We start from the raw sequence: 144,179 nt of genomic DNA on the forward strand, positions 1-144,179 counted from the left end.
TGGATATTAAGAAAAAAACACTTCACAACAAGCAAGTCTCCTGAGTAATGTTTCTGACCAAGGAAATTGTTAGGGAATCTATGAAGGATTTGAAATGGAACAGTAGCCATTATCATGTACATACCCTAGATTAAGGACTTCATTTTATACTCATTTAATCTCCATAACAGCCCCATGAAGTAGGTGATGACTTCTCAGTTTTACTAGGTAAGTAAAACCAGTAAAAAACTTTTCTAAAAGTAAAGTGATTTCTCCAGAGAAATCTAGTTTAAAATGTTGTGTGGTACAACAGACAAATCTTGCCAAGAATGTAAAGAAAAGGGGACTCTCATGCACTATTGGTGGGATTGCAAACTGGTATAGCCACAATAGAAACCAGTGTAGAGAGTCCTCAAAAAATAAAAAAAATAGAACTACCTAATAACCCTGTAATTCCACATCTGGGTATTTATTTGAAGAAATCCAAATCACTAATTTGAAATGATATATACAGCCCTATGTTTAGAACAATGTTATAATAATCTAGTTATGAAAGCAACCTAAGTGTTCATCAATAGACAATTGGATAAAGAAGATGTGGTTCATATATACAATGGAATATTACTCAGCCACGAAAAGAATGAAATCTTAACATTGGTGATAACATGGATGCATCTGGAGGATGTTATGCTAACTGAGATAAGTCAGACAGAGACAAATACCATATGATTTCACTTCTACATGGAATCTAAAGAACAAAATCAGTGAACAAACAAAACTGAAACAGACTCAGATACAGAGAACAAACTGAGGACAGAGGGGTTGGGGGCTGGGTGAAAAAGGTGAAGAGATTAAGCACAAATTGGTAGTTACAGAATAGTCATGGGGATGTAAAGTACAGCATAGGGATTACAGTCAATAATATTGTAATAATTATTTATGGTGTCAGGGATCACTTTGTAAGTTATATAAATGTGTAAATAATATACTGTGATGCGGACACTGGCCCGCAGTGTCTGCAGTGTTATGGATGAGATGAGACAAATTCATACAGACTACCAATTCCTGTGGAGTGAAAGGGACAGCGCCACCACTCTCTCAGGGGGAGAGCACCCCGACTCTTGCTTTGACAGGCTTTACTGGGTTCAATTTGAACAGGAACACAGGGTGTAGAAGTAGAGCTCATCAATCATTGTCAGGCAGAAATGATTAAAGAATAGATAACATTAAAAAAAACTCTGAGGGCTTATTCTGAGTCAGGGTCAGATAGTTAAAGGGCCATAAAACGTTGGGAAACAAACTCATTCTATACTTGGACCCTTATCATTTAAATTGAGGGTATTAGCCAAGCAGGTTTCACAGGATATTATGCATTCTTTCCTAGGCCTGATTGCCCCGGGGAACCCACCCTTTCCAGCACAAGGCCGCACCTACTTCCTGCATTGTTTCACGCTTAATTCAGGCAGGGGAAGTAAGGCAGCCAAGAGATTAGGAAACTTCTTGCAGACAGAATGAGGACTCGGGCTGTGTCAAAGCTGAGGAGCGAGGATCCATCACCCCTTTTTTCTAAAGCCCCCCAAGTCCTTCCCTGAGGACCTGTTCACAACCGTGCCTGTCTTAGGTTGTCCCTCTTTTGTGGAATCTTACCTGTCATGGGCTAACCAGTCATCCACCCGGGGCCAAGCAGGGTGAAGTGAAAGGGGACAGAGGTAGTGCCCCTACAAGGAAGATAAGCTTTGTCTCCTTAGTGGCTTATGGTCCCAAGGTCTTTTTACTCAGCCTTAGCCATGGGGGGTTACAGTTTCTGAAACTAGGCAGAGCGGTTCCCAACAATACTGTACACCTGAAATTAATAAAGAATAATATTGAGTGTCAACTGTAATTTTTCCTATAAAAAGTAGCATGATAAATATTTATCGAGTTTCAGGTGTTGGTTAAAGAAGCTCTAAAAATTGGGAGGTGTTAACTGTGGTCAGAGACAGATATAAGAATGAAGTATATCAGACTCCACAAAATCCTGACCTTTTCTTAATAATTTGTTGGTGGGCTTTTTTAAAAAAAATAAGAGATAAACTAATCTTTCATAAAGAAAACAATTGAGCCAGTGGAGTGCCATTAAACTTGAAGTCCAGCTAGAAAATGCAATGGGGAGTTCATGTGGGCTACTGCATAAACTTCCCAAGATCTAAAACCCATAAGGAAATCAGAGATATAGCTATGAAAGATAAAAGATCGAAGAGTATCTAAACAAGTGAGAACTAGCCAGATGTAAACTGTGATTACAAACATCTCTAAAAATCTAAGTGCCTTGTGACAAGAAAGGGTTTTTGTTTTGTTTTGGGGTCTTTTGTTGTTGTTGTTCCCACTAACACACCACTGAGGTTTGGCTGGGGGGCTCACTCCAGTACCCAGACTAAACCAGCAACCCTATCCAGCACTGTAGCAGATGGAAAGGGAGCACATGAAATCACACACTGGCTCTTAAAGCTTCCACATGGAAGAGACCTATAATTTCTGCTCATGTTTCATTGGCCAGAATAAATCACTTGGCCACATCAGATTCAAGGGGGAGTAGGGAATTGTATTCCAACCATGAACCCAGAGGGAGAAGAACAAAAATTTGGGGAACAACACGACAGACTATCGCAGTGAAAAACAGCAGGGAAAGCAGCCTAAGAAAGGGAAAGTTCTGAAGGTAGGACTTGCATCAGGGGCTTATAATTAAGTGGATGCTTGCTGACTTATTCATAATGGTAACTAAGAGGAGAATAAAATTTAATATAAAATTTCATAAAAAGTGTTGCAATAGTAGGTCGATTTACACTGTGAGAAGTTCAGTGAAAGGCACCATAGGACCCCTCACTGGGATTAGTACTGACGAGGTCACACTGAGACTTTGTAGGGGACTTGTTTATCATCCTTCTTCCTTCTCATCCAAGTCTCAGTCAAAGAGCATTATGTTGCTTCTCACTCATTTTAGGTGATTCTAATAGTATTTCTAGTTTCATTGCTGTCTGCTACATTGGGCTTAAGGAACCTCTTTTGTTATGAATTTATGTACAAAAATTTTACACATGAGTTATGATTCTGTATATTGTTGCTTCTCTATGCAGTAAAATATCTAATTTTAATCTATTTAATAGAAAATGAACTAGATAAGGCAAACATTTTTCATTACTGAAATAACCTCTTTTCCAAGGAACATCTGATCTTATAACTGCATTCTCCAAATAGAACAGATTCCTCCCCTTACAAAGCACATACAAGAGGTTTCTTAGGTTGAGTTTCCCCAGAAACTGATCCGGAGATGAGTAATGGAAAGCAAGTACCTCTGTCTGTTTGGGCTATGATCCCAGAAGGCACAGGAAGGAGAGTGAGACAGGTCAGGAAGAAGCTAATACAGGGTTCATAAGGAGTGGGTTACTGCTGTAGGCAACCGAGGCTCTAAGCTGGGGACCTCTGAGAGACAGTGTAGAACACAACTTAATACAAGCATACTTGCTCTAGAGAGTAGCACTCTTGCCTTCAATGTGGGGGTGGGGGCCGCAGGGCGGGGGGAAGCAACGTCTCTGAAGTGCAGTATGATGAGGTATGCCTCCATAATCCTACTTCCTTCAGGTGGGGGAGCTGGGGTGTTTTTAAACCCACTTCCCTCCTTTATTCCTTGAGGGCTGCTCTGAGAGCCATTAACTAACGAGCCCTCATCCCTGAACAGGCAAAGTGGGGTCTGGGAGGCAGAAGAAACCCTTGGTCAGGGAAGCAGAGAAGGGAGATTTGCAGTAAAATGCCACTGGACTGCTAGTAGGAATGACAGAGGGTGGACTCCCATGTAAAGTTCCAACAGTGTCAGCACAGAGAGGATACTTGGGTTTCTAAGCCTTTTTGCTCTGATATACCCATCTTTGAGCCTAGATGCCAACTTTCAAAGAAATACTAAAGATATGGTGGCATCTGAGAAAAGATGGCATCTTTTAAAAAAAGTGACAGTGGCTAGGTCATACGCAGAGTGGCCCAAGAGTGGAGACGGGGGAGCTCTGACCAGTTAAAGGCCAAGAGTCTTGGGAGAATGACGTTGTTCACAAGCAGGCTAGGAAAGGGAGATGCGGGGAAGAGCTGACAGGTGTGTTTCATAAAGCTGGGAGAAGGACTTCTTAAAGCCACGAGGACTTTTCACTGAGCAAATGGTCCTCAGCCCTCATTCCTTGGGAAAAGAGAAACAAGCTGTGGATATTTTCCAAGGTTTGGTGTTTTAAGATTCAATTAGTGCACTGTAACAAGAAGTGGGGTATTGGGTATTAGAAGCCAGAGACTTTTATTTGATTTACTTTTCAGAGGTAGCAGAATTGTCTCGAAATCATAAAAAATACTTAGTTTTCATTATTTTCCAAGCAGACCCCCGAGGACAGGGAAAAGTAAGGGTTTGTTTGGGGGAGGGTAGAATTTCCTAAAAGGAGAATTCTGGAAGTCATCATAACATAATTAAACAAAGAGGAATATGTGCCAGACAAGAGTGGGTGGGGGCTGTTTTCTCTTCGTGGTTGGTTGTGGTGCTTTAAGATCCCTAGCCTAAGATGAGGCTTCTGGGCTCCCAGGAGGCAAGTAGCTGCTCGGGAAACCCAGAGCTCCAGGAAGACCAGCGCAGGTGTCTCGCAGGTAAGGAGGCCCTTGCATCCGGAGGCCGACTAGGCGGGACCAGAATCCTCACTCCGCGGCCTAGTGGCTGCTGACTGGGATTGGAGAGCAGGACGCTCGCGCAGGAACCCGGCCCGACGGGCGCGGCTCCCACGCGCGCTAGCTGCCGCACCCAAACCTCACGCGCCGGCCGAAACCGCCGCCCTGCTCCTTCCCTACACCCGCTTCTGTTTGCCGCCTATTTCCTCCCATCCCACTGCCCAGCGCTGCGCGCGTCCAAACTAAAGAATTAACTCATTTCGTTCTCTTAGGAGAGTGGGGAACACGCGTGGTTCCTCCCACTGCATGGGTCACCCTGAGCACGGTCCCGTATCCGCGGCGCAAGGAGGGGAGCTCTTGGTCTGGAAAAGTCCCAGGAAGCGAGCATCTCTGGTCCCGGGATGCGTTTGGCCTCAATCCTCCTTCTATTTCCCGCGCTGCGCGCGCTCACTCCCCAGGAAGTTGGTTGCAAAGTTTCTGAATGAGGTGTGGGCTCTCGCAAGAGGAGGTCTGGTGCGGCGCGGGAGGCGAAGACAGAAGCGCTTCTCGCGGCTTCTTTGTTCTGCTTTAGGGGACAGACCTGGCCGGGAGTCGCCGGGAGAGTGAGGGGACCGCCAGCCGCGACATTCTGGAGCCAGCAGGGGCTCTTTGCTTCCTCCCCACCTCCTCCTTCAAGCATCTCCCCCACCCCCACCCCAACCCCGGCACTGCTCCCTAGGCCACAAGTCTCCTTCCTTGACCCAAATCCATTATTTCCAAACTTCACTATCCCACTGAGGTCCCTCATCTAGGATGGAGAAAGAGGGTGGAGGCGATGGTGCGCTCTGGAGTACCTCCTGAAGGGTGGGTGTTTGCTTTGGAAAGTTTGGGTTTTTTTCCTGTGTCCTACAAACTGCTGCTTCCGTGGGCCCCCATCCTCTCCCATTCCCCCACCTCTTGGCTTTCCCTCTTTTCAGTTCTAATGAGATCTTTGAGAAAAATAAGCACTGCTCTGAGTCACTCAGAGAGCCTAACCTGTGGGCCGCACTTGGGATGAGGGTCTAGGCATGGGGGGAGGCAAGGATGGGGTCCTCAATTCTGGAGTTCTAGGATTGACTGGTAGAGGACCTGAGGAAGGTCCGTAGCTGTTCCTGGTCTGGGCACCTGATTTGTCAGGCGGTGAGGGAGGGGATGGAAAGAGGGGATGCTCTGCTCAGGCCATCCGCGCTGAGAGGTACAGGATGGGAGGTGGCCAGGGATCCCGAGTCAGATTCTTGGGGCAAAGAAAGGACAGTGGCCTGGGAAAAGAAACAGGCGAGGAGCGTTTGGCTCCAAGGGTCAGAAGAAGCGCGGCCACCCAGAGATCTGCCGTCGCGGATTGCGATTCAGGCCAATTCTGGGTCTGAGAGGTGAGCTCGTCGTCCAGGTGGGGATCCTCCCTCGAGTCCCTGGACCGAGTTGCACAGCGCCAGCAGCAACAGGTACCCTGGAGCTGGGCTTTGTCCTGAGGATTAGAGGGCTCTCCCAAGGGACAGTGTAGTGGGGTGGGCGGGGGAGAAGAGTTTTGCAATCCTTGGAGCCCCTCTGAGTTGTTTTGGTGTGTTGGGTGGAGGGGTAAATCCGGGTAGGGAACAAGGATGGAGAACCAGGGTGCGCCCCGCCTCTGATTGTGTAACCCGCCTGTATCTTCTGGAGTTGACCCTCTGCCCTTCGTATTTTGTCTACTGGGATGGTGAAATACTGAGGGAAACTCAATGCCAAAGTGGATTGTTCACGTTGATTGGCAGGGAAAGTGCGAACAAAGAGGCGCATCTCCCGGAAACAATGATTTTGGAGATTTTCCCCCCGCAGACGTGAGCGGGTTGGGGAGGAGGCGGTATGGAGGGAGGGGACCAGAACCGGCATCTCTGGGGAAAGTTGGAAGGAGGTGGTGGGAGGATTGGGTCGGGTCGGGTGGTGTGGAGCTGGGGACTGAGCTGCCCGGCGTCTCGGAGGATCGCGAGCGGGGCGGGAGATGCGGGGAGGGAGGGGGCGGGGAGGGAGGGAGGGAGGGGGAGGGGAGAGGAAGAAGGGGTGAGAGGGAGAACCTGCCGCCGCTCGCCGCCTCTTTGTCTGCTCCGGGACCGGGAACAAAGGGGGGAACTCTGATGAACTCTCCTCCCCTCGCCCCGGACGCCCGGGTATCTCAGTCTCGCAACTTTGCCACTGCGACTTTCTGCGCTGTCAGACCACACAAAAGTGTCCGCGCGCCTCGCGGACTGCAACGGGGGATGTCTCTGAAAAGTGCGACCAAGTGGGAAGAAGGTGAGTGGAGACTGTTGTCTTGTTTACCTCTCCTACCCTGAATGCGCCCAGCTCCCCACCCTTGGAGTACAGAGGAGTCGTCCAGTGACGAAGTTTGGTTGAAAAGTTGTACCTCCTCCCCCCCCCCCCCCACTGCCTTCTCTTTTGTTCTTTAACGAACTTGAACAGATGATTTTAGTTGTTCATTTTTAATAGGCAAAAGCCAATCAGGCATTTCTCTCAAGTGTCTCTTTCTGTGAGGAGCTGAGGGTTGGGGGGAAGGGTATATACAGGGGGCATTGCCTCGCTTTCCCCTAGTTATGCGCACACGGGAGAAAAACACGCTGAAGTGCATGGGGTCTGTTCAGTCTCACCCCCGCCTCGCCCAGACTTTGTCATGCGAAAGAAAGAGATACGGAGCTGGGGGTCGTTTCCTCACGGTTTTAGAACTTAACTGTCTGCGGAGCGCCCAGCAGCAGACCTAACGCACAATGCCAAAGCTGCAACAATAGAATGCAGAAGAGGTGTGGGTTGGAGGGGTGTGGACTTTTGTGTCTGTGGTCCAGGGGGTTAGAGCAAACAGGTAAGAGTTCAGGAAGATTTATTTGGGGTAGGGTAGGTGGGGAAAGCCACAGGTTCCCGACAAGCAGAGATGCAGAGATGGAGGGAAGAGGCCTGGACCACTAGTTACAGAGTCGGCCATCCCGTGCGCCCATTAGTTCCACCGACCACCCAGAATGACCTCTGCTGTCCTTCGGATCCATCCTCACCTCGCTCACTTTACCTTCACCCCCCATTTCAACGGGTTCGAATAGAAAGTGGAACGTGAGCCCTAGGAGATCCTCAGACCTCGCCCTCCGCCCGCCTTTTGTGTTTTAACCTTTTGTTTCTATCTGCCACGCCCGCCCCTAGAGGGGTGGCCGTAGCTGCTCCTGCGAGTGCGGAGTCAGGGCAGCCTCCTCCAAGTTAATGGGCGAAGGGGGACTCCCTAACTTTGTTTCCCAAGTAGCTTCCCTTCGCAGTGTTTCTAGGTTGGTTCTTGCTCACAGGAGGCAACCACTCTGCAACTGGTAAACATCTCCACCTTATATGAAATGTCTTTCAGCGCTTCCCCGCAAAAGTTGCTTGTTTGTCCTGTCATCTGATTAACAGAAAAACATTTAGGGACAGCAGTTGGGAGTTTGTGGAAAGTGGGCAAAGGTAGTAGGCTTAGATTTTATGATGTGTTGAAATATTAGGGGTGTGTGGAACAGTCTTCTCGAATTCGAGGAGGCAAATGTAGGTCATTATCTTCAGGTATGTTTGTTGGAGTCATTCCAAATACCAAGGTAATTTATCACCATCTCTACTTTCCTCTCCTATCCCCACCCTAGATCGAGAGGCTTTCCTCATGCCCCTGGACTTTTCCACCTTTTCACTTAGACAGCACAAATGAAAAGTCCAAACACAGTCTCTTTGAACTTCTGAAAGTTATGATTTTGTATCGTAGTATCCATTATTTAAAACGTGCAGCTAGCAAGGATTCAAGTGCCAGAACTACATACAGCAGTTTTGAATTTTCATGTTCAAGGCTGAAATCTGTGAATGGAATGGTTACATTTTTTAAGAAACTGGGCGTGTAGAATGGCTTGGAAGCTAACCTTAATTAATTTTCATTGTACAGGTGGTGTTATTATTATCAGCATCTAGAAAGCATCCCTCGGGGCACTGTTCTTGTGGGATCTTTCTAAGAGTGAACGTTATGGAAGTACCAATACGTCATTCCTGGATGAAAAGTTGTCAGACTTCTGCAGTTACTTAGAAGTTAAAATGTTGGAATTGTTTATGATGCCTCCCCTATGTGGATTACTACAATTTGATCACTGGGAACTCTCCACCTTAAAGAAGGTACTTTTCTTTTTAAATACTCCACAAGTGCTTCTTCATTTTTTGGGCCAGTGCTAATGCCATTAGAGAATTGTCTAGTTATCTTGAGCTTTGCCTGATCAAAGTGGTTTATGACTTCAGATTTCCTTGTTTTGAACTGGTTTTCGTAAGTTCTTTTTCATTGGGAATGAGGATTTGAGTACTTCTGATGAGATTTTATTAATTTTACAGTATATCCTTCATCATCAGCACATACAGAATGTGGATTATGTTGTCACCGAGGAAAGTTATGTAACAATGATGCATCCAATATGCAAATAACCTATCTTATTTGTGATTGGTTTTGTTTTTAAATACGGTAGTGAATGTTTCTACATTTGCAGAACCTTTGTAGTTTGCATTATTTTCTTTTCACTTTTGAAATTTCATTTTGCTAAACAAAATTCAAAAGGAACCAGAAATAAATGAATTCCTAATAACCGGGAATCAATGTGAAAGTACAGTTCTAACAACGAAGACTTGACTTCGTTGTAATACCAATACCTTTGTGTAATACCAAGGAGGCTGTACATTTGTTTGGTCTTTATGGTACACATCAAGTTTTTACAGCATTCATTAAGAGTCTTATATTCCCACTTTTAAGTCTTACAGTTCATTTTTGTCTGTATCTGTGATAAAGCAGTTAAAAGTTTGCGTAAATTCTGTTGGTAATATACAAGTGATTTTGACACAGTCTTCACTTTTCTTGTTTAATGTTCCTTGTTTGCCATGGAAAGTGAGAGTTTTCTTTGTTTAAAATGCATTGTTTTGAGTTGATTTAAATGGTAAGATTTGATTTTTCAAAACGATTCAAGTTCTAAGTGGTTTTAAATGGTATAGGTGGAGAATAGATGTATTCCTTTGAGAAAAGTTAAGATCTGGTCAGAGGAGATCATTGGGAATTGGCAATGTTTTTATCTTGCTACAATTGAAAAACTATTCTGGTTTGCTTTTTTTTTTTAGTTGTATAAACTTGGACAGGATACTTAATCATCCTGGGCTTCAGCTTATCATCTATAAAATGAAGGTTAGGTTAAAGAAACTTTAAGAAATCTCTTAAAGTATCATCTCTGGAGAAGTTTATTTTTAATTTGTTGAACAAAAGTGGAAAACTTCATGTATTTTAATAATTATTATGTATGAATTCTGAGCTCCTGGAGTATTAGTTCAGGAAATACACATTACCTTTAATTTTCTGTAAAGTATGCTCTTGGCAAAGTGTGTTGTCTGGAAATGTCCAAGTTCCTCAAATGTTTTCAACAGAAGTTTGTTCGGCTAGAACAGTTTTGGGGGGGCAGAGAGTGCAGTATTATTTCTCATCAAGTGTTTTCCCTACACATGTCAGAAGTTAATATGTTTGAATTTGTTCTAGTGGCCACCTAGAGTGGGGCTCAGAGGTTTAGAAACAGACTTTGGAATGAAACACCTGAGTTTGAATCCCAGCACAGGCGACTCACCATGATGCCTTTGTCAGGTTACTTGGTTTCCTTGGGTCTGTTTCCTGATTTGTACATGGGGATCTTAACACTAATCTCATGGGGTAGATGTATTTTTTAAAAGCACCTACCAGTATGTAAGAAAAAAACTTAACAGAGAGCTAAGTATCTCTAAACATATAATAAAAGGTACTATTGCCTTTCACAAGGAATTAGTGATATTTTGTTACTCCCAACTTTCTTTGTTGACTGCCTTACAAGTTTCAAACCACACTGACCAAAAATATTTACTGAAATATTCAAAGTCAATTTGGTTCGAATTTTTCACATGTTTAAAGGTTTTTCTCTGAAAATGTGTTCTGTTAAAGTATTTTATCCAGTTAGGTGTGGATTAATTCATTCTGACAAGCATTTATTAAATGTTACTGTATGTAAGCATGTTGCCAGAGGTCATGGCTTCATCTTGGAATTTGTGGCCCTTCCATTTCCTTATAGAAATTTCTGTGAAATGAGATAAGAGCAAATTTGAAGAATTAATTTACTGAACTTCTCTGTTTTCATTGTTATCAATGATGAGTAGATTGAGATATAGTTAAAAAAATTTGTTACTCACTTTTCAGTTACATTATAAAGTGATGGTTAGTGGTGTCTTGGTGGAGAGATGAAGAACCATTGCACATTTTCAGATATTTGCTATCGTACAATGGTCTTTATTGAAATAGAAAACTCACAGTTAGTGGAAACAACACTTAGAAGATTAGCCTATCATGGTGAAATGAATTTTCACATCCTGGATTTTCATTTTATGGATTTATAATTTAGCAAGGTACATTGCCTCCTCTGAGTGATTATTTAGCTTGATGAATTTCATTTACCCTTAGAAGTTTCTGATGGGAATGTTAGGGTACTGCTTCTTCTCATTTGTAATCTACCAGCAGATAGTTGCTTAGAAATGATAATGGTATTAAGAAGAAAAATATGAAATAAGTTAATATTTTAATGGGAAAATATTTTCCCCAGATATATCCAAAACTTTGTTTGTGGACCACATCTATTTTAATCATTAGTATTTTAATCATTAGTACTATTTTAATCATTACTGACATAATAATTTGTAATCACAGAGTTTAAACTGATAAATTTCTTTACTTTTGTATATGATGCCAATTCTGAAATTATAACCAAATATACTTAATATGCTTACTTTACTGTAAGTATCAAATTTTATAATCTTGGCTATTTAAAAACTATTCATTGGTCTCCCATCCAAGTACTAACCAGGCCCAACCCTGCTTAGCTTCTGAGATCAGAGGAGATCGGGCACGTTCAGGGTGGTATGGCCATAGACAAAAACTGTTCGTTGGTGTGTATACTTTGAGTTAGTGAAACCTGAACAATCCACCAAGGTATTTAAACTTACATAGGAAGAAAATCCAAATATTCATCTGTATCATCTAAAAATTATGAATATGGTACATACTAAGCATCTTATAAGTAAATTTAAAAAACTGTTTATTTACCTTTGAACTTTATAATAAGTATAGGACATGATCACCAGAATATTTTGAGTAATATTTCCACTTATTTACTATGAGTTTCTTTAGGTGCAATAGGTGTTCCCAAATCACTTTGATTCCTTCTTCATAGCCTCGAGTTTGCTGATTTAAAAATGCGAGTCACACCCTGGCTGGTGTAGCTGGTTGGGTTGAGCTCGGGCCTATGAACCAAAGGATCGAAGATCGGTTCCCAGTCAGGGCGCATGCCTGGTTGCAGGCCAATTCTCAGCAGGGACTCACGAGAGGCAACCATACATTGATATTTCTCTCCCTCTCTCCTTCCCTTCCCCTCTAAAGATAAGTAAATAAAAATCTTTTAAAAATAATAAAATAAAATAAAATAAATAAAATGCCAGTTATTTCTAAGAATTTCGATGGTAGTTATGCTTATTATTGTTTAAGATAAAGATGCTTAGACATATATCACAAAACTATGAAACCTATTCTGGTTTCATAATCATTCTTAATCATTCTTTCCATATTCATCTTTTAAGTAATATTTATTTAATGGCTTCCATGCACTGGGCATTGTTCTAAGCACTGAGGATACGTAAGAAATAAAAATTCCCGCACTCTCAGAGCTTTTACTAGTGACGGTAAAATACATGTAGCAAGGCAGCGATTGCTATTGAGTAAAATAATCTCAAAGCGATTGCTATTGAGAGTGGGAGGGAAGAGGTTGGCAATTTTCTTTTCTTTTCTTTTAAGATTTTATTCATTTACTTTTAGAGAGAGGGAAAGGGAGGGAGAAAAAGAGGGAGAGAAACATTGGTGTGCTAGAGAAACATTCATCGGTTGCATGCGCTCTGACTGGGAATCTAACTCGCGACCTTTTGGTTTGTAGGGTGACACCCAACCCTCTGAGCCACAGCAGTCAGGGCAGGGGTGGCAGTTTTCAGTGGGATGACCGGGGATGACCCAGGATGACCTCATAGAAAAGGTGACGTTTGAGGAATGCCATAAAGGAAGTGAAGAAGTGAGCTATGTGATATTTTTGGGTAGAAGAGCATTCAGGCAGAGGCATGGCAAGGGCTTGTTGTATCATTGCAAGGCAAGGGGGGCATAGTGGCTGGGGCAGAGTGAGCAAAGGAGGTGATGTTAGGAGATGAGGTCCCAGAGGACATGGGAATATGGTGAGCAGATCACATGGATCCTTAAAGACCATTGTGAGGACTTCTGATTTTTCACTGAGGGATGTGGGGTTCCATGGAAGGGCTTAACCAATGACTGGCCTGATGCAATCAGTGTTGTAACAGGACGACTCTAGTTGGTGGATTGAGACCAGATCAGAGGGTGTGCAAGGGCAGAAACAGGGAGATCATTTAAGAAGCTATTTCAGATATCCAGTGAGAGGTGATGGTTTCTTTGGTGAGGGTAAAAGTAGCATGGAGGTAGTGAGAAGGGATTGAATTCTGAAGATAGGTTGGCTGGAGGATTTACTGGTGGACTGAATAGGAATTATGTGATAAAGAAGAAGAGTCGAGTATGATTCTGAGATTTTTGGCACAAACACCTCAACAGACCTAAGCACATTAACCAAGATGCAATGGGATCTTGAGGTAGAGGAGACCAGAAGCTCAGTTTGGACACATTCATGCTAAGATATGTTTTAAGCATTTTGGCAGTTCAATATACAAGCCTGGTTTTGAAAGAAATTTAGAGATACAAGTTTGTGAGTTGGAAAACATTAAATGCTATTTAAAGCCATGAGACGGATGAGATCACCAAGGGAGTGAATATAGAAAGAAAAGAGGTCTAGATGCTAAGCCTTCGGGCCCTCCTGATTTAGAAGGGGGAAGATGAGAAGAGGCAGGTAAAGAATAGGCAGAGAAGAGGGGGCTACGACTGAAGTCAAAGTCCACTGAAGCAAGTGTCTCCTCGAAGAAGGCAAGGTCATCTGTGTCAGGTGCTGCTGATAGTTGGAGCAAGATGACAATTGAAAATAGATCTTTGGTTTTAGGCATTTGGGAAGTCAGTGCTCATTGGTAGGCTTAACAAAGGTACTTTAACAAATGGTGAAAGATATCTTTTTCTTAATGTGTGTAGTCTGTTGCATACCTTAATAACACAGGTGGCAAACACAAGGCCCGAGGACCGAATCCTACCCTAGACCTTGTTTCTACCCTGTGGCAGCTCTGAGCTCTGGCTTAACCATTAAGGAGTAGTTACATTGATACAGTCCTAAAATTACATTTGGCCCTTTGAAGGCAACCATGAGGCTGATGTGGCCCCTGGTAAAAATGAATTTGACATCCCTGCTTTATAAAATCTTATCTATTGTAACTAAAACTAGTAAGGACTTTCTTTTTTTATTTGTTGATTTAGGGATAGGAATTGGATGGGGAGAGAGAGAGATTGATTCATACATTGATTTGTTGTTCCACTTATTTATACATTCATTGGTTGATTCTTGTATGTGCCCCAAATGGGGATCAAACTGCAATCTTGGCTTATCAGGGTGATGCTCTAAACAACTGAGCTACCTGGTCAGGGCCTAGTCAGTACTTTCTAATTGATAAAATGCTTTCATATATGTTATCTTAGAGTCTAAGAGAGATGGGATGATAATATCTATGTTTATCTTACAGAAGAAAAAGTTGAGACTCAGAAGGAAAGTGATTTGTCCAAAGTCACCTAATATGAGATAGAGCTGTCTTTTAACTTCAAACCCTTTGCCATTCATGATAGGGGAGATAGGAATAGTAAAACTAATTCCAATGTAATGTGATGGAGGTGATAATCGCAGTGTGTATAAAGTATAGGATTATATCAAGGGAGGGAGGGATTATCTTTGGGAGTCACAGGAGATTTTCCTGAGTTAGGATATAAAAAATGCATTTTAACATGTGGCAAAGTCTAGGCTGGGAAAATATAATGTGCAAAAACATGGAGGGATGATAACTGGAATGTATTTGGGATGCTTAAGACATTTGATTCATGCTGAACTCGAAGGAGAGTGAATGAGAGAGAGGCTGGGGTGCCAGCAAGTTCAAGCTTGGGTTGAAATAGAGTTTTTTTTTCCAAAGATTTTATTTATTTATTTTAGTCAGAGGAAAAGGGAAGGAGAGAGCGAGGGAGAGACACATCAATATGTGGTTCCCTCTCATGTACCCCCGACTGGGGACCTGGCCTGCAACCCAGGCATGTGCCCTGACTGGGAATCGAACTGAGGACCCTTTGGTTTGCAGGCCGGTGCTCAATCCACTGAGCCACACCAGCCAGGGCTGAAATACAGCTTTAATAAAACAAATTCCGGGTACCATCTTAAATGTCCCTCATATCACAAAAGGTAGTTACACACAAGTCTCTCGTGTCATATAAGATAGTTATACACAATCTAGTTAGAGATGCTTGAATGTATGTACTTTACCACAAATGCATTGTCTTAGTTCAGGCTGCTTATGAACAAGTTTCCTAGTCTGGGTGGCTGATAAGCAACAGAAATTTATTTCTGATGGTTCTGGAGGCTGAGCAGTCCAAGATAAAGACGCCAATAGATTCAATGTCTGGTGGGGGCCGGTTTACCAGTTCATAAACAGTTGTCTTCTTGCAGCGTCCTCACAGGGTGGAGGGTCTCCCGGGGTCTCTCCAATAAGGGCAGTGATCCCATTCTGGAGGGCACAGTCTGCTGACCTCACCACTGCCCAAAGGCCCCACCTCCAAGTGCCATTATATTGCAAGTTAGTTTTCAATGTATGAATTTTGGTGAATTTGGGGGGCATACAAACATTTAGTCAATAGCAGATATATTTTCAAAATTCTATTCTTCCTTTTAAAAGTATATGTCCATGTGAGTTGTGTACTACTGAAGGGGTTCTGGTGACTATTTCTAGTCTGTATCAATCAGAATCTTTTGACATCAAGTAAGGAAAGTGGCTTAAAAAGTAAGGATTTATTGTATTTATCCATTTTTAGAGAAAGGGAGGGAGAAAGAGAGAGAGAGAAACATCAGTGTGTGGTTGCCTCTCATGTGCCCCCAACTGGGGACCTGGCCTGCAACCCAGGCATGTGCCCTGACTGGAAATGGAACTGGTGACCCTTTGGTTCGCAGGCCCGCACTCAATCCACTGAGTGACACCAGCCGGGGTGAAAAGTAAGCATTTTAATTTTATTTTTTTGTTTTCACATTAAAGAATTTTGGAATAGGAGCACTCCAGGATTGGCTAATTTAGTGGCTCAGCAGCTCCCGCTGAACTGACTTTCTCCTTCCCGTCCTGAGAAAGCTGCTGCAGCTTCAGGCGTTATGTCTCCACCTGGGAACCAAAGGCGGGAAGATAGAAAGGATTGAATCATTGCCATATGTTTATACACATATAAATGTACTCTACTCGATGATTTCTTTGGGTAAATGTACAGGGTTGTGCAACCTTCACCACTTTTAGAACTTTCTGGCATCCCAAAAATATCTCCTGTGCCCACTTGCAGTTAATTTCTGTTCCCACCCGATGGTCTCAGGCAACCACTAATACACTTTCTCTTTCTATACCTTTGCCTTCTCTGAACTTTTCATACATTGATGGAATTGTACAGCTAGTGGGGGGTTTTTGGGGGGTGGCGGGGGAAAGGGTCTGGCTTCTTTCTCTTACTGTAGAGTTTCTGAAGTTCATCCATTCTGTCACATGAATCAGTGACTTGTCCCTTTTGTTGCCTGACTAGTGTTCCGTTACATGCATATGCTACATTTTGCTTTTCTGCTCACCAGATGATGGGTGTGTGGATTATTTACATTTTTTAGCTATCATGAATAATGCTGTTGTGAATATTTTTTCATGGACATGTGTTTGCATTTCTCTTAGATATGTAGGAGGCAAATTGCTGTGTTATGTGGTAAATGAAAACTTTTTAAGAAACTGCCACACTCCTTTCCAAAGCAGTGATACCATTTTACAGGTTTGAACATTCCACCCGCGCTTTCTGAGGGTTCCAGTTTCTCCACATCCTGGCCTCTTACATCTTTTTAAAAGTAAGGGAAACTTTCAAGAAGTCCACAGAAGTCCTTCTAAGTTAACAGCAGAACCTCATGATAAAATTTACTCCCTTAAAAAGGAAAATGGGGTTATTCTGAGATGCTTAGACTGAGATGCTTAGACTGATCCACGAACACTCTGACCCACAATGGCCACTGGTGCCCAGTGTCAGAATGAGATTGAAGGGAAATGGTCTTGAGATTGAAGGTAACCCACAGAGTCAGCTGTATGTCCGTGTGTCAGGCTTAGGAGATATTATTGATTTAAACAAAATAGAGCCAAGTTTGTATGACAATTATGATTTAAAAGGTGGCCACAACTCAAACATAAATCACCTGTTCTATCGAAATTCAGGTTGTTCTCTGTTTATCCCATTCACATTTTCTGAAAATTAATCTGTCCAAACTAATAGCAGAACAAGCACAGCCTTGATGAGTGACTCTGGGCAGTTGCTAACTAAGCCCAGCATTCCTTTCCGATGAAGTACCATGTAACTTTTCTGGCATCCCAGTAACAGTTTTTTATAATCTTGGGTAAGTATCAGTTAACAGTCACCAAATTCTTAGATATAGAAAGATATTTAGACAATGTTTACTGCTGGACAACTTGGCAGCAACTTGGCAAAAGTTGCTTGGATGAAAGCAACTTTTTCTCATAATTTGAGCTTGGATGAAAAAATAAATCAATAAGACTGTATTATCATAGTTTTATTCTTTTATTAATTGTTTATAAATATATCTTGTATTGTGAGGTACAACATACGTAAAGATAAGTAACACTGTATGTGTAGGATATTGATGCTTCCACTGTTGCAAAATCCAGAACATGTGGGTCAACATGTTTATTTCAGTGGAGTGATGGAGTTCTAAATGATTCATGCTTGAAAAGTCCCTGAAATTCTGAATCAAAATTTTTGGTCATTAGAATGCATCAGTACATAATTCTGATAATTTAGCAGAGTTACAGAGAATTACAGTGGGAAATTGTATTTGAAGTGTTTCCTGTGATGTTTGTGCTCTTAAAATTATTTTTTTCTTCAAATCTTAGAGCAGGTACCAGTATAGACTACAATACTAGAACTTTGTAACTGTCATTTTAATACTAACATTTTGAATTAAACAGTGACAAAACATCTAAACAACAACGCCAACAGTTCTCTAATAATGGGTAGTTTCATTCCAGAGACAGAGAAAACCAAGAAATTTAAGTTTCTTAATTATTAGTCTTAGTGGGAGTGAAGTATACATCTTAAAACTTACTGTCCAGTTTTCTCTTTATTAGAGAAGTAATAACTATTACTGAAACCTCAGACATTTGTGCTGCAATTACTTATGTATCTTTTTTACTTGATTCTCCCTTCAGTCCCATTTAGTAAGTGTTCGTAACATCCTCACTGCACAGATAAGGAAACTGGAATTCAGAGAAGTATCCAGCCCGAGTAATCAGGCTAATAAATAGAACAATGCAAATTCAGTAGTGAGGGACCAGCAGTGGAGATGAGGATGAAGATGAGAGCAGTGGAGATGAGGATGAGAGAATATTCCCTTAAGAGGTACTACTCAAACTAATAATTTTTCTTCTTTCATGTTGATATAATTTACTGTTTTTTTAAATCCTCACATTGAGGACATGTTTTTTAAAATTGATTTTAGAGAGAGAGGAACGGAGAGTGAAAGAGAGAAACATTGATGTGAGAGGGAAATATTGATTGGTCACCTGTACGCACCTGCAACTGAGGTGCATGCCTTGGTTGGGAATCAAACCCACAACCTTATGGTATATGGGCTGATGCTCCCACCAATTGAGTCACCTGGCCAGGGTTGGTTATTCTTATTTTGAATATACTGTGAATATATTTTGGGACCCAAACCCTTGACCATGCATAAAAAGGGAATGGTCTGTTCTGCTGGTGTTTTTAAATCCAGAGAGATCGTGTTGCAAGGAACAGTTGAGAAGCCAACATGATGGTAATGGTGAAACTAGTCAGGGTTCAAGAGTTTTACTTGTTAGATTTTAATGGGATGGTGTCATTCTTTGTAATGACCTCTCAAAGGATGATATATAATCATGTTAACAGAATCCCCATTCTGTAACAAAAAAAAAAAAGAGAAAAGATTTTTGGATCATCTTTTCATCTTGTTTTTTCTTCAAGTCAGATTTCCAAGGAAGAGCCTTGGGGAGGTTTACCCTTCCTGAATTTAAACCCTGAGTAGAAGACCTTCCTGTGGCCTCAGTTTGTTATGTCCCTGAACTTAGGTCTATCTTAGGTTGGTCAGTCTGTCTACCTACCTACCTACCTACGTACCTACTTACCTACCTACCTAAAGGAACTCTATGCAATGTCATGTTCTTTTTTAAAAAAAGGTTTTATTTATTTATTTTTAGAGAGAGGGGAGGGGAGAGAGAAGGAGAGGGAGAGAAACATGCATCAGTTGCCTCTCATATGTGCCCTGACTGGGGACCAAACCATATCCTAGACATGTGCCTTGACTGGGGATTGAACCAGGGACTGAACCTGCAACCCAGGCGTGTACGCTGACTGGGAATCGAACCAGCAGTCTTTTGCTTTGTGGGATGATATTCAACCAACTGAGCCAAACCATTCGGGGCTCAATGTCACAAGTCCTAGCTCCTGTTCTGGGCTGTCTACCACTGAGCAGCTGCCCTGGACTGTGTGAGCCTCTAGGGACTCTTGTCCTTTGAGATCAGGCCTAGGCCAGAGGTAGGCCTGATTGACCTGGTCCATCCCTTCTTTCCCCCATCCTAGAACTGGGTCTTATTAGCCTTCTGGATCTAATTGCTCCAATTGAGGGTAGAGGACATCAAAGCCTAAGCATAACTGGGCTGAGCTGCATATGCTTTGCTTCCTTTCCTCTAGGTCTGGGTATTCCTTGTTTGAACTTGGCCCTCTGACATACTGGAACACTTCCCGAGTGACTGCTTTTCAATACGGGCCTGGAATGTAGAAGAGAATGTGAACCTCCCTCAATACGTCACAGCAGACTTTCCCTTGCCTACACTTTTCATGGCCCTAATTTCTTGTTCATGAGGCTCATTTTGGCCAGGGCCTATGGCTTCACAGCTCCCATGTAAATTGGAAAGTGAGCCCTCAATTTTAAAGTGATTGACCTAAGCTATTAGAGTACATAATTGAGACCTTTTCACATTCTTTCATTGGGATGAAAGTAAGATGTGAAAGAAAGAAGTCTAAAACTTAAACCCCCTAAGCTAGCCAGTCTGGCTCTTTGGCCTTGTGTAGTGACTCCATGTTCCACTTCTCGTTCTATTTGGCTCCCTCCACAAATTAACATTCTGAAAGCTGTCCCTTCCTGTCTGCTCCCTTACTTGGGAAAAATACCACACTGTAATAGCATACCCAGGATGCTAGTTAATAATGGGAGACCAGTGTGGAATGGAGAGCCCACTGGGGCTTGGCGCAATGACTTATGTGACAACTCTGTTGAAATACTTCCTGTTGTATTTGGTTGGCCCTCAGCGATTGAAATAAAGAGATGGTAATGTAACAAAAAACTGCTAGCATATGTCTTCAGCTTTTATTTTTTACAGGTTAGTATAGTTCAAATAATAAATAAAATTCACTTCTTATTGTTCCGTCTTTGGGATAAATAAACCTTGGTTCTATCAAAATAAACTTTCGGCATTGGTTTCAGCATGGGAATTTGGGTGAAAGTTCATAGAATGTTGTTTTTCAGAAATTTCTGTTGAATTTTGCCTGATTCTGCAGCCAAATTTTTTTTAAAAAATTGGAGTTGACGGTAATGATTAAAACCTATTCCTAAATATATTGTGCAGGTTTCTAGCCAAGTAGATAAGAATGTATTAGAGATGCAAGCAAACAGATAAGAGCAAGATGTATTACGTTATTATTATCTTAATGCCAAGTCATTGTTCTGTGGTTTGACCTTATCAGTTCCCAGGGTTTCTATCTGATGAGGCTTCCAAAGCCAGAGACGGGGTTGGCTAACTTTGGCTTGCTCATCAGATCACCTTTGGAACATTAAGAGTCGATCCAGGTGCCCAGAAAAGGGGCTCAGAGTCCGAGTATCTGTGGCCCCCACCTTTCTGACTTCCAGTTTTGCATCAGTTGAAGTCATTATTTGCCTACTGATTCAAGGTAGTTATGCAAATTCCATGGGTTGGTGTGCTGATTCAAATGGCGTAGCATAGTGTATCTTTGCATATCCTGGTCTTTGGTGTTTGTCGGTTGTTTGTGGCTGGCCTTAACTCTATCTGATCCTAATCTGCTGTAACTTCTTATCCTTGATTTTCACTTTTTTTACATTTCATGTGTTAGAGATGGCCCATTTCAGCGGATGCTGGCCAGCTCTAGTGGTCCCAGGTTTAACCTCCTGTTCTTATGGAGCAATCTTGGATCCTCACATTACTAAAAAAATTCATCCAACATAGTTCCAAAAAAAAGACCTCTTCCTTTGCTGTCACTGGTGCCCTCCTTCAGGGCATTGCATTGATTCTGATACTGACAGTGACATCCCTGCACTGTGGTGAAAGGTAGAGGCTGTGAATCATCTGAGAAGAATTAAGTTGTGCTGAGAACCACTTTCCTCAAATATATCTTAGTGTTCTGATTCTGTGAAAACTGGTGATGTGTGAATGGCATGTGTGCTGGTTCTTTATTAATCACACTATTTGATTAATCCATGTCGGAATTGTAACACTGGCTGAAACAGGGTCAGCCTTGCTGGGAGACCTTCTGGAGTGATGAGTAACAGTAGGGCATTTTGTTTTGAGTTGCTTAAACCCACCATAAGCAATAGTTAATTCTGAGCCTACTTTATAAGCATCTGTTGATTGCAACTCTGTTGCTAGTAAAATTGGATGCTTTGCAGAGAGGAAATGGATGCCTGGGTCCAGTAGAAAGAGAGAATTTTCATGGTGTTCTCCTGTGTGACTTTAGAACTTTGAACTATGTGTCTACTTCACCTACTGGAAACAGGAGAGAGGAAGGGAAGAATAGAAGAAGGGAGGAAAGAAACACTTATATGGAACAATACATCAATTAAGTAGTATTTCTAAGCCATAGGCTTCTACATGGCACTTTGCAAAGCTCTCAGGAGATAAAAGTCCATGTAAAAGAAACTTCAAAGATTCCTATTTATGAGCCTTTAGGGAAATGATCTCTAAACCTCTCTACAACCCCATAAAGTAGGCACTGTTATGCACATTTTGTAGGTGAAGAAGTGGAAGCTGTTACGGGTATAGCTCTGATAGTTGGGCCAGGTGTGTCTGACTCCAACATTGCCATGGGCTGCCCATCTTGGTCTGCTTGGGCTGCTCGAATGAAATATTGCAGATGGTGTGGCTTAAACAACAGCATTTCTCGTAGCTCTGGAGGCTGGGAAGTCCAGTATTAAAGTGTGGGCAAGTTGTCTGGCAAGGGCCCTCCCTCTTCATGGTTTGCAGATGACGGCCTTCTTGCTGCACCCTCTTTTGGCAGAAAGATAGAGAGATCTGGTCTCTTCTTCCCCCTTCTAAGGGCACCAATCCCGTCCTGGGGATTTTACCCTCGTAACCTCATTCAAGCCCAGTTACCCCCGCAAAGGCTCTCCCTACAAATATAATCATGTTGGAGATTAGGGCTTCAACATAGGGATTTTCGGGGGAGATACAAACATTCAGTCCATTGTACTGCCTCTCCATCAAAGATGTGGCTTAAGAGATCTGCAAATATTCTCTAATACCCACTCACTGCTGAGACGTGGCCCTGAGCTATAATTGTTATGTACAGGACATTTGACTGCTGCTGTCTGTAGTTCCTATCTTCTCAATCCTGATTCCTCCTGTTGCTATGTCCTCTCCTTCCTTTTGTCCTCTTTCTTTTTATTGGTCTACCAGAGCCATGAGGCTTTGAAGACACTATTCCATCCACCCGTTTATTCATCCACCCACCCACCCATCCATCCATCCACCCACCTACCTACTATGCATCCACCATGTGCTCATTCATTCAGATAGCACTGAGTACCTGTTACATGTCTGGACTGGACTGGGTGCTGAGGGTACAAAGTTCAACAAAACGGACAGGCTTCCTGCCATCAGGTAGCCTAAGAGGAAGAGAAGCTTCTGGGTATAAATACGTTTGGGGAACTTGACACACTAAACTCATCCCCCTTGGAGACTCACCAAGCCTTCTAAATGCCCTACAATGTCTAGTGGTCAGAGTTTCTTCTTGTTCTTCTTTTTTTAACTTCTTGAATATGAAATCATGGTCCACTCTTTTTTAAATTTAAATTTAAATTTTTGTTTTTTGGAAACTCAACAGAACATCCATTAACAAACTCCACAGGGTTAATCTTTGGACAGGCATTTATTTCAGAAATAATGACTGAAGATTTCATTCATGAAGATTCAGTAACTTCACAATTTCACGTATATCCAGTAAAAAATAATATTTGAATTTAAATGGCGGGCTTTGGTTCAAAGGAGAAATGGGAGGAATTTTAGACATTGTGATGTGACCGGCAGGGTAATAACTTGGGGTAGCAGAAACCTTTCTGCTTCTCTCACATCATGTAAGGTGGTTGCTCACATCATCCCTGAAAAGACTGGCCCAAGACAAACAGTGACAATAACAATAAAAACAAAACTAGCAACAAAAAAGTGACATGATTATGAGGGGGTGGGGCAGAAATGTGCTAGAGTGCTGTACGAGAAAGATGATGTAGGCAGGAGACCATTAAGAGCAGACAGAATGATAAATACCGTCGGCTGAGAATGGCCCTTCAGAAGCTCACAGAGCCATCTGAGAGCATCTGAGAGAAGATCAGAGAGCCTCATTGAGGCCCAGGAAAGCCATCCCAGCTTAGGTAACATGGACCACATTTGCTGAACTCAGACTGAACGTTTTTTTGGTACTGCACAGTTTAGCCCCTTATAGGCAGCATCGCCGGTTTTCAGTCTTTCCAGTTTCATCCATGGGCACTCTACCTCTGTGACGAGGCTAGGAGTCTATGGGCTGGATAAGGGCACCCCAAAGAAATTAGGTCTTAATATGTGAACATTGTAAATGTTGCCATATAAGGAAAATGGTCTTTGCAGGTGTGATTAAGGATCTCGACCCAGGGAAATTATCCCGGATTGTCTAGGTGGGCCCTAACTCCAATCACAAGTTTCCTTATAAGAGGGAGGCAGGCAGAAGGGGATCATCCCTACAGAACAGAGTGGAAGGCCATGTGAAGATGTTGACGGAGATTGGAGTGATGTGGCCATGTGCCAAGGAATACCAGCAGCCACCACAAGCTGGAAGGACAAAGAATGGGTTCTTTCCCCAGAGCCTCTGAAGGGCACGTTGCATGTCAACACCTTGACTCTGGACATCTGGCCTCCAGGTCCCGAGAGAATAACTTTCTGTTGTTTTAAGCTGTGGAGTTTGTGGTGATTGGTTACAGCAGCCCTAGGACACTAACGCAGGTTGTATCCTCTCTGAGGGCTGGTCAAGGTCTCCTCTATCTTTGCCCTGCACTTAGTATACAGAGTTCTGCACATGGCAGGCGCTCAGATACCTGAGTGCTCCAGATGACTTCTTCACTAGTTCAGCAACTCAGAGCCTGAAGATTTGTTATTTAAAATTTTATTGGAAGAGAAGTGAGACCAGCAAGATCTGGGTATTCATTTGTGAAAGAAGAAATTAATGCCCCCGAGGCTTAGTCTCTCATGAGTTTATTGCATCTTGAAGCTTGGATTTACGCCACCTTTTAATGTAACAATTCCTCTGCTGTGCTGGAATATTAATAATACCACCAAGAAGACTTTATCTAGCAGAACGAGAAAAGTGAGTCATTCCAGGCAATGGTTTGACATCTTAATTAGACACTACCTTGCTGCTTTTCCTTTGCACTGACAGTGTCTGAATGACAGTGTTCTGGGATTTCTGGATCACACACAAAGTGGCTTCTGCTCAAATCTTCCATGAAATATAATTTTGAACCTGCGAGTTTGGTTCTTACTCAAGTGGAACCCTTAGTGCATTTCCTCGGACTAGCTGAATGGGAACTGCAGGATCATGTTCTGCAGGAAATAGAAACAGTTTGTTTTTACATATAGAGGAACTCCATGAAATAACCTGGAATCCTGGCTCAGTAGACTGACTTGGTGGTGAGCATTATTTTTTCCAATATCGTGGCATTTCTTACGGAAATGTTTGTTCCTCTCCTGCAGGGAGATTAAGTGTCTTCTAGGCCATTCCTCTAGGATGTCAGGTACATTGTAAAGCAAGTAAAATAATTTGCTGGGACATTTTCCTGGTTTTATTAAACTAATGACAAAGGCAAGGGATGTGACACACCATGCGGCATTGTCGTTAGTATGAGGATTTTGTTTTTGTTGGCATACAGAGCATAGGTACTGGTTTCTTTATGTAGTTACTGTGAGATTGATTTTTAAAGCACTTACACCATTGCCTGATGTCACATAGACACGCTAATACACCACTAGAGTTTGCGAGATTTGGTCACTTTCTTTGTTTTTAGTAAGAAGAGTATAGCAAATATTTACATTTGTATGGCTACATTGAAATTACAGCTCATTTCCAACTTGGTTATGGAGGTGGGTGGGGTGAGAATTAGATTTGAAAGAGACCTTTTCCCCCCATTAAATTGAACTCGTATTTGCATGATTGCCTTACCTTCTGACTGAGGTTGAAATTGACATTAGACAGTGTTAGCTTTAAGACAACCCACCTCATATGTCCAATTAATGAAATCCTTGGATTGTATTTCGCGTCATCCTCTTCTCTCTCTGCCATATTTTAAATATGCTCCAAAGATGCCATTTATCCCTGATTTACAATGGTTTGATCTAAGGTTATTTGACTTTATGAATGGTACAAAATTGATACACATTCAGAGGCTGTACAACTGGTACTCCGCTGTGTTGCCAGCACACTTTTTTGGATATTGCGTTCTGTGTTTTCGCATCCCATCGTGTCTACAAAATGCCCATTTTTGCCTCCTGCTTCTGGTGAGTGGAAGAGGATGGCAGTTACTGTTGAGATGCAACTCAGGATCACTGCGCAGATGTAAGTGTTCTCAGCACATTTATGGTAGGTGTGTTAAGTACATTTTGATTTGTGATTTTCCAGTTTACTGTGGGTGTATTGGGATGTAACCCCATTGTAGACAGAGGAGCATCTGTAGGTTTTCCTACTAAGTGTTAAAGCCTTATCACCGAAGTATTAAGTGGTGTGATTGGGACCTTATCTAAAAGGTTCACTATAAAATTTCCTGGAGACAGGCCCATGTACCGGACATTGTATTATTTTACCTGAGACATAGCAGTTGCTCAATAAAGAATTATTTGACTGAATGGATTAATAATTGAATAATGATAAAAACCCACAAGTTTTGATGTCAGCAAAGCCTTAACCAGCGATTTAGGTGTCTTGGGCGTACATCGGTGTTATGACTCATCTTGTGGTGACCATGAGCACAGGGAGTGTTCTTAACAGTTTATCCAGTGCTGCCCAGAGAAGCACAATGCAAGCCACAAAAGTAAGCCCCCTGTGTAATTTTTAACTTTCGAATAGTCACATTAAATTATTTTAGTGATTTATTTAACTCAAAATGTTAAAATATGATTTCTACATGTAATCAGAATAAAAATTATTAATGAGTATTTTGCACCTTTAGTCTTTGAAAGCCTGTGTGTGTTTTATACTTAGCGCACATCCGATTTGGCCTAGCCTCATTTCAAGTGCTCCAAAGCCGCATGTGGCTAGGGGCTACCAAATTGGATAGCGCATGTTTGTGCCATCTGGAGGCCCCTATTTTAAAACATTACTCTTGCTAACTAGATGTAAAATTTGGATTTCGTAAGCTGTTGAGTGCAATACATGTAGAGTCCTGTCAGTGAGCTGATACAAAAATCGTATCAGCTATGTAACTGAAACCAAATTTACAAAATAAAAATCCATCATTTAGAGATATGGGGGGGTCTATGACCAAGCTTCCATTAATCTGAGATTTAGGTTTTCTCCTGTGCCATTGTGAGGCAAATTACTTACCTTCTCAGAAGTCTCAGCTTCCTGCCCCATAAAATGGGGTATTTGCGTCAATGCATAGCAATAACCTTTGCAAAAGGCTTAATTCAGTCCTTCTTGTTAGCTGGAATTAATTCTTATTTAGTATTTTCTTTTGCACCAAAAACTCCAGGAAAAAAGAGTGATTTCTCTCCTATATTGGCTAATCTCTTCATAATATTTCCCCCCACAAAGTCAACTCCCCACTGTGGCAAGAACTTTGATGCAATTACTTGATAAAAACAAGACAATTGACTTCTTTTTTTAAGTCAGTTCAGCATGGGCTGCTCCAGGTAGCTCTTGTACCAGGGGGTTGTGGAAGGTGTCAAGAAATACAAGAGTGGCATTTACATGTACGAAAACTTGAGAGACCCTTAGTTAACTTTCTTGAGCTAATGAACTGAATTTGCAGATTCTATTAATGCATTTCCATTAAACATATACCAATATCAAGCCAGCATCTGTGATCTAGTGGGGAAAGGTGATCGCGATAGATAATTAATTACTGATACATCTAGACTGTTCATTCTACCTAAGGCCTACTTTGCCCTCTGCTGATTTTATAAATTTGGGGAATATGAGATTTATGATAGGGGAATGTTCTTAGCCATTGTTTCTTTACTTTGCTTTGGGTAAGGGCAAAATAAATAATAAGAAATCACTGGAGCCCTGGCTGAATAGCTCAGTTGCTTAGAGTGCCATCCAATATTCCAAGGTTGCATGTTCCATCTCTGGTCAGGACACGTACAAGAGTCAACCTCTTTCTCTTTGTAAAAATCAATAAATAAAATTTAAAAAAAGAAAAAGAAAAGCTCTTGCAATCAAGAGCAGCTATGAAGAAATCACTGGAGATATTAGGTAAAATTTCTTTCGGTATCCTACCAAAGCTCGTCTAAGCTTGTTCAAATACTTGGTTTTTGTGTGTGTGTCTGTGTGTGTGTGATATAAATTGTTTGAAATATAGACTTTCTCTCACACTTGCTGAGAAATTTTGTATAATTTAAGTACCTTTATGGACATCTAGTTATTGATTCTGAGAACAGTGGTGATCTTTGTATTAAAGGTGACTGGCCACCAGAAGTCTATTCTCGGGACTCCGCAGTCAGTTTGCTGTTGCTTTCAGTAATAATTAAGCAGTGTTTTATCCTCCCTTAATTGTTGATGGCAAAATACTTTTCAAGGGAAGAGGTTGTAATTTTAGCAACACTGACAAAATCCTGGCAGACTTAGTGAGAATATTATAATTATTGAGGCTGGTGTTGATTAAAATTCTTCTATTTTTCATTTTTACAAAAACCGTATTTTGAGTAGTATCAAATTTTGGCCCCCACACAGTTGGACTTCGGAAAATAATTAACTCAGTGGTTGAAAACAGAGCTCTAAAGCCCTGACCAGGTAGCTCTGTTGGTTGGAGCATCGTCTAGTACACCGAAAGGTTGTGGGCTTGATCTCTGATCAGTGCACATGCCTAAGTTGAGAGTTCCATTCCCAAATGGAGCAATAGGGAAGGAGGCAACAGATCAATGTTTCTGTTTCTCCCTTCTTCTCTCTCAAAAATCAATGAACATCTTGGGTGGGGATTAAATTTTTTTAAAAAACCAGAGCTCTGAAATGCCTTAGTAAAAGCAACCTACCATTGCTAAACATTATCTTTTCTTTTTTTTTAAAGATTTTATTTATTTATCTTTAGAGGGGAAAGGAAGGAGAGAAGAAGAGAAATATCAATGTATGGTTGCCTCTCATGAGTCCCCTGGTGGGAACTGGCCCGCAACCCAGGCATGTGCCCTGACTGGGAATCAAACTGCGATTGTGTGGTTCACAGGCCCATGCTCAATCCATTGAGCTACACCAGCCAAGGCTAAACATTATCTTTTCACATAAATTAATAGAATTCTGTTTTTTTTGTTTTTATCCTTATGTAAATTAAAATATATACACAAAAATACACAAAAGTGGCCCATATATTTTTTAAATTCCATTACACAGATAACTGTCTAGTTGAAATAAACATTTATTTAAATGGAGAAAATAGAGCCCCTTCTAGCCTTTCTTTAAAAATGTTGCTGGGAAAATATTTGAGTACTAGTGACAGTGAGTCGACATCACTGTGAATGCAATGGTGCCATTTCCAGAACCACTGGTTGTAAAACCCATGCATTTGGCTGATTTTTAAGTAGGTGAAAATTGGCAAGCCTAATGCATTTTCTTTGAGGGAGATCAGTCTGAGGGTCCCTTTTGCTGGGAGGTTAAGGACATTGGACATCTTTTCTGATCTTTTCTTTGACATGTACCACCATAACGAAAATGTTGGAAACTGTTCTCTGAGGGAGGGTGAAGTCTGTCTGATTTTGCACTGTACTTTATCTTGTGTAGAATGTGCACTGAAGAGGAACCCTCCTTGCAGAACTTCTGGAAGAAGTCATATTCCTGTGGTATTGAAGGGGTGCCTGAGATGTGTGCACACTTTCCCTCCTGTGGAAGTAAGATAAGCTCTCGTAGTGCTTCTCTTAGCCAGGCAGCAGGTACAAAGCTATAGATATCACATCTAGCTTAAGAAAAATGAAGTAGTCTATTTGGAGGGAAAAGAAGAAGAAAAGAGGGAGTAACTTGAAAATAGAAAGATTTGTTTTTCTCCACACCCAAATCTGGTGTTTTGTTAACTTTGTTTGTAAAGAAACCCAGCAGGCTTGGAATGGTGGACAATACAATATACAGAAGATGTATAATAGAACTATACACCTGAAACTGATATGATTTTATTAACCAGTGTGACCCCAACAAATTCAAAAATTTTTAAAGATTAAAAATACTAAAAAAGAACAAAGTGGAATGGGTAGGTGGGTATTGTCTGCTATTGTATTCAGCTTTATTTGTACACTTTGTATTCAGCTACTCAAACTAGGTAGTGCAAAAAATAAATGCACTACCAACATTAAAAAAGAAACCAAATAGATGAGAACTATTTTTTCATCATGAGACTGTGTTTTTTAAACTCTTTTTTAATTTAATTCTTGTTCAAGTACAGTTTTCTGTCTTGTATTCCCAGCCCTGCCCCACCCAGTGCTCCCCACCTCCTTCCCATTTCCGCCCCCACCTTAGTTATTGTCCATGTGTCCTTTATACTTGTTCATGTGAGTCCTTCCCCTTTTCCCCTGTGATTCTTTCCCCTCTCCCCTCTGGACCCTGTCAGCACGTTCTGTATTTCAGTGTCTTTGGTCACATTTTGCTTGCTTGTTTGTTTTGTTGTTTAGATTCCTGTTAATGGTGAGATCATATGGTATTTGTCTTTCACCGCCTGGCTTATTTTGCTCAGCATAATGCTTTCCATGATGCTGAGTTCCATCCATGATGTTGCAAAGGGTAGGAGCTCCTTCTTCCTTTCTGCAGCATAGAATTCCATTGTGTAAATGTACCAAAGTTTTTTGATCCAGTCATTGACCAATGGGCATCTAGGTTGCTTCCAACTCTTGGCTATCGTAAATTGTGCTGCTATGTTTTTTAAACTCTTGTTTCAGCTTTGTTAGGAGAATAGTTGGGAGTAGAGTAATTTTCCTCTTTGGGCCTAAGCTCTGAATTGTTGGTGAGATACTTCTTATCATCAAGGGAATAAGAGGTAGGTCTACACAACATTTTTAAACCTAGTGCATATTTATTGTATGAAATATTGATCAACTGATGTGTTAGCAGGAAATCCTGGGGTAATTTCCTCTATGAAATGAGACACTGTACCTCAATGACTTTTCTACAGGGCTTTTGTTGTTTTCATTTGTGATTAGTGACCCAGGATTGAAGATTCACTTTTTATACTACATGATGATGTTGAATACTTAGGGATACTTGGTGTATCTCATAATTTAAGTGAGCTTTATTCTCAACAATAACCATGAGTATAGACTCCAGGGCATCAGTCTTTACTTGATTCAGAAGCCCTGATGATAGGGTAGATGAATAGATTTAACACAGATTTCAAATATTTTTCTTTGCAATGAGGCAAGGGCCAGTTTACTTACTGACTATGAACTGTGAAAGCATTTCAGTTGATATTATTAACATGGATTGACGCTCTCAGAGATGGTTCATCCTGGACAGATTCTTGGATTGAGAGAGCAGAGAGAGTGGTTCTTTGCACAATAGCTGAGTGATTTCCCTAAGGGGGGCAGTTAGAGGGCTGAGATAAAGCTTTATACTCTACTGTGCAGACTGTGTTCCTTCTTGCTTTTGTGATTTGGGTGATCATCCAAGAGAAAGTGAAATTGGTGAGTTTTTAGTTGATTTTTATTCTTCTATTTTTCAGTCTCTAAAATTGGCCTTTGCAGTCCTCCTTCCCTTCCTCTCCTCTCCTCTCCTCACCCCCCCTTTCCCTCCCCCCCCTCGCCTCCCCTCCCCTCCCACCCAAGAACATGCTTATTGCTTTCAGAGAGAAGAGAAGGGAGAGAGAGAGAGAGAGGAGGAGAAACATTGATGTGAGAGAGAAACATTGATTGGTTGCCCCTCCTAGGCACCCAGACTGGGAACCAAACCAGCAACCTAGGCATGTGTCTTGCCCAGGAATTGAACTCTCTCATGACCTTTTGGTTTGCAGGAGGATGCTTCAACCAACTGAGCCAAACAGACCAGGGCCCCTGACTTTCTTCATTCTGTTCTTATATTCCTTTCACTGTTTTCTTGAGGTCTTTTCATACAGGCCATGTCTTGCAAGTCTTTGTTTGCGTTCATCTTTCTTTGCATAATCCAAGGAATCATAAAGTCATGCCAAAGCTAGTTTTGTTTTTTTTAAAAATATTATTTATTTATTTTTATGATTTTTTTCCTCACATGAGGACATGCTCATTGATTTTAGAGAGAGGGGAAAAGGGGAACAGAGAGAGAGGAGAAACACTGCTGTGAGACAGGAACATTGATCAGCACTCTCTTGTACATGCTCCAGACTGGGGACTGAACCCACAACCTAGGTATGTGCCCTGACCAGGAATTGAACCCGGGACCTTTTCATTTATGGGATGATGCTCCAACCAACTGAGCTACACTGGCCAGGGCCAAAACCAATTGACTTGACAGCACCAAAATGGGTTCTGAATCCAAATACAAAGGTGACATCTGCTGTGATCTTAGACATTTTGGCTAGCTTTCCCTCAATTTCTGTCTTAGGTACTGTTGCCTTCCCGGGGTGAAGGATGTCAATGATCACTTGTTTCCGCCGAAGTAGTGTGTCCTTCATGAACTTCCTGGTTTGGACAGTTACTGTGTTGTTCGTGATGGCAGCCAAAATTTAAGCAGCCAGGGAGGAGGGCCACTCTATGCTGCACAATCATATCAACGTATAAAAGGATCCTGGGCCACTGGGGTGCGGCCAAACCTGGAGTTGGAATCAGGTTTAAGGAATATTGCTGATTACTAGAGTGGAAACTTCCCTGAAAGGCCCGGTTCTTCTACATTTTATCATGGAAAAACTAGTGAGGTACCTACCTTTTGAGTGCTGGAGACTTGCAGTAAAAGAATTTACAAATGTTGAACACTGTGTAATATTAAGTGTATTCCAATATGCTTAATTTTTTAAAATATCTGTATTCCATTTATTTATTTATTTAATATATTTTATTGATTATACTATTAAAGTTGTTCTATTCCTCCCCTTCATTCCCCTCCGCCCAGCATACCCCCTCTCCCACCATTTCCCCCATTTAGTTTATAACCATGTGTCTCAAGTTCTTTAGATTCTATATTTCCCCTACTATTCTTGCCCTCCCCCTATCTATTTTCTACCTACTGTCTATGCTATTTTCTGTACCTTCTCCCCCCTTTTCCTCCTCCCACTCCCCTGTTGCTAACCCTCCATGTGTTCTTCATTTCTATGGTTCCACTCCTGATCTAGCTGTCCTCTTGGTTTGCTTTTGTTTTAGGTGTGGTTGTTGATAACTGTGAGTTTGCTGTCCTTTCACTGTTCATATTTTTTATCTTCTTTTTCTTAGATAAGTCCCTTTAACATTTCATAGAATAAGGGCTTGGTGATGATGAACTCCTTGAATTTGATCTTATCTGAGAAGCACTTCATCTGCCCTTCCATTCTAAATGAAAGCTTTGCTGGATAGAGCAATCTTGGATGTAGGTCTTTGGACTTCTGCCAAGATGGAAGTGTAGGTGGAAACACTGTGCCTTCTCCCACAACCAAGTTCGAATACAACAAAGGTTTAGTAAACAAAGACGCAGCCAAAGAACAGAAAACTGAACTATACGGAAGTTCGACAACAACGAACTGTTCAACCGGGATGGTAAGAGGGGTGGAGCCAGCAGCAGAGCAGGGTCAGGCAAGAAAGATCCCCCAACCCAGGCAGCTGGGGTAGCAGTGCAGACCCAGTGTTCAAATTTTTATAGTTACTGCTGCATGGAGTAAAAGCAAACCACTCAAACTCCATTAATTATTAGGGTTCATTGCAGGCAAAGAAGGGCCACCATAAGGCACAGTGTTGCCTTTAGGAAGATCCTGGCTCCCACAAGACAACTCTTAGCACTCGTTGTAAGACCTTTGTAGTCTGGTTTAGACAGTTGGTATTCCTGAAATAGAAATTCTGTAGCAGGAGCCCTGGATTAATTTTGATTAACATTTGGCTATACATAATTTAATTAAAAAACACATCATCAAAGTAAGTCTGTGCAAGAAAGTATCCAGAATGATATGGTGATTTTACCCCTATAACATTTTACAATAATATGGTGATTGTCCTCACTTTCAAGAGAGGACACTATGCATGTGGGCGATTGGATCACTGTTTGAAAGTGAGTATACATTATTAACTGCTTCCAACACTGAAAGCCTTTATCCCCTAGGCAGTTTGGATTCTTCTGTTATAGTGGGTGGCCTCTAGGAATGTCTTCTGTCCTCTAATTCTGCAGATGGTGGCTATTGAATATTAAAAACATACATCTGCACGCATCTTACAATGCTGCGATGTAGACTTCTCGTTTGCCACTGCGTACTGAGTGTGTGTAGCTGCAAGTGTCCTTCCTTAATGAGAGGGCTTGACATTTCTAGGACTAACCGAGGAGGATGCAGTTGTGAATCACTTCTTCCACGCCGAAATGCCAGGCTTCTGTTTTATGGCACTACAGATGAAGTCCAACAGAGCAGATGCTATTCTGAGCACTGGCATTTTTTGCCTCCCTCAACTTGCTGATACAGCGTTTGTATAATACAAATGGACCTCTGCACCTCTTAAAGTGTTTTAAATTTAGACAAATTTATGTTTTATCAAAAGGTTAATCCTGACAAATTGTTGTAAATTATTTCTGGAAGGTTTGCTACAGGTGCAGTTGAATTAATTCTATACTGTGCATGCCAGATGTATATTTTAGGAAAGCTTTGCTGCATTCCATGTGGTACAAGTAGAACTAGAAGACCAGGGATGCTCACAGTGGGACTAGGGTCCTTGCCCTACTGTGCAGATAAATGTTTGTGAGAGGTTAAATTAGAGCTTTAATATTCCTCATTGCAGCACTCTGCTTCCTGGTGTAACCCTTTTATTTCTGTCTTTGTAACTTTTTTCCCTTTTCAGTTTCTCTTTTAGTAGGAAGGTAAAACCCCTATTCATTTATCTTCTGGAAGGATGTTTTCTTTGTGTTTTCATGACAGGCTCTTCTCATACCCATTGTTTCTAGAAACAGGAGGACTTTTTTTCATTTCTATGCTTTCTGGGTCACACAGATGCAAAGAGAGAACGAAACAAAAGTGGGTCTTAAGAGAGGAATATAAATTAGTGTTTCAAACAAACCAAACAGAAAAAAAGAAAAGAAAAGAAGTATTGAGCATATAAGTCCAGGAGATGGCTTGATAAATGGAAGAGATAAATTATGTAGATGCAGCCCCTGCCTTAGAGGGGCTTACACTCGGAGACCCACACATGACAGGATGTATTAACAGCAACTCATGAATAATAAGTGTATTGATGTTTCAGGACTTTCTGCAGTGAAAGGTGTATTTCTTTGCTAGGGCCACTATAACAAAGCACTGGAAATTGGTGGCTCAAACAGTAGAAATCTATGCTCTCAGACTCTGGAAGCTGGAAGTCCGAGATCAGGCTGTTGGTACGGTTGGTTTCTTCTGGGGGCTGTAAAGGAAGGGTCTATTCAGTGCCCCTCTCTCTGGCTTGTAGGTGGCCGTCTTCTCTCGGTGTCTTTTCACATCATCTATATGTGTGTGTGCGTCCAAATACCTTCTTTCTATAAGAATACCAGTTGTATTGGGTTAGGACCCACCTAATGACCTCAGGAGGTCATTACATTACATTACATTTAATGTAATTACCTTCTGGAAGGCCCTCTCTCCAAATGCAGCCACATTGTGGGGCACTGGGAGTTGGGACCTCAACCTGTGAATTTTGGGGACAAAACGTTGCACTTGATGCTAATGCTCAGACTTCTTATGCCTTCCTTTCCAAGAAGTCAGAATTTTCAGGGTTTTGAAGTTTCTTTTCAACTCTCCTGTGCTTATGACCTGAAAATTGCTTTTAGGATTTCTCAACAAATTTTAAAATTCTATTATAGCATTCATCAATGGGTGACTTATCACTTCTTGTTTTCTGGTACACTTTATTGGTCTGATACTGACTAAAACAGTGAGTAAGCTGGGACAGAATATTTAAAGGGAGAAATGATGTTGGGTCAGTCCTTATTTAAAGAACATCATCCTCCTCAAACATTTATTGAATACCTGTCATATGAGCCCTTTCAGATAGTTCTGAGATCAATGGATTATTATTTTTTTCGGTATGTCTGCTGAATTAAGAATTCTTGGGAGAAAAAAAGGCATGAGAATATCATCTCTTGGGTATACTTCTTCATAAATTTTGTTAAGTAGAAAATACATAAGAAAAGCACATTGATCTTATGTATATAATTTAATGAATTATCACAAAGTAAACTCATTAGGTGAAGAATGTTGATAGTTCCCTTTTTGTGCCTCTAAATTACCATTCCTCCCAGGGGTAACTATTGTCAAGACTTTTATTACAAGAGGTAGAAGTTTTATATCGTTTATTATTAGTATAAATGGAATCGTATGCTATGTACTTTATTGTGTGTGGCTTCTTTTGCGCAACACGTTTTTTTTGTTGTTGTTGTTGTTTTTTGAGATTCAGCCATGTTGCGAGTAGCAGTAGTTTCTTTATTTTCATTGCTGTACAGTTTCCAGTTGTTTGGATACGCCACACTGTGTTTATCCCGCTTCCGTGGGTGGACATTGGGTCATTTCCAGTTCAAAGTGCTGCTGTGAACATTCTTATAAATGTCTCTTGTTGAACATATGCATGTATTTCTTTTGTGAGACGGAGTCGCTGGGTTGCAGCACATACTCACCTCTGGGAGATACTGTCAAACCGTTTTCTAAAAGTGCTTGTACCAATTCACACTTCCGTCAATGAAGGAGAGTTCTGCTGGTTACCATAGCTTTGCTAGTATTTGGTACTATCATCAATTTTAGTTTAGCCATTCTCTTGGGTCTGTAGTGGGATCTCATTGTGATTTTATGTTCAACTTCCCTGATGACAAGTGCTTTTGAATATTTTTTATCTGTTTCGATCATCCAGATATCTCATTTGTGAAGTTGTTTAAAGTAATCATGGCCATGGAAACATCTCTCATGTTCCCCAAACTCTTTTAAGTCTTAAGCAGATAATGGATTGATCTTTCTGCACATTTTGGTTTTTTATTGCTAAGGTAGAGTGGTTGATTTGCTTGGGCAGTGTAGGTTTATACTTAAAAAACAGAATCTTTATTCACTCTAATAAGGTTGGACAATAAATTTATGGACCCAGTTGGGCAATAAATTTATGATCACCCTGTTTATACCCACCAGCTCGTCCACATTATTTAGAAGTTTTCCCCCTGAACCACTCATTCATTTATTGTGTGGTTGCTGAGCTCTTACTCCTGTCGAGTAGTTGGATAAGCATCGAGGATGTAAAGGGACATTAGGCGTCCCCACCCTGCAGGTCCTAAGTATTGTGGAAGGAACAGATTATAGAAGAACAATTTTTACATGATTTAATCATAGCTCTGTAATCATAACTCTAAATTCCAGTAGAGCTAGATTTCTACAAGAAGAATATCTATGCTAATGAAGTGATTTGTTATACCCAGTAGCTTGTGTTGATGATTTACAGTATGTTTGATGCTACTAATAGCGACTTAGCAATTATATTTGGTCTAAATCACTGAGAAAATTCACTGTATGTTTTTCTCTAGCCTTGTGGAGGCAATAGCTTAAAAAATATCCCTCTTGGCATTCCATTTGTTTCAAGGTCTTAATCTGTGTTGTATACTTATAGTCAGATAATTCTAGGGAATTCATGTCGTGGGCATAAGCTTTAGACCTTTGCGTTATGGTAAGAGAAACTTGTCTTAATGAGCTGAACTAAATGTCTGTTTAAAATAACCATTCTGGGCCCTCTGTCCTCATGCAGTTGGATCCAGCTGGGTTTAAAAGGCAATCTAATACTGACTCTTATCTAGCAGCAATGCGGCTTTAATTTAAATGTGTCCTGTTGTCACACCTGCCCAGGTGTTCAGCTCTCACTCGGTGCTCGCTCCCCTGTGTGATTGAATTGTAAACACTGTCTTGTCCATTTCCTCGATTGGATTGTGCTCAGCACGAAATTCCTGGTACCTGGCGTGATGCCTAATAAAGTTAGGTGTTCTGGTCAGTAAATGAATGATTATAAGCAAATACCATTAGAAACCAAATGCATTCATTCATTGCACATGTAATTACTGAAGAACTGTAAGATGCCTGACACAGAGCTAGGCACTGGGGCTGGGTCAGTACAGCCCAAAACAGACAAGCCAACTGTTTCAGTAGGCTTAGAGTTGTAGGGTGAGGAGTAGGCAATAGTTAAGGAATCACATGAAGCGGTATTTAGTTACCAGTCGATATAAATGTGTGGAATCAAAGAAGCATGTGACAAATAAGCCTGGCCCAGATTTGGGGGCTTGGAGGGCTTTCCAAAGAAAGCTGAGATCTGAAGAATGCACAGGAACTCACTAGAGGCAGGAGGTGGGGAAGACCGGAAAGCATCTCAGGCAGAGAAAAGGGCCTGTGCAGAAGCTTTGTGGTGGGAGGGGGCATGATGGGCTGGGCCACAGGGATTTCCAGCAAAGGTAAGCCTGGGAAGACAGGTCACGGTTAGACAGACTATCTGTGGCCTGCCAGGCTTCAGTGAAGATGCTGTTCTTTAAGAGCAATGGTTTGCATTTTAAAGGTTGCATGGGGAGGTATAGGAATGCTGTGATCAGATTTGCACTTTATAAGGATCGCCCTATGCTCATTATTTTGCAAAAATAAAGGGAAAAAATCAAGTATTTCTCCTCACTTTGCTGGATAATCTCTGAAAGCAGCTGAATGGCACAGGAAGGGAAGATTCTCTCTAGAAGTGTTCCAGCTAACACATGAAAAGGAGTGATAGGCTGCCAGCATTTTGCAGTCTGTAATGAATTACATGTCTGGGCAATAAGTATCAATCGCTGTTAACAGCACAAAAAGAGAGAGACACTGGGTGATTCCTGGAAGTATACACCACCACCATTTGGTAGAGTTGTCAAAAAGCAAACCTGAACTTGACCACGCTTCTAGACCTAGACCTGATTAGCGTGTTTTCAGAAAAGGGGAAGATAGAGGAGTACGCTGCCCACATCCACATGCAGGTGCAGTAGGTCCTGGGAGATACTACAGCGCCAACAACCTGGGTTATTTCAACAGAGAAATTGCAAGGGGGAGAGAAGAGAGGTGGAGGGGGAAACCTATAGATTGAAATTACACACTGAACATTTGCATAAATGTGTAGACCCTATTTGGTTTCTGATTCGAACACATTAAAATAAGACAAAACATTTAGGAGACAGTTGGGGTAATTTGAACACAGGTTGGCTATTTAAGGATATTGAGAGATGATTATTAATTATTGTTATGTGATCATGTTATTTTGATAATGTTTAAAGAAAAAGTGCTAACTTTTAGAGATATATACTGAAATATTTATGAAAACGAGCAATGTGATGCCTGGGATTTTCTCCCAGGGGCAGTACAAATGGATGAATGCTGAAGCTGGGCAATGGGTCAGTGGAATGTTGTTTCATTTTACTTTTCTTTCTACTTTTGTTTATGCTTGACATTTTTCATTATAAAATGTTTTGAAAAGTTATAGGGAGGAAAAAAAAAGAGTGCTCTGGGTTTGACTTTTCACCTCACACTGTCCACTACCCCCGCCAAATACTAAGTATGTTCATATGAAAATGTTATCAGCTGGTCCACATTTTAAGTATTAATATATTGACATATTTTAATATTTTGATATATTAGTGTATTTTAATGCCCACTAGCAGATTAATCTTTTGGAAAAATAATCCTGTTAATTGTGAAAAATTTGGATGTTTAAGAGAAATCTAATAAAAACAATAAATAGCATTGATAATCCCCTTATCTGGAAGAGCTATAGTTGATATCCTTAGGTATTCAATCACATTAACTATTTGTGTATATATATTACAGTCCACTGTAGACATTGTCCCAACACATTAGACAATTTTTAAAAATAATTGTTTTAAGATTATTTATTTATTTATTTACCTTTAGAGGGGAAGGAGAGAGGGAGAGAAACATCAATGTATGGTTGCCTTTTGTGCATCCCCTGCTGGGAGTTGACCTGCAGGGAACCGGCCTGCAACCCTGGCATGTGCCCTGACTGGGAATCGAACCTCGATCCTCTGGTTCTCAGGCCTGTGCTCAATCCACTGAGCTACACCAGCCAGGACATTAGACATTTTTTAGGAACAATTTTTAGAGGTCATTTAGCACTACATTATGTAGACATTTCATGGCAAAAATTTAATTATTTAGTTCCCTCTGTTTGAAAATTTAGGGCATCTTTTTGTTTATTTGTTTTTAAATTATTGCCATAGTGCAGGTAATACTGTAATGAGGAGCCTGATCTGACTTTGTGTACACCTTGCCCACTTCCTTAAAGCAAATTCGTATAATTAAATAGCTGGGTTAATGAGCATGTATTTTTAAAGCACCTGATCCAAATGTTATTACTTTTTTGCACTTCAATAAGCTGTGTATAAGAATACTTGTTTTTCTTCTGTGCCCTCAACTCTGAATATTTCTGTAATTTGGGGGGCCAGTTTTATGATGAAAAATGACATTAAATTGCTTTAATTTTCATTTCCCTGATAACCATTGAACTGAAACATTTTTCTTATTTATTACTATATTAATCTTTTCATTACAAGATGTGTCCTTTGTACATTCCTTCCATTATTAATTGTACATACTCTGTATATTTAGAACAGTATCACTTTGTTAGTCACATTGCAACAGTTCTCCCTATGTGGTTTTTTAAAAAATATTTTATTTATTTATTTTAGAGAGAGGGGAAGGGAAGGAGAAAGAGTGGGAGAGAAACATCAATGTATGGTTGCCTCTTATGTGCCCTGATTGGGAATTGAACCAGCGACCCTTTGCTTCACAGGCCAGTACTCAATCCACTGAGCAACCAGGGCTTTCCTATGTGTTTTTAAATTCAGCCTATGGTATTTTCTGGTATAGATTTTAGATTTTTTAGTAATTTTTATATCCTCAGATTGATTAATCTTTTTGCTCATGGATTCTCTCTTTGGTACTCTAAAATCCTTACTATTTCAAAATTGCTATATTTGACTTTTTCCTTTTATATGTTTCACTCCTACAATTCTCTTTAGTTCACATAGACCTTATTTTGCTATATCATTTAGAATAGAGATCTAATATTATTTTTCTAGTAGTGACCAGTTGTCCCAGAAATTGCAGTTCTCTCTGGTTTGAATTACTCCGTGTCATGTATTAAGATCTTTTATATATGGACTTTCCATGTCTTTTCCATGCCATGCTATCCAATCTTGTACCAGTATAGCAGTATTTTAAGCTTTGCAGCTTTATATGTTTTTAAAATCATTTATTTACTTATTTTTAAGGGAGGGGAAGGGAGGAAGAAAAGGGAAAGAGAGGGAGAAAAACACTGACTGGCTGCCTCCTGCACGCCCCTAACCAGGGACCCCACCTGTACCCCTGGAAAGTGCCCAGGCAGGGAATTGAACCTGTGATCTTTCGATTTGCAGGCTGACACCCAATCCACTGAGCCATACCAGCCAGGGCACTTTATCAACTTTTAAAAATATATGGCATCAATACTTTTTTTTTCTTTTCACTTTCTTCAATTAAAAAGAAATGTCTGGCCTTTCTGCTTCTCTTAAACTTCCACATGGCTTTCCCACTCTTGTTAAGTTCCAACAAGAATTTTCTTGTGATTTTTGAATAGAATGATATTTGACCTATTTAGGAGAGACTGGCTATTTTAAAATTAATCATTCTCCTCATCTAGCAATGAATAATGTGTCACCCTTTCACAATATTCTTGCTTTTCAGATAAAGTACAGGCCTTGAAACTTTCATGTTAATTCCTAGATATTTTATACTTGGTGATGTTTTTGTGATCAGCATCACAAAAATGTGACAGTTTTATTGAGATATAATTAACCTACTTTTTTTTTTTTGCTTCCCTTCAAAGTGGATCTAAATACTAGGCACAAAGCATACATGTGGCCATAATACTACTTTTAGTTTCCTATTCATCTTTGTAAGGGTGATACTGCCCACCTATCGTTGCATATTGGGTTTCTTAAAAGATTTTATTTATTTATCTTTAGAGGGCAAGGGAAGGAGAGAGGGAGAGAAATATCAATGTATGGTTGCCTCTCGTGAGTCCCCTGCTGAGAACTGGCCTGAAACTCAGGCATGTGCCCTGACTGGGAATCGAACTGTGATCATGTGTTTCGCAGGCCCATGCTCAATCCACTGAGCTACACCAGCCAGGGCTGTTTATTAAGACAGTAAGCAGGATTATATACTGTAGAGATCTTTAAAGTAGGCATACAGAAAGATTTAGTTTTGGTGTCTGCTTTGCCATCAACTGGTTGTGTGATATTGGGCAAATTACTTCATGTTTCTGAACTTGGTTTTTCTCTGTAGTTCTTTTGAGCTCTATATTTCTAAATATATAATAGGCCTTCAAATATTTCAGCCTCATAATTTGTGCTCTAGGCAGAGGGAAATCAGAATTAAAATGGTAGCACAGCAAACGAAATTGCCACCGAAGTAAAATTTTGAAATATATTATGTGTTTCCTCCTCTCTTTAGTTACCCTGTATAGGCTCAGTTTGGCATTTTAATATCTCAGAATATTAGTTTTGTGTCCCAAGTCTATCAAGTGTGATTAAGAATAAAGTGTGACTTCACTTGGGAGATTATGTCATCCCTCTATTTTAGATGCAAGTTTTAGCACTTCTGAAGGGGAGAACACATTTTTATTTTGAGGTTTATTTTTATAGCAAATGACTCAACTTTTGTATTTTGAATGTGGTAGCATTTTCACATAGGCTATTTCCTTTCTACTGATTCAAGAAAATAGTTCACTTAAATTGAAATCGGCAATACTTATTGATTATGGAAAGGAATGGAAAATTAATAACTTTGGGAATCCATGCCCCAGTCAGACTGAGCAGAGAACATGCTCCGGGTGCTCGGGATTGTGAACTTCTGTTGTTTCTCATTTCCTCCACTGAGCGTGGAAGAGCACTCTTCTCCGTAGTAACTGAACTTGCAGAAATAGCGCATGAAGTCATTTTCTATTTAAGTGGTCTGCACTTTTTAGATAAATACTCTTTAACTAGGACGATATTAATATATGTCTCTGACAGCAACTGAATTGAGAAGACAGCCTTTGCAAAACACTTTTGTCACCCATCCAAGTATGGCTCTTTTATGACAGATTGTTGTGTATCTGAAGGAGCTATTGTGTCAACAATGAGCATCATAATGAGTCTAAAAATCTGACTCAATGGAACAAATGTATTTTAATGGCATGCATTTTACTTTAAAAGGATGTACCAAAATAGAGCCAGAGTCTGAAAGCAGAGCATTATTTTATAATGAAAGACTAATATATGGGTAGTTCTTGCTAGAGTAAGAGTGTAACTGGGAGTGAAAATTGACTTAGGGTGGATGAATTAATCCCATCAGCAAACCACAAATGCCCTAGGAAAGTTATCTGCAGTGGTACAGGAGGGAAAATTAAAAGAGGTCCAGACAAACACCCAGGAGCATCCTTCACTGAAGTTTGCCCCAGTGAGAAGCAGGATTAAGTGGGGCATAACACTCCCTTCCTTTTGCACTCAAAACACCTTACCACTTGTTCTGAACTTGCAACATCACAATTGCTAAAATCGCCACATGAGCAATCCTGGAATAACCTGTTTCTTTCAGTGTTTAAATTCCGCTTATTAAATGAGCTATCATGTTGAGGGAGAAAGAGGTAAGTTTGGAGAGATTTTCTAACATTTTTGGGATAGTGTGTAAGGGGTTTATTTTTTGAACCAGGGACCAAACTCTCGTGTAAAAGGCGAATGTTATAGGTGAAGAGTTTTTTTAAAAATAATTTTATTTATTTATTTTATTTATCTTTAGAAGGGAAGGGAAAGAGAGAGGGAGAGAAATATCAACGTATGGTTGCCTCTCATGCGTCCCCTGCTGGGAACTGGCCCGCAACCCAGGCATGTGCCCTGACTGGGAATCAAACTAGGATCCATTGGTTCGCAGGCCCGTGCTCAATCCACTGAGCTATACCAGCCAGGGCTTTAGGTGAAGAGTTTTTGTTGCCGTTACTATTACTATTATTTCTGAAATTGCTTTTTAATGAGTATATATTATTTGTGTTTTTGGTAAGAAAAATCTGTGTTTTATGGAAGTACAGTGTAGTACATTTCTGCATTTATATTTTTTCATTTATTTGGATCCTTAGCCCAAAATATCAGATGCCTTGTTCATGTGTACTTTGTAACAAAAAATTAGGCATGCGATGTCCACCTGTGGACTGTCTTTTTTATGACTGTCTGTGATAATCCCCGTGATTTTTTTTTGTGCTACTTCTGCTGGCTAAGAACGGCAGTAACTCAATTCTATCAAAGGGGAAGCCTTGTAGGAGACAGAATCCCTTTGACAAGATAGAATAGAGGAAACCATAAGAAGAATGGGATGCCACTTAAGACATTTTCTTGTCTGGGCAGGGTTTCCTGTTGACCCGAAGTCACCACTTAGGTCCCTTACCACCTCATATTCCGTGCTGAGATTGCCACAGTGATCTTGTTTGCAAATTGTTTACTTTATAAGTGCATGGTTTGTTTTTTTTCTCCTTCCTTTAGTTATCTCCTTTTAGTTACTGGCAGCCTTGCAGAAGGGAGGGATGCCTTGTTCAAAATGTGATTTGCAAATTCTTGGGGTGGAAGCTGGGAATTAATAAAGAACTTCAAGAGTTAGAATTAGCAGGGCTATTTGAGTGTGGCCATGGTGGAGACTTGACATGCACAATGGTCTGATGAAGGTGCAGTCCTGGTCCCCTTTGGCAGGAAGTGTCTGCATTGTTTACAGACTTAATGCTGAACAGGAACTCCATAGTCTGGAGCCGAAGGGTGTTCACATGAGGCTAAACACATGTTTCTCAATGTTCTAATTTTAGGAGAATATGGTCCATCATTAAGAAAGCTCTGTGGCCCAGCTACTTTGGTGGCAGAAGTACAATGTCTTAAAGTGCTGTTGTATGCTATCACTCCAACTATGTTACGAACTATATGAGAAAATGCACCATGTCCTAGCTACTTCTGCATTATCTGTGAAACAGTGCCTTCCATTGAAACACAGATGGCTGTGGTCAGATGAATTGAGCAGACACTCAAATGCTTGTTGAATTGGGTGGGGGGACGGGGTTGGGGGGAATCAGAATTAAAGGCCCACCCCCTCTCCATTTCAAGTTCCTGAACTCGTTTGCTCATCTGCGTTCTGTTATTTCTTCCTACTGAAAAGAACCCTGAAATGTATAGATAATACAAAGACATTCTTGTCAATTGGCACAAGAGAAAGAAGGTCAGAGGTCAAAGAGAAAAGAGGGAGAGTGAAGCTTTGGTGCTAAAGAGGTTTCCCCAGGCCAGTAAGGTGGATGGGGAAGTCTCTGGGCAGGAGGGGGGCATGCCTCCATCAGTGTGGGGGTTGCCCTTGGAGGTCACGTCTAATTCCATGCGAAGCCTCAGAAGCGAGCTTCTCACAGAATTCCAGACTAGATTTCAGTGAACAGAAGGGAGCCTTTTGTTCCTTGGCAAATGGCACATTCCAGAGTCAGATGTGGAGAGGTCAGATTTGTGAATGATGGAGGGGGACATTTGAAAATGGAATGGGTCAAAGGTGAAAGGCGAAGCAAGGCAGATGCTGGTTTTGTTTATTGCGGTGTCCCATTATCTGAAGCATCACTGGTGTGTGTAGTAAGAGCTTAATGCCTAGTTGTTGGGTGAATGCCTGATGACAGGCTTTGGAAATTATCTGCTGTGTATTTCACTGAAAGACTATTAAGCTTTTTCCTCATTATATCTGGAGTGCCTCACTCCAGAAATAGAGTGACAATTCTGTTTCCAGAATGAAGGGAACTACCAGAAGAGTGTGTGTTATTGAAAATGTACTCATGTCAGTTTCCAAAGGTGGCATTTTTGCCTTTAAATGAGTTTCAGAGTGCCTTTTGAAGCTGCTGGTAAAGAGAACTCTAACAGGGTGACCGAAAGGCGGGCACTGCCCGTGTCCAGTTTAGACAAAAATAGAAGGGCTTCTGGTCATAGTCACTCCCTCCTAGGCTAAAACTACTCTTTGGCGACAGAAACTCTTTTCTATATTTAAAAAATACTTTAGCCTATAATTTTGCACACTAAGCTTGCCTGCGTTGATATTGGTGTCAATGTCTTTTCCAACACATTGCACCCCCTCACACTTGTAACTCTGGATGGTGGCATAAGAAATCTTCCCAGCTTGGAGACAAATAAAAAGAGAAAGTGCTCCTTCAGGAAGGCAATGGGAAATACCTGCTCCTGCAGTTCTTTGGAATCTCCTGGCTTACCTTTTCAGTTGTTAGACCTTGAAGAGAGAGATCTGCTAAACAATAGAAATCTGAGCACCTTATGGTAAGGGTGGATACAGGACCTTTGGGAAACACTTATTCACAGTTTAGAAAACATTGGGTGAATTCCAGTTATGTGTTAGGCACTCTCCTGGGCTTGGGCTGTGAGTATGAATAAGGCAACCACCCACCCCTTAGGGTGCTCACAAAATTAGCTTACTCTCCTCCAGGGGAAGTAAGCGTCTGATAAGACATTAAGTTTATGAGTTACTTTTTTCGCCAGTCTCTGTGCAAGGTATTTCTTTCATTTCCTGCTTAGCACAGTCCTGTGAGAAAGATGTGGAAACTATGCTTGTGAGGGTTTAGATAACCTGACCAAAGGCCTACAGCTAGATTCAAGGTTAGCCCCAGGTTGCTTTGGCTCCAACAAATGCTCTTTTGTCCTAACCTGGGTGCCATCTGCTACTACACACCCTACGATCCACTAAGGTGCTGGTAAAAATCTGCCCTGCCACGCTCTCCATGCGGGCAAGGGCAGAAATAGCAGAATCTTAAAGTTCTCTTAAGCAATACTGTTTCCACCACCGTGTCCTACTTCTTCCTTTAATGGTTGGCTGCACACTTGCCTGGGCCGAGATTCAGGCTTCATGTAAGGCTTGCTTGTAAAAAAAAACAAAACCCAAAGCTTTTGGTTTTTTGAAACCTGGGTCAACCATCAGTCATTTCTCTTAGGTACAAACATATTAGCCTGGTGTCAAGAAAAGATACTTACTGATTCTTTTTGGACTGTAAGAAGCACCGGACCATAAGACACACCTAAGTTTTAGAGGAGGAAAATAGGAAAAAGCCTTTTTTGAGGCAAAAGAATGTGGTAAAATATTTAATAACATGAATAACATAGGCCGCCCCCGCCCCCGCCAGTGAGCCAGGTAAGCACCATTCAGACTATGAGATCGCACCCCCGTTTTTCTCCCAAATTTTGGTGGAGGGGGAATAAAAAGTGCATCTTATAGTCTGAAAAATATGGTATTTTTTTCTGGGAGAACCTTGCAACTTAAATAGAAATATTTTAAAAAGTCATTAAAAAATGAATGAGATAATTTTCAGTAATCATACCTCCTAAAAGTACTGTTTTCTTTTAAGAATTCAAAGTCAATTCCCTGCATTTCTCTAATGCAGTGTGGAGCTAGCTATAAGCTTGATAAATTACATGTTTTGATAAATAAGTAAAATGGCAAGAGTTACTAGCAGAAAATACTTGCCAAGAGGGTGTTTCCTGTTTCTACTGTGTTTACAGGTGTCTTTCAAGTTTTCATCCCCACTCTGGGTACAAGGTCAGTGAATAGAGAGGGGCTTCATTTTCAATTTAGTGATACTTCAGTGTCATCTTTTTGAGGGCGTGGCATGCCACATTGAATATTATACTTTTCATGACATGCCACTTTTAATATTATTACTCCTTTAAAAACACAGTTTTATTTAAGCATTTACAAACTCGTGGCTCCCTTGTACACTTTGATGGCTTCATTGGAAATGAAAGGTAACCTGTCTTGCTCTCAACTGGAGACACCGTTGAGTGTTCGTGTGTGTTATTGCCGAACAGAACGAATTCAGCACATGTTTTTTAGCTGTGATGTGCTCTAGAATGTGGAATTCCCTCATGATTGACAGCATGTGTAGTATCCTTGTGAGGGCTGCCTCACATATTTAATGTACAGCTTGTTTTGTCTGGGGACTGCTACTCAGAACTCTGCCATCTGTAGTGGGTGGCAACCAAATCTCAGTCTTAAAGAATTCATCTGTTAATTTCTTTCTTTCTCTGACTTGATGACACCATTGTGGTTAGTTCTCCTCCCTCTCCAATCAATAACATCTCATTTTCCATTATTACATCTTAAGGATACGGCAATGGTTACAAGCTGTTCCATTTTTATTTTAGAAATGTGATGGCTGGAAAAAAATCTATGTGATGGTGTGGAAAAACTACAGTAAGGTTCAAGTTCTTCCCACAGGGTGGTCTTTCAGATGAATTAGTGTCCATGGCAGAGTTCCTCCACCTGCCTACATTTCTCGGTGTTAGCTTGCCCAGCGCCTGCCACCGTCTTATAGACGGAGACCTTGGGACTTGGGGATGGAGTCACCTGTCCACATGGGTGGCCGTGGCTTCCAGAGTTCTCCACTCCCTGACTCCACTCTTCCCTGCTGCTTCTTTTAAACTTTAAGAATATTGGGGGATTTTAGAAGCAGAGTCTTATTTTTAATTTCGATATCAGGAAAGACATATTTGACTGTCAATAAAAACCATCCAGAACTTTCTATACCTAAATATGGGAGTGGCAGGCCTCATACAGTGACTGAACTTGAGGTCACAAATTGGTACTCAGCAGACGATAGAGATCTCCTGAAGGGTAATTGTCTGTATGTCTCTATGTATTCTGAATGCTTTGTTGGATCTCCAAAGGGCACTGCTTTCTGGGGAGTGTGGGGGAAGATTCTTGCTTTTCACCAATGAATTTCAAATTTAGTAAGAAAATAATTTAAAAAGTTGTGTGGGAACCTTTCTTGTATGGGAAGGAATGGAAGGTGTTACAAAATATAGTCTCAAGTAGAGGAAGGGTGTGGTTTAAGATTGCTTGTCCTGGTGGGCTTATGCAAATTTGGTATTGGACAGTGGCTCCCTCTCGCCTGGCAATGCGCTTGCGTAAGCCCACCGCAGGGGTGACTTTTTCTGCAGTGGTTGGGCTCTGGTGCTAGTGGGAGGCTCGGCATAGGATGTGTGAGTTCCCCCTTCCTCTGACGTGCCTGCTGGCCTGTCTAGGGCCCAGTGGAAGGGAGGGCTGGCTCTGGGCTGGTGAACGAAGTGGGAGGAACGGGAAAAAGTCAGGTTTGAGCCACCTAGCTGTTCTTTCAGGGAGGTGCTCTCTGTGCAGTTTGAGTCAACGTGGACCTCAGAACGTGCATTTTGACGACAAAGAAAAATCTGTAAGGAGTGGTTTTGCTCTCAAGCAATGAGTTGTACTGATTTCAATAGTAAGAACAGGGGCAATTTTGTAGAAATCCATGGCTTGTTTCTCGCTCTCTTCTTTCCTCATCAGTCGCCTCCCACCCTTTAAGTTTAGTGTATAATCTGTTGATTTTGTTTTCATAATGTTTGCATGTGGGTTTCTACCCTAGGACATGCCCAGGGCTTTCTCTTGTACAACCTAAAACCACTCTCTTCCTCCTTCCAGCTCATCCTAGCCGCTCCTGTTGAAACTGTTTAAGATCAGGAGCTGTGTGGCCTGAGGCAGTTACCTCATCTCTCCGTGCCTCAGGCACCTCATCTGTCAAATGAGCATGATGATAATCCCTACCTTTTGAGCTGTTATAGGTTTTAGGTGAGTTAATACAAGTAAGGCCCTCAAAGCAAGCCAGGCACATAGTAGGTGCTTTACCAGTGTTATCTGTTTTTGTTGTTGTTACTGCCCATTTCCCACACCCCCCCAAATCTCTCAGATGGCTGGCATCCCTGACGGGGCAATGTCCAACACGGCCCGAGCAGGCCTCCCTTGCTCTGCGTCTTTCTGCCTTCTCCCTTGGTACTAATCTACCCCACCAGCCTACTGGGCTGGGAGGCCCTCCCCTCTGACTGCTCAGTTCTACTCATCTGGGCGTGTTTCCTCACACCTTACTCCATGGAAGGCTCCTTTGCCTGGAATTACAGTAGTCCCCCCTTATCCACCGAGTATACAAGACCCCCGAGTGGATGCTTAAAACCGGGGATAGTACCAAACCCTGTGTCTGTTATATTTCTTCCTATCCATACATACTTTTGGTAAGTCTGTGAATTTAGTAAGAGCACAGTAAGAGATTAAACACAGGAACTCATAATAACAGAACAATTGTAACAGTACACTGTAATGAAAGTTATGTGAATGTGATCTCCCTGTCTCTTTCTCTTTGATAACCAAGACATCTACTAACTGGCTAACCGGTGGGAAGCTTCTACCATGAGGACAGGCCAGACAAGGAGTCAGTCATTCAGTGCCTGGGTAGGGTGGAGTCGTACCACTTGAGATTTCATCTACTCAGAATGGTGCGAAATTTAAAACTTTGAATTGTTTATTTCCGGCTTTTTCCATGTAATATTTTCAGACCTCGGTGGACTGAGGGTAACTAAGCCATGAAAAGCAAAACTCTGGTTGGGGGTGGGGTACTGTATTCCCCTCACCAATGTTGCCATCTTCAGAGTTTGACCAGCTCCCGCGCCCTTTTCTGTGACCTCCTGCTCTTCTTCCCTTTCTTCTGTTTGTTGTGCCTTTAGATTGTGCCTTTACCTGCCGCCCCTAACCCGCTTCTACTTTTTATTATTAAACAACTTAGACAATGGAAGGAAGGCTGCACTTGACTGTATACCTGGTAAGGTATACCTGAACTGACAAGTGACCCCTCAGCAGCTGGAAGGGACCCTGAAGGCACCTCACCCCAGGGCCTGTAAAGCAGAGGAAAAAACTGTATTTCAAACTCCAAGAACTTTTACCTAATTGGTTTTTGTGTGTACATGGTGTATGTGTGGCTCACATTTGTATTTTAAAATAGAGGAATTTACTTTGAATTTGTTAAATTAAAGTGTATAGTGTTAATCTTAGGGATATATTTAAAACCTCCTATTTAAATGTTTTTTGAAACACAATATATCATTTTTGAATAAGTTCTTTCCCTTTTGTGGTTTTTAATTCAACCAAATTCCCTATATATCTTATTAATAATGAAGGTGAATTAAACAAGGCCCTGGCATTTGGATATATTTATTCAAGATCTGGTCTACAGCTTTATTTTCAACTGGTTTTGTTTGACAAAGCCTTACATGCTTTTTTAAAAAAATTAAGTTATTATTTATTTATTTTTAGAGAGAGGGGAAGGGAGGGAGAAAGAGAGGAAAGAAACATCAATGTGTGGTTGTCTCTCATGCACCCCTAACTGGGCACCTGGCCCGCAACCCAGGCATGTGCCCTGACTGGGAACTCAATTGGCGATCCTTTGGTTTGCAGGCTGGCGTTCAATCCACTGAGCCACACCAGTTAGGGCACCCTACATGCTTGAAAATTATTTTTTACCTAATCTAATAATTGATGAGACAAAGGTTTGTAATTACGTAATATCCAGAGTCAAAAATGTGAAAAATAAGGCTGGTAGCACTCCCTTTTAACATATTAGATAATGATTCTTTCTTTCAGAAACAAGTAGAAGGGCAGGTGTTTTTCTGTGAGACCAGGAGGCGGTTGCTTGGATATGCGAACAGATGCTTAGAAATCAGCCTGTTGGCCTCCCCAGATATTGTGACAAAGTTCAGGGTGAACGTACATCTTCCCCCTCTCTAACTGTCACCGTCCCTTCTGCTCATTGATGTTGAGCTGATGAGAGTGGATGAATAATTTATGTCATAGTATCAGCTTCGTCAGAGACCCATAAAGATTTCTTTAAGGGTTTAGATCTAAAATCTTTTTGAATTAAGCCCTAAATTATTAATCATGTGAAACTAGGGTCTGTTTCTTGCCTGTGGTGTGGATGTGTTGCTATATTTTGCATCTGAATGATTTGTGGATCTCTTTACCAGTGGTTCCTCTTTTTTGGTCTAATGCAGACAGCATGGAGGAAATGGAAAGTTTTAGGCATTTTTACAACCACCACTGGATATGTTTTATTGTGGCCCTGATAATGCAGTAGATAAAATAACATTAAGCTTTTGGGCCTCAGTTTTCTGATCTGTAAAATCAGGGGATGCATGGAAGATTCTTTCTAGCTTGTAGTTCCATGATTCTTTTTGATAGAATTTGTGCGGAATGTCTAGTATTTATGGGAAGTGACCTGTAAGCCACTAAAAAGAGACAGAAATCAGGTTATCAGTTACAAGGTTGTTTTTTCAGTGTAGTCTCTGCCAATCCAAGCCTTGTTATAGCCACAGTGTGGCAAGATCTGATGTCCCATGATTATTTCTTCCACTCGAGAATGCGGCAGCTGCGTAGATCTATCGCAGCAGTTGTTACACTGGTGCGTTGCCCCATGCCCATCAGAAGAAGAAAATCCATCACACTTTTGACTACTTTTTCCTCTCCAAGAAAATGATCTTTAAGAGAATGACATGTAATATAGACTTTACTATTTTTAGGTCATCAGAGAAACTGCATCTGAAATAAAATCAATACATGATGCTGTAGTTTATTTACATTTAAAATATTGAATGGCAAAGCATTTTATTGGAGACTTTGGAACCAAATACACATCCCAGACTTACCGACCGTGGTATAAATGTGGGCCTGGCCATTGTGTGCAGTAGCTAGCTGTGGTTCAGTTATTCTATATATGTCTCAGCTGCACCAACAGAATGAAGTACATTCGTGAGAGGTTAAGGAGTGAAGGTATTTTCAGGGTCAGTATGTTTAGGGATTTGTTGCTTTTAAAAAATTCTACTTTATAATCTCAATTTAAGTTAATCATGATGGTTCCTAGGCAGCTCAGAAGAACAAAAGCATAGGCTTACCCTTCATATGTGTATTTTTACTTTGCACTCTGTTTTATAGGCATAGGCAATCCTTATGTGTTGCTGTTGCATCTTTTTAGAGAATTTCTTTCTTTTAAATGCTCTGTAGCAGTTTAATAGCATAGAAATTACTGGTCCTTAAGTTTAAAATAATTGGCCAAGAAAACCAAATGGCCACTGAGTGTTTTTGTTGGAATAAATGATGTTCTGAATTTCTTCTTTGTTACTGGCTTACTTTTGAGAATTGAAATCCATACAGAAAACCATCAGTCGAATTAAGATGTTACCATTTTATCATGAATTGTTTTGCAATAGGTATGTGTATCACATCATCACATCCATCACCTTAAACTTACATGATGTCCTGTCGATGGCGTCTCAATAAAGCTGGGAAAAGAACCAAACTCTTGTCATGAAATTATACACTGGATAACCTTAATTGACCCAATAAACATTAAAACACATAGTTATTTATAATTTTATTTGTGTTTTCTCTTTTTCTTTCTTTGGGTCTGTATATTCTTCCTCCACAAAATCCAGCTTCTGGGATTACTTATTTATTCTAAGGCTTTTTGGTTTTCTATTTGCTTTTCCATGTGATCTTTAGCTTTGCATTCTTCTCCAGCTTTCCAACTGTATTTCAGTGGCCCCATTCTGATACAAAGTGTGGTCATGTTTATAGGTTAATCTGGAACCCACGGGCCTGTAGCCCTGTCCTGGGAGCAGAAGCCCTTTGCCTCTGTAATGGTTCTCTTTCTCCTTCATTCTCCTTCCGAAGGATGTAAGAACTCGCAGGCGCTTGTGTCTGTCGGGTGGTTCCCTGCACATCTACCATCGGCTGCCTTCAACTGTCAGTGCCATTGTTGGCCAGCGTCCGTGGTTTACAGCCACCATCACTGTGTCAGCTTCAAAGAGGGGCTACTTTCTCTTTATCGCTCTCGTCCAGGCTTGGTCATATACCCTTCCCTTCCTTCCTCAAAGATTTCTAAATTGAGGCTATACCATTTAACATGACTTTATTAAAGTTTAGGGTAGTAAGAGAAAATTACAGCACAGAGAGTAATTTACAACGGAGAGGTTTGATTATTTTAGGGACCCGTAGCGCCAGGCCATTGCCAAGGTTTTGTTTTAGGGTTGATGCATCCCCTGGCTCTGGCTGCCTTTGTTGGGGGTGGAAGTTGGTATTCCCTGCCATTCGTGGACACCTGCAATTCAATCCATACTCCCGAGAGGCCAGGCCAAAGTCTCACCAGAATGGGAGAAAAAGGGGAGAGGCGAGGCCAAAATCTCACTTGGATTTCTTTCTCAGCCTCACTTTATTTCCCCTTTCAGGATCTACCTCTTCCCAGGATAACTGATGAGAAGATACTCATTTCCATCAAAAGATACGTCACAATTAACCAGAATGTTATTAGCCTAACCTATAGCTCCATCCAGACAACCATATAATACAGTGGTCCGTAAGTTTTTAGCTTTGTGTGCATATGCTTTGAGTGATCTGTGTACCTCATAAAGCTGTGGGTGTATGCCTTCTTCTTCAGCCCCACAACCTTCGCCAGATTGCTAAAGTGGTCTGACATCTCCCCAGAAGATTAAGAACCACTTCAGTAGTTTCATATCTGGTCATTGTTTCAACTTTGGACTAATTAGATAGGACATCCATCATTTCATTTAAAAGGTAGGCCTTCACTTACAGTCCTTCCTCCACCAGCACCTACAGATAGGGCTTTCATATCTTCTCTCCACATATGCGTGTCTTTGCTACTGATCTTCTACAAACAACAGCTCAAATACAGGTCTTCTAGTCCACAGAGTCATTTGTAAGAACCATAGGCTCCAAAGAAGCATTCTTTGTCAATGAAGCATTTTTCCAGATTTAGCAGATCTGCAGAGATGCGATTCTGCCTGGGTATTACAGCCACAGCCTCCTCACAATCTTCATTTTGTAAGATGTCTTTGCATAATTAAATTTCCTATTTGGCTGGTCTTCCTAGGACAAGATAGTCTTCTACAAAGGGATAGAGTTTGGAGACCATAAAGCCCCAAAATAATTAGTTTGAATTCTTATAACCACACATACCTCCTACTCCCAAAAGCCTTTGCAAGGTAGAAACTTGTCTGAGGCATCCGGCCTAGGACTTGGATCCCAGTGGAACGATAATGGTGGCAAAAGGTTTCCTTTTTCCTGCCCCATCTTGCTCCAGATATCTCATCTTGTCTCTGGTTACACTTGGAACTTGGGCATCTGTACTGGCTTGAAGTTGTCGGATTCTCCATTTCCCTCATAGTTCCCTTGGACTCTAGCAAAGTCCCTCTTTCTTTTCTGAAATTTCAGGGCAGCTTGCCTTGCATCGTAATGAGCCCAATTTACAATGTCTGGCAATGCATTTACTAAATGCTATTTCTCTTTTGTGTTTGGGACTCATTTACTGTTCTAAGTAATGCATGGATGTTCATTCCAGTCCAGGTTTAAAGTTAGGTGTAAGGAATGGGATAAAGGTATTTATTTGCATTGGTATCACAGCTTTGAAAACTGGGGACCAAGGCAAAATAGTCTGGAGGTCCTACTAAGATAAAAGAATGTTCCAGAAAGGCTTTTCTGTCATGCACCTTCCAGCATGTTTTAGTTTGAAACCATATTGCTCTTTTGCCTCTCTCTCCTGTTTTACTATCTCTGTGGCTCTCCTTGTAAGAGGTGGGTCTTAGGCTTTGAAAAACAATCAGCTAGTTAGTTTCAAATACTATTGTGAGGCTTGAAAAAAGGAAATCTGAGAGATGCAAATTTGGATCACTAGTCTAGCTGGCTGTCCATTTTCTCAGGAGAATGTAGTTTCCTGCCCAGGTGCCATCAGTGAAGATCAGTGAGGACCTCTCGCTTCCATTCCCCACACTGTAACTGAGGAGATAGATTGCAAAATCACATTTCTGAATCAAGCCACAATCAGTGCAAGGCCAGAAAATTTCTCCAGATGTAATCATACTTGCTTCCTGTCTTTGTTTCCCGAGATAAGATTTCCTCCTCTATTGGTATGTTTTCAGGAGTACTGTAAAGGAAGCTGAGAGTGAAAAGTCTCTAACACTTTTTATATCTAATTTACCTATTATATCATTTTACCTGAAATTTTAAACTTTTTTATTTTTATTTTTATTTTATTTTATTTTAAGATTTTATTTATTTATCTTTAGAGGGGAAGGAAAGAGGGAGAGAAATATCAATGTATGGTTGCCTTTTGTGCGTCCCCTGCTGGGAAATGGCCTGCAGGGAACTGACCTGCGACCCAGGCATGTGCCCTGACTGGAAATTGAACCGCCTCTGGTTCTCAGGCTTGTGCTCAATCCACTGAGCTACACCAGCCAGGCTAAACTTTTTTATGATGATTTTACAAAGTTGTAATTTGTGATCATGTAGACATTAATAGGCAGTTTTCATCAACTTAAAATGTCTTTCCTGCTGATTTTTTAGAGTTTTGAAATTGTTAAAAAAGATTTTATTGATTTATTTTTTAGAGAGAGGAGAGGGGAAAGAGAAAGAGAGGGAGAGAAACATAATGTGTGGCTGCCTCTTATGAGCCCCCCACATGGCCTGCAACCCAGGCTAGGGTTTCTCTGACTGGGAATCGAACCTGCAGCCTTTGGGCTTGTAGGCCCTCGCTCAATCCACTGAGCTACACCAGCCAGGGCAGAGTTTTGAAATTTTACATGAAGGAAAATATAAAATTAGGAAGCAACCAATGGAGATTAAGATAAAAGACTTTCAGTTTAATATCAACTTTTAAGTGTCTTAGTGGATTGTTTTATTGTAGAGAATTTGATAGTCCTCTTTAGTATTATGAAACATTCCATTTTGAACTGGATTAAATAGTTATTTTACAGCATTACTAACACCTGAGTTTAAAACAGAGTATAGAAAGAAAAATTGTTTCATGATAAGCCATTTTGTAACCTTTACGAAATTACACATTCTCCCTTCACCTGATTGTTTTGAACTATTACCATTGTCATCTATGTTCCAAAAAAGAGATAGTTGGCAGTGCTTTCAGCCCTAAGTGGCAGTTCTGACCCGGGGCTGACCCCAGGTCCTGGGGCTGCTGGGGTTTCCACTGACTTCCCAGGTAGCACCGGGTAGCAGGGCGAGTGTGTAGCCTTGAACTGCAGCCAGAGGCTCAGCCTGTGTTGCCTCTGCATTGTGCCCGCTGAGCCTGTTCAGTCTGTCTGTTGCAGTGTGCTTTTTCATGGTACTGTTTTGAGCTGTTAATGTTGAGGCTTGATCACTTTGATTCCTCTTTCCCATGGCCCTGTCATCCTTTTGTGTTTAGTTGTTTTTCATATTATTTATTTTCCTCAGATGCATAGAGGATGGTGTCTGTGGCTGCTATGAGAAAAATACCATAGACTGGGTGGCTTAAACAATAGAAATTTATTTCTCGTAGTTCTTTCTGGAGGCTGGGGATTCCAAGGTCCAGGCTCTGGCAGATTCGACCGATGTCTGGTGGGAACCTGCTTCCTGGTACATACAAGGCTGTCTCCTGTCTGTGTCCTAACATGGAAGAATGGGCAAGGGAGCTTGGGGTCTCTTTCATAAGGGCACTAATCCCTTTCATGAGGGTTTCATCCTCATGGCCTCGCAAAGGCCTCACCTCCACATATCACCACGCTGGGGATTGGGTTTTAACGTATGAATTCAGAGGGGGGTACATACATTTAGTCTATAGCAAATGGTTTAATACGTTGTGTGTTAGGCCTGCTGACAAAGTTTAGCATAGAGCAAAGAGTCATCGAGAGCTAGAACCAAAAAGAGATTTTAATGTCGCCCACCCGCCATTACACAAACGCCAAGGCTGAGGCCCAGGAAGTTTTGATGATTTCGACAAGGTGACCCGAATGCTGGTACTACAGTTGAGACCACTGGGAATTCCTTTCCCTAAGAGGGGGCGCCTAACCAAGTCTCCCTTCTCCTGCCTGTGCTTATTTCAGTGTCTGGACTTGTGATCATACATGGATTCCTATGGCTCATCACTAAGAACAGGAACATCTGCACTCTCTATAAGTATGTGAGCTGTAGTGTGGATCTTCTTCTTCTGTGGGTTCTTCTTACTTTTAATCCACTTTTTGCAGCATATGCCGGGAGTCTGCCAAACATTTTCAAATGTAAACTATTGAATAATTTCAAGTATTTGTATTCATTAGTACTCATAAGTACAAACGCCATTTCTGACCCTTAAAGTGTGCAAAATCTTGGACTTTGAGGGCTTAACCAACATATGGATACCTTTATTTTGAAATTTGTTTTGTTTGCAATTAACAAGAGATATAGGGGGGGAAGGCTTTTTCTGAAACTTTGGCTGAGGTCCTAGAATTTGTACATGCCTTTGCGGTCGGCTCATGCTGTGTATCACATCTAGTGCCCTCAGCGCCTGTTCTTGGCTTTGACTGACCAAGTTAAAGATGAAAGGAAGAGGATTTCTCTTCTGCTTCCAAGGGATTATACCATAGTAAATATTTAAAAAGAGTTTAAAAATGTGTTGAAATGTACATTACAGAAAATCTGGACCATTTGAACTTTTTAAGTGCGCAGCTCAGTGGCATTACGGGCACTCACATCCCCGGCGACAGCCAGCGCTGTGCATCTCTGCGCCTCTTTCTGTCCTGCAAGACTGAAGCTCCGTGAGGTCAGATATTCTGTACTTACGAATGAGTCTATAAGCTGAAATAATAATAAAATTCTTATGGTAGGAGGTACAGTAGTGACATATCAGTAATTTGATTTGTATTTTGTATTTCTTTAATACAGCAGCATCTTCAACTAACATTTATATGTTGTCTTATAAATAGTTCCATTTAATATTCAGAACTTATGGGAGGTAGACACTGATATTCCCACTTTACAAATGAAGAAACTGAAGTGTTCGTAGAGCAGGGGTCATGAAGGGGTCAGGATACCAGCCTAGGGGAGAGTTGCCCTTAAGTCCTGTCTTTTTCCCTTATAGTGTACTTCAAAACTGGGACTAATCTTTTCTTTCTTTATCTCTCTAGCTCTCTCTTTGTTTGGTGGGGGTAGGGTAGGTGTTGATAAGGAGAAGGGGGATTTCTGGAGGTTTGTTTTAAACTGTGGGTCTTCCCCTGACAACAGATAGTCTTGTTCATAACCTTGGGCATCTCATCAGATCAAGGATTGTTGTGCTTTGCCCAAACACTTAGTAGATGCAGCAGATGTCTATTCAAATATTCCTTTAAAAAATGCCTGAAATTGTATTTAAATTGCTTCCATTATTCACTAATTAAATCGCAGATTGTTTTTCCTGGGGATGTTGAGCTGGGCTGAGTTTCTCCAATTGTTTGTGTTGGACAATGACAAAATAAATCTTTTGCACTGGAGATTGGTAAGAAATCTTGCTGAATGCGCTAAATAATTCCACAATCATCTTACAATAGACTTATTTTTTTTTAATCTTTTTTCTTTTCTTTTTTTTTTTTGGCAAGATAGAACATGGACAGATAGTGGGCTTTTGTTTGTTTTTATTCATGTAGTTTTTTTTCTGGTGCTTAAAATACCTGGAGGGTCCGTGATACAATGGAGGCCCATGTGCTCTATTGAATGCATCAGCTCCCTTGCTCAGTGTGGATTTTTGCCGAGAACAGCACAATGGAATTCAGACATTTTAAAACCACATGTGTGTTTCTCACATGGGTGCCTCAACTTAAATCTTTAATCAGTCTTTTCAAGAGGTTAGGGTCGGAACCTGTTTGCCCTCTGACTTCATCCAGAGCCCTTATCAGTTGTAGCCTTCCTCGCTGGATAGTGTTTACAGAACCTTCTCCTGTATGCTATTGTAATTTACAGAGAGAGGGTGAAGAAAAAAGAAAACTGGGAGAAGGAATGAGCCAGATGAGTCCTCTGTCCCTCCAGACCAGAGGCTTGTCACAGTAAGCCCTTGAAAGTTTTGAACAGGATTGCTTGCTTGTTTTTAAAATGTAAATTGTTTTGATTCCTCTAAAAAAACGCACAAGAATTTCATGCTAATGTTCACTCCTATCCATAGATAATTAAGACTTTGTTCTCAGAATAAATACCTGAGTCTTGTGAGCCCTGGCTTTGGAGCAGCCAATGTCTCTGCTGAGCCTTTCACATGCATTAACATAGATCATTATAACCCCGTGAGGAAGGTGGCCTTCCTCCACTCGACAGATGAAGAAACTGAGGTTCAAAGAGGTTAGGAGACTTGTGCCAAGGTCTCAGCAATGATAAATGCAGGTCTGGGATTGTATTCCTTCTGTGATAGAAGTGCTCAGGATTTTGAAAAAGCCATATTAGTTTTTCTAGGATTGTCGCTGATGTTAATGTTCTTTAGACTTGAGAACGCGTGTGTGGAAGCAACTTAAGCATATGGATGTTAAAGGCAATCTCAGATAAAATGTAAGAACTTTGTTCTGCTTCACAATGTGCTGACTCTGGCAGAGCTGAAGTGGGGAGCTGTCGAGCTACCAAAATATTGGATGGGAAGCTGAATGCTTTTTCAAATCAAGTGCCTCTGAGTGACCCAAGACAGTTGGTGAGAAAGAGTTTGCCACCAACACAAATAATAGGGAGGAAGTGTTGGATGCATTTGAAGCAACCCTGAGATTTCCATGTGGAGCTGTTGAGAAGACACCAAGGAGTGTGAAGAAGGGAAGGTTGCCTGGTGTCCCGGATAGAATAAGGACTGGCTCTTAGCACCACAGATGGGAACTGCAGCAGCAAATGACAGAGACCCAAAAGAAAGACATTTCCATCTGGATTCATTCAGAAAAGGATGTTGGAGAACTATACCAGTGAAAGCAAATAAATCACCACTGGTTCTGTCAGATCAAAATGCAGGGCCAATTTAAATGTTTTTTTTTTCACATACATATTCCTATTTTGAGGCACTCTCCGCCATATAAATTATGATGTTGGTAAAGACCTGTTTTACTGTTTCAGCCTTATGTATTTCTTCTTTCCACGGAATGTCACCCCCCTTTATTGTTAGGCAAACATTTCCCTAGTTAATTTGTGGAATGAAATGCAAGTATTTTGTTCTTACTATTGTTTCCCAGTGTTAGTTTTCAGAGGCTGTGTGGCAGACACAATCACATTGCTGCCTAGCTTTGTTGTAGTGTTGGAGAAATGCTGAGGTCGCTCAGTGACCTTTTGTAGGGTAGTGATGAAATTCGGGACTGGAGGGGCTTTTATAGGTCAGTGGGGATAAAATGTTGCTTATTTCTAAATGTCAAGTCACAATGACCTCCTTTTTTGCTTATCTTTTTCATGATTCATACACGATTTGGGGGGCTTTCTCTCTTCCTTTGCTGCCTCTTCTCATAGATCTTTGTGCTCTAGCACTCACCTGCTAATGTGGATCTTTTAATCATATTTTTAATTAAAAAGTATGGAAAAAGAGTCTGACACGTTCTATTAGACAAATGGAAATTGTGTCGTGTTTGTACAAAAAAAAGATTTTCTTCATTGAAACTGGCAGGATTTCATATACTTGTGAGTGAGAGAGAGAGTGTGTGTGTGTGTGTGTGTGTCACAGGCCGCTGTGAGAATTGCTTGAAAGCCATGGAAGCTTTCCCCAAGGAAAAAAAATCCATATATTCAAACGCACAAAGGATATTTTTTTTCATACAATTTCAAATAGTGGATTTATCCTTGGACTCCTGGTTTGAATCCTTTGTTCTGAAATATCAAAATCCATTTTGAATATACTTGGCTTTGGGCACTGGCTATTTGTGTGGTCCCCAGAGAAAGGTGGTCGTTTGAGGTATGAGACTTAGTAGGAAATTTGGATGTTTCTGGATTACAAGCAAATACACAATGGGACACGCTGTGTAAGATGAGGAGAGAGCCTTAATTTGGAAGTGTGTGTCGTGGGAATGTTAGGTTGGTGAGAAATAGAACTAGACAAATATTAGAAAGCATAATTAACAGCTTAGTTTTTTAAAAAAACTTGGAACATACACTAACTATGAGGGTTTACAGTAACGAGTGCAATGAAGATGAATAAAGGTACATATTTACAGCTGCATTAAACCTTGAGCATGAAGGACTGAAATCCTTGAAGGCAGGGACCATATCCCAGCAATGTCTGTTCAGGGAACTCCTCTGTGTGAGTAAATAATTGGCTCTGGGAGTGGGAGAGGCCAGTCCTCATTAGACATGTTCTGGGAAGAGATGTTTTGAGTCAGAGCTTTATCTTGAAGCTTATTGGATTTAAACTATTTCCCCCTGGGGCATCTCCAGGATTAACCACCTTGAATGGGAGGAAAACCTGGAAGAGTTGTGAGGCCTTCTGAACATCCTTTCTCTTCAAGGTAGGGGCACCTTACCACTCCAGCTCCTGGAATGCCACTGAGAGAATTGCAGCTAAACTCTGCAAACCTTGGCCTAAGAGAAGGAGCCAATTGTCATCTTAGACGATATTCACCATTCTACTAGCATTATATAAAAGAGGCTACAAAACAAAAAACTTGTCTTCGCCTTCCCATAAATGCCAATAATCCCCTGTCTATACCACTCGCATGACAGCTAGCTGTAAGTAATACCTTATAATGTCTCAGTTTGTTTGCCGGACCGGAAAGCCTGAAAGTCATGATCAAGTTGGAACCACAGTTCAAGGTGATGTGTCAGGAGCAGAGCCATTTGCTTGTCAATATGATAGTCTGTAACTCATTCTACATCTCTATTGCAAAGAAATTGTAATCTTTGGAGTTTTCTTTTTGTGTGTTCCATTGTTGTTTTTGATGTGTAGAACCATAATGGATGGAATTACAGTCAGATTCTGATCATTTTAATGTATGGCCTTGGCTCCGGGCAGGGATGAAGCTGATTCATTCGTTAAATAACCATTTGTTGGCCACCATATACTAGGTATGATTTTATGCACCGGTGACCTAAATATGAATAAGGTGTGGTATCTGCTTACAAGCAACTCTCAGTTTGGTAGGGGAGAGAGATGCATAAATAGTAAATTATAATATGTAATGTGTCAGGCAAGGAAGAACAAGGAGGGACTAATTGATTCTGCTTGGGGTAGGGAGTGTGAGCCTCCCAAGGACGGGGTGAGGAATGAGACTGGAATGGAGATATTTCAAACAGAGGAAAGAGCTTGTGCAAAGCACTGAAGGAGGTTTGGAGATCTCTGAGTGATATGCCTGGGGTGTAGGATGTAAGGACCAGGAATGGCTGGGAAGGAGATGAGAGGCGGTGTGTGGAGACTTGGAGAAGGAATTTTAACGCCCCCCCCCCCCGCTCCCCCCCCTCCCACTAGCACTGCCCCATGCAAAGCAGTTGGGATTTTTGCTTGTAGGCAGAGTGCTTTTAAATGGGTGAAAGCAGGTTCTGACTACCAGTTTTTATTTTATTTTATTTTTTTATAGTGAATATCTACACCCAGATCTCAGTCCTTGCCTGGGGTAAATTGTAAATAAGGACTGTAATTGGCCAGAGTAGCTATTTCATCACACTCCAACAAATTATTAGGGAAGCTTAAACAAAATTCAGGTAGGGCTGAGTGACTAAATTAGCATGAAATCATTATAGACGGTAGGGAGAGCCTCTTGAATATGTTTAATTATTTATTTGCTTAGCACTAAGAGGAATAAGTATGAACTTGAAGTGTTTCTCATTTTAGCATTTTGGCTCGGAGATCATACATAGTAAGGCTGATGGTTTTATCAGTACTGTCCTTTCTAAACTGAGGCTGATGTCAGAGTAGTGGCCACAGTGTAAATAAAACAGGAGCGACAGTAAACAATTGGAAGACTGAATGTAGGTCGCCTTGCGCTTGGTGGGGTAAAAGAAGTACTTAGACCCTGGGTAGCCTGCGTGACTGGATTTCCATGTTCTAGCCCCTAGTCAGTGCTTGAGAAGTAGTTTTAGTAGAAAAAACCCACAACTCCACTTTGTTATACACATAGTAGCGTTGTTCATTGTCACACTGTTCATTCCTTTACTCAAGAACAACTATTTCTTGAACAATTATGAAGTCCTACTCTTGTAGGATAAATTTCAGAAAACATTATTAGTTTATTTATTTTAAAAAAGACTGTCTTTGGAGCCTATTTTCAGGAAAACACTTGCCATGGAGACTTCAGGGACTGCTTGAGTGAAAACTTTGTCATTAATTTAATTAACTTTTTAATTCAATAGATACTTATTTTGAATATGAATACAGTGCCAGGCACTGTGCTAGGCACTGGCACTGGACATGGGTGATGAACTCCACCAGTCCAGCCCCTGTCTTCGTGGGGTTCCCATTCTAAGGAGGTATTGACAAACAGCAATGGCATTGGAGTGTAACCTGAGAAATGGTGTCAGCGTAAAAATGTGGCGATGCAGGTCAGTACAGGGTGTGTTATGTAGCCCAGATTTGGAGGAAAGACTTCTTGGAGAAAGTACTATCTAAGCAGAGACCTGATGAAGAGCAAGAGTCAGTCCAAGGATGGGAGAGAGCGAGAAGGAGGATGGCACTGGGAGGGTGTTGCAAGCATTTACGGGAGAGTGTGGCTGAAGTCCAGTATGGAGGGAGGAGAGAGAGAGTTTGTGGGGGGAATTAGGAGCAGCTCAACCTGGCTGTCCTGTGGGGTATGAGGTGGAAGCAGAGACATTGAGTTGGGCTGGAGCCGCGCATGGAGCCCAACAGGCTTCAAGTTCCTTTCAGATGTTCGGAATTCATTCTAGTGCCAGTAGGAGATTTACTTCCTGGGAAGAGCAGTTGAGCCCCTGTGTGAAGAACGGACGGGTGAGGATAGACAGTTAGATGGTTTCTGCCCTGATTTGGTTGGAAGACAACAGTGGCCCTAACTAAGAGAGTGGCTTTGGGAATGCAGGAAAGTGGCTGGAGTCCAAAGATATTTAGGACTTAGATTCTAACTGGGACTTGGTGACAGACCGGAGGTGGCTGTCTGGGGCAGCTGGTAAAAAGGGTGTTTTCCTTCAGCTGGGAAACATAATACTTACCTAGAGGGGTGGACTTTTTAGTGTGATTTGAAAAGTATTAAACTGTTTGATCTAAGACACTTCTACGTTCTCTGCTAGCTCAGCCAGTATATAGCTGAAGACACAAAGGGGATAAATTCAGAAGGGTGAACGCACTCCAATTTTGATGTGTCTCTGTCTGCTTTTGAATTTCAAGGCCAGTCAAATATGGCTCATTAGTTGGAGGAGACTGTAATCCTAAAATCTTTTACATTTTCAGAGAACTAGAGAGATATAAACTTTCTTGGAGGAGGTGATTTTTGCAGCCTTTGAATAAAAGTGCCTCAGTTCTACCTTTGTTGGTGATTAGTGGATATGGTGTTTATCAGAAGTCACTCAGCACTGTCCAGGTCGCCAGCACTGATTTTCTTTATGCTCATCACCAGGAGCCAAATAAGGTCCAGTTGTGCTCACTGCTAGGATCTTAAAAAAAAAAAATCTCTGGAAAAGTACATTTGATTTGTTGCCGAATTGTTTTTTCTCCTTCTTAACATGTCATCCAGGTCATTAATGGAAAAATGTAGTCTATGATGTGTGTTCAGAGCTTCTTCTTTTGATTTTCAAATGTTTTAAATATAAAATATCAAAATTGTCTGCACTCCCTTAAAAGAATGTATAGTTGGGATTTTAATTTGATTACCTTTCCCAATTTCCCAGGCTTTCATAGGCAAGCACTTTGTTTGAACAGCTGTACCGAGTGAAGCTCAGTAACAAATGAATGAGGAATGATTTTATGTAGCACAAGTCAAGATGAAAGGAACTTCCTAAAACAGGTCATTAAAAGAATGAAGGAAGATAATCTAGCCAACATTTGAGAAATGTAGCAACTGTGTTTTTTTTTTAAATAAAGCAATTTGCTCTAATAATTCTTTGCTAATAATCTTAAAATAATGCTGTCATTAACTGAGAAAGCTCTTTATTTCCTTTTAGATTTTAATTTTGGCCGGAAACAAAATGTAAAACTAAAGCCAGCAGGAAAGGAGAAGTACAAAAAACAGAGAAGCATAAAGAATAGGAATGTAGCAGTATCTTCAGTGTTCTATTATTCATAATTTTCTGTCATCCACATGTGTGTTCCTATGATGGAGTTGGGGGGGGGATGGAAGGGGAGAGGGATGGACTGTGAAATGTTTGCCTCCAATCACAGAAAGATCAAATTAACATGTGAAAAGATACTTGAAAGAGCTGTGGGGTAGAATAGCTTTTGGCTTTCAGCATCTTACCTACTGGATAGATTTGAAAGCATAAAATAAAGCTGCACTGAACTCAGGGAAACATTGATTCACCTGACTGAATAAACAACTTACTGAATTTGCTAATCTAATTAATCAAATTCTGCCTATCCTTTCCAAAGTAGATTCACAGGCACTAAAATAAGTTAAATCCACATTTTCTTCCCCTATTTACTGAAAATAAGCATTCGTTCCCTGGGTAAATTGGTCATTGAAATTCCCAAGGCTGTACTCCTGAGGTCCACTGGCAAAAAGCGATTGTGTGGATATAAAATCATTTCTCTGTAGATTGCAGAGTTTGGGTTCTGAGTATTATATCTTAGCTCTCCACCTGAACTAATGAATAAAATGAATATTAACAGGTTTTTCTTAGAAATAAGTGGCCTATGGTTGATGTTGATTTAAAGAGCCTGTGACCTATGGATGGATCTTTTGTGAAGCTTGCAACCATAATGATCGTAGGAAATAATGAGTTTGGGGGAAATCCTGGAAAATTAAGGCTATTTAAAGTTTGAAAACTATTGCAATTGTGAAAATTCAACAATGAAGTAGTAAAAATGTTTCAGTTTAGTAGTCTGCAGATCTGGCATTTAATGTTGAATTTACCTAACTTTAAAACACTAGAATAAGATTCCATTTAGATTGCATGACTATATTGATACATATAACAGTTTTATATGTACATATATCACACAAACACAATATACAAGGAAAAGTGAAGGACTGCTTAAATGGGGAAGAAAATGAATCCAAAGGTTGCAAAGTGGTGAGGGCAAGGTGTTTGCAAATTAGGCAATTTAGAAACCTGGAACTATCCTAGATAACAGTTTAGGAATGTAGGACAACACTTTTTAAAACTTTTTATTTTTTAAAGGCATGATCCCAGAATGCAGAAGTAGAAGGAGGACTGCAGGTTAAAAGCAAGAAAGAGAATGGTGTTTATAAGAAAATTCTGCTCACACTTGTTGCGTTCCCTTGCCTTCATCATGAGTGGGCACACATCCCAGGGAAGAATCTAAATAGAAAGTGCTTCCTGCTGACTTCTTAATGCCACCAACCTTAGTCACCTTTCTGGTGCCTTCACCTTGAGGATCAAAGAGCCCCCAAGGGCTGACTTTCCCATTTCCTTCTCTGATGGACCTATTCCCATTCTTTTCAGTCTTGTTCATCCTAGGATATTATGCTCAAAACCCATTTACATGCTCAACTAATCTTAATTAAAATGTAAAGGAAGATCAGGGCATGATCAAATTAAGTTCTGTGTATAGTTGAACAGTTGGGTATCAGTTTAATGGATTAAGCAGTTTTGGAACTGCTTCTCTTTCTGACAGGAAGTCTCAATATTGCTCTCATTTCTTAATACTGTCTTCTACTTTCAAGTGTTGCCTCATTGTTCGCCATAACTTACAGGTGGTTTTGCTTTCTGGAAACTCAGGTCCACCTCTTTGTGTTCCAGCTTGCTTTCCTCATAGTCGGGGGAAGTTGTCAACATTGAAATGCCCTTCTGAAGTGGGCTGCGTGTGATAGGTTTTCATGTGTAGGAGGGATGGGTTATGCAGATCCCGGAGGTTTGCTTCTAAGCCCTGGTGGATCGAGTCCCCGAGTTGTTGCTGCTGGGTGTCCCAGTAGGACCTCCCTCCTCTCGTGAGGACAAAGCAGTAATTTTGTTTGATATTGTTTTAAATCCACTATCTCCATGTCGTTCTGTGGTGAAATATACTCAAGATAAAACGAAACACTTCAAACTGGGGTTGGTTAGCATGCATTTGGTTGCACAGATGGCCAAACACTTAGTACAGTGTTTGACACAGGCAACAAGAAACTCAATGATTTTTAAAAAATTTATTATTAGAGAGAGGGGAAGGGAAGGAGAAAGAGAGGGAGAGAAGTAGCAATGTGTGGTTGCCTCTTGCCTCCCCTACTGGGGACCTGGCCCACAACCCAGGCATGTGCCCTGACTGTGAATTGAACCGGCGCCCCTCTGGTTCTCAGCCAGAGTTCAATCTGCTGTGCCACACCAGCTAGGGCCTTAATGATTATTATCGGGATGTTTACTTTGTGTTGCTCTGTTAATGACTTTTCATTGAAAACTATTGAATGAGGAAGCCCAGAGAAGGAGAGAGCATCATGCTAAAAGATTGATCATTGCTGAGTTCCCCCCGCCCCAGTTTTATTGAGATATAATTGACATATAAAACCACCTAAGTTTAAGGTGTACCACATGATGATTGGATGTACACATTGATGATAGATGTACAAATTGTAAAATGATTAGCACAAGAAGTAAACATCTATTACCTCACATAGGTATAATTTTTTTTTTCCTGTGACAACCTGCTTTTCAAATACTCTTCAGTTCTGCACCTATTAGGCATGTTGACGACTGGCAACGTGTTGACATTTCTATTTAACCATTAGGAGACTGTCCTGTAACAGTAGTAACTATCACTAGCATCATCCCCATTACTTCCTGGTAACAGTACCTTGAATTGCTTAGACTTCCCATATCTCTTGGCTCATTCGAACCTTGCTATAATTCTATGAGACTCAGAGTGCAGCAGATTCTTCTGTAGTTTATGGACTTGGGGAACCTTCCTAGATAAGTGGTATCCCTACAATCATGGATCCGGTAAGTCCAGCATCACATATCTTTAGACCAAATCCATTGTGTTCACCACTAGGCTATTGTGGCTGGGTTATTGCTTAGACATTTGAAGAATCTGGAACTGTTTCATCATGGAAAAGAAAAGATACGTGAGAAAGATGATCAATCTCTTTATATGCTTGAAAACCTATCCTGTAGCTGGGGTATTAATTACTCTTACTCTGAAACTTCTCAGGGTAAAACTTCAGCTGTGTGTTATGTGTGTTCTTATTTTGGTTTAATAAAGACTTTTTCCCCTGATATTCAGGGCCGGTGTGAAGCATGGCATACCCTCCTTGTCTTTGTGGTCCGGCCTGTGCCCACCTCTGTGCCTCATTTTATGACATCCTTCCCCATCCCATTCGGGACTCATTCCTTGGTCTTCTTTTCTTCCACAAGCTCTTTGCATTTTAGCCCTTCTGCCTATATGCCATTCCCCTCTCCCCACAGTTTTGCTTGGTTGAGTCTTATGCATTCTTTTGGAGTCATCTAAAGGTTGCTTGCCCAGAGAAGCCTTTCTAAAAAGACACTATGATTTATAGTTTTGATCAAAGTGTAAAATTGAGTGCTTAATAAATGGACTAATCTCCAATTGACTTGAGAGGTTTTTAAAATATGAAGGATATTCTACTTTCCCAAGAGACATTTTAAATGTGGAGGAGAAATTGAGAAAATGAAGTAATTATTATATCAAAGAGCTGCTCCCATAAGTTTATGTCATCTCCACATTTTTTTATCTCAAAATGGAAACAAACAAAATAATACCACGCATTGGAATTGTACTTGTAAAAATTTGGATGGATTTTCAGCTTCTTTTGAGTGGTTCCTGAATTTTCAGTCTTTGTTTGAATCCAGTTTGCACTCTGGTTTCATCATGAATACAGCCCTCTTGTTCCAAAGCAGACAATGGGGCTCATTCAACCCTCATGCCCTTGCATTTGGTTGCTCTTCCATAGCCCTTTTGTGACTCAACTAGACGGATTATTATCTCAGAAAAAATGTGAATGTGACAGGTGGGATTTTAGCTCAAGGAGTAGCAGTTGTGTAAAAGAGGGTGTTGGTGTAAATGGGTGTAGCAGTTGCCAGATTTGCATTAACGCTCACGCAGTGGGAATTATGCGCATATTCAGTGACAGCCACTGGGGTCTGCTCCTCTGTAGGGGAGGAGAGGTCAGTATCCATGTAGTTTCAGAGGAGACAGAGTCATGCAGGGCTGTTTTCCTGTTTGACAGAACTGTTTCCATGTATAACGTTTCAGAATTTTGAGTTATGCCACTTGATCCGCTTTCCTTTTTTGGCAAATATTGAATTAAAATAATAGATAGCTAGAAAAAGTAAAGCATGACCCAGCTTGGCAGTGCTGAAAATTGGGTTATAATTCTCAGATTGTTCAATTCCTGCCATCTGAAAGTTATATTTTATTCAAGAACACGGGGAATTCCAAGCTAAGTGTTTCAGACATGCTCTTACTCAAGTGATACTTCATACTAGGTTGGACTGCCTCCTGAATTTCCGAGTTTCTCATGTTGATTTCTGAGGGATTTCCTCTCAATATACCTTACTTCTTCTTCCCCATCCCCACCCCCACCCCTTCTCCCCATCTACACACGTCCCGTGCAGTCACACTCATTTACACTTAACCTAATTAGGTTAACATTTGTCTCAAGACTTGGGAAGTGTGGAACGCTTCCATTGTGTTTAGTAAATGGCTTAGCCTAGAAGTGGAGGGTGCCTTATGAACGGGCACGCAAGGAGTAGAGTTCACTGGGTACACAGAGCACTCTAGACAATAGTAAATTGTGGTGATTCAAAGTTTATTTTGATTACCTGATATGGATCAGTATTTATGCAATCTCGTACTATTTTCCACCTAAAAAATTTGCACTTCGTTTCTCACGCTACATACTGTGCATCTCTGTTGTCTCTTGGTTAGGGACGGGGGTTGAGGTCCATTGAGGAGCAAATGGAATATTCAGTGCCGAAGCTTTTGCTTTAATTGGTGATGCTGAAAGTAACCCGAACCCCCCCCCCTTTCAGTCTGCAAGGGGGTTCTCAGGTGGCTGGGTTGGGTGTATTGTGATTGCCTTGTATTTTATTGACTCACTAAATTCTTAGATTACTCTGTACCATTTGATATTGACAAACCATAAAATTCTTATGGAGCCTTCCCAGTAGTGACTTACAAAGAATTATTTTGTTAATAAACTTAGCATCACTTGGAATTCAAGTTTAATTAAAATGAAAAAGTAAATGATTATGTAAAGACTTTTCCTCATTAAGGCTTATATCCTTTTACTGTCTTTTTGCCTTTTCTCTAAATTCAAAGATCCATTTTATTTCACACCCCTTTTTGCAAAGTGAATTTTTCTTGAATCTGTTGTAATACCTGTTCTGTTGTTAGCTTTTGGTTTAAAGATTTTTGTTTTTAATTAGGAAGGTTGAGAAGGAGATCTGAAGTAGAGCCTGAGGGAGATAAAAATGAAAAAGAAATGTATATTATCCTGCTACTTTTTAGTTTTTAAGGATGCTGTTTAAAGGTAATGATTGTTTACGAACTCTTTAAAAATGTTTTCTCATAAGAGTGGCCAGATAGCAGATTAGTTATCTGAGAGTGGCTGGAAAGGCCTTTGAAATTGTCTGGGTGACAATTCTACCTTATGGTACTTATAAAGCTCCTTTGAAGTTGGCTTTTATATTGGAAAACCAGAAAATATTTTTCCTTTCTTCTTTTATTAACCAGAAAGCAATACAGGACTAGAGTTTTAATAAAATGCTTACAAAAAAATACGCTGGTTGTTTTTTGTGACAGACTCTGATGTTTAATCTTTCAGCCTTTGTGGGTTTCAGGATTTTTCTAAGTTCAGACTCAGCGTTTTGTGCATGCTGCTTTTTGTAAATGATCTTCAGTTACCAAGTACACCGTCATGCCTCAGCTTCTGAGAGCCTCTTCCCTTTCTCACCTTCTCTTCTTCACGTGTTCTTTGGTGCAAAGCACGTCCTGCCACTCACAAGCTTGTCACAGGGGGACCGGACTTATCAGGGTGATTACTTTGTAAGTTATATAAATGCCTAATCACTGTGTTGTATACCTGAAAGTAATATAATAATCTATGTCAACAATAATTTGGAAAAAAAATTTTAAAAATGGAAGCTTGGGATTGAGATCAACAGTGTCAGGCAGGGGACATTCCCACACAACATTTGTTATACACAGTTCCGCTAACAGAACAGGGTAAATGGAACGGGCCGTCAGGGGTCAAGACTGGAAACCCATGGAGTCAGATAGTTTGGGTTTGTGGGCGTAATGGGAGCCCCCTTCCGTCCAAGCTTGTCTGAGCTCACAAAGGAGATTCACGGTCTGCTGCTCTGCAAAAGCTATTTGAGCAGGCACTTTTCTTCCCATCTGGCTTTTAAGAGCTCCTGGGGCCCTCGAGCCTGTTCACTTAGGCCTCTCAGATTATGAATACATAAACCTTAATGATTTTGGAGTCCTAAAGGAAGACATACTAACTAGAGCATCATCCAAACAGGATTCCGCTAATCGAATGAACAAATACATCTCAGGGCATCACAAATTCACTAGGTTCTAGTGGTCAGTTTTTGTAACACTTGAAAAGCATTTATTCTGTGTTAGCATTGATAGGCTGGTTGATATTGATTATAAATTTGCATGAAAATAGTGGAACCTGGATCGTGTGACAGATGTAACTTCTGAGAGAGAAGGAGCAATTAATTGTAGTTTTCATTATTTGACAAAAAAATACAAGGCATTTGATGAATACCCAAGTTGGTTATTGCAAGTATTTTGGAGTTTTGATCTTCCCATATTCAAAAGTTATGGACATGATCCCCTTTTTCAGTTTTGTCTTTCAAGATAAAGATGGTTATTATGATTATTATAAATAGATTGAGTCTGTTAATGTATTTTAAACACTGCAACTGTTTTGAGCAATGTTTGATGTAGCCCGAATACAACTCAGAATCCTTTCATGAGAGGAGAGAAACAATCACATGAAATTTGTTATAATAGGATTTAACCTGTAGTGTTCTGATTCCCTCTTCCCCTCAATTTTTATCAAGTTTTTAATTGCCCACCAGATGAATTCTTTTAGAATTGGCCTACTTTTTTTTTTTTTTTTTTTTTTACTCCAGTGCCTCTGGGCAAATGTAAATTTGTAGTGGAATTAACAAACTGGGGCTCTCTGTATAAATTAATAACTACAATAGGGAATCAGGTAACCGATTTCTCTCCTTTTCTAGACTGGCTGTGTGTGGAAGGTGGTGGAGCTGGGATAGAGAGATCAGGGGGTTTGTGGGGACATGACTGGCTTTGCCACCTTTTATTAATGTGAAAAGAATGTATATTTATTGCAGAAAGTATGCAAAGGTAAAAAGAAGAAGAAAATTCGTATTCTTCTACACAGAGATAGTGAAGTGAACATTTTAATGCCTTTTATTTCAGCCTTACCTTTTTGAAATGTTTATATGTAAAACGCATACCCCTATTTCTGTAAGCAAGAGTAATACACTACCGACCTGTGCACCCACTGGCCAGCCCAGCGGAACAGGAACCGCCCTGCTTCCTCCTTCCTCAATTGGGCCACACGTGGCGCTTTTCCTTTTCAATTAGAACTTGCCTTGCAAAGTAAAAAAAAAATGTTATTATGAACAAATTAAGTCCCAATGTATTTTTAAACAGTTTGGCACCCTGAAATTTGTGTTTATCAGTGTCTTAGGTTCCTTCACAGTTCCACCTCACACATGTATGTGCCTGGATAATAATAGCTTCACTTTGTATGTTTAAAATCTTCCATACATGAAATTATACTGCATTTCTTTTTTTTAAATTTTAATTCTATTTTATTGATTATGCTGTTACAGTTGTCCTGATTTCCCCCTTTTGCCCCCTTCCACCTAGTGCCCCATACGCCTCAGGCAATCCCCCACTATTGTCCATGTCCGTGGGTCATGCATGTAAGTTCTTCAGAGTGTATTTTGGTGATGCTGTGTGGCTGTCGTACTTTGATTTTCACGGCTGTATAGTGTTATTTTGTATGACTGTGCTGCGGTTTATCCATTTGCTGTCACCAGACGTTTGGGTTTTAGCTGTGGAGCAGATTCCGTCAGTGACCCTTGGGTCTTTCCTGGTGCTCTCACCAGCTTCCAGATGCTATTATCTGCATCTCTGCCTGAGGACTCTTCCCCCTATTCCCTGCAGAAAGCTGTTCAGCGATGCTCAGGGCAGTGGGCTAGACATACCCATGGGAGCAGGTCTGAACCACGGAGTGACTCAGAGCTGGAGTTTGAAAATCTCACCTTCCTCAGATCATTCTAGTTCCCACAGTTTCCCCATGAAGTGACACTCCAATCACCTACTTAGTGACTGGTTTTATAATCCACCCTTTACTGGCTACCTCCTTTCCTTTCATTCATTACTTCTCCACACTTCTACTAGTTTTCCTGTTTGTTTTTCCTTCGAAATACCCTCAATCCTTACCTCTGCTTCTGAGGGAAGCAAGACTAAAGCAGACTGTTTGCAGTTTTGGTCGTTGCAAATCATACTGTGGTGGGATTTCTTGAACATGTCCCAGTCTACAGAGCCTGTTTCCCTGGGAGAGTCCCAAGAGCAGAACTGGGTTATAAGATAAGCATATATCCAACTTTGTTCAGTCGATGCTGCCTTCTTTTCTAAGAAGTAACCAGCACTCATGAATAGTAAATAAATATTCCTATTATTTAATATTCTTGGTAATTTACCTTTGATATTATGATGAGCACAGTTTCTCATGGTTTTAATTTGCATTCTTGGATAATTAGTGAGATTGTGCATCCTTCCATACATTATTGACCATTTGTATTTCTCTTCTGTAAATGCATGTTTATAGTTTTTGTCACTTTTTCTATTGGCCTTCAGGTTTTCTTTGTGGGAGCTCACTATATGTTCTAGGTACTTAGTGTTTATGTGCTTTAAAGATATTTTGTCCTAGTTGGTGGCTTGGCAGCTCACTTTCTTATGAGCACTTTGCATGAACAAAGCATTATGTCTTTCACAAATATAATGTAATAATAATTGTAGGTTTTTTCTTAGATGCCCTTTTAATTGGAATGTTCAGGTCATTTGTATCACTATTTCATGTAATTATTGATATGATTGAATTTAAACCTACCATCTTATTTTCTATTTTTCTTATTTTCTTTCTTCTTCCTCCCCATCTTCTCCCTTCTTCACGTTTTCCTTCCCTTTCTTTTTTCTTCTTGTATTTAATACTTCATACATAGAGTTAGAAATCGAATATCTTAAGATTTAAACAGTGCTTTTATCATGAGGATGACTGGAGGATTCCTTTCTGCACTGGACTTGATAGCTATGTAGTGGATATCTGGAATACAGTGTTTTGGACAGAATGGGTTTGGACATCACTCAAATAATAGAAAGTACGGAGTGCGAGCTGTAACACTGGGCCACCTTCAGTGGGAGACATTGTTTGCTAATAAGGTGGCTCTTGAAATGCCACAGAACCAGACAGTTGTTCTAGCAAACACTAAACAATTGAACATGATACTTACCTTCAGAGATCAAGGGAGGCAAATGGTGGGCAACATACAAAGAGAGGAATTTAGAGGGCTATCTGTGTCGTTCACGAGGTCCATGGTCAAATTATTCTCACTTCTGAAGTCCCATGTGAGCGACCCCAAACCATGCTTAACTCATCATCAGATGAAGGGAAGCTCCCCGATCAGCTTTCCTACATGAATCCGCCAATAAGTTCAGTAAAACTCTGCCCCCCCACCCTTAAATTAATCGAAATGACACTAGCTTTATCAGTCAGCCTGAGTCTTGCCACTTTAAACGGCTTAGCGTAGGGGAGTTTTCATAATGTTTATAAAAAGAGGTTGTGTGAGGTCATGGAAATGGTGTTTGTTTCTCTTGCAGCCATTTCGGTGGCAGTTAGGTTCAGCTGCATGTGGTGTTTGGGGATGTGTGATACCATGGGCATGCGATTTTTTGCTCCGTGCTGTTGAAGCCACATTTTATTCTGTGCGTAGATAGTGTAGTATGTAATAGTCCTGTGATATCATGTATGAGATCTGAAATGGGTCTTAGATGTCATTCAACTCTTTCCCTTTCAAGAAAAAGAAGTAGGCCCAGAGAAATTTAAAGAACTCATTTCAGTCATGCCAACTATGAAATGTACCTGGATCATGTAAAATAGTGCTTGATCCCCCCCCCCCCCCCAAGTGTTAGTGGCTGATTACTGATTTGCAAGACAATTCACAAAAAGTGTTCTTTTAATGATTATCTCCCTTAATTCAGAAGGTTACTGAAGTTTCAAGAATGGGGAATACAGGCTACGTGTCAGGAAAACGTCTATTTCTCAACCAATGCATTCAGTGGAAAATGGTGGGGAGTGCATTAGGGATCATAAATCTAAGGCTGGGAGTGTTATATCCAATCTCATGGTATTCTGAAGGTCAAGTCTCATGCATGCATGCCTTAATGCAGTTCCTACCGGGTTGCTTAAGGAAGAGAGCACTTTAAAAAATGGTTAATATGGTAAGTTTTCTGTTCTGTCTATTTTACCACAATAAAAAAATGCAAATAAAAAATCTAGGCTGTGGATTCATGCCATTTTTCTAGTTCTTTGGGTACAAGGGAAGGTAGTTCACATGGGTATAACTTGCGTGACTTTGCTGAGGGGAGCGCCCCCTCCTGAGGACAGGCATCTCGTTTGAGGGTAGAGCTGAGGGGGGATCATCAAGAAGAGTTGTGAGAATAAAGAGTGGCCTGCCTCCTGGGGGCTGCCTCACCCTCTTCTCTTCCTGTCGTGTCAAAGAGGACTTCATTCCTTTCACTCTGGCCATGCTGGTCTGAATGACACAAGATTCAATGTAAGCTTGGAGGGATGCTGTTTATTCAATAGCTATAATGTGTGAGGCAAAGTACTAGACATTGTATAGTATACACAGTAGCACAAATGTCCTGATCATGTGCTGGAGGTGGTGTTATCCCTATTTTATAGAGTCAGCTGCAGCATAATGACGTTTTGGTCAAGAATGGATTGTGTATATAATAGTGGTCCTGTGAGATCACCATGGAGCTGAGTTTCCTGTAAGAAACGAAAGGATAACCCTGGCCAGTTAGGCTCCGTTGGTTAGGTGTCATCTTACAAACTGAAGGTCATGGGTTTGATGACCCATCAGGGCCCATGCCTGGTTTGTGGGTTCTGTCCCCAGTCGGGGTGTGTGCAAGAGGCAAGTGATTGATATTTCTCTCATACATCAGTGTTCCTCCCTGTCTTTCTTCACACCTTCCCCCCTTTCTGGAATCAACACAAGAAAAAGCAATAAAGAAATGGAAGCGTATGTGATTGAGGATGATTTTTTTTTCTCTGATGGGAGCAGTGTCTGTGGAGTTTGGCAGTAGATTCCCTCTCGTTCACAGCCCCCCCATTTTGGAGTACGCAGGTTTCCCAATCAGCCACTAATCTGTTTCAGCACAGAGGAGCCTGTTCCCTCGACACTCCACCTTCAGAGAGAGCACTACAGGCCTCCCAGGTCTGGCTTGTTGATCTTCAGACTACATTGCTATAAACTTTTTGTTGAAGACCTAGGTTCCTGTACTAGGATGCAGGTCCACAGGGGCTACCTTAACAAGTACTAAGTGCCACTCCCACTGCAGTAAAAGCAGTCAGTGGTGGTACGGGGCCAGGCTGTTCCTATCCTTATAATGATGTAAAACATATGTCAGGTTTATTACATATCGGTTTCCATCAGATCAATGCCAAAGAGAGCCCTTTGTGTCAGAGAGGGTTAATGGAACCAACAACAAATTTTCAAAGGCAAAATATTGCATCCTCAGTTCTACACCTCTCCATGTTAACTATTCCTCTTTTTCTTTTTTTAATGAACACTACCTACGTTCCTTAACCTGACCACTTCCAGTGGGTGGTAACCAAAACCATGCGGCTGTGACAGTCGCCTATGTCCCTTTATGGCCCCATCTTGATTTCTTATGTCTACTGATCCTGATGGTCACGACTGTGGTGGTCTGCGCTTTACCCAGCCAGTGTCTCCTCAGTGTTTCCAGTCAGCCTCGCCCACATCCCTGTTCCTGCGGCGGCATTGACAGCTTTGTTGTTCTGTTGCTGAATGTCTGGAGGAAGCGGGGGGTGGGGGGGGGGAACGGCCTGTGGGACAGTGTGTATAAAGTTACAGTAGTGCACAGGGACGTCCTAGGCCTTCCCATTCACTCACTGACTCACCCAGAGCAACTTCCAGGCCTCTGAGCTCCATTCATGATAAATTCCCCATACAGACATACTATTTAAAAAAATCTCCTGGCTGGTGTAGCTCAGTGGATTAAGCGTGAGCCTGTGAACCAGTGGATCACGGTTTGATTCCCAGTTGGGGCACATGCCTGGATTGCAGACCAGTTCCCAGCAGGGGATGCACAAGAGACAACCACACACTGATATTTCTCTCCTTTTCCCCTTCCCCTCTAAAGATAAATAAATAAAATCTTTTAAAAATCTTATACACTGTGTTTCTACTGTACCTTTTTTGTGTTCAGATACATAAATACTATTATGTTACAGTTGCCTACAGTGTTCAGTACAGTAGCATGCTGTACAGGTTTATAGCCTGAGAGCAGTAGACTCTACCAGACAGCCTCCGTGTGCACCATACCGTCCTCGTTTGGGTCAGTGCGTTCCGTGGTGTTTGCACAATGACAGAATAGCCTCACGATCCCTTTGTTGGAACGCATCCTTATTGTTAGTTAGAACATCACTGAATATGAGAAAAATGAGGCTCTGAGAGTGAAAATAAACTATGCAAGCTCACACAGGTAGCAATTTAGAGTTAGAATTTAACCTCAAGTCACTGTTGTTGACATTCTTGGTCTTTTTACTGTGGCATAATTGCTTCAAAATTTTTATCCCATCCAAGTTAAATGGGTACAAGAATTTAGTACCTCAGATTTGATGTATATTTTTGAAAGGGAAAGAAGTATAAGAGATAGGATTTTGTTTGGCATAAAGTAAGTATTTCATACATTCATTGATTTTTTAAAGATTTTATTTATTTATATTTTAGAGAGAGGGGAAGGGAAGGAGAAAGAGAGGGAGAGAAACATCAGTGCGTGGTTGCCCCCCATGCGCCACAACTGGGGACCCAGCCTACAACCCAGGCACATGCCTGGGAATCAAACCAGCAACCCTTCGCTTCACAGGCCCACACTCAGTCCACTGAGCCACACCAGCCAGGGCCATTCATTAGATTTTAAAAAAATATATATTTTATTGATTATACCATTACAGTTGTTCTATTCCCCCCCTTCATTCCCCTCCACCCGCACACTCCCTCCCCCACCATTCTCCCCCCCTTAGTTTATAACCACGTGTCTCAAGTTCTTTAGATTCTATATTTCCCCTACTATTCTTGCCCTCCCCCTATCTATTTTCTACCTATTGTCTATGCTATTTTCTGTACATTCTCCCCCCTTCTCCTCCTCCCACTCCCCTGTTGCTAACCCTCCATGTGTTCTTTTTTTTTAATTTTTATTTAACTCTTGTTCAAGTACAGTTTTCTGTCTTGTATTCTCAGCCCTGCCCCGCCAGTGTACCCCACCTCCCTCCCATCTCCGCCCCCCACCTTAGTTATTGTCTATGCATCCTTTATACTTGTTCATGTGAGTCCTTCCCCTTTTCCCCTGTGATTCTCTCCCCTCTCCCCTCTGGACCCTGTCAGCACCCCCTGTATTACAGTGTCTTTGGTTACATTTTGCTTGCTTGTTTGTTTTGTTGTTTAGAATCCTGTTAACGGTGATATCATATGGTATTTGTCTTTCACCGCCTAGCTTATTTTGCTCAGTATAATGCTTTCCATAATGCTGAGTTCCATCCATGATGTTGCAAAGGGTAGGAGCTCCTTCTTCCTTTCTGCAGCATAGAATTCCATTGTGTAAATGTACCATAGTTTTTTGATCCAGTCATTGACCGATGGGCATCTAGGTTGCTTCCAACTCTTGGCTATCGTAAATTGTGCTGCTATGAACATTGGGGTGCATAGGTTCTTTTGGATTGGTGCTTCAGGGTTCTTAGGATATACTCCTAATAGTGGAATTGCTGGGTCAAAAGGCACGTCCATTTTTAGTTTTCTTAGAAAATTCCATACTGTTTTCCATAGTGGTTGTACCAGTCTGCAATCCCACCAACAGTGAACTAGGGTCCCCTTTTCCCCACAACCTCTCCAACACTTGTTGTTTGTTTCTTTGTTTGTGGTAGCCATTCTGACTGGTGTTAAGTGGTATCTCATTGTGGTTTTGATCTGCATCTCTCTGATAGCTAGTGATATTGAGCATCTTTTCATGTGTCTCTGGATCCTCTGTATGTCGTCCTTGGAAAAGTGTCTGTTCAAGTCCTTTGCCCATTTTTTAATTGGGTTGCTTGTCTTCTTTGAGTGGAGTCATGTGAGTTCTTTGTATATTTTGGAGATTAAACCTTTGTCTGAGGTGTCTGAGGTGTCATTGGTGAATATGTTTTCCCAAACCCCTCCATGTGTTCTTCATTTCTATGGTTCCACTCCTGATCTAGCTGTCCTCTTGGTTTGCTTTTGTTTTAGGTGTGGTTGTTAATAACTGTGAGTTTGCTGTCCTTTCACTGTTCATATTTTTTATCTTCTTTTTCTTAGATAAGTCCCTTTAGCATTTCATATAATAAGGGCTTGGTGATGATGAACTCCTTGAACTTGACCTTATCTGAGAAGCACTTTATCTGTCCTTCCATTCTAAATGAAAGTTTTGCTGGATAAAGCAATCTTGGCTGTAGGTCTTTGGATTTCATGACTTGGAATACTTCTTTCCAGCCCCTTCTTGCCTGTAAGGTCCCTTTTGAGAAATCCGCTGACAGTCTGATGGGTACTCCTTTGTAGGTGACTGTCCCCTTATCCCTTGCTGCTTCTAGGATTCTCTCCTTCATTTTCATCTTGGCTAATGTAATTATGATGTGCCTTGGTGTGTTCCTTCTTGGGTCCACTTCTTTGGGACTCTCTGAGCTTCCTGGATTTCCTGGAAGTCTATTTCCTTTGCCAGACTGGGGAAGTTCTCCTCTATTATTTGTTCAAATAAGTTTTCCACTCGTGGCTGTTTCTTTCCCCCTTCTGGTACCCCTATGATTTGGATGTTAGAACGTTTAAAGATGTCCTGGAGGTTCCTAAGCCTCTCCTCATTTTTTTGAATTCTCATTTCTTCATGCCTTTCTGGTCAGATGTTTTGTTCTTCCTTCTGGTCCATTCCATTGATTTGAGTCCCAGTTTCCTTTCCATCACTATTGGTTTCCTAGACATCTCCCTTTATTTCAATTAGTTTAGCCTTCATATGTTCCTCTAATTTGTGAGTATAATGTACCAATTCTGTGAGCATCCTGATAAACAGTGTCTTGAACTGTGCTTCTGAGAGGCTGGCAATCTCTCGGTTGCTTAGAGTTATCGGCTCTGGGACTTTGAGTTCTTCTTGCGCCATTTTTTGGGCTGTTCGTGCCTGTTCCGTAGCAGAATCAGAACCCTAGGTGTTCACCAGAACAGGGCAACTCAGTCGCTAGGTTGTGACACTGTATGTGGGGGTGGGGTCACAGAGGAGCAATGGTGTCCCGTCTGCCACCTCCTGCTGCGGCCCCCACAGGTGGCCAGTGCTGCAGCTGCCACCGTCACCTGGGCCCGCACGTTTTGTCCCACTGCACCTGATTGCGCCACCGCTGTTAGCCCTCCACTGGGTTCACCCCCTGGGGCCTGCGTGGTCTGTCTCACTGTGCGTGAATGTGCGACCACGGTCAGTCTGCCCCACACCCTGACTGAGTCTGGGCTACTTGCACGCCTAGGTCTGAAGATCTTTCCTGCCCGACCCTGCTCTACTCCTGGCTCTGCCCCTCTTACCGTCCTGGTTGAACGGTTAGTGGTTGTCGGACTTCCGTATAATTCAATTTTCTGTTCTTTGGCTGTGTCTTTGTTCTCCAAACCTTTTTGTATTCAAACTTGGTTGTGGGAGAAGGCACCGTGTTTCCACCTATGCCTCCATCTTGGCAGAAGTCCCCCATTCATTGGATTTTTAATAAGAGCTCAGTTTGTGGTAGGCATAGTGATTCAACCCTTAACAAGACAGACCTGGTTCCTGCTTGCAGGGGAAAATAAATTATGGCATGGTGTGTGAACCACTTTATCTGAATGTAGAACTTTATTGGAAACCTAATTAAGGACAAAAGTGAAGCTCTCCGTCATTTTTCTGTTACTTTTGTTGTCACCCGCCATTGTCTGGTTTGGTAGGAGCAAAATAGACAAATTCAGCAAGATGCCTTTGGAGAACCCCCAAAGTACATAAAACACATATGTTAAAAGTGAACGCGTTCAGTTCCTGTTACTTGCAGTAATTTTTCTCTGTGGAGTTACCGAGAACACAGAATTAGCGGAAACGGAACGTTGCTCCTAGGGGAAATGTAGGACGAGGTTCCTGAGAGTCTCTGGTTGCAGCTTCATCAACTGAAGAATGCATAACTCTATTTTCGTGTGTGTTGCTGTTGAAAACACTGTATGTAGTATATATTGGTGATTTCTTTACATTGAACTCATGTCCAGCAGCTCTGCAACTCATGCCTGAAAGAGGCTTGTCTGACACACGTGTATTTTCTCTCTAAGGCACCCCATGCCCTTCCTGCCCTTTTCAGTACCACACTTGGGGGCATTGTAAACAGCAAACTCACAGATAAAAAAAGAAGAAAGGTGACAAATATGCACTAAATAGACCACAGAAAGAGCACTGGTTTATGATATGAGCTAAAACAGGAAAGCAGAGCTTCACTTTGTAGCTCAGCTGGGAACCTGTGTGTCCGGCACCTCAAAAACTGCACTGAACACAAAAGTGCCAGAAGTATTGATTTGGGGGTTACAGCTAAATTTTAGCAAGTGAGGCAAGTTTGTAAATAGAAAGTCTGTGACTAATGGAGATTGACCGTACTCATTTTAATGATAAAATATTGAAATGCCAGATGGGGCTCTGTGGAGAATTAAAGTAGAGTCATGTATAGGAAGGCTCCAGGGTGGGCACTGCTGATGGGAGATCAGGTGAGGCTTCTGTGAACAGGCCTGTGATCTAAACTGTGGTCTGAATTACAAGAAGGCACCGGTCCTGGGAATGTCAGAGGGGAAGGCTTTTCAGGTGGGGGAGCAGGCAGAGAAAAGGCCTCGATACAGAAAAGAGTTTGGTGTGAGGAGTCCTGTGAAGGCCAGTGTGACTGCCGGGGACTGGGAGAAGGGGAGGGCTGGGAAGTTCTCTAAGGACTGTAGCCTGGGGTGAGGGGTGAGGGTCTGATTCTAGTGCACTGGGGCCGCTGAGGATGATTAAAATGTCTGTGCTACTTCTGAAGGTCAGTTTAGGAGCTGCCTGTGAAGTTTGAGGAATTGTAACAGTGTCTTGGTCACATTAGCTATTTAAAGTATACCCCAGAAAATGCAGTTTTCCCAACTCTACGCTTGCACGAGTCTTTCCTCACCTTGCTCGTGACTTTCCCAACAGATCCTTGGCCAGGGAGGCCCTTTCTCTTGTCAGAAGCCCTTGATCCTGACCATGGCTCTCATCTGCATTTCTTGTACCCTCTTATTCCATTTGCTCCCCATCAGTGATTCCTGGTATATTTCTCTGTCAATATTAAACCATTTGAAAAAAATTTTCACAATCATGGTTCCTAAGGGCGCTGGTTGTTTTTTTCTTTTTTATTCTCTCTCGTTACCCTAGACACAGCAGTCCCTATAAATGTTGAATGACTGAGCTTTTGTATTCTGGACTGTAACCTTTTCTGCATCCTGTGGCCATTATGAATGAGAGTGAAATGTGAATGGGTGATGGCGTAAGAGCTGACTGGGTGGTGGGGGCCGAGGGGTGGGGAGGAGGAAGAGGGCAGCCCTGTCAGGAGAGAAAGTTACCTAAATGCTCCAGAGCTGAGTTTGCTCCCAAGAAGGAACAATGATTATTTGCCAGGAAACAAGGGGCCGGACCAGAAGAACGTTTAAAGTCTTCGATATTTCTTAAATATCTGTGACATTGTGATGGCCATAGAGCACTTTAGCTGGCTCCAACCCTTCGGGAACGTGGCGAGGTCAACATAAAGAGGCATATACTTCACTGCCTTTAGGCATGTCGGTAACTTAAAACATCTGCTTTGAGCATTTGATGCCACGTTAACCAATATTTTCCCTAGTCATCTGTATTCTCTTTAATCCCTGTCTAGATAAGCTTTTAGTAAATGGATTGCATTTAGCCCCTCGATTCTGTGAAGAAACAGGGACTGGGGAAGATAGAATTTGTGAGTTTTTAAATTTTATAGACCACAGTTTGTATGTTGTATTTGTCAAACGTTTTTCAGCATGTTTAGTGAAGGGGGGGCAGATTAAATTTCCCTTTTCCAATATCCTCTGAATTTTTAATGAGCTGCTATATGTCTTGTCATTTTTTCTGCCTATAGCTATTGTTTTCAGTGTAGCTGTGCTCTATAATTCTTTTTTTCTACCAAAGTAATTTATTTCTTTTACTTTTCAAGATGGCTTCCATTTGTCTGCATGCAGGTTTCAGATTTACTGCACTACAAGGGTGTATAAGACACTTTTTTTTTTTTAAACTGAAAAGCTATGGAATCTGATCTATCTAGTGATATAACGGTGGCATATTTATCTGAGAGGGAACATGTTACCACAAAGACATGGTTTTTTTCCCCTTTAGTAAAGTTTTCAGATGTGCTCATGCTATGAAAATCACCATTGTGTTTTCCAAATGGGAGGATGGGTGGCTTTTCAGGAAGAGAAAAAAAGTGTTCCAAATAGATCTCAGTTGATTTCTTTAATTATGACTTCATATTATGGGCCTTTAAAAAAACAGACAGCAGTCTCAGTGTTTTTACTGAACACTATGGAAATACTATTAAAAACTACTGTGTCAATTAGGAATTAGAGGTGCTTAGGCCCGTGGATTATTCCATAGCTCTGTGAACACACTAAGTCTGCATGCGAACATTCATTTTGTACATAATTAAAGACAGGAGTAGAGCTTTTAACTACTTCACTGCTAGTTTTTTACACCATCGGCTTTGGTTGAGTTTAGGAGGATCAGACAATAGATTAATTTAGCAAAAGATCTTTATTTTTTCTTGAGAACTCTAAAAATACAGGTATTAAAAATATTTTACTCTAGTCAGAATTATCTCCATTTATACTAAAACTATAACTTGGTTAAAAAAACATGTCAGTTGCTTTTTACCTTGGTTTTAAACCCCAGAAGAAAAGGCCCAACTTCTACTGAAGTCAGAATGAGCAAGTTGACAAGGTGAGTGTCTTTGTAAGCAACTCTACACTTTCCAGAAGATTCAGGACACAGCCTTCTCCGTTGTGTGATGGTTGTAGCTTGGGAACATGGACTAGACAGGAAACTGGCTCTTGCCAAGCCCAGCTGTCTGCAACATGCCAATCATTGAGCACGTGATTTATGTTAAGAAAATGTGAATAATTCAGTGCCAGACACCGCTCTAATGATTGGAAATACAACTCAGAATATACAGGTCAGTAATAGCAATTTCATGAGACATTAACCCAATGTGCATGAAGGTTAGAGGCAGTTTTCATTATTTTGTTTTGTTTTACTTTATTTTTTCCCCTCACATGAGGACATTATTTTCGTTGCTTTTATAGAGAGAGAGGAAAGGGGAGAGGCAGACAGATAGACATGTGAGAGAGAAACATCGATCAGTTGCCCCCCCACACACTCCCTGACTGGGGGTTGAACCCATAATCTAGGTATGTGCCCTGGGGAGGAATCAAACTCACAACCTTTCCGTGCAGGAGAAGATGGTCCAACCAACCAAGACACACGGGCAGGGGTCAGTTTCCTTCATTAAGAACTGGATAATTTTATGAAAATATTGCATCTTTGAGAAATAAAGGTGTATAATCGTTTATCGTTCTGTTAGTAGACCTGCAAACTTCGCAGTAGTATGGGTTTTTTACGGGACTCTGGGGGTATGTGTGTGATTGGTGACTTAACAGCGAACACATACAACTGAGTGACATTTGGACTTCAGAAACATTTAAGTTTGAGGAGCTAAGGGAGCCTGTTCAAACGCAGGTTGCCTGGAGCTAAATTAAGCCTCCTTTGTATAATGTGCACACGCATATGCAGGGTAGGAACATTGTGTATCACCAGCCGCGTCTCTTACTGCACATTTATCTACATCATATCTCCACCTATTACTTTGTATCTCCCGGAATAGCTGTTGGCTTGTGTCTTAAGATTTAGTTAAGATTTCCTCTTATCCTCATTCGTAGATTTTGAGAAGTTTGAACTCATTTTCCTTACCACCCTCTCAAGATGTCTGAGTTTTCAGGGATCTTCTGGCCATTTCTTGTTTTGAGCTCCTTATCTTGCTAAACTCGTCATCTCTTCATCTCACCTCCTGCAGAGCCTTCCTCTTCTCTCTACACAAACTCCAACATGAGCTTCAGGCCCCTTGCCATGATTTTAACAGAAAAAGAAAATCGCACAACGTGTTAGGAGTATAGAGATTTTAATGGAAATTTGGTGATACTGAGGGAGTTTAAAATCATAGTAATGCCAATAATGTAAAATTTATAGTAAACATTCTTTTTCTTTAATAGGTTCCTGGATGTCCTTTATCCACAGACTCTAGGATATTATAAATTGCCAATCCTTCTCTTGTCTCCCCTTGCCCTCAAGTGGCTCAGAAAGATATTTTCCTAAATAAAGGCAGTTCCCTCCCCAAGAGAGATCTGGGATCAGCTGTTACAATAATACTTATTTTCCCTACAACAAATACACTTGTGCAGAATATCCTCAAATTCTAAGCCCTTTAGCTAGCTTTCCATCTACATATCTGTCTTATAGCAGTCTGTGGAATTTTTTTTGTTTCATGTTACAGCAGGCTTTGATTACTTTGACCACCTGTGCCAAAGGGCAAGGCGCAGGTACCAACCAACCAACCCAGTGACAAAGTACAAGAGTCATCCTGGCTGTTTCTCATGCTTTTCCACATTTATGGCACACATGCAGGAGTAAACAGGTAAGGTTGCATTTGGCCAAAGAGGACTGGCCCAGTGGCTTCAACTGTTTCCAGGGCTTTGGCCACTCAGGCCTCTTGCAGCCAACCCAGGACTGAGGAGATCAGTATGAAAGCACATCTATAAACATCAAAGCACACCTATAAACATTACATGGCTACCTTGTGAGAAGCTCTGGAAGGCTAGCCAATGGAAGCTCTGGAAGGCTATTCTCATTCAAGCCAATGAGAATCAAAGCAGCAACTCATCTGTTTGGGCTAAAAGTTTCTGTTTGGGACATGTGATACTGTAAGGAGATGTGTAGTTTTTTTTTTTTAAAATGCATAGTTAAATGTATATATATTGCATTAATTGTTTTACCTCCTACTATGGAACTCTAAAAATGCAAAACTGAAAGCCTATACCCTAGAACATTAGTATTACTACATTATATTTAACTAAGTCATTTTTCTAAATGTACTATAGTAAGGTGCAACATATAACAATCTTTTGTTGTCATTTTAACATGCTAGTCATTGCTCCCTTTAATTAGCTGGTTAATTTAAGGGGACTTTGGAACATCTGTGGGAAAATCATGTAACACATGGGTGGTTAATTCCAAAGCTCATTTTGAAAAGCCATGGTGTATACTCGTTTATTTTTTCTTTGTTTGATTCATTCATTCGTTCATTCATTCATTCCAAAAGTGTTGGCTTAATGCCTGGTATGCAGTAAGGAAAGAAAGGAAAAAAAGTGTGTCATAGTTGCTCCTTCCAGAAACTGTGGAACTAGAGTCAAGTGGAAGGAGAATCCTTGGATGTTTGAAGCATAAAAGTTATGGATAAAAGAGTTTATAGTTAAGTGCCAAAATAATAGATAGCAACAAAACAGGACTTCCTCTAAGAGGGTGCTCAGGGTCACGGAACCTTGTTAGGGAGTAAGAGATAATTTCAGCCGATCCTTAAAAGATGACTAGAATTCAGAGTAGCTAAAAGTGAGACAGCAGTAGAACTGTGGATTCTGGCAGAGTGCAGTTTAGTATAAGAAAAGGCTTGTTTTGAAAGAAAAACTGTGTGCCTTTCACAAGATAGGTAAACATTAGAACTAGGAGTTTTCTAAGTAAAGTTTCATTTGTTTCAATGAAAGAAAGGACGTAGTAAAAAAGAAATGATCAATGATGTTGGCATAACTCTAGTGTAAAATGATCTAGCATAATTTATTCACTAAATATTGGCAAAAGATTGTGCGTTAGCTGTTCAGATGGGTGGTTATTGTTCTGATAATGAAGTCTAAGTGTTTCAGAATTGTTGTCTACTAAGAGAGCAGAAATAGAAATAATATGTGTTTTAAGAGCCTATAAATATTTTATTTGTTTATATCCAACACCTTTATGGAAGGGAAACACTTTTGCTGCTTTTATGACTATTTATCTTGGTAGACACGCTGCTAGTTCTGATTGATGTTAAGAGAAATAAGGGTCGTCTGCTTCCCCTTCTCACCCCAAGTCAGAGCACCCTGCCTAAAGGTTATTTATTTTCTTTTTCTCCTCAGGATTGCTTTAGGGCCTACAATAGAAATGACATAAAGCTTTGATTTTGCGTTTCTTTGGGGTAGAGGCCAGGACTATTTTAAATCCTTAGAAAGAAGTATGAGTAGCCCTGTCTGATGTGGCTCAGTGGATGGAGTGCTGGCCTGTGAACCAAAGGGTCACTGGTTCGATTCCGAGTCAGGTCACATGCCTGGGCTGTGTAGGTCAGGCCCCCAGTAGGGGGTGCGCAAGAGGCAACCACACATTGATGTTTTTCTCCCCCTTTCCCTTCCTCTCTCTCTAAAAATAAATAAAAAATATATATATTTTAAAAAGCATGACTAAATTCTTGTTGTTTCTTTCTGGAATGTGCTAGTCTGAATAAATTCTTCTGATGTGTTTTGAAAATTAGTTTGTATGGGAAAGTTGCTGAAGAATTATAGTATAGAGGGACCAGAAAGGGGAGAAAAACTCCTAGATCTTCTACTGATGTTATTTTAAGCAGTAGAATAAGTCAAAAATACAGATGATCTTGTCATTGCAAAGAAATTGACTCATACCTGCTAAGCAGTTAGACTTGCTTGTGAACGCTTGTGTTGTAGTTTTCAGTGAAACTATTGTATTTTTCTTCCACTACTGACCAAACCCAACACTAAATTGTTCACAGATAAACCAGTCATTTAAAATATCAACCAAGCATCTATCCATCCATCTATCCTTTAAATGTTTCCACCGGCTTATCACGTAAGGCCCCCTGGATGCATGTGAGTGGCTAAGCCGCGTCTCGTGACACTTGCCTTTTCCCCACACGTTCATATATTTTACTGTGGTTGTCTCTCAAAGCCGAAACATCTAGATCTTCCTCATTCTTAAAATGGCACTATGGTATTTGATGGAACGGAATGGAGTTTCTTTAAAAAAAAAAATGCAACAAAACTTAATTCTCCTAAATAAATTAGAGTTAGAGAAGGCGTTTCGTATTTGATTTATTTAAAGAATTCCACAAGCCCTAGGGGTCGTGTGTCTGTGAACTGGATATGGCATGGAACACTTTTCAGACAGAAAATCTGAAGCGAACAGCACCCCAAAAAGACAAAACGCATTCTGTCTTTACAGGTCCACAAACAGTGACAAGAACTAAGCCTTCTTTGGGCTGCGCGAAAGTCTTGAGCAGCTTGGACTGGCCTGAAAGACCATCCTCTGGAAGGAGGAATCTGCTTTGGGTTGTTCCCTTGCCTTTCGTCTTGGTGCCTCTTCAATCACAGGGGCCTTTTGCCCCTAACTGCTCTGCGGATTCACAGAGGGAACCCATCCTCCCTAGCCTCTCAGAGCCAGCAGTCCTCCTGCACATGTTTGCTTGTCCTGAGGATCTGAGGAAGCCTGCCCACCAGGGCATCTTGCCTTCAAGACGTATTTTGCTGTTTTATTGTGAGTACCGGAGCCATATTCAATCCTTGCTTTCTTGAGGACCCTGAACACCTTGATTTGGTCTGCCTGGATGGGATAATACTGATTTATTTTATTTTATCTATAGGAATAAACATTTTTAATTTCATTTATTCAAATCTATGTAAACATCATTATGTAAAAGTAATTTGAAAATGGTTTTCATGTAGTAAAGAGCAATATAGTGTATCTTTATTTTTGGCTCCAAAGTTGAAGTGGAGGAGAAGTGTTTTAACAAAATGGATTTATTGGAAAGCCAATGCACGAATTGCCAAGAAAAAGTGGTGTGTGTTATCTATGTAGGAATTTACTAAAGATAGTCACTTTTGTAACTTGAGAAGTGAAGCCTTCCAGAGATGTACAGAATTAATCTTCCTTTTTGAATTAATTTAGTGGAAAGGGGTTTTGTTTGTTTAAAACTCAGGTGAAGTTTGATACTTTTGTCTGAAGTCCACTTGGCCTTATTTTGTTTGACATCATTGGGAGTGCAATGCAACCTTATACAGCATGTCCCCCGTGCCCTCAGAAAATTAAAATGGGTCAGTGAGAAGGTAAACATTTAATTTCTTTTAAATAGTGGAACTTGAAAAAACTGTAAAGTGCTTACCCAAACTGAGATATTTCCATGAATTTGTAGCTAAGTGATTTAGAAAAGATTGGTTTATTTCTAAATGGAAAATAATAACCCCACCAAGATTTACTTAGGAAGTAGAAGGTCTTTAGAAAATAATGAAAAATTATAAACCAAGCCCATAGACAATAGTCAGCAAAAACAGACAGTGGGAAGGCAAGAGGAAGGAGCTAATCTCAGTCATGGTAGGGAGTGGAGAAAATCTGAGCATTATGCGCATTCAGAAAAACCCTGTAGCAACAGCAGTTCGAACTAAGGCAGCCGGACTGGAACCATTTCTCTTAATATTATCTTTAGCACTTACACTACCAGCCCGCTGTCTCCAAAGAACTTTGGTGGCACAATCTGGGTTCAGCTCACACAATATTCATTTATCTTTGAGTCGTATTCATTTCACAGTGGTGATACAACTGATTACAGAATCAGTTAATTTGAAAGACACACAATGTAAGTACTGTGAATCATGAAATGTTTTTACTATTTTTTTTAGATTCTCATTTCCCTTTGTCATGGTCCTATGAGAAATTTAAGCAGCAATATAATTTTGATTTTTTTCTCCACATTCCTTGCTCATGAAAAGACGATCTTCCACTTATTGTCTTTATTTAGTAAAATCTGATGTTTTTAAGAAATCAGTGGTTCACCCAGAGATAATTTATTGAGCACCTATAAGTGTCCAGCATCGAATTAGGTATTAATCCGACATTATTTACATTTCTTTCAAATTATTTTACTTACTGGTTAAAAAAAACAGATTAATGTAGACTAGAATGCTTATATTAATATGAACTGAACAATCTCCGTTGTCCCCACACTCTCCACCCTTCTGATTTTTAAAGGCACCACTATAGAATCGAAACTGGTAGACCCCTCAGTACCAGCCAAACTCATGGGTTGGGGGTACTTCAGAATAATGTTGGCTTCTAGTGAACAGAATAGATTTGTGTAGAAATTCTGGTTTTAGAGAGAACCAGAGTTGGGATTGAATTTTCCCCTGAAGGTCTGCATTAAAAATTTGCCTCAGGCCTACTCTGCCCTTTGCCCCAGGTCATCTCAGAATTATCATTTTTTTTCTGCCAGGGATTCATAAAAGCAGGAAGGGCAAACTTGGTCTATTTCACAGTATAACTATTTTTACCTTATCTTTTACTTTCCATGTAAAATTATTTTTTTCTCTTATGCTAACTCCCTTGCATAGACAGGACAAGCTGAGTGAAGGTGAAGATGAATGAATTCAAGGGCAGCACTAAAGTCCTTCCTTTGTCCTTGGCCACAAGACTTTTTTTAAAAATTAAATTACAAGTTTATATTAACTACTCAACTTTCAAACTTCAGTGGAGAAGCCCGTCTTTATTCTTAAGTGGTACAATCAGTCAATTAAGTTCGTATTATGCTTCCTGTCTTAATATTTCTCTTTCCTTCGCTTCTCCCCAGTCCTGGAGATCAGTCTCTCTGCATGTGTCAAAGTCCCTTTTCTCTCCTCATATTTCACTCCTCCAGGATCTGTAAACTGTCCAAGTTCTCATAGCTCACTTAAAAATGGATCGAGTCCAGAGGGACCAGTGCCGACTTCTCATTAATCTATCAGAGTTTCAGATTCACAGGCTTGCACCAAGAGAAGTGGGAGAGGAGGGGAAAAGTGAGGTCTCATCTCCAGGGGAGGAAGGCCCCGACTCTGTTTCTGTGGCCTGATTGTTACCTTCAAGTGCGCTCTCTCCAAGGTGAATTCTGAGCTGAGTGGTGGTGGTGGTGGGGGGGTGATGAGTCAGCTTGCGTCCAGGGGAGTGAGATAAGAGTTTGGCTAGGACCCTGTGATTCAGCTTTGTGGTCAAGGAAGAATATGTAAATGAACTGAATTCCCAAGCATTTAAGCCCTAGAGGAAGAGGATTAGGGGAATCCAAGAGTCTTGACCTAACTGTGTGGCTGAATTATGACTAGAGCCTGTTTTAACTAGCACAGCTTGAGTTTCATACTTGAAGCAAAGCTTAAGTCAAAATACTCTTCGCTCTTACCCTAGTCTGGTGGGAAATTTATTAAATGTTAAAGTCTAATCTGAAAGCAAACATAGCTTTAAATAAAACTATGCCATGTCATTTAATAGTGTTTATAACTTGAGTGACGAGTGTCTGGGCCTAATAACCCAGATATGTAGAAGGAATTCCACGGCCCTCCTTTTCAATCTGGACCTGTCTGGAAGCGTTTATTTGTACTGAGTTTTCCAGTCTGAAAGTCTGTGTCATTGTTTAGATTCTGTCTGAATAAACAGGCAGAATGATAAACTTCCTCTTCAGGTGAGGTTTATATCTTTTGAACCAGACCATAGCCTCTAAGCAATGGCTTTCCGGTCCAGAGGCTGTGTAATCAGTTTTGCAAATACCTATAGGAGGCCTTCCTATATGCCCAGACCAGTACTGTGTACTTTCAGGCATAATGATAATGAGGATGATGATATACAACCCCTTAGGAAGTTGTAGTCATTTTGGGAAAGTGAATCTGACGTACATGAAATAAGGTGCTCATTTGGGAAAATCTTAAAGTAAATATAGTCACATGTCATGACCATGGAATCTCAAATTCAGCTCAAGCAGATAATATGCACATAGTAATCAGGAAGAAGAAAGTAAGTGATGGGTTTCGTTATTGGGGGACAGCTTGATGAAATAAATTGGACTTCAGGTGGTTTGTGCAGAATGGGTTCCATTTTCGGTGCCAAATTTTAAGAGTAACTTTAAAAATTAGCATAGAGCTTCCCATCCGACTCACAGCCTTGGGCAGGGGCCTGAGCCGAGAGTCTCCAAGCTCATCAGTGCTGCCCAAACCCCTTGTCTTATTTCCCTGTTGTGCTGTACAGACGTGGTCCCTTTCTCTTTGTGTATGACCTGCATAGTAGCAGCACCTGAGCAGGAGAGGGGTTTGGGATGGCAAAGGATCTCCCAACCAGGTCCCAGGGAGATGAGCATCATTGAAGGGTGGCAGCAGCAGATGAGCGTGGAGCTGAGAAGATTAAGGGACAAATATAAGAGAGTTTTCCAATATTGCAAAGCCCCTTTTGTGTTTAGTTTATGTGAACTTTATTCATTGATATGTGTAGTATTAGAGAAATTAATACTGAGAATTAAAAAATATTTAATAATTACTTTAGAAACAGCAATAACAAATCCATTAATAATTTATGTTAAACTAAATAACATACTTTATAAATATATTTTCAGAAGGGTGTGTAGAGTAGCATTGTTCCCCCCCCCCCAAAACNTCTTATTTCCCTGTTGTGCTGTACAGACGTGGTCCCTTTCTCTTTGTGTATGACCTGCATAGTAGCAGCACCTGAGCAGGAGAGGGGTTTGGGATGGCAGAGGATCTCCCAACCAGGTCCCAGGGAGATGAGCATCATTGAAGGGTGGCAGCAGCAGATGAGCGTGGAGCTGAGAAGATTAAGGGACAAATATAACAGAGAGTTTTCCAATATTGCAAAGCCCGTTTTGTGTTTAGTTTATGTGAACTTTATTCATTGATATGTGTAGTATTAGAGAAATTAATACTGAGAATTAAAAAATATTTAATAATTACTTTAGAAATAGCAATAACAAATCCATTAATAATTTATGTTAAACTAAATAACATACTTTATAAATATATTTTCAGAAGGGTGTGTAGAGTAGCATTGTTCCCCCCCCCCCCAAATCTCTAACATTAATATCTGGTATAATAGAATTTGGTTGGATTCTCATATCTATTTCTGCATTCGATCTGTTGCAGTATGTTGTTTTTGTGGAAGTATATGAAAAAAAGAAAATCTAGTCTTTATCTGGAAAGACCAATCTGTCTATTTTACAGATTATATATCATCTGGATTTTAATAGGTTTTAATAATCTTTTTAATAATTGTGTGTATTCTTTGCAGAGATCGTTTTGTTACAGAAGAAGTTGATTTGTTATAGATCAATCTAGGGGTGCAGTATTGGGCCTGTTGGGTGGATGGACCAGTGAGCGTACAGCTAAACATTCAGCTAAGAATTCAGAAACTCAAATAGGAGTTTTCTCATGATTAAAATGCCTGACAGAGCACTGTTTTTTAGAGCACTGAATTCCTCATCCCTAAAAATGTGAAGAAGAACTTGGGTGTCTACAATCCTGGCTCTGTGGGGAGAGTGGCAGGGGGGCTCTTTTCAGGGTTCTTTTCAGCTTCAGTGTCTTCGCCACTGGGTGTGTATTTAGAACCCAGGCAAGAAGAAATATAATTGCTGCACGGACAACACATTAGGGGACGGATGAGGAGAACTGGAAATGACTTTGTCAGGTGTATGCTAAGGAATGACAAAAGCATGAGGTGGATGAGGAGAACTCTGAATATTCTGAGAGACAATGCGGAACCATCTTACTTCCTGTCCTGGGGTGTAGACTGTGATAAGATCGGTGTTTGAGGAAGCTTTGCTTTATCTCCTGTGCTAGACAGGTGTAGGACAAAGGGAGTTAGATAGATTGATTGATTGATCGATCCATCCATGGATAGATAGTTTCCAGGCAGGGAGAACATTTAGAAACTTTTTGGGGTTCTTCTGTAGTTTCCTTGCTATGGTGGGGGTAATGGAAACAGAAAAAGGGGCAAAATCAGAATCTAACAGAAGGACTAATATGAATGTAGTTCTGAAATAGCTCTGAAATAGTCATGTGGTTACTTTTTTAGATCAGTAGACCACAATAAAGTGTTTGCATTTTGGTCTACCCCTGCAGCTGACCAGTGTGACCTAGGATGAGTCGTTAAAATCCCTCATATTCTAATTTCGTAGCTCTGTCATCTCGGTAAAGGGAATGTTTAGAAAACATTCTGAGTCCTGGATGAGAGGTGCCTTGGTATATTAGTATATACACTATAATTATTTTGTTATTGTGCTTATTGTTCTCAGTTAACAATGAGGGTGTAATTTTATATTTCTTTCTTTAGGGTTACTTTTGTCCTCCAGCAGGATTCTGAAAGTACCTTTCCTGTAAGATGTTCTCTGAGACACTGCAGGTCTTTCAAATATTTGTTTTCGTATTGGTCCATTGAGGGAAAGTGAAAAATGTATAATACTCAAGATTATCACTCCTGTGTCTGCTTCATTCTAATATCTTGAATTTATAGAAAATACTTTGTCCTCATTTATTTACAAGAAGCTATCATGATTAGATTGGTACTGTCCTGGGGTACTGATTTTTTTTTTTCCTGTGGAATTCTCTGAACAGGGCTTTCCTGAAAAGAATACATTAAGACTGTCAGAATGATTCTTTTCAGCAGACTAAGCTTTGCAGATGGCCTTTGTTGAGGGGGGGAAAATGCATTATTCTGAAAGTCCTTCTGATCTTCAGGAAAACTGAAAATATCAAATATTATTCTATCATTTGAACTTCCCTACAAGAAAATCCCAGAAAAATTTATTTTCTGGACTAAGATAGATAATTCACAGCTCACAGTATTTTAAAACATGAGAAATGTGTTGAAGAAAAATGATCTTTTAACATATGCATTTGCTGAGAGGAAGACTTCCTCTGTCTCTGAGAAGCAGAAATCATGGGGCCCCTTTCTTTTTTCCATTTATTAGTTTTTGCACCTGAACATTTCCCTGGGTAAAGTGATGTGTCTGGCATAATTATCCTGGGACATGATTACTTAATGTGTGTCCGTGAGACATGGCTCAGATATTTACTGAGCTCTGGTTGGCAGTGTTGGAACAAGATCGTGCCTTTTCAGGGTCGCGAAAACAACTCCAATGCATTGGAAAAAGGAGAAAGGAGGACCTTCCCCAGAAGACTTGGTTTAGAAATCTATTTCATGCTTGCACTCGCAGACAGTGTTTGAGTGAGAGAGGACTCACTTGGATTTTTAGGGGCTTATAAAATGTGCTGCCCTGTTTATCCAAAGCCACAGACCTGCTGTTAATAGGATATGGACCTGGAGTTTTTCTGGTGGTAAAATTTGTAAAACCAAACAGGAATTTCTTTGGGAAGTTGGGGCTTGGATTATAGTGTCTAGCATGGGGCCACAGGTTGACAAGCCTTCTTAATGATAATGTCTTTGTTGTTGATGATGGTTGAAAATGGGGGTAGAGTGAGGAGCAAAGGGGCCTGTTTACCGTGATAGAAGGAGAGCTCACTCATTATCAGGGGAGGAAAAAAGGAGATGCGCAGGTCAGAGTCGTATTTTGGCAGATGCTGCTGCTATTCTTAAGAAAAAGAAAAGGTGGCTTACATTATCTTCCAGGAATGTCCTGGCCCTCTGCTAGGAGGCTGGTTCCTGGTCTGAAGGTATCTGAGGTGTTTCCTGCAATCACAGTGCAAAAGGTCATTTGTGGCTGAATTCTTTCTCCGCTTTGTGTCCGCCTGCCCTGCTTAATCTTTTATTTCAGTCCCCCTGCCCCCCACTTCCTTTTCTCCCTCTCTCCCTTTCTTTTTCCCTCAACTACTCATTTAGTGCTTATTTCCCTTCTAGGCTGTAAAGATCTCACGCTTGTCCTTTTCCTATTTGGAGACCATTTCAGACAAGGTGGGAGTCCTTCAAATCAGCCTTTTCAGATGGGGGAAGGTGAGGCTTGCTTATTGTGTACAGAAAATATGACACTTTCAAACGTGCTTATTGCATTTCCCTACACACACAGTGGAAAAGCATGCAAAAAAACCCCATTGTGTCTGTAGGATGTACCTACACTCTAGAAGTATTGCAGTTTATTATTATTGTTTAAAATCTGTTCATGTAAAGCTGGGGGTTTTTTTTTGAGGAAATTTCTCTATTTGGAAAAAGATGGAGGATAGGACCCACTATGCGATTGTTATATTGTTGAATTATTCTTGAATTAGCAAGAAAAATGAAGAAAAACTTCTCAGGTAATATATTACAGCTGAACTGAAGTTTTATTGTAGACAAATGTGCTTGTGAAAAGTTAAAGTAATTTAGAATTGAAAAACCTATATATTGCTAATTCTGGTTTTTGCAGGAAAAAGGGATTTATAATAGAAGGAAGGAAAAATATACAAGGTAAAACTCTACCTTCCTATAGTTTAAAAAATTTACATGCAAAAATTACTGTGATTTTAGGCCTTATTTCAAGTGTATTCTTTTTCATTTGCTTCATAGTATTCTGTTCAGCGAGGCCTTGTACTTTGTGTGTTGATCAATCAGCACACTGTTTTCTAAAGCGAAGGCCTCCAACCTGATTTTTGTCTTTGTCCCCAGTTGTAGGCTCTCTTGGACAGTTTTGACTTTGTCCTACATGGTGGATGTCTGTGGGGCTCTTGTAGCCCGAGGCAGAGAATGTCACCCCATGCAGCTTCCTCACCGCCTAGGCAGGATGGCATTCTTCAGTCCAGCCCGTGTGCTCCCAGCAGCAGGCTGTGTGTCCTTTGCATCTGCAGTGGCCCAGTGACTCTAGTCAAAGGTGTCCCTCCTCAAATCTGGTTTTGCTTCAGGGTTAAAGTGGCTGTCCACCCCATCTTGCCCAGGTTACTCCCTCTGCACACTGGCTGTCCCAGTATGATCATTCGAAACACTTCTTTCATTCTCTGGGTTTATTCCTGAGGTACCTCAGGTATCAACAGAGAGAGGCCAGGTTCAAACTGGGTTTTACTTTACACCCAATAATGTTTTATTGGGGAAGAGGAACCATGTTAGTAGCTTAATAACACTGCGTCTCCATTAATAAGTTTCTATCTGGGAAGGGGATAGCAATTAGTCATTTAATCGATACTCGTGCATCACCTACTCTGTGTCACATACGGTTCTATGTATTGTGGATATAGAAGTAAAGAAAACAAAGTCACTGCCCTCAAGAGGCTTCTGTTTTGCCAGAGGAGACTGGCAGTAATGAAAAAAGGTATACAATTTAATGTCAGGTAATAGTAATTGCTATAAAGAAATAAAGCAGTGTGGTGCTGGAGATATTGCCAGAAGTACTGTTGCCATAGACAGGATGTCAGAGACAACGTCAGGGGAAATGACATGTGAACTGTCCCCTTGTTCATCTTGGACAGAGCCTGTACCACAGCGAAGCCCTCCCTGAATCCCCTCAGGTGCTCCCAGCATGCCCTGAAAGCTTGCCAGGGAGAGGACAGTGATTAGCAAATTGCTGTGGAGAACTGTTTTGTGTGTGGTCTTCAACGCCCATGAACTTGCTTTCCTCATCGATCTCCAGTCCCAACAATCCCACGCCATAATTTTCTAGCTGGTGTATTACCCACATTGCATTTCCATTTAGTTTCAAAGTTCTGAGAGGTCTGGATAGAGGTGGGCGTTTTTTGAACGTGTAGCAACACTACGGAATATTTCCCGAGGCTGTTTCCTGTCAGTTGCGTGGCTCTGTAGTGAGGCATTCTGGGAAGTTCTTCTCCTGCCCCAAGTCTTTGGAGCTTCCTGACATCTGAGAAGATTGCAACATTTCCTGAATCTTAGAGTGAAGGGAAATGGGCTCCTATATCCAAAACCTTCAGACTTAAGTGTTTGCCAAGTGCTTTGCAATCTGCCTTTCCATAATTCTCTCATTATGTCTGTGATAGGGTTTATCATGCCGGTACAGCACCTTACTGAATCAATTTTGGGACAGATGGAGTTGGCAGAATGGAGAAGAGCAGGAAATGACATTGAGCTGTGAGCTCTTCACGGGGATGCTCTGTCTGTGGGGGCAAGCTTGTGACTGGCACCAAAGTGCTGGCTTTCAATAAGAGTTGTGGCGTCAATGAGCTTATACAAGGTGGAGGTGAGCTGCTGTTTATTTGGAAAAAAATTTTTTTAAGTGATTTTATTTTAAATAAAATAAAAATATTTTATTTAAAATGATATTTTACATTAAGAGGTCCTGCTGTTGAAGAGGTATACTACTTCAAACCCTTTTGCAGGGTGAATTTTTGTAACCTGGACTTCATCATGAATTTTAAAGAAATGGCATTAATTTTTTTTAAAGGTTTTATTTACTTTTAGAGAGAGTGGAAGGGAGGGAAAAAGAGAAGGAGGGAAACAGCAACATGCAAGAGATACGTCGGACTGGTGCCCCTCTTGCTCTCCCCCAACTGGGGATGGAGCGGGGAACCTGGCCTGCAACCCAGGCATGTGCCCCGGCGAGGAAATCAAACCGGAAACCTTTCAGTTCACAGGCCAACACTCAATTCACTGAGCCACACCAGGCAATGCAAACATTTTTTAGTAGATAAAGAAAGCATGATTGCCCTGGCTGCTGTGGCTCAGTGGACTGAGTGCCACTTTGTGAACTAGAGGGTAGTTGCTTTGGTTCCCAGTCAGGGCACACGCCTGGGTTGCAGGCCAGGTCCCCAGTAGGGGGTGCGTGTGATGCTGTAGCTCATGGCTGGTTGGTCTGTCCCTCAGTCCATTTGTCCATCCACCCACCTATTAATGTTTGTCATGTGGGAAGACATTTTATTACTTACCAGCAGTGTGGTCATTTATCTGACATGGACTCAGTTTTCTTATCTATAGAATAATGGGTTTTGTCTAAATTATATAGAGGGTCCTTTTTTAAATCCTGGGTTCTTGAGATTCTCACAGTTTGATTGTGTAAGACATTGGAAAGAATACAGGCTTGAATTAAACATGGATCCTGCCTCCAAAAAGCATGTGGTCTGGCGGGCGTACTGACATATAGAGGGCTAGCAGTAATGCGACTGGGAGTGGCCAGGAACTAAGCGCAGCTGCAGTGAAATTGGAAGGGGATTTAGAGAAGGGGGAGGTTATTTTTAGCTGCAGTGTTAAAGAAGTTTCGGGGATTGGGAGAAGGTGGCATTTAATTTGAGTGGAGGGAAGTAACATACCACGTTGATGAGTATCAGTTATCATCCTCGTCTCATTTAAAGTTCACAACTGTGAGATAGGTTTTATTATCTTCATTTAGCAAATGACGAAACTGAGGCAGAGAATGAGATTAAGTAATTTGTCCAAAGTCATCTGGCTGTTACTGGTAATCGGCAGAGCTGTGGTTTGGGAGGAGGTCTGTTAACCCCACTTTATCCTTACGTGGTAAAGGTTGAGTCAGGAAAGAGACAGGACACCTCAGATGACTAAAAGACCATCCGCACTGGCTGGCCAGGTGCCAAGGGCCTGCATCCCTGGGCAACAGCAGGGACGTCAGGAGCCTGGAACTCTGCACCCAGTGGTAGGAACAGAGCCTGGCAAGAAAGACAGCCTGGGGTTTGAAAGGAGAGGCTCTCCAAGCCCGGTTACAGGATCTGGCCTTTGTGAGGCCCAAATGGAGATTTTGTGCAGGAACGGCCGTGATTAGAGGAGTACATTTCAGGATGTTTATGACTGTAAGGCCTTCTTCTGATTCTAAAGTACTTTCATGTAATTCAGCAATTTGGTGTGATGTTGAGAAAACTCCTCCCCAGTGTCTGCTGCGGTCAAAGCCTCTGAGAGTTTCATCCAGGCTTTTGTACTGAATAGCACCCGGCCCTGGCTCCACTGTCCTGCCATTCTGAACATCAGCACTAAAAAAAAACAACCCCAAAAACCCTGCTCAGTCCTCCGGACTTTGAGAAGAAAATGCCTTAATCTTTCCCCTCTTTCCTGTCCTCTCTATTTTAACCTGTTTTTAACCTGTTTTCTGCTATTTCAAAACATACTGCTCAATAAACAAATAATTAGACCTCCTTTGGCTTTGCTAGTGAATAATATACCATAATGTTTAGATTAAAACAGTGTAGCAGCTACACTAGAAAAATACATCCCAGTTACATGATGAATTCCTCGTTTTCCTTTTTATTCGTGGTGTCCTGGGGTGGCCTGCTGGAGGAAAAAAAAATACTATTTGATTCTCCCTGGGTGGTCAGACAGGACTTGTAAAGACTCTTGTTTGTTTTGTGTTGAGCCTTCAAAGGCACGCAGGCTTCCCTACATAAAGATGTACTAAAAAAATAGGGATTTTTTTGAAGTTGCTATGTTTAAAGGGAAATTCAGAGCAACCATCTTCCTCTGAACTACGAGCTAATGTGATCGAGGGCCCCTTCTCACCAGGCGGCTTTGTTGTTTCTATCTCTGGTCATTACCGTCGGTCCTACGGGGAAAATTGTGTTATAAAAACGATCTCCACCTGTGTTGTTTTTTTAACCATCACACAAACATGTACTTGAATTTCTAAAACCACATTTATTATTGTGCATGTTTAGATTTTTTAAGAGCTAAGAAATCTGAGTGGGGGTGAGAAGGGAGGGAGGGGGAGGGGGGCGAGAAAGAAAGAGGGAGAGAGGGAGGCAGGGAGGGAGAGGGAGAGAAGTATATTCAGGATACTCTGGAGGTATGTGCTCTCCAGAAACATGTTCCAGGCCACGTGTTCAGCACATTCCAATTAGTAAGGCCCTCCTGCTGTGGTGTGGGAGAAAAGTTTGGATTGGGGTTAGGGCTGGCTAAATGTAGGCTTCTCTTTAATGCAGTCTTTCCAGAACCCCCTCATTAGCACCTGCAAGTCAGCTGGTGCCCCGTGCACGGTCGGTATCTCTGCTGCTCGAAGTGTGTGTCAGCCATTTTGTTTACCCATGCTTATTTTCTCCATTTCGTAAAATTAATTGCACTTAATGGGGGAGGTTGATAGTGCTGAATTATTTTAAGCCTGGAGGGAGCAGAGCAGCTGTGTCCTGGATCAGACCACTGATCTATCTAATAGGCTGTCTTGCCTCCTGATTCACAGGACGAAATGTGCGTAGCCAATTATGTGAATTCCTATGTGAGAGAAAAATGACCTTGAGGCCCCGTGAGCCAGACAGTTGCTTGATGCAGTGTGTGCACCGGGGCTGCTTCACTGTCGTGGCCCAACAGGAATGCAGTGTAGTGCTAATCCCTAGAAAATTATTTCTCCTTAAAAAAGAAATGGCCACTGTGTGAAATAGTTGACTCTTTCACAACTTGCCAAGAACTTTGCTTTTGGAACCAGGTGCTTAGAAATGAATATTTTGGGGCTTAGCCTCTAAAGATTTTAAGAGAGAGCAAAATCTCCAAGCTTCTCCCATGTGTTCAGATGTAACATGTTGTTATAAACTCTTTTTTTAAAGTGAAAACTGTTAGAGAAAGGCAAATATAAATTTTTGAATAAAAAATTAGAAGAAGTGTACATTGAACATGTTCTAAGACTCTGTCTTTACTCTTTTTTGGGGTCATGTTTTGCTGAGACAAAAAAATTAGAAGTGTTATAAACTAATTTTACTGGGTATTCTATTGGAAATTTTTTATGATCAAATATATTCTCATAAAATATCAGATTTTTTGAAAAGATAAGTCGGGACACATTAAGCAAATAACCCTTAATACACTCTTGGAGTCCAAGTTCATGGTTTTAATGTGACTGTACCAGCAACAGGACTGCACTGAGTAGATCACCCATGGTGTGTAGTGCAGTGATGTTTAACTGACGTGCTGCAAGAATGTTTAAAATATGCAGTGCCTGACTTTTTAGTCAGAGGCTCTGACTTCTTTTCTGCTACACGGTCAAATAAAAAAATTGCAGCAGCCAACACAACGAGAACTGTCTGGTGTGAATGAAACAACATTATACCTATGCTTTTTGTTAGATCAGCTAAAAAAAGTTTTGGGGGTGTGCCATAGAATTTTAGTAATTAGTTTATGTGTGCCACTAGGTGAGAAAGGTGGAAATTGCTGGTACAGTGGGAAGAACTTCTCCCTTGGCATCAGCCAGCTCCTGGTTCTGATCTGTGGCTCTGCTAGTGCTAGTCCTATCACCTTGGGCATGTAATTGCACACTCTTAGCCAGGCTCTTTGTTCATAGTCTTCTCTTGCTCCAAGACTCACCTTACAAAACCCATTTCAGAGCCTAAGTAAAATACGCTACAGAAATAATTGTGTAGGGTCTAGGATATATATTCGTGGTCGTTCCCCTTCTTATCTTCCGATTATGTCCTAGGGTCAGTATTTTTTGAAATGTAATGTACTATTAGCCTTGGGAATCACTACGGAGAACGTATAAAATACTCCATTCTCCAGATAGTGGAGTCTAGACCCAGAAAGGGAGAATGTCGTGCTTGCACTGCCTTAGAATAGGAGTAGCAGAGCTGGTGCTAAAACCATGTGTCTCTAGATACTCCCAGTTTTCTCCAGGAAGGAGGACGGCTTACCGTTGTGAACTGAGTCCCTGGCATGGCTCCAGAGCAGTCAACTCCAAGGCCAATCTTAATAAACAAACAGCTTTCCAAAATTGCCTGTAGGTAGACAGAGATGTGTACTAAAACCTCACTCTACTGTTTCCTTCTGTACATTCTTGCAACTTTTGACTCAGTTTCCCTTTCTCTCCTAGCACTCTCAGGAGACTTCAGAAGCACCGGCACCTGCAAGTTCAGGTAAGAGATTTTCTGGGTGGAGAAGATTTCCAGATAAAGGATTGCACTGATTCCCTTTGTGGTTATAGCCTGGTGTTTGCTCTTGCTGGGCTGCCCCAAAATCCTAATGGTCACTGTTCTGGTTCTTCTTTCCTTGCCTGGGTAGGAGGAGGCTGGGTACATGACAGATGTCAACTCTGTCCTGTTAGAATTTTTTTCAATGCGTATCTCCTAAAAGATAAGAGCTCATGGTTTTTTTTTTTTTAAACATAAATACTATTTTCACACTTAAAACAATAGTTAACTATAATGCCTTCAAATCAAATATCCAGTCTATATTTACTAACTCCCAGTTGAGGGATGGGTACTGGAAAAACAAATCTCTTAGGGATGCATTCTACAACAAGATAACTATGGGTATACCACTGTGCATTTGAACATTGTTAAGAGAGTAGATTCCAAGAGTTCTCTCATCACAAGGAAAAAATATTTTTTTTCCTTATTTTTCCCCTTTTTGTACCTATATGAGATGACGTATGTTAACTTACTGTAGTAATCATTTTACAATACATGTAAGTCAAATCATTGTGCTGTATACTTCAAGTTCATCCAGTGCTGTATGACAATTATATCTCAATAAAATTGGGGGGATTAAAAACAAATTTGTTTGGTATTTCCAGTACTTGAAGGTGCCAGAAGTGTGGTCTGGAGCACTGATTCTTAGGTGTGGTCCTGACATCAATACCACCAGCATCTTTTGGAAACTTGTTAGAAATTCAAATAGCTGGACCGCACCCCAGATGGACTGAGTCCGAGACTCAAGGGTGAGGTGTTTTAACAAGCCCTGCAGGTGATTCTAATGCATAGGAGGGTTAAGGAAACAGGAGGTCTGGTTGCCATGGAAACCAGCCCTGTGAGTTTACAGGATTGAAACTTTTGGTCCCACCCCCTGATCTTCGAGGAGGGTAGGGGAGCTGGAGACCCAGTTACTCACCAGTGACCAATGATTTAATCAGTTACGCCTACCTAACGAAGCTGCCATAAAAACCCAATGAGAACAGTTTTGGAGAACGTTCCGGTCGCTCTGGGAGGCAGGGTTGTGGGCTTGGAGAGAGGGGAGAGGCTTCGTATACCTTGACCAAGGTATTGCTTCCATTTGGCTGTTCCTGAGTCCTGTCCTTTCTAACAAACCAGTAATCTGGTAAGTAAATTGTTTTCCTGAGTTCCAAGAACTGTTCTAGTAAATTATAGAACCGGAGGAATGGAGTGTGGACATTTCTGATGTACAGCTGGTTGGTCAGAGGTACAGGTGACAACCTGTACTTGCAGTTGGCGTTCAAAGGACTGCGCCCTTGTCGAGTGGGGTCTGTACTGAGTTTGGACAGTGAGTGTCAGAAATGAATGAAATTGGGTCTTTCCCTGACCGTGAATTGGAGATTCGGAGAATTGCTTGGTGTCCAAAAACTCCCCACACACCTGGTGTCAGAGGTGTTGTGTAGAAGAAAGTGGGAGTTTTTGCTTTAATTACCAAGATGGAGTCAAGCTTTCCTTGCCTTGCGGGGCCTGTCCCCAGTGTTCTCGCCCCATTAACAGCCGAGGGCCTGCGACTCAGCCTACTGCACACGTGGAAGCCTGCGAGCTATGGGGGCGTGGTGGTGGAGGTTAGGACCAGGGCTTTCTGGGACAGGACAGACTGAGTGAAATTAGAGACCTAATTTACTTAATAGATAAATTAGCTCTTTTATTTAAAAAAGAGCAGACAAGCATACCTCGGAGATACTGTGGGTTTGGTTCCAGATCACTGCAATAAAGCAAGTATGGCAATGAAATGAGTCATAATCTTTTTACCTTCAATTTGTAAAAAAGAAACATCTGTGAAATGCAGTAAAGCAACGTGCAATAAAATGAGGTATGCCTGCACTTCTAAAGGGGTTCTCAACTACTCGCCCCACAGTAGGATTCATGTGGGTGGCTTTAAAAAAAAAACCCAAAAAACGAACACTAGTCACCTGATCTGACTCCAGGAGATTCCAGTTCCAGTTGAGTTGGGGGTCCCGTAGGGTTGGTGAGAGGGGTGGGTCCCAGTATTGGCGTTGCTTACAGGCTCTCCAGGTGGTTCTAACTGTAGTCATTGTTCAAAACCACTAGTTTAAGACCTATGTTTGGTTTGGGATTCAGATGACAAATTATATGGAAATAGTTTAAACTGTGTTTAGTCTATTAGTGACTAGGTATGGGGGAGTGTTAGAATTTCTGTTATTTCTGGTTTATCTGTTGCTCTGTTTTCAGCTGGCGCAGACAGGTTGCACAGTATTTCTGGTCAGTTCTAGGTAAGGCGATTTGGCTACAGTTTGTCTCCTCACCTGTAGGTGTCTTGGGTGGGCGGAAGAATATGTGTTTCTATAGCTTGCACGTGACCTCCCACCTCACCTCCGCAGCTCCCTTTCTGTAGGTGGGTACAGCTGCAGGAAGGGAACTTCCAGAGACCGATGATGGTATTGTGCATTTTGCAGTGAGAGGCATTTTAATTTTTCTAAGACTATCAGTGGGACCAGAGCCTTCCTTGCAGTCTCAAAGTTATGAAGAGGAAAGAATGAGCTGTATTTATTGGTTGAGTGTTGAAAAATTCCATGGAAAAAGGAAAGGGAAACAAGTTTACCACTGGTTTTTCTTGGCAGGTTTTATCACCTTTCCCCCCAAGTTTCTGGCAAGTGTGATTAGAAATTGACTTGCAGGATTTGCTCACACTAGCTTCCCAAGACATCTTTTGCTTGCTTGCTGCTGACTAGCAGTAGTTAATTTGCTATCTCTCACACGTGTTATCCAAAAATCACAGAACTCATTAGAAATAAACAGCATGAACTTGGTCCTCACATTTAGGGGATTAGCCAGATGTAAATCTAAATCGCACTTGGGAGGTTTCATGGGCCTCATTTAAAAATAAATAGAACTCTAGCCTTGAGTAGAAACAGATTTTTTTTTAAATGAAATATCTTACTGGAAAACAAATTTTATTTTTTCAATAAAAAATATGGGGAGGAGGTAAGCTTCTCTGGATGCCAGTGCTTATTTTATTCCATGCCCTTCCCTTCTCCTTGCTGATGGCAGATGTGGCAGAAATAAGGACCCAGTTTCATTTTCCAAAATGGGATCAATTTAATCAATTCAGGAATGTATTCTTAATTGACAGCAGACGTTTAAAACCTGATTGGTCACAGTTGACGATCTGATGTCTTTTAGGAAAATAAGTGTATGTTTATGTATTTCCCACACCATCCTGTGGACTCATCACTCCCTCGCTGGGTTATTGACCTGTTGGTCTTGAGGTTCTCTGATTCTTAGAGCTTTAAAAACACACTTCTCACCAAGAGAAATTGAAAGCACTACTTTTCACGTGATTACATTATATGATTTATGTGATTAGAAAATTTCTGTTTTCTATTAATATGCAAACTTGCTGCAGCAATAGCAACATCTGCCACCTGTTTTTAATTCCAGCAAAACCTATAATCAGAATGAAATTAAAAATACCTTACCTTTGGAGAATCAGAAAAATAATTCATATTTATTGAAACATTTTGTGTTTATCCTTCCAGATCATACTAAATCAGATGAGTGCACAAATGCCAAAGGGTTGACTCTTACCAAGGAGCGATTGTTTCCTGCAGACGCAGGAGCTGAGTTAAAGATCTGCTAAGACTTCCCGGAAGCTGATTCTGATATCAACACTGTTTCTAGGGCTTCCCAACCTTAACAATGATATATCACACTACCCTCTGTTTTCTATTGGTTTATTTTAAAAATGACTATTTGTAACCTGTCCTAGTAAAGCTTCTGCTTTATCAAAACCAGTTTAGGACAGCCAGCTCTCTTGTCCATCTTTCTGCCCGTAAAGCATTCATTCATTCTCTATTCCTGTTCAACCTTGAGATCAAATTTACAGTGTATATTTCTACTCTTGTTTAGGGACAAAGATAGTTTGCCCGGTGAGCTTTTATTTAGTGTTTCAAAAGAAATAGAGGGTCGGATCTGCAGCAGACTGGCTTTTCGGGGTTCACTCCAGAGGGGCTCCTGTTTGAGCCTACTGCACTGATGGTGGGTCGCAAGGGATGTGGTAGTAACAGAAAATAATTTTCTGATCTTCCTTACTTCTGAAAAGCTCCGCCTCCCTTGAAAGCACTTTGATAGGCAGGCACTGTAAAATTTCAATAAGTGAGGCTGCAGGGAAGGGTAAAGAGAAAGAAAGAAAGAAACGTGAAACACCAGAAGCAAATAGTCCTATCTGTATTCACATCATGTCCATAGGACCTGAGAAACGGGTATTGAAACAGCAGAACCAGACTGCCTCTTCGTTCCTATGAACTAATTAAATGTGTTTTCACTTAAAAAGGATAACAATGTTAGATCTTAATGGGATTAACCTAACTGAAATTTATTAGGAATTGCTTTGACAGTAAAGATTATGGATGGCTCAAATTCCATTTTGAGATGGGAGCTTTGATTCCTGTCATTTTTGCTATAGCCGCTCTGCTGAAGACATCCAAGTTACCAAACATGACTGCACTGTTGTGTGATTGAGACCTGGAATATGAGTAGAGTTTGAATATCTGTCTCTTTAACATTTTGTGAGGATTAATTTTTACTCTATTTTCATACTAAAGTGAGGTCTCTTTAGCTAAAACAAAGGGGAGCCCCCCCATTTAAAAAAGAGAATTAAAGTAGCATTGGTAATTTCTTAGGGTCTTTCTTGCTCAAAATTGTCTAGATGAACTGTTTCTTCTTCACTCCAAGTTCACTGATAACTATCTGTTCCTCCTTTTTCTATGTATGTGTTGCAGGAGCTCAATAATTTTTTTATTGTATTGAAATATACATAACATCAAATTTACCATTTTGAATCATGTTGAGTATGCAGTTCGGTAGTGTTAAGAAGACTCATATTACTCTGAAGCCTTTACCACTATCCATCATCAGAACTGTCATCTTCTCAGACTTACTCTGTACCCCTTAAATATTAACTCCCCAGCCTACCTTCCCCCCCCCCCCCCAGGCTTGGCAATCACCATTCTACTTTGTTGCTATGAATTTGACTATTCTAGATATAAGTGGAATCATACAGTTTGTTTTTATGTGACTTGCTAATTTCACTTAGCATAATGTTCTCAAGGTCTTCCATGTTGTAGCAGGTATCAGAATTTCCTTTTTAAGACAGAACGATGGTCCTTTGTGTGTATTTAAGACATTTCGTTTATCCATTCATCTGTCAATATAATGAATGAGTCTCTTCCTCCTTTTGGCTATTGTGAATAATACTATTACGAACATGGGTGTATAAATATCTAAGTTCCTCAATAATATTTTTGAATTGCTTCCCTGTGAAAGAAATATTTTTTTTCTTATTATCTAATACACCCAGTTACTGGGTTTTGATACTGATTTTAATGACTTAAATACGGTTGCCAGAGAAGAAAGCCTTTTATGTAGCATGGTTGGAATTAGTATCGTGCCTGGGTTATGAAAGGTCCCGCAAAGCCTGTGAGGACATTTAAACAAATAGCAATGTTTTCATAGTTTCATATTTGTTTTAGAATATATCCAACTACTTTCTCTGGTAAAGACCCATTAGAATAGACTTTCTTTCTTTTTTAAAAAATCTGATTGATTGTGAAGATCTGTGTTTTGGAATATTCATTGAAAAAGAAATGTTGCTATAGAACATCTGGAAAAATTAAACTCTTTTGGTTAATCAAAATCCTCAAAGCAGAAGACAATCCAAGATTTGGGATGTGTGTCTCCTTTAGAGAGTCAGGCTTATGTCTTAGAAAATGAATTAACAGCTCATATTGCTAGCACATACTGCCTGAAGATATATACACTCTATCATCACATTTCTGGTGTTTTTCGAAGTTTTCCAAAGTTTTCTCTATCTTTTGTAATGACCTTGAGATAATAATTCTTTCAGATACTTTAAGCTTAACTGGACAGAGATGAACTCTTTCTGGAATTAATGCCATTTATTTGGCATGTACCAAATGTTATAGAGCTATATATTGTTAATAGCTAATATTTAGTCAATCCTTGGCATATGTAAGGAATTGTTTGAAACTCTTTATATGTGTTGGAAGTTACTTAGTCTTCCCAATACCTCAATGTGTTTGATATCAAAATAGTTTCATTTCCCCAGTGAGGAAGATGAACTGGAGGAGACAACTTGATGGAGGACACGGTTCAGAATGGTGCGAGCTGAGGCTGGAGCTCACCCGTCTCTGACCACTAGGCCACACCTGGCGCGTGACTGTCAGTTTGACTTATGAGTCACGTGGGCCACGTTCTCTGGAGGACAAATTCTTTTTGAGGAAAAGAACAGTTTTTAAAGTCAGCTGTGTGTGTGTCTGTCTAGAAATCCGTGCCATATTAGATGGTCATGAAGTTGTGGAGAAGCTCAGCACCGAAGGCCCTCAGTGTCTTCTGAGCACCACGCCCTTTATGTCACCTTCCAAGGTAAATACTTTGCACAGGGAAGGAAATGAAAACAGCCATACTTAGAAAATTTTTTTAAATTACATTTTTAAAATGTATTAATTTTTTTACTTGTTATTACTATGAAGTCATAGTTTGTAAAGAATTTATAAAAAGTAGTAGGAATTAGCTTCACTTAGACATTTGATATTAAAGAGTGTGTAAGGAATGTCTACTTATGTCCACTTATAACTGAGAGATTTCTCTTAGGATATTGGTGATTTTAAAATTACTTGTAGCCACTTTTGTTTAAAAATATTTAACTACCATTTTAACAGTTAGCAAGTGAATATGAGTCTTTTTAATGACAGGTCTTAGTTCTTTTGAAGACCTTTTAATTCCTTTGATGATGAGGTTTAAAGAGTTCATTATAGCTGAAGGAACTTGGCTGAGCCACAGTGATAGTTGCCAGGTAGTTTGCTAGATGCTGGGGTTTAAACACAGTTAAAAAGTAACTTTTAAGATATTCTTAACTTAGTATGAAATATAAAATGAAGAGGAGAAATATTCATCCTGTTGAGGAGAGAGGTTCCAAGAAAACTGGGTAGGAACTTGGTTTTAAAGTTTGAATAGGAGTTTTCTGGGCAAAGCAGGGTAAGAGGGGTGCGTGGTTTTAAGCAGAGGAAAAGCCATGTACAAGGGATAAACAACATGGATTTGTCATGTGAGGTAAGCAACATGGGTGAAATCATGTGGTCCTTATCCTTTTCCATCTGATTTATTTCACTCAGCATGATACACTCTAGGTTCTTCTATATTCTTCCAAATGATGATAATTCATCATTTTTTATGGCTGAGTAGTATTCCATTGCACATGCACCACATATTTATCCAGTTATCTGTTAAAGGATGCTTAGATTGTTAACATATCTTGGCTATTGTGAGTAATGGTGCAGTGAACATAGGGATGCATGAAAATCTCCAGCCATGCACTATGAAAAATAGAGACATTTATTGAAGAAGATACAAGAAATATTGTACATGGGGCAATGACGCCTCAGTCCCCTTCAAAATAGGCACCTTAGGAACTCACACAGTTCTCCCAATTGCCGTCAGCTGCTCCGTCCTATTTTCCCAAATCTTATCAGTGGCCTGAAATCTCTTACCTTTCAAAGGTGATTTTAGTTTTGGGAAAACCCAGAAGTCACAGGCTGCAAAATCTGGGCTATAGTGGGGCTGAGTCACCTGTTTCACCAAACACTCTGCACCAGACATGATGCATGAGTGGGCATGTTGTGATGAAGCTGCCAATCACCAATGGCCTGTAGCTGCGGCCTCTTGAATCCCAGTAGTGTCCGTGGAGAAATGTTCAAGCTTAATGCAAACTTTGATGCAGATTTGTTGCTCTACTCACTTAATCATTTTGAATGGGACGGCCACACAGTCAGCACACATGCTTGCTCCTCAGCATCTGCTGCTCCTACTGACTAGTATAGGGAAGTCATCGTTCACGCAGTGCATTCCAGTCCACTGTCAGCTGCCAGGTTGCATCAATGTGGCACAAACCATTCTTGTCATATTAACAATGATTGGACTTTTTTTCTGGACAGACCTTATATCTTTATAAATAAATGTTTAAAAATGTTATGATAGATATTCTGAAGAGGGATTTCTGGGTCATATGGAAGCTCTACTTTTAATTTTTTGATGAGCCTTCATAACTTTTTCATAGAGGCTGAATCAATTTGCATTGATCCATCCTCAGTGTCTGAGGGTTCTCTCTCCTTCACATCCTCTCCACCAGTTATTTCTTGTCTTATTGATAGTTGCTGTTCTAACAAGTATGAGGTGGTATCTCACTGTGGTTTGATTTGCATTTCTCTTATAGCTACATAAAAATGGACAAGAACCGTATGATTTCACTCATATGTGGGATATAAAACAGAAAGCAGCAAATGAATAAACAGGCAACATTATAGTGGTTACCAGAGGAAGGGGATGAAGAAGATAAAGGGGACCAAATGTGTGGTGACAGAGAAAGACTGAACCCTGGGTGGTGAGCGTACAATACGATATACAGATGATGTATTATAGAATTGCACACCTAAAACACATAATGTTGTTAACTAATGTTACCCCAACAAATTTACTGAGTTTGCCAAAAAGTCTGTTTAGTTTATTCCATAAAATAAAAGACAGTTTGCATTTTCACCAATAACTTTATTGATTTGAATATTATGAGTATGTCGGCCATTTCTCCCCATTGGCTTCTAGTGGGTAGAGGCCAGGGGTGCTGCTAAACATCTTCCAATGCGTAAGACAGCCCCACAGCAAAGAATTATTTGGCCAAAATAATTGTTTAGTACCAATAATACCAAGAAATTTTGCAAACCACTTTCAATATGTATGATCATTCATTCACAGCATCTTCTTCATACATTACACAAATGCTTTTTTACACTTTAGTTACATTTTTACCTTTCTTGAAGAAATAAAGCATAATATGCCGAAGATGTTCCATATTTTCTTCCATCTTTAATATTAAAATGGCTGCACAAAAATTCACCAATTTTGATCAATTAAAAAAACACACACTGATATAACAGTTGTCACAATACAACCTAACAAAATTGTTTTGAATGAAGTTAGACAACTAAACACAGCTAGAGCTGTTTTTTTGGAAAAAACTAGATGAACTTTTTGGCCAACCCAATAACTAAAAAAAGCAGCAGTGTGATACCTCAGCAAACCTTAAATAGGAAGAGAGTCCAAAGGTTTAAAAACTACCTGTAAGTCTCAGTTTTTATCCTGTGGAGAAAAGAGCGATCATTCACTTTGGTCTGTTTTGAGGATTAAAAATGGTATATGTGAATTGTTCAGTAAAGAACTTGACATAGGTTTCTACACTGTTATTATTTATTGTAGTATTATCCTTTTTTCATTCTTTTCATTCTTTCTTTTAAATAATATGACAATTATAATGGTTCAGAACTTGAGAGGTGTAAAAAGTCTCCCTCCATTTTGTGCCTCATCTTTTTTTAACTTTTTAAAATATTGTATTTATTTTTAGAGGGGAAGGAAGGGAGAAAGAGGGAGAGAAACATCAATATATGGTTTCCACTCACACACCCTCGACTAGGCACCTGGGCAGCAACCCAGGAATGTGCCCTGGCTGGGAATCAAACCTACAACCCTCAGGCCTGTGCTTAATCCACTGAGCCACACCAGCTGGGTATTTTTTGTGCCTCATCTTTTTTTTAAATATTTTATTTATTTATCTTTAGAGGGGAAAGGAAGGAGAGAGGAAGGAAACATCAATGTATGGTTGCTTCTCGTGCATCCCCTGCAGGGAACTGGCCCCTGCCGGGAACTGGCCTGCAACCCAAGCATGTGCCCTGACTGGGAATCGAACCGTGATTGTCTGGTTCGCAGGCCCGTGCTCAATCCACTGAGCTACACCAGCCAGGGCTATGTGCCTCATCTTTAAACTCCTTCTTTTGAGCCCTCACAGGAAAGCACTGTCCTCAGTGCCGTACGTGCCCTTCCCTAGTCTCTTTATGCTGGACAAGGAAATATGATATTGATTCTGTACTTCCTGCTTTTACACAAAAGGTAGCATGTTACATGCATTGTATGCTCTCTTTTTTAAAAACTTAACCATGAATCTTAGAGATCTTCCATATCAGTTTCTAGAGATCTTTCATCTTTTTGTAAAAATGTTAGTTTTATTTTAATATAACTTGACTCACAGAAATTGCAATAACAGAACAGAGTTTCCATGTGCCCTTCACCCAGTTTTCCCCAAAGACAAACTTGCATAACCGCAGAACATTGTCAAACCCGGGAAACTGACCTTGGTATATGGTGTTATTAACTCGTTAGAGACCTTCTTTGGATTTTACCAGTTATTGCATGCATTCTTTTTGGGGGGTGGGGTGGGGTGTATGTTCCTATGAAATTTATTATCCTTTTACATTCAAGTAATCACAAGCAGTGGACAGAACTGTTCCCTCACCCTGAAGGAACTCCTTTCTGCTACTTTTTAAATAGTCACACCCTTCTCCTGATCTTAGCCACTGGCAAGTGCTGATTAATCAATTAATTTCCACACTTTTGTGTGTGCTACTTTTAAGAAAACCCAACCATATATTATACTTTTCTCAAGGTAAGAATCCTATTTTCAGAATTTTTAAATTTCTTACAAGCCCGAGCACTTAATGGGTGTGTAATAATGACTTGTTGAAGTACAAAAGTCAAAACCAAAATAAAGCCAAGCCAAATAGAAAATTCAGAGTGGAAAACAGTTGAGTCAGAATAATTTGCTTTCAAAGTAACAAAAAAGTTCACTTTCTTCAATTAGGAACTCCTCGGTGTGAATTAAGTGACAACTTATTTCTTTCAGGACTCGGTAAACACGTAAGTGTTAATGATCAGGGTCATAGCTACTCTAAAGCTGAACTTTTCGCTTTTCCAGTCATTTTTATCTTTTCATAATTTTTTTCTTTAAGGCCCTTTCCCACAGTGATATGATAAGGTTTGTTCTTCCCAGCTAGAGAAGGTGAGGCGACAGGAGGAAGCTGGCAGTTCCTGGGCCTACAATGCCGCTTCAGTTAGTCCTCCCAACAGCTCTGAGGTCAGCGCTCCCACTTTGTGGACGGGATCATGGCGCTCGGAGATTCAGAAACTTGTCCCCGGTCAGTTTATATCAGAGGCAAGATTCCAAACCCTGCCCTCATCACCACTCCATAAAGTTTAATTGCCTCAGGTTAACAGTCCAAGAAGAATTCAGATGCCCTGTCTCCTTTTTTTGAAAATGGTGGTGGAAGTGGTATTTCAGCACATTGCCCACTTATAAAAGACACATACTGTAATCATTTATGGAAATGGTTAAGGGCTTCACAGTCAGCTAGATTTCTGTCCAAATCCTAGCTCAGCCATCCTCTGACTTTGCTGACAATGGACATGTTTTATTTATTGAAGCATCATGAACTCATCTGTAAGTGGAGACACTGGTAGTTCCTCCAAGGGGTTGAGGGGATGAAATGCAATAAAACACTTAGCACAGTGCCTGGTACCTACCACTCATTTAATAAACAGCGGCTATTAGCATACATGAATCTTCATTCTATGGACTTTATACTTATAAAATTATAAACAAATTTCGTGGTATGTGCAAAAACAACATATATTGATAGAACTAATGTAGCTACACAGGGACTTACCTTTTTAAACTTAGATTTGGAATGTTGTTTGCCTATACAATTTTAAAATTCATAATTGAAGTTGTTGTATAGTCAAATCTAAGGCTACCATTTTTTTCCCTTGAAGTTCTTGGTTTTGGTCTATATATGAGTAGATTTTCCTGAAGTGAAGAATTTGTGTTTTTTTTTTTTTGCGTGTGTGTGTGTAGGACAGCTATGGAAGAACTTTTTGTCATTTGGCTCTAACCAAGGTTCTGGTAATCTTATCCATATAGGGCCATGGACATATTCATTACCTAAGTGGAGAGGCAGGTAGCCGATGTGGTACATGTGTTGGAGGGGCAGTGAGGGGTGCTCACTGTACACAGCTTCTGTGATAAAAGATCATTGGAGTGCAGTCCACAGACACTGCTGTGCAGTCACATCCTTGGAGTTGTTCAGGGAATGTGTTCCGCTCTGCTTAGGGGATGTTTGTTTGTTTAGGGTGAAGGATCTGTGAGAAGCATTTGTATCACAGTGACAGACTGCAGAGAGCTCTTTCCTGTGTTACAGATTGCTAGGAAATTGGATAGAACCTCCTGAGAAATGCTATCCCACGCCTTCCCTCAGGACACGTCTGTGACATACATTAGGAAGGCAGTGGGGGCGGGGTGGAGCACCCGAGGGAGGGAGCTGCAATTCCCATACCATGTATAATGTGTTCTGTACTTAGGGGCTCTCTGCACGGAGCAACAGAGGATGTACTTGGCCCACTGTGGAAAATGTACTAATGTTTCCTTGAGAGCCTCTTGGACGTCTCAAAAAAAAAAGATAATAAAGAGAGCTTGTTTGGCAGATCTCATCAGAAGTCTCAATGATGCAGTTTAGTGCTGAGTTAGTGAGGTTGGAATTAGTCGAGGATACAACAGTGGCTCTTAAATCTAGATGCATATTAGAAAAGTAGGGTTTTTTTATAACCTTCTAGATGATTCTACTATACAAATAGGGTTAAGAGCCACTGGGATAGAGAAAGCATGCTGACAAAATGATGAAAGGAGGGGGAAAAAAAGAAGGAAAAGAGAAAACATTTACATCCCTATGTTAGGTAAATGTGTCCCTGTATTTTTCAGTGAGGCCACTGGCCTTTTCAGTTGGCTGAAATTTCTCTCTTCACATTCTGAAAGGGGGTGCACTGGGTAAGGACCCTGTTCACTGCTGTGTCCACCCAACTGTATTTCTTGGTGTGTGGGGTACAGTTGCTCTGCTTGTCTCTGGAGTGGGGAGCTGCTGTTCCCCTTCCTGCCCTTGGAAGCATTATTTAAAGCCTCAGTCCTCAGACTTTAAGCACAAATGTATGGTTCATTCTAAGAGGTATTGTGTTTAAATCTTAATAATTTGTCTCTTTCATGTAAGAGAAATAACTGTGCAGGGTGGACAAAAACCCTCTGAGAAAACCATGTGTTTCACATTTACTGCGAATAAGTCACTCCCTCTCTTGAGCCCTCAAAAGTCATAATTTTGAAATCATTCTTTTCCTGTGAAAACTGGAAAGCTTCCCCCTCACCCCCGTCCTTTTGATAGGAGCGGTAATAAAAGTTCCCATAGGCAAAAGCTTTTGATTTGATATGACACAGTGGCTGCCTTTCTAGGGAAGTCCTGGAAAATGCATCGCTGGGTTTTTTTCCTCCTCAGTTGCATGTGTATTTTATTCTCTGAACTTCATGTCCAAGCGTGATGTCACTCACATGCCTTTGGTACATCCCAAGTCCTTTTGCAAATGGAAACTACAGAAGAAACAGAAATTGGTTGAATGCAGAAAGTATATTTCAGGAACATTCTAAAGGGTCTGTTTCAGAGGCACTAAATTTGAGTACTCACTGACATTTATTGTCCTGCTTCAAATTATTAAATGTCTTTTCTGATCACATGATGCCATGTTTTGCATAGTGTGACATATCTGTCCTCTTTTAAATGCATAGAAATTGGCAACACTTTCATTTCGCTGGTGGATTTGTTGAAGCATTAGCACAAGACAGCCAGAATGATTGATGAGTGCTCTCCGGGCAGGGAAATGCTGCCAGCTTGCTTTGTATTTTGTCTTACCTAGGAGTTTTTTCTTAACTGAAATAGAAAATTATCCCTTTTCATGCTAGTAGCCATAATCACTTTGTAAGAGACTTAAAAATTGTCATTTCCCAGTAGTAATTCTCACAGTGTAAGCATTTTTATTTAATGTAAGATTATTCTTATTTTTTAACATTGTGAAAGAGATAGATAAATATTTAAATTTCCTAGTTTTTTTGTTGTTGTTGTTAAACTTCATTTACTTTTTAGAGAGAAGGGAGGGGAGAAAGAAAGAGAGGGAGAGAAATATTGATTGGTTGCCTTCTGCACACATCCTGACCAGGTCCTGAATCTGCCACCCAGGCATGTGCCCTGACTGGGAATCGAACTGGCAACCTTTTTCCATCTGTGGGATGATGCCATGCCAGCCAGGACTGAATTTCCTAGTTTTAATTGTAAGAACACAGGGCACATTCTCGTCAAGTGGAGAAGTTAGTGAGTGACCAAGGGGAGTTCTGGACTCCATCTGAAATGCCAGCAATATGGGCCTTGATATACATTGACAGTTTTAAAAAAGTAACAAATAAAATTTTGTCTGAGAATTGGATGATTTTGGAAAATACGAAGTCTGTGAGACAGTATTTGTTTCCACCTCTCCCACTCTATTCTTCTGACCATGGGTGTTTTCATGTCTTCTGAAATTTACTCTAGAGATGGCCATGCTTGCCAGAACCTTGTGTCTCTCCCTGACTGGACGGGCCCAGAAGTAGAGATAAGCAAGCTTTGCATACATCCTTATTTTCTAGTTCCTTATTGCATGAAGGCCAAGAGGGTGAGTGGAGGAAAGCTCTATATCTGGAGAGGGCAAATGTGTGGTTGAACTTATTTTGCAGACAAGAAGCCACATTTGAACAGAGTATGTTCTCAGGTAACTGAGCTGTGGAGCATGTGCCCTGGGGTGCTTTAACAATCATTTAACTTGTATGTCTAGAACTTGTTTCATCTCACTTTTCTACGCTAAGGTATTTTTAAAATTTTTAAAAATATATTTTATTGATTATGCCATTATAGTTGTCTTATTCCCCCCTTCACTCCCCTCCACCCTGCACCCCTCCCACCATTCCCCCTCTTTCATTCATGACCATGTGTCACAAGTTCTTTAGATTCTGTATTTCCCATACTATTCCTGCCCTCCCCACCGTCTATTTTCTACCTACCGCCTATGCTACTTATTCTCTGTACCTTCTCCTCCTCCCACTCCCCTGTTGCTAACCCTCCATGTGATCTCCATTTCTATGGTTCCACTCCTGATCTAGCTGTCCACTTAGTTTGCTTTTGTTTTAGATGTGGTTGTTAATAACTGTGTGTTTGCTGTCCTTTCACTGTTCATATTTTTTATCTTTTTCTTAGATAAGCCCCTTTAACATTTCATATAATAAGGGCTTGGTGATGATGAACTTGAATTTGACCTTATCTGAGAAGCACTTTATTTGCTTTTCCATTCTAAATGAAAGCTTTGCTGGATAGAGCAATCTTGGCTGTAGGTCTTTGGATTTCATGACTTGGAATACTTTTTTCCAGCCCCTTCTTGCCTGCAAGGTCTCTTGAGAAATCAGCTGACACTCTGATGGGAATTCCTTTGTAGGTGACTGTCCCTTTATTCCTTGCTGCTTCTAGGATTCTCTCCTTCATTTTAGTCTTGGCTAATGTAATTATGATGTGCCTTGGTGTGTTCCTTCTTGGGTCCATCTTCTTTGGGACTCTCTGAGCTTCCTGGATTTCTTGGAAGTCTATTTCCTTTGCCAGACTGGGGGAGTTCTCCTTTATTATTTGTTCAAATAAGTTTTCCACTAGTGACTGTTCTTCTTCCCCTTCTGGTACCCCTATAATTTGGATGTTGGAACGTTTAAAGCTGTCCTGGAGGTTCCTAAGCCTCTCCTCTTTTTTTTTTTTTTAATTCTTGTTTCTTCCTTTTCTGTTTGGTTGTTTCTTTCTTCCTTCTGGTCCACTCCCTTGATCTGAGTCCCAGTTTTCTTTCCATCACTATTGATTTCCTGTGCATTTCCCTTCATTTCAATCAGTTTAGCCTTCATATGTTCCTATAATTTGTGGCTAAAATCAACCAATTCTGTGAGCATCCTGATCAGCAGTATTTTGAACTATTCATCTGAAAGGTTGGCTATTTCTTGTTCACTTAGAATTAGAGGCTTTGGGGCTTTGAGCTGTTCTTGAGTCATAATGTTTGGCCTGTTCGCACCTGTTACGTATGAGGAGTGGAAACTTAGGTGTTCACCGGGGCGACCCAGTCACTGGGTTGTGACGCTGTATGTGGGGACGGGGTCAGAGAGGGAAAAAAATGGTGCTTTGCTCCTCTCTCAGATTTCTGTCCCCTCTGCGACTTCCCACAAGCAAATTGGGCCCCTCTGGTGCTGGTTCCCGGGTGTATGGGCCCATGTACTCACCAGGACCCTGTGGGTCTCTCCAACAAACTCTCTGTGGGCCTGGGAGCCTCTCCCGCCCTCTTGACCCCAAGAAAGTCTTTCCAGTTGTTGCTTTCAGGCTCTAATTCCTGCTGGGGCCCTAGCCTGAATGATCTGTCTCACTGTTTGCTCCTTCGCTTGGTTTATCTGCGCACGAATGTGTGACCACAGTCAGCCAGACACCCGGTGCCCTCATTGGGTCCGCCCATTGCCACCCCACACCTGGGATCCACCAACTGCCTCTGCTCCTGGATCGGTGGGACCAAACGATCTTTCCTGCCCTACCCCGCTCTGCCGTTGACTCCGTCCCTCCTACTGGTCTGGTTGAGTGGTTCATTGTTTTTGGACTTCCGTACAGTTCAATTTTCACTGTTTTGGCTGCGTTTTTGTTTCTAAAACTTAGCTGTCTTTAAATTTAGTTGTTGGAGGGGGTACAGTGTTTCCGCCTATGCCTCCATCTTGGCCAGAAGTCTACGCTAAGGTATTTTGAGTGGTCTAGTCTTCACAGAAGAACTATCTTTTCTGGGCTTAGGATATAAATTTTTTCATTAGGTCCTTCCCTATTCAGTAACAGGTATTTAAGAAGTTCTCTGCATGTTGGGAGAATGTGATATTGTTGCAGTTAGCATTTACAGATTCTGTGAACCGTGTGTGGTCAGAAAGGCAGAGTGAATCACTATTTAAAATTAGCAAGAATATTGACTTTAAATGGAGATTTCTGATTGGCAGCCTAAGGCTGTTACAGCTGAGTCAATAATTTTGAAAAGATGATTCGGAAGTATTAGTCATCTTTATTTATGAATCTAATCCTATGGGTAAGCACTTGGACATTCCAAGCATAATCCCATGGCACTTGGTATATAAAGGTAGTATGTCTCTAACTAATAGACATGGAAGCATATATTTATATATAAATATAAATTTGAGAATCTATTCTTTTTTTTCTTTTTTGGGTTCATGTCTCCTGATGGTCTAGGGTCTTATTGAAATAAAAGAGTTATATATTTTGGTTTCTTTGAAGAAAGACAACAAATAGAGTTTAAATAAGTTAATAAGTATTCTTGCTTGATTGCAAATAAGTCCTTACAGGTGACGATGGTGAGCAAAGACTGGGCCAAGCCAAGGGCAGGAAGAAGGCAGAGGAATCTGTAGGCCTGTGTAGATGCCCTTTGTGTTTCCCGCAGTTTGGTTCAACTCTGCCATCAAAGCTACAGAAATTCATAGATTTTCTTTCTGGGGTGATTTTTTTGACCGATAGTCCTCTTAATCAGCTGTTAAGAAAAAGAGGGGGGGGATGAGGGAGGGAGAGGGGGAAAGAGAGAGACAGAGAAAAAATGAACTCTTCCAGGGGCAAGAGGTGTGTGGGGAGGTTGAGGAAGGAATAGGGGTGATGAATGGTGATGGACGGAGACTTGACTTGGGGTGGTGAACACACAACACAGTGTACAGATGATGTGTAGTAGAACTGTTCACCCGAAACTTACATAATTTTGTTAACCAGTGTCACCCCAATAAATTCAATAAAGTGGAAAAAATACATCCCACTGCATAGGCCTTAGATCGGGAAATTAAAGTTCAGAACAGACAGGCATTTCCAACCTCTTACTGGGTCCGTTTGGCCCCATCCTCCACTTATGCTCAGACAGTCACAGAAATGGAGAGGAAGAGGAAAAGAGTCAGACTTCCAGTTTAGGTTTAACTGACTTTGAATTAGGAGTTGGCTTAATTAGATTTCATCTTATTTTCTCTTCACTTGAAAGGCAGAGGGTGTGGGGGGAGTTATACCCTTGCACAATTTAGGTCACACTATTTATATGACATCTATATGAGATTAGATGTATTTTAGAAATATATTTTCTGTATCAACAATTGTTATGTTAATTTTATATTTTTACTAGGCAAAAACCGTAAAAAAGTTGTGCCTTTTAAAGCAATCCAATTTTTTAAAATTATAGAATTCAGATGGGCCTTCAAGGCAATTAATGTGTTAGGTAATATTGAACCTGCATTTAGAGATGTATGATGACTTCAGTTAGTACCAAGTACGTGCCAACTCATTACTCATTTTAAAATAGGTGATGGGCAACATGTTATGACATTGGTCTTGGATGAATGCTACCTAAACCTGAATTTTTTTCCCAAATGGTTAACTGAATTCTGACATCAGCATCAATTCACATTTTCTGGTTACAGTTCAGTCATTTGAGAAAGTTCATATGCATGTACTGTATGCTTTAATCCTGAATCATTTCATAACAAGAACATAAGTTTTGAAGTTAGAAGACCATTCCACAGTAATTACAATTACCATGGCATTAAAAAAATCAATTTACCAAAAAAACTAGAAAACTTTGAAGAATTTTTTTTTAAAGGTGGGGTAGGTAGCTGGGGACTGAGGAGCGTTTGGGGTTGTGTCGATCTCCTCCAGGCTGGCGGCGTCTCTGGGCAGCAGAGTTCACACAGCTGGATCAAGGGTGCACCCTGTAGTTAGTTTCTCTTTCCACTTGGACAGAAATGGAGGTGTTGGGCCTGTAATCTGGTCCTTGCCCATAGCCAAGTTAGGGTTATGAAGTATTTCTGTTTGGAACACACTTGTCCTTATTTCCCCTTTCCTCTGCTTGCCCACTCAAGGGAAAAAAAGTAATGTGAGGTACTGCTTGGGTGGAGCCACTCTTAGATCTCAGTGCCCCAGGGTTTTCTAGGTTAGCAAACTAGAGCTTTCCAGCCTGCTGAGTTGGGGTGGACCACAGCTGCTCCCGCCTGCCTTCTCAGGTTCCTCTTCTCCTGCTCCAGGAGAAAGAAGCCCAATTGCTGAGCTTGGAGGATGCTAGTTGAGGAACATGGGGATTGACAGCAGCTGTGTCTTTTTGTGGAAAGGAGTTGCAGCATATTCTTGGAAGGGGCTAACAAATTTCCACCTTTTAGTTTGTTACTTTTGTCACATTGCTGCATGTGCCTCGGACATGCTGGGGTGGGAGGATGGTGTGGATGAAGAGTCGTGTGTGGAGGGGTGGGGAGGAAGCGGACGCCTCTTGGGCTCCATCAGAATGGGAGTCACCATCCAAGGAAGTGGAGACAAACCTTTTTGCCTTGTGTCCTGATGCTCCTGGATGAATGACAAAGGACCTCCATTACTTGTGTGGGAATTTAGAAAGCGAGGGAGCCAGCCCGATCCTCCTTGGAGAAATCAGACTTGTCATGCTGCCTGCTCCTGCCTCTTTGCTGGGGGTGTGGGAGAAGCAGTGAGGGGAGGAGGAGGTTTTCTGCAGGAGTTTATTGGAAAAACAGCTGCCCGCGCCATTCCCCTCCACCCCCACTGCCCCACCCTTCTTTCTGAGGCAGGATATCACGATGCTGTAAACTTTGGCAGAAGTAAGGCATGTAAATACTTTTTGAAACAGGAACTTTTTTGTTTTTTGTTTTTTTGGCAGAGAGCTGTTAGGTTAAGGCTGGTGAAAAAAAAGCATAAATAAAATTTGATATAGTCATTCTAGAAATGATTTGTATGCACATTCTAGAAATGGTTTGTAGGCATCCAAAAAAGGGTCAGAGTTCAGTTGTTTGAATCAGAAAGAGCCAAACTAAGATCAGGTAACACGCAGTATTCCAAGCTGGCCTGTGCATGCCAAGACTCGAAAGCCTGTTTGCAGCTCTTCCTTTATTATTGTAACCTCTTGAACAGAACACACCATTTGAAATGACAGTAAATGTTTCTCAGTGGATAAGTCTGTGACCTAGTTTTTGACCAAGAGCCCTTATGGGATTGAATGGTCCATGGAAGAGCAAAGGAGCTTGGACGCCATTGGCCAGAAGTTCTGTGAAAATCTGGAGCTCAGGGCTAATTAGAACCTGAGACATTAAGCAGCAGCTGTTTTATGGTGTGAACTTTTGCACAGAGGATTTCGAGAGGCTAAGTCTCCTTGGAAGTCTGTTTGCGAAGTGGTTCTTTTCTGGCCGTTGCTCCATTCTTCTTCAGAGGCCTGTTTTCACTGAGTGTGAGCATTTTGTGCCAAACCTAGCAATGACCTTATGGCGCTTGGAGCTGCTGCACAGCCTGGCCCAGGGGACTCCAGCGGGGGGCCTGGGCAGGGCTGAACGAGTTCTGCTGACTCCGGGGTCGGTTCCACACCTCGGGAGTGGAGTTGAAGAACTGAAAAGGAGGGGAATGTCACGAAGAAGATGTTTCTTCTGCCTTTCCCTCTCATTAACTGCACTTGGCCCTCTCCTCGTTCTGAACTCGTGGACCCACCCTTCGCCCTTGCACTCTGTTAAATCTGAACTCACTTTCATGTTTCCAGGGAAGACCTTGAAATGAATTAAAATGTATCTGAAGTTCGCTAATGGTCTAGGCCTTGGGGAGTGGTTAACAAATTTTTCTTCCTCTCCTCTCCTACCCCCTCAATTGTTTTTCTTTCTGTCCTCCTCCTTGTGTTTGCTTTGATAGGGGAGCCAGTAAACAAAACATAGAGATGTGGTTTAGAGAGTAAAATCACTGTCTGAAAAAGAAGACAGTGATCCACGAGAAACTACAGAATCAGAAAGGCCAAAGCTGACATCAATTACTGAAGTGAAAGTGATTCATCATCATTAATAAATGTTACTTAAATGACTTAAAATTATAGAAATATTCATATTGCACATTTCTGTTTTAGAAATGCATATCTTATATACCTCAAGATGTGTGTGCTTGTTTCTATCTTCTATCATTCCTAAGCACAGGAAATCTCTATACAAAAAACTCTTTAAAAGGGAAAAAATATAACATTCTTATCACATACCAGTAGTGAAATAAATAAGTGAAAGGGTAGGAGAAAATATTAAACATTAAAACGATTTGGGCATTGTTTTTAATTTACATTAGAAAAAGTAAAAGTATAAGATTGCATATATATTATGTATGTAAAAAACATACTTTCAAATGCTGAGAAGGAACTATACCAGAATATTAACAGTAGTTGCATAGGGATTATGAACATTTAAAATTACTTCCCACATTCTCTCCACTTACTTTTCCATAGCAAGTAAGCAAGTCTTACACAAACAGGGCGTCCAACTTTTGTAATCATGCCATTTTTAATGGTTAACCATGAGAACGCCTTTTTCTGCGTCTCCTTTATTTTTCTGAGAGAGTTTGGATGAGTGTCTGAATGGTAAAACCTGAAAAAAGTTACTGCTTTAAGTGTATTCATATTTGCAAGGCTTTCAGTCTTGTGCTGCAACTCACCAGTTCGGGGCGATCCTGGGGCAGGTGATTCCTCCCCAGGTCTCCAGGAAGAGGCAAGAGCGCCCCTTCCGTGGAAGGCCGCCCTGTTTCTTCTCAGTGCTCATGTGATTCTTTTTCTTTGACTTCAAGGATGTGTTCCTCTTCTGGGATCTCGCCCTCCCTCCTTTTTACTGTTGGTGATGTACATTCCCTTTCCACCACTGTGGACATGATCCCCGAATCTCTTTCCTCAGGATGACTCATAATTGGGGAGCAACAAGTCACCACTAAAGTTAATAGTGCTTCTTAGGGACCCCATTTATGGCAATAAAATTTGCAACGAGGAATTTGCATGAGCAATTCCAATTTGCAACAGTGTCCTTAATTGTTCAGAGATGTCTATAAAAATATAGTGTGGCAAATTAAAATTGCTTATGAACTGCTGAGATTTTTTTTTCTCACCAAAGAAGGTGCTCCCTAGAAGGTGCTTTTCTGTTCCGCAGTGACACACGTGATTGTTGGCTCAAGCCCTCGCAGTCTGAAATGGGCAAGCTGTGCGTGACGTGCGTCCCAGAGGGATGTGCATGTGTCTCAGACAGCCATCTTTCCATACCTGGTTTGAGAGAACATTTGAACCAGGAGTAGAACCGCCAAGGATGGCGAATTGAATCAAGCCTTTTGATATTGGTGTATCTTAGCCCCAGACATGACTTACCTAAGAAAATACAGACCACCTTTACATACACCTGAGGAAAATGAAATGAAAACTAAATTCTCCCAGCTCCTTCTATCCCTTCCAATGTTCAAAGCACAAATCATGGAACATACAGTCTTATGGTAAAAATCTCTCCCCTATTTTTGTTTTCCCAATTTCCAAAAGGGGGGAAAAGTCTCCAGGTGTTAAGCTTTTACTAATTATCCCATGTGATAGTACATTGGGACATCTTTCTATTTTTTGCCTATATCTGCACTTTTTACCTTCTCATGTTTTTTAGTGGCACCCCTCCAACCTGCCATATCCTTACATCTCAAGGGTGAATGTCAATAAATACCTGAGATGCCTAAGGCTACATTTTGTAACAGAGACCATCACTAGCTCAGCTTGGATTTATCAGCTACACCCAGATTATTTTTTCTTAGTGTATGCGTACTTGATGAATGTTTTAGCCTGAATAAAGACATTTTGGGTAGAACCTACAGTACTTTATACTTGTAAGAGAAATTAAGGAACAGTGAATTGTTAAATTGATTGCGTAGTTAACCATCCTCTGAAATCTAACAAATGGAGATGATTTGGGGAGTAGGTTTTGGAGGCGCTTTGCCTCATTCCGTAGATTGTTTGTGGCATGTAAACACAATATACAGGTTTGGAAAAAATAGGTTTACAGTTGTTTGTATGGAAAATAATAATAAATAATACAAGAATAAACTGTGTCTCGCATACTTAAAACTGTAAACCTACTTCCCCATACCCTGTAGTATATATACAGTTGTATACCTCTTCATGATGGGGATTTGTTCTGGGAAATGTATCTCTACGTGATTTTTGTCTTTGTGTGAACATTGTACAGTGCCCTTAGGTAGACCTGGATGCAGTGGCCCACCACAGCCCTGGGCTGCGAGGCTCAGGACTGTGGTATGTGCAGTCCGTTGTTGGCCATCTGGTTGTGTGGTGCATGAATGGATTTTTTTTGGGGGGGTGCAGATAATACTATCTCTCTGAAATGAAGATGCAAAATGAGCAGGACACTTTTAAAAACAACAGCAAATCTGTGAGAATCTGTGAAGAGAACATCACAACTTCCCACTAAGAGAAGCTAGATTCCTAGAGGAGACAGAAGAGTATGCCCCTGAAATCAGACTTCCTAGGTCACTTATCCTTATAGACCTTAGCTGCCTATCCCTCAAAGTGGGGTTGTAGATTCACTACTTCTAAGGCGATCCAGGTAACCTATGTGTGACTGAACTTGTGGCTCTCCCAGCTGGCCTGCAGAGCCGGAGGAGGACCACAGGTACCAGTCCTTGATCAAATTTTGGTTTTGCCACCATCTGTCTTGAGCCAGTCACTTTCACCTCTCTGACTTCAGTGACTTCTCATGTGGAATGAGGTGATGGTGGTACTGTGAGATCCTTTCCCGTACCCCTTTCTGACCAAAATCATAGGTGCAGCAGCCTGGGTGTGTGGAGGGTAAATGTTCCTTGCGATGAAGGCCGTATCTGGAAACTGGGCAGTGCTATTTCTCCAGGCCCAAGTCCCTCTCTGTGTACTATCAGTCCTACTGAAGGGGCAGGAGATGGTGGGACAGGGACACATGGGCATCCTTACCATGTTGGCTGTTAAGTGCTTGGCCTTACCTGCCACTATTAACAACCTAAACAGAGGTGGGCAGTAAACTAACTTGGTTCCAAATCGCCCTCTTCTTTCTTATACCCCACCTATGTGATTTTATTACTTGCAAAAAGCAGAGAAGACTTCTGGAAGAAAAATGGTGTCTTGTAACATTTTTTTTTTTAAAGACACTTGTTTACACTAGGAGGATAGAAAGCTTGTTTCACAAACAGAAAACCTAGCCCCTACCCCTGGCCATTCTTTCCAGTGCCCCCTGGGGGCCCTGAAACGTTTCTTTCCTGCAGACACCCTCGGTCAGGCTTGATGGTGAACACAGTGCTGGTGTGTTGGGAGTGGGTCTGCACACTGGGGTGTGGCAGAGAACAATGCTTGGTCTGTCCCCACTTTTTGAGGCTGGTGGGCAGTTCTGTAGCAAGTCTGGCATTCAAGCTATTTGTCGAACTGTATGTAGGTTCTAGGGAAAGTCACTGATCATAAGCACACAGAAAAGCGATTTACTTCATGCCTACCAAGTTTGTCTTGGTCTTTCTATTCACACCATTCTCATGTAACATCTTCACTTGCTGGTGACAAGGTAAAGAATTTGAGAAGGGAGGGGATTTCCTCAATCCACCTAAATTCTCCCCACGTCTCTCAGGTCCTATTTTCTAACTTCCAGAATGGAAAACCAGTACTGCATTTCTTAGTGGGGGAAGGAATTAGACTGACATAGCTGACATTTAGAATCTTGTTTGAATCTACTTTGTATCTGAGTCTGGTTTCCCTTCAAAAGGAGAGATCTTAGGTTTTTTTCTCAAACTCTTTTCTCCAGCACTTCAGAATGGTGACTTGTTCATACTTGACTGCTCAATAAATCTCTGTTGAAGGAGTTAATGAATAAAGGAAAACCTTCCCTAAATCTCCTCATCCTCTGTTTTGCATCCTTTGCTATCGCCACAGTTCTTGAAAATCTACTGAAGCCACGTGAATCTCTTTGCTAATTTTTTTCTTACACGCGACATGGTTTTATTGTCACTTTGCACAAATTCTTCCCTCTGCCCAGGTTGCCCTCCTTCCCTGTCCAGTAATTTATAGTTGTGATTCCTGACAGTCTAGCTCAAAACCAAAACCTAACATGATACAGCTTCAGTGAGTGTCCCATCCACCTAGGTCACCTTTTCTATTTCTTACCTCAGTCACTGACAGACACTGGACTGATGTGCTCTGTTTGGAAAACCCAGAAGCCCAGCTTTATCCCTAGATAATGAGTGTCCTTTTATATGATAGAAGGATGGGGAGTGTGGACTGTGAGTGTGTTGGAAGGAACAGCTCCTCCTCTCATCACAGAACACCCTGGGTGGACAGATTAAGTCGGTGCCGTGTTGGTGGCCATCCTGACTCCCTGCTATCATTTATGGGCTCACATGTACCTGAGATGAGGCTTATTTCAAGATGACTCTTTCATAGTCCTTCTCTCTTCTCTGACAACAGTCATTAAGAGATTAGATTTCTTGTAAAATCAGCATTTGTTGGCCCCCTGGCTGCATAAAGCTCTGCAGCCTAACGAGGAAGGGATTTCTGAATAGATTTTCAGCAGTGAAGAAATGCTGAGTTTTAAAAATAAACATTCATAGTGCAATGCACTCTTTTGCCTACTGTGAATGGGCATATGCCTTTTAAAAACTTAATTGCAGTCAAGGGCATCTAGAGGTGTTTGTAGAGGGGGAGGAGATAGTAGCCGGGGGTTGACTTTTGGGTCTCCTTCTAGCTGGTAACTATCACACAGTACTTGAATATACCAGTTCTTATCACATATAAACCTCTCACTTGGAAGAAATTGCTCACTTGGTTTCAAGATATATACAGGATTCTTCATGAAAACTATTTTCTGGCCTGTTATTCAGCAGCAGAAAGTGCTAGATTTTACAAAACAGGGTTTGTGGTACTGAAGAGCCTACTTATATCAGGAGAAGCAATGGACTGAAGCCGAGGATTTGAGCTGGTACTAACACCTAGAAGCAAATTGTGTCAGAATAACTGTCTTTTAGAAAGGGAAGGATGTGACCCTTTATATCACCTGGGTGAACTCTAGGGTTGTTAGAACCTGGAGATGACAGATCCAGTTTTGTATGACAAATAGAATGATATTCTGCCTTTCTGGTATTTTTATGCCCTTTTTATTAAAAAAGTCTTAGCATAGAAGCCTCTTTGATGAATAGGAAGAAAGAGGACAGAATTGTATATCTGATGGTCATCTTCAAATCCAGTTGCCTGATTAGTGAATTGTGTTCTTTTTCATGTACCCTGGTAGTTCAGCACTAACTCCAATGATTTGGCTAGTTCTGATAACTATAATAGAGTGAAACTTTCTGTTTGACTCTGTTGCAACCTATTAGATCTTGAACCTCCCAGCTCACTGTGGAAACCCAGGAAAATTGGTGGCCAGGTTGAATAAAAGACTAAAGTGCATCCAAGATGGTAGAGGAGTAAATGGAAGCTACACTAACCTCCTCCCAGGACCAATCTAGAATTACTACTAAATTATACAGAAATTATAGAGAATAATCAACTGAACAGTAACTGGAAGAAAGCCTTATAACCATCAACAGACAGACGAAAACACTTCACCATAATGTGACTGGTAGGGAGTGTGGAGGAGACACCAGAGGGCTGGCTGGGCTCCCACGAGCGGCAGCTGAAGTGCCAGAAGGATGATATTTCAGCAGTCCGGGGGTGCCCCCTGAGAAGTGTGTGTTCTAATTAACAATGTTAATGAAACTAGAAATCAACAGCAAGAACACTGAAAAACACACAAAGACATGGAAGCTAAATAACATGGTATCAAACAATGAGTGGGTAAACAAGATCAAGGAAGAAATCAAAAGATACCTTGAAACAAATGAAAATGAAGACTCAACAATCCAAAATCTGTGGGAAACTGGGAAAACAATCCTCAGAGGGAAATTCATAGCATTATAGGACTATTTCAAAAAATAAGAAAAAAGTCCAAGTAAATAATATAACTTCACACTTAAAGGAACTTGAAAAAGAACAACAAATCCCAAAGTGAGTAGAAGAAATAATAAAGATTCGACCATAAGTAAACAACCTAGAGTCTAAAAAAAAATGATACAAAAGATTAATGTATCCAAGAGCTGGTTCTTTGAAAGGATAAACAGATTGACAAACTTTTAAACACATTTATTAAGAAAAAAAAGAGAAAGGACCGAAATAAATAAACTCAGAAGTGAAAAAGGAGAAATAACAACTGACACCAAAGAAATACAAAGGATTGTAAGAAAATATTATGAACAATTATATATCAAGAAACTAGACTGCCCAGATGAAATGGATAAACTCCTAGAAACATGCAATCTTCCAAATATAAATTGAAAAGAATGAGAGAATCTGAAAAGACACATTATACTTAATGAAAATGAAGCAGTAACCAAAAAATTGGTTACTGCTTCAACAAACAAAAAAGCCCTGAACCAGATGGCTTCACAGGTGAATTTTACCAAACATTTTGAGAACAATTAACACCTCCCCTTCTCAAACTATTTCATAAAATTCAAGAGGAGAGAAGGCTCCCAAACTAATTTTATGAGGCTAGTATTACCCTAATTCCAAAACCAGATAAACACACTACAAAGAAAGAAAATTATAGGCCATTATCACTGATGAACATAGATGCTAAAATCCTCAACAAAGGATATTAGCGAACTGAATACAGCCATGCATCAAAAAGATTGTAACACCATCATCAAGTGGTATTTATTCCGGGAATAGAAGGTTGGTAAAACATTCACAAATCAATAAATGCGAGTCGTCACATAGACAAAATGAAGGATAAAAACCACATGATCATATCAATAGATCCAGAGAGCTTTTGATAAAATCTAGCATCCATTTATGATCAAATCACTCAGCAAAGTGAGAATAGAGGGAACATACCTAAACATAATAAAAGCCACATATGACAAACCCACTGCCGACATCATATTCAATGAGCAAAAAATACAAGTGTTTCCATTAAGATTGGGAACAAGACAGATGTCTGCTTTCACCTCTTTTATTCAACATCGTGCTAGAAGTCCTAGCCATAGCAATCAGACAAGAAGAAATAAAAGGCATGCAAATTGGACAGGAAAAAATAAAACTGTCTTTATTTGCAGATGACATGATACTGTACAAAGGGAACCCCAAAGATTCCACAACAAACAACTAGAACTGATACATTAATTCAGCAAAGTAGCAGAATGCAAAATTAACATCCAGAAATCAGTTGCATTTTTATATGCCAATAAGGAACACATAGACAGGGAAACTAAGAAAACAATCCCATTCACAATTGCTTCAAAAAGAATACAGTACTTAAGATTATACCTAACCAACGATGTAAAAGATCTGTGCTTGGGAAATTATGACACACCAAAGAAAGAAATTGAAGAAGACACAAATGAGTTGAAGCACAAACCATGTTCATGGATAGGAAGAATTAACATCATTAAAATGTCCATACTACCCAAAGCAATCTATAGATTCAATGCAATTCCTATCCAATGATTCCTATCCAAAGATTCCAATGACGTATTTCACAGAACTAGAACAAATATTTCAGAAATGTATATGTACTACAAAAGGCCCTGCATAGCAACAGTTATCCTGAGAAAGAAAAACAAAGTTGGAGGGATCATGCTAGGTAACATCAAACTATACTACAAGGCCATAGTAATGAAAACAGCATGGTACTGGCATAAAACCAGACACACAGATCAATGGAACAGAATAGAGAGCCAAGACATAAACCAATGCCTTTATAGACAATTCATATTTGACAGAGGTAGCAAGCACATACAATAGGCTAAAGATAGTTTATTCAATAAATGGTGTTGGGAAAATTGGACAGATATGTGAAGAAAAATGAAACTAGACCACCTTTTTATACCACACACAAGAATAAATTGAAAATGGATCAAAGGCTTAAATATTAGACCTAAAACCATAAAAATTCTAGAAGAAAACATAGGCAGCAAAATCTTAGACATTGCCTGTATAAATTTTTTATTGGATATATCTCCCCAACCAAGGTAAATAAAAAAATAAATGTGACTACATTAAAATAAAAAGGTTTTGTTCAGCAAAGGAAATCATCAACAAAATAAGACAACCCACAGAATGGGAGAACATATTCACCAGTACATGTGATAAGGGGTTAACATCCAAAATTTATAAAGTACTTACAAAACTCAATACCAAAAAAAGACACCCTAATTTAAAAAATGGACAAAGGACCTGAATAGACACTTCTCCAGAGAGGACATACAGGTGGTCCGTAGACATATGAAAGGATGCTCAATGTCACTAATCATCAGAGAAATGCAAATTAAAACTACAGTGAGATACAATCTCACACCTGTCAGAATGGCTTTCATCAATAAATCAGCGAACAAGTGCTCGTGAAGATATGGAGAAAGGGGAACACTTTGGCACTGTTGGAGGGAATGCAGACTGGTGCAGTCACTATGGAAAGCAGTATGGAGATACCTCAAAAAATTAAAAATGGATTTGTCTTTTGACCCAGTAGTCTCACTACTGGAAATATATCCGAAGGAACCCAAACACTAATTCAAAAGAACATAAGTGCCCCTGTGTTCATTGCAGCATTATTTATAATTACCAAGATTGGGAAGCAGCCCTAGTGTCCATCAATAGATGAGTGGATGAAACAACTATGGGACATTTACACAGAGAAAATCTACTTGGCTATAAAAAAATGAGAAAAAATTTTTTAAAAAAATTTTATTTATCTTTTTTTTTTAAGAGGAAGGGAAGGAGAGAAGGAGAGAAATATTAATGTATGGTTGCCTCTCATGAGTCCCCTGCTGGGAACTGGCCTGCAACCCAGGCATGTGCCCTGACTGGGAATGGAACCGCGATTGGGGTTCACAGGCCCGAGCTCCATCCACTGAGCTACGCCAGCCAGGGCAAAAAAAATGAGAAATTTTATGCTTTGTAACACTATGGATGGACCTAGAGAACATCATGCTGAGTGAAATAAGCCAGTCAGAGAAAGACAAAACACCATATGATCTCACTCATATGTACAATCTAATGAACAAACTGAACCGACAAACAGGACAGACAGACTAGTTGAAGAGCATAATGACAACTTGTGGGGAGGGGGTTTAGGGGTGGAGAGATTGAGCAAAAAGGAAAAAGGACTCATGGACATGGATAACAGCATGGTGTTTATTGGGGGTAGGGAGGTGTAAGGGGACTAACTGGTAATGGAAAAATACAATAAAGATCAGTGTTTAAATAAAAGACTACAGTGCAGTTCTTTACAGTTTGAGTAGGAAAGTAGTGAAGCACCACATAGCCTTGGAATAGCAGTTGCACATGCCTGGATCCCATGTGCATTCGTTTTTTTGTTAGCATCTGCTTTCATTTTATTATTCATGTTTAGTTTATTAATCCAAAAGCCTTCTGCCCATCTTCTGGATCTTGCTAACTGACACATGTTCAGAACAAAATAGTTTCTCCTTCCTTCCTCTTCCTTGATTCTCATCAGGAAACCTGCTCTTGTAGGTGGAACTTCTTGTTTTCATTTCCTTAGCTTTTCTTTCTCCCTTTCACTGCTTATCCCCACTACTTTCCCTAGAAATGGAACTAAAATATTTCATGTTTTCAACAAATAGTGTGAGTTAAGCCAAAATTTGTGGCTGAAGTATTTTAAGAATCATGTATGCTTCCACAGTTCTTTGCTCTGCATTTCATGGAATAATTAAGAATGTACATTTTTTTCATATTTTTGGTGATAGACTTCATGGCTACAAATTGACAATGAGGTATATGAAGTCTGTCTGGAAAAAGTCAATCCATTGTTAATGTAATGAGAACAGTTTGCACCACATCAATGTAAGCTGGCAGCCAGTGAGAGTGGACTGGAATGCACATGTGTGAACAATGATGACTTCACTGTACTAGTCAGTGGGCTCAGTAGATGTTGCTGAGTGAGCGTGTGTGCTATGTGGCCACCACATTCAAAATGACTGAGCGAGTAAAGCAATGAATCTGCATCCAATTTTGCATTAAGCTTGAAAATCCCTCTGTGGAGATGATTCAGAAGGCCACAGCTATGTGCAGCTGGTGACTGCAGTTTCCACACAACAATGTGCCTGCTCATGCATCACATCTCCAGAGTCCTTTAGTGAAATATCAGATCACCCAGGTGACTCAGTCCCCCTATAACATAGATTTGGCTCTCTGTGACTTCTGGCTTTTCCCAAAGCTAGACTCCCTTTTGAAAGGGAAGAGATTTCAGACCATTAACGAGATCCAGGAAAATACAACGGGGCAGCTGATGGCGACTGGGAGAACTGTGTGAGGTCCTAAGGTACCTGCTTTGAAGGGTGCTGAGGCATCGTTGTCCTATGTACAATGTTTCTGGTATCTTGTATCTTTTTCAATATCTGTCTCTATTTTCCATATTACATGGCTGGACACCTTCTGGACAGACCTCATATGCCACCAATCTGAGAGTAATTTGACCTACAGTGGAGTAGTGATGCAGCCTGGACTGTGAGCATAGTTTAAGCCCCAAATGAATAGTAGGCACTAGGTCTTTCTCAAATTATCTTCTCTATGAATCGTTGGTAGGGTCAAGAAATAATTTTCATGGCGTCTTGACTTGTCTGGCCAATTAAGCAGACATGTCTCTGCAGTGGAAGTCTATTAAGTGAAAAGGGCTGGGTCTATATGGTATAACTGTAATTAAGGATAACCCACCACCCCTTTTGTAATTTTACCAAAATAAGTAAGTATCTTAAATAGAAGAAAATCATGGTGAAAGAAAGCAAAACCTTACCTGTTATATAGCATTTTCCTCCCCCTGCTATGGGATCTGAGACTCATTTGAAGTAACCTTGGCAGAAGTATATTAGGTACTTAGACCTATGAAGGATATTTTGATCTGTAATATAAAAAGCGATGTAATAATTAATATAAAAGCAGCTGAAAGTGCCTGAGGTCAGTAGCTGCTACATCAATATTGCATGTAAACAAAGTATTAGTCAAAATTGCTTTCAGAGGGCCCTAATTACATCAGTTTTTATTTGATTTAGTTTGATTTAATGATACTTTTTATATGAATTTGCTTCATGGTTACTCAGTTGATTGCAATTCCCTTTCCTTGAGAAGAATGCATCAAAGATAGGATAGTTAGAAACTTCTTTTTAACAGTTTAGTTTGGTGACCCTGTATCAAAGGCACAGTATTGTATTGCAAAGTTAATTGATATAAAGCCAGTAATTTAAACTTAATTCACTTTGTTTACAGACTTTAATGTAAAAGTCACCTACTATGAAGTGCCCCAGTATCGCTGGTATGTTGAGTTTTGAGAAATACATTCAATGTGTAACTTGGGTTCTTACCATGACATCGAATGTTTAGTTCTTGCTTCTTTCTTCCCTTCAGTCCGCACTTCACTGTATCAACAGGCAACCACTGTGCTGGCTCTTTTCCCCACAACAGATTAGATTTGCCTATTGTAGAGCTTCAAGCAAATGAAGTCGCACAGTATGTACACTTTTAAGGTTTCTTTCACTCCTAAGCTTAATTCTAATAGTTTTCACACTATACATAATAGAAATTAGTTATAATAAGCAATTGTGTCAAAAAAAGCAAAGTGGTCTTGTCTGAAAGAAGAAAAAAGGCAAAGTTAATCTATTATAATTTTGAGATGCCTAAGCCTACAAAGATTGATTTGTTTTTATTTTTAATAATATATCTTTTATTGTTAATATATTTTTATTGTTATCACAGTTGTCCCAGTTTCTCCTACTCTGCCCTCCTCCTCCCAGCCCGTTCCCCTCATAGTCAGTCCCCACACTGTTGTCCAAGTCCTTATAAGTGACCCTAATGGGCTGCTTATACATGTTCTTTGGCTAGTCCCTTTTCCTTCTTTCAACCCTTAGCCCCTTCCCCCTTCCCTCTGCCTGCAGCCAGTCTGTTCTGTTTCCATGTCTCTGCTTCCATTTTGCTCATTAGTTTATATTTTACCCATTAGATTCCTGTTACAAATGAGATCATATGGTATTTGTCTTTCACCAACTGCCTATTTCACTTAGGGTAATATTCTCCAGTTCCATCCATGCTGTCACATAAGGTAGGGGTTCCCTCTTTGTTTCTGCTGTATAGAATTCCATTGTGTAAATGTACTACAGTTTTTTAAAAAAATTTTTAATCCTCACCTGAGGATGCGTTTATTTTTTTAAAATATATTTTATTGATTATACCATTACAGTTGTTCTATTCCCCCCTTCATTCCCCTCCATCCGCACACTCCCTCCCCCACCATTCTCCCCTCCTTAGTTTATAACTACGTGTCTCAAGTTCTTTAGATTCTGTATTTCCCCCACTATTCTTGCTCTCCCCCCTATCTATTTTCTACCTACCATCTATGCTATTTTCTGTGCCTTCTCTCCCCTTCTCCCCCTCCCACCCCTCTGTTGCTAACCCTCCATGTGTTCTTCATTTCTATGGTTCCACTCCTGATCTAGCTGTCCTCTTGGTTTGCTTTTGTTTTAGGTGTGGTTGTTAATAACTGTGTGTTTGCTGTCCTTTCACTGTTCATATTTTTCATCATCTTTTTCTTATATAAGTCCCTTTAGCATTTCATATAATAAGGGCTTGGTGATGATGAACTCCTTGAACTTGACCTTATCTGGGAAGCACTTTATCTGTCCTTCCATTCTAAATGAAAGTTTTGCTGGATAAAGCAATCTTGGCTGTAGGTCTTTGGATTTCATGACTTGGAATACTTCTTTCCAGCCCCTTCTTGCCTGTAAGGTCTCTTTTGAGAAATCCGCTGACAGTTTGATGGGGACTCCTTTGTAGGTGACTGTCCCCTTATCCCTTGCTGCTTCTAGGATTCTCTCCTTCATTTTAGTCTTGGCTAATGTAATTCTGATGTGCCTTGGTGTGTTCCTTCTGGGTCCAACTTCTTTGGGACTCTCTGAGCTTCCTGGATTTCCTGGAAGTCTATTTCCTTTGCCAGACTGGGGAAGTTCTCATTTATTATTTGTTCAAATAAGTTTTCCACTCGTGGCTGTTTCTTTCCCCCTTCTGGTACCCCTATGATTTGGATGTTAGAACGTTTAAAGATGTCCTGGAGGTTCCTAAGCCTCTCCTCATTTTTTTGAATTCTCAGTTCTTCATTCCTTTCTGGTGGGATGTTTCGTTCTTCCTTCTGGTCTATTCCATTGATTTGAGTCCCAGTTTCCTTTCCATTGCTATTGGTTTCCTGGGCATTTCCTTTCATTTCAATTAGTTTAGCCTTCTTATGTTCCTCTAATTTGTGAGTATAATCTACCAATTCTGTGAGCATCCTGATAAATAGTGTCTTGAATTGTGCTTCTGAGAGGCTGGCAATTTCTCGGTCGCTTAGAGTTATTGGCTCTGGGACTTTGAGTTCTTCTTGCGCCATCTTTTGGGCTGTTCCTGCCTGTTATGTAGCAGGATCGGAGCCCTAAAGTGTCCACTAGAACAGGGCAACTCAGTCGCTGTGTTGTGATGTTGTATGTGGGGGCGGGGTCAAAGAGGGACAATGGCTTCTCGTCTGCCGCCTGCGGCCGCGGCCCAGGCACCACAGCCACCACTGTCACCAGGCCCACGAGTTTCGTTCCACTGCACGCGAGTGTGCCACAGCCGTCAGCCCTCCACCACTGGGTTCACCCCCTGGGGCCTGCGTGGTCCGTCTCACTGTGCGCGAATGTTCGACCGTGGTCAGTCTGCCCCACACCCCGACTAGTTCCGGGCTGCCTGCGCGCCTGGGTCGGGGGATCTGTCCTGCCCCACCCTGCTCCGCTGCTGGCTCCGCCTCTCTTACTGTCCCCGTTGAAGGGTTCGTAGTTGTCGGACTTCTGTATAATTCCGTTTTCTGGTCTTTGGGTGTGTCCTAGTTCTCCAAACCTTTGTTGTGTTCAAACTTGGTTGTGGGAGAAGGCACAGTGTTTCCACCTATGCCTCCATCTTGGCAGAAGTCCAATGTACTACAGTTTTTTGAACCACTCATCTACTGATAGGCACTTAGGCTGCTTCTAGCACTTGGCTATTGTAAAATGTGCTGCCATGAACATTGGGATATAGGTTCTTTTGAACTGGTGTTTCAGGGTTCTTAGGGTATAATCCCAGCAGTGGAATTGCTGGGTCAAAGGCAGTTCCATTTTTAGGTTTCTGAGGATATTCCACACTGTTTTCCATAGGGGCTGCACCAGTCTGCAATCCCACCAATGGTGCACAAGGGTTCCCTTTTCCTCACATCCTTGTAAGCACTTGTTGTTTGTTGATGTAGTAAGTAATGATGACCATTCTGACAGGAGTGAGGTGATATCTCATTGTGGTTTTAATTTGCATCTTTCTGATGGCTAGCGATATTGAACATCTTTTCATATGTCTATGGGCCTTTCATATGTTCTCCTTGGAGAAGTGTCTATTTAGGTACTTCGCCCATTGTTTAATTGGATTCTTTGTCTTTCTGGTGTTGAGTCGTGTACGTTCTTTATATATTTTGGAGATTAAACCCTTGTCTAGTATATCATTGGCAAATTTGTTCTCCCATATGATTGGTTTCCTTTTCATTTTGATGCTGGTTTCTTGAGCTGTGCAAAAGCTTTTTAATTTGGTATAGTCCCATTTGTCTTTTTTTCTTTATATCCCTTGCCCTAGAAGATATATTGGCAAAAATATTGCTACATGGGATGTCTGAAAAATTTTTTTGAAAGATTTATTTATTTATTTATCTTTAGAGGGGAAGGAGAGAGGGAGAGAAACATCAATGTGTGGTTGCCTTTTGTGCGTCCCCTGCTGGTAGTTAGCCTGCAAGGAACTGGCCTGCAACCCAGGCATGTGCCCTGACTAGGAATCGAACCGCGATTGTCTGGTTCACAGGCCCACGCTCAAGCCACTGAGCTTTGCCAGCCAGGGCTGAAATTTTACTGCCTGTGTTTTCTGCTAGGACTTTTATGGTGTCAAAACTTATACTAATCTTTTTATCCATTTTGGTTTATTCTGGTGTTTGGTGTAAGCTGGTGGTCTAGTTTCATTTTTTTACGTGTACCAGTCAAGTTCTCTCAACACCGTTTATTGAAGAGACTGTTTTTTACTGCATCATATGCTTGTGCCCCCTTTGTCAGATATTAATTGACAATAGAGATATGGGTTTATTTATGGACTCTCTTATCTGTTCCATTTTTCTGTGTGTCCTTATGCCAGTACCAGGCTGTTTTGATTACAGTGGACTTGGTGTATAGTTTTATATTAGATATTCTGATCCCTGCAACTTTATTCTTCTTTCTCCAGATCGCTGAGACTATTATGATCTTTTTTTTTTGTTCCATATAAATTGTTGAGGTGTTTGTCCTAGATCAGTGAAATATGTCTTTGGTACTTTAATAAGGATTGTGTTGAATCTCGAGATTACTTTGAGTAGTATGGACATTTTAATGATGTTATTTCTTCCAATCCATGAATAGGGTATATGCTTCCATTTATTTGTATATTCCTCATTTTATTGAGTGTTCTGTAGTATTCTGAGTGTAGATCTTTACCTCCTTGATTAAATTTATTCCCTGGTACTTTATTTTTCCTGTTGCTATAGTAAATGGGATTTCTCCCCTAGTTTTGATTTCTGATAGTTCATTGTTGGTGCACAAAAATACCATTGATTTGTAAATATTGCCTTTGTAGCCTGCTACTTTGCCAAATTCACTTATTAGGTCAAGTGGTTTTTTGGTGGAGTCTCTAGGGTTTTCTGTGTATACTGTCAGGTCATCTGCAAATGAGGACAGTGTTACTTCCTCCTTTCCAGTTTGGATGCCTTTTTTCTCTAGTCTGATCACTGTGGCTAGAACTTCTGGTGTTATGTTGAATAAGAGAAGTGAGAGTGGACACCCTTGTCTTGTTCCTGTTCTCAATTGGAAAGCTTTTAGTTTTTGCCCATTGAGTGTGATGTTAGCAGTAGGTTCCTCATAAATGGCCTTTATTATGTTGGGGTGTGCTCCCTCTACTCCCACTTTGCATAAATGAGTGCTGGATTTTATCAAGTGCTTTTTCAGCATCTTATTGATATGATTGTGTGGATTTTGTTTTTCATTTTGTGTGTGTGTTATGTTTATTGGTTTGTGAATATTGCATATTACTATCCTTGCATCCCTGGGATAAACCACACTTAATCATGGTGTATGATCTTTTTAATGTATTGCTGGGTCCAGATTGCCCGTATTTTGTTGAGGATTGATTAGTGTTTTTTTTTTTTATTGAAATTTTAGTATATAGAATTACATATTCACATGGAATTATAAGCAATAATACAGCCTTTACCCAGTTTCCCCCAATAGTAACATTTTGCAAAAATACAGTATAATAACCAGGGTATTGATTGTTGATGTAATCTAGCAATCTTAGATTTCCTGTTTTACTTGTATGCATGTATGTTTATGTGTATTTATTCCAGATAGTTTTAGCTGTGTGTAGGTTTATATAGGCACCAACACAGGAAAGATGCTGAGCATTTCCAACAACACAAGGAGAGTTCATGTGGCTGTACCCACTTCCTCCCACAATTCCCCTCCTATCTCTAGAGCCTGGAAGCCACTAATTGGTTCTCCATTTCTAAAAAAACCTTCATATGAATGGAATCATATGGTTTGTAACCTTGTGGTTTTGCTGTTGGAACTCACCATAATTCCCAGGAGGTTCATCCATGCATGCATCAATAGCTTTCCTTTTTATCGTGGAATAGAGTTCCATGGTATGTATGTACTATAGTTATTTAACTATTCACCTGTTAAAGGACATCTGGGCTATTTCCAGTTTTTGGCTGTTGTCAGTGAATCAGCTTTGAACATTGTGTTTAGGTTTTTGTGTGAACATACGTTTTCATGTCTCTGGGATAAATGCCTAAGGGGTACAATTGCTGGGTCATGTGGTAATGGCATGTTCAGTGTAGAAAGGAACCGCCAAACCATTTTCCAGAGTAGCTGTACCATTTCATACAACTAGCAGTGTATGTGCGATGTAGTTTCTCTGTGTCCTTACCAGCATTTGGTATTGTCATAATTTTTTTTGTTTTGGCTATTCTGATAAGAGTGAAGAGGTATCTCATTATAGATTTAGTTTGTATTTTTCTGATTCTCTGATAGCTAATGATCTTGAACAATTTTTTCATCTTATTTTCATTTTTCATCTCATTTTTTTAGCTTATTGGCCATCCACATATTTTCTTTGGTGAAATGTCTGCTCATGTCTTTTCCCGTTTTCTAATTGATTAAAAAAATCTGTGCTTAAATATATGAAACAAAGGATAACCCAATTATCTTTCAAGACCATTTAAGAAAAATATCCCAAGAAATACTTCATTTGGCTGAGAGAGATGCTATTTGTAGCTGGATAAATAGGTAATTAATGCGTGATCTCTCTCTATATATATGTATAGATATATATATATATAGATATTTTGCAACAAATTAACAAATATGTGAAAAGAATTGTCAGATTTCTGTGTCTCCCACAATTCTGTCAGTAGCTTGGGTTTCCAATCACTCCTTCTCTTTTTTTTTTTAAGTTTTGGGCTTCCCCCTGCTGTGCCCCAGACTGACTGACTGTCTTTGTTTGTTTCTTTTTCTCTCTGTCTTTCTCTCACTCTTTCTTCTTTTCTTCCTTTCTTTATCCAGAAGAGAAAAGCAAGACAAAGAGAGGGAGAAAAACAGCAATGTGTTGTGGTTGCTTCTCAAACACCCCCCTGCTGGGGACCTGGCCCACAACCCAGGCATGTGCCCTGACTGGGAATGGAACTGCTGACCCTCTGGTTTGCGGTCCTGTGCTCGCTCAATCCACTGAGCCATACCAGTCATGACTGCCCCACACCTTAGTGTCTCTCCTTTCTCTTTATGACAGGCTTGGGTGACAGATTCACTCCTTTGAGTATAATTCTGAAGCATATTGATGGATTCCTTAAATATGGCTTGTGGACCAAATCATTTCTAATTTTTCAGTAGGACTTTGGCCATTTGAGATCATCTCTGTTTGCACGTTCTGTAGTGTTTGTTTCTATCAGGCTGAGTAAGGCAGGGTTATTTTGATGGAAGGATAAGAAAGGAGCAGTGTAGAAACAGAACAGGAAAGCTTTCCAGTATAGTTGGTAATGGATTTACTGGAAAGATCATCAAGTAATAAGGGAGAAAAGAGCCAGGGCTTACTGATAAAAGGACCTGGATTTGTGACCTTGCTCTGCTCTAATTTGGTGACATTGGTCAGATTACTTAACCTCTCGGAGCCTCCACTTGATTATTTGTGTGAATGGGTAATAATTCCCATATTACTTCCACAATGAGTTGTAAGTATCAAATAGGATAATGGAATGCATTTGTAAGTGATAAAGTGCTATACAAATGTAAGCTGCTATTATGTTTATAATAATTATACTCCTCCCTACAACTAAAGCAAACAGAAACACAACCTGGAAGAAAAACAGTCATTTTCACAGAATGAGGTCAAATGATCACTCTAAGCTTCCTAAGGGGGGCAACCCTTAGCATTATTGTTTTCTTAGATGTGATTTTAATTTTGTTTGATAGGCAAGAAAATGCTGAAAGAATCAATCAGCAATAATTGTACTTGAGTTAGGCCACTGAGCAAAGCGGCTAAGAGAATGAAAATGGAGTTACTGAAGGAGTATTCTGATCTTGCCCGTTTACTTTCTAGTTTTAAAGATGGGTTATTAATCAACTTGCCAATCAAAGCCTTACCTCGGGTCACATACCCTCCATTCCCCCACTCTTGTCCTCAGTCATCACCTAGATAAGCCTTGTGGTAAAGAAGCCAGACAGACCTATGTTTGTACAAGGAGTGTTATTAACTGTGGGTGACCTTGGATGAAAGATTGGATTCTTCCCTTTCTCCATAATATAGATTCACATGAAATTGTTTAACGACAATGTGGGTTGCACATTATCAGATATTTGTCTTTAAATAATAATTTTGAATAATTTTAGGTACAATAAACACAGTATGGATGGCAACACTGTCTAGTAAGTTCAGAGAAAAGGTCACTGACGGCTACAAAGTGATTTTATTCTAAAATTGATGGTTGGTAACAACCAGTTTAGGAATGGAAGAAGCCGAAAGCCATTTTGCACACATGCATTCTTTATTCCAGATCTTAATTTGGGCAATTAACATTTGTGATTTAGGATAATTAAAAGGTCTCAAGGATCAGATTAATGTATGTGACAATGCTTTGGGAATTGTCATGTGCTATGCAAACTTTGTCCATTGTAGAGGCCACAGTGGAGGGGGTGGCAGCAATAAAGGGGGGTGAGAGAAGGGCATGTGTTCATCAAGCTTGAAAGCTTGCCTAAGAATATTTCCAGTTATTGGATGTTGTTGGAAAAACCACACACTACATTGCAGACTTCATGTATACATATCACTACCCTACTCTTGGAATACACAGCCATGAATTACATCACTGTCCACTTTACATTTTAACAATTCAGTTGTAGGTGATGACATTTAAAGAAATGTCCCTTAAATCTGCAGAACTAGGGCGATGACTTCAGAGAGCACAACAGGGAGAATTTTAATCCAATGGAGACCCAGCCCATGATTAGATTAGGTGACAGGAAGGGGGTCAAATGGATTATGGAAAACTCAGGAAGGAAGTAAATTGAGTCATCGTGCTTTTAGTTACAGTATATTTTTACAGTGGATTCTGGGGTTGGTATATCGTTAATACTTTGCAGCATTTAAGGACCAGTTTCAGCTTAAAAGCATGACAGACTGAAGCTCTAACCAATCCCAGCTACTGGAAAGCCATGACTTTTTAATGTCCTTTAATCTGAAGTAGATTATGGTTTTTCTGTAGTATCAAACTTTTTAAATATTTATTTTCTTTCAAATACAAGGGTATATTCTATATTCCACTGTCTTTGTAAATTCCTAAGGCAGTTGCTTTCTGTTTTTTAACATAGGATGTTGGTATCTTTACAAGTGTGCACGTTTTAAATGAGTATTGCATTAGCAATTTATTTGCACTTGTCCCTCCTTTATTAAGAATAGAACATTGGCCCTGGCTGGTGTAGCTCAGTGGATTGAGCGCGGGCCTGCGAACCAAAGTATTGCAGTTGGATTCCCAGTCAGGGCACATGCCTGGTTTGTAGGCCAGTTTCGGCAGAAGAT

The 144,179-nt window shown here is 40.7% G+C and overlaps 1 long non-coding RNA gene across 1 annotated transcript; it reads left to right on the plus strand.

Moving 5' to 3' along the window:
- Positions 1-6,720: 6,720 nt before the first annotated feature.
- On the plus strand, positions 6,721-103,241 carry LOC118981202 (uncharacterized). Its single transcript, XR_005065300.1, has 3 exons — positions 6,721-6,933; positions 8,576-8,799; positions 103,202-103,241. It is a non-coding gene; the product is annotated as an uncharacterized LOC118981202 (long non-coding RNA).
- Positions 103,242-144,179: the final 40,938 nt, after the last annotated feature.

This window comes from Sturnira hondurensis, unplaced genomic scaffold (assembly GCF_014824575.4).
Source record: "Sturnira hondurensis isolate 20B ecotype Veracruz unplaced genomic scaffold, ASM1482457v3 Scaffold0023817, whole genome shotgun sequence".
Lineage (NCBI taxonomy): Eukaryota > Metazoa > Chordata > Mammalia > Chiroptera > Phyllostomidae > Sturnira > Sturnira hondurensis.